The sequence below is a fragment of the Dermochelys coriacea genome, chromosome 3 (genome assembly GCF_009764565.3).
Source record: "Dermochelys coriacea isolate rDerCor1 chromosome 3, rDerCor1.pri.v4, whole genome shotgun sequence".
NCBI lineage: Eukaryota > Metazoa > Chordata > Testudines > Dermochelyidae > Dermochelys > Dermochelys coriacea.
The window spans coordinates 64,486,826-64,631,004 of NC_050070.1; the positions used below are offsets into that span (position 1 = coordinate 64,486,826).

The following is a 144,179-nucleotide window of genomic DNA, read 5'->3' on the forward strand; positions in this document are numbered from 1 at the left end:
TAACCCATTCCAGTGTTTCACCACCCTCCTAGTGAAAAAGCTTTTCCTAACATCCAACCTAAACCTCCCCCACTGCAACTTGAGACCATTTCTCTTTGTTCTGTCATCTGCTACCACTGAGAACAGTCTAGATTTATCCTCTTTGGAACCCCCCTTCAGGTAGCTGAAAGCAGCTATCAAATCCCCCGTCATTCTTCTCTTCCGCAGACTAAACAATCCCCGTTCCCTCAGCCTCTCCTCATAAGTCATGTGCTCCAGCCCCTAATCATTTTTGTTGCCCTCCACTGGACTCTTTCCAATTTTTCCACATCCTTCTTGTAGTGTGTGGCCCAAAACTGGACACAGTACTCCAGCTGAGGCCTCACCAATGTCAAATAGAGGGGAATGATCAAGTCCCTTGATCTGCTGGCAATGCCCCTACTTATACAGCCCAAAATGCTGTTAGCCTCCTTGGCAACAAGGGCACACTGTTGACTCATATCCAGGTTCTCGTCCACTGTAACCCCTAGGTCCTTTCTGCAGAAAATGTTACAGTAATCGAATCACTGAAATTAAAAAATTCTTATCAGTTCAAAGATTAGGTTTTGGGGCAGTTTACCTTGCAAACAGCTGCAGTGCTACATGTGGTTAGAGCAGAAGGCTCAGAGAGGAGACTTTGGGCTCTCTTTCTGGATCTGCCAGGAATTTACTGTCTGATCTTGGGTAAGTCAGCTACCATCTCTGAGCCTCTGTTTCCCCATCTGTGAAGCTACGCTAACTGTGTCTTACCCCTCTAAATTTATTAATGTTTGCAAGAGATGATGAAAGGCATTTTTAATTGAAAAGCATTATTGAAAATATAAGTATGAAAACACCTCATTTTATTTGCTTTCTTATTTTCCGGCAAACAGAAATGTACCATGTAAACAGAGGAAGCTAAAGAGAAACAAGTATAAATATTTTGCAAACAGTACTGCATGCTTTTTAAACTATATGAACACACACACACACACACACACACACACACAGGTTAGTAAAGTTACAAATAAAACTCAGGGTTACCAATGATGTGATCAGCACCCTTTGTTGTGTTTATAGTCTTATAGCTTAATTTCACCTCCTCTGCGTATGAACAGGTGGGCAAGTATGTATAAGGAAAACAACTTAAAATACAGACAACAGGAAAAGGACCAGTAATTTTTTTCTTTGAAATAAAGGCTTATACAAAATACAGTGTAGGATCAAAGCTGTGTGTGTGAAACAAACACTTCTCTAGTTCAATCTTTTTTTTAAAATGCCATTTTCTCCACTTATTGTTTCAACCACTATCATCAGGTGAGGCAAGCATAGTTCTCTGAGGAAGAATTGGGTTGTGGTCAAGGACATTTAGCAGATGTGGCACAGTGCTCTCCAGATCAAAGCTGATCTAGTATGAACTTAGACAAAAAATAGCCCTAAAATGAGTCATAATGCAAGTTAGTGCAGCTGATGTTTCGTCATGACTGCAGGAAAACAAGGAGGAGCAAATAGCATGGGTTCTTTCTGGAATGTAGGTGATCCTAACACAAGTAAAACTGCTCTAACACTGGTAGACAGCGACCTATGAATCAGATGTAGCTGCGATGAGGCAGGAAAACTAATGTTTAAGGCTAAAGGCATATGACACTATATCAGGGGTTTTCTCAACAGTGAGTTTCCTATGGGAAACGCAGTAGTTTTCTTTCAGCCCTGTCACTGACTGAAGCATGCACTGGACACATTCCTCTAGAAGTAGGATGGAAAAGAGATTTTAACTAAAGGAAGGCAGGCCTATTTGTATCAAACAATTTACACTTAACTGAATCTATGGATTAGATCTCAGCTTCAGTTATAAAACAGGTATAGCTCCACTGAAATCAATTGATTTACACCAGTTGAGGAGTCAGCCTCAATGTTTTACCTTTACGCTTCAATTTTCCCCCTCCCTCATCTATGACATTCTCAAAGAAATAAAAAAAGATGAGAAGAAATCATAGGACTGAACACCAGAAATTAAACTTTTAGGTTCATTTCCCTTACTTTCTCATTTCTTTGAGAACTTTTTCAAGGCAGAGAGAAACTATAATTCCTGCTAAGTAAGAGGAGAGGTGGTTGCTACTTGGTTTACTTCCAGATGTGTATTCTCCATTTCAGAGCAGTTGCAATGGAGCTGTTCCAGTCAGTTCTTAAATAAACTGAGTATTCCAACAGATTAGATTTCAACGTGTAAGGTATCTTATGCAAACAAAATAAAGAGAGAGTGTGCTTGGAAATATCCATATTCCATGTTACTGGAAAAGGAGTTTACCTTGTACAGTAACAGGAATTCTTCGAGATGTGTGTTCCTAAGGGTGCTCCACCTGAGGAACACATGAGCTCCATGCACCTTTGGAGATTTTTTGGCAACAGTGCTCATTTAGTCCTCACATGCCCTAGCCATCCTTATTGACCATACTGAGGACATATAGAGCTACAAGAGATGGACTGCCCTCCGTTCCTGCTCCACCACAAAACCACAAAGAGGCAACGTATTGAAACAGAGGGGAAGGAGGGTGGGTACTGGAGCACGGTTGAGGACAGACATCTTGGAGAACTCCAGTTATGGTACAATGTAAAGAACCTCTCCTTCCTTCTTTGAGTTGTGTCTCTATGGGTGCTTCACCTGAGTTGACCCCCAAGCAGCATTCAGCCGCAGGATTTTGGAGATCTTGCTCCCCCAGGCCATTTTATATAGTACATACTGCCCCTGTAGTCTATTATTATACAGATGACTTGATCTCAGATCCCAGGGTGGAGGTGCTGGCAGGCGATCTTACTGCTCTGATTTCCAGAATGTCTGATGTGTAAGGTCCCACCAGTCCTGGACAGTACAGTCCTGCAGACGAGCTCCCTGTCCAAGGATGGACATGTCAGAAACAATTGCAACAGTGGGAGGAAGTAATTAACTGGAACCCTTGCACACACCTTGTTGAGATTCTTCCAGTCAAAGGAGACTAGTATGTGACAGGGAAGAGAAAGCAACATGTTTAGTCAGTCTCTGGTGAGGGTATAACCTGTCTTGAATAAGGCTTGGAAGCAACATAGGTGTAGGTGAACATGTAGCATGATCCAAGTGCATGCTGCCATGAGTCTGAGGAATTGCATGCACAATCTGGCAGTGACTTGAGCTCTCAATTGAATTTGTGCAATTCAGTGTCACAGAATGAGGAATCTGTCCTCTAGTAGATAAGCTCTGGATGTGGTGCCATCCAAAGAGGCCTCTATGAACTCTATTCTTTCTACAGATAAGAGGGAGGACTTCTGCAGTGTTGACCTGAAGACAGCCTGTTAAATAAAACTATGAGCATGTTTAGAGCAATTCTGACTTCAATATAGGAGTGTCCCTGGAGAAGCCAATCAAAGTAAGAAACTACCACTATAACTTTTGTAAACACCATGACAATCTAAAGGGAAGGACCTCAATATTGGTAAGGATCCTGACCTACCACAAACTGTAGGAACCTCTTGTGAGAAGGCTCTATCATGATATGAAAGTATATGTCCTGAAGGTCCAGGGTTATGAAACTGTCCTCAGGACACAGGGATGGAATGATAGCTGTATCACCATCTTAAATTTCTAAGCCTTGACAAAAGGTATTCATCATCCTTAAATCTAGAATTGGTCTTCATCTGCCTTTCTTTTTGGGAACCAAAAAGTACTTGGAATAAAACTGTCTTTCCTGTATTGAGTAGGAACTGGCACCATGGCTCCTACCTAAAAGCGATAAAAACCTCTTGTTTCAGAAGAGGTTAATGAGATGGGTTCCTGAAAAGGGACAGGGAAGGGATATGTGAAAGAGGTAGGAAGTGGAAGTGGATGGAGTACCTCAAAATTGTAACCTTCAAAACTCATCTTCTCTCATGAGCTGTGTAAATGGAAGAGCAATCCCCAAAATGTGGAGCAGGATGGTGTAACAAGAGATCTGGGTCATAAGAGTGTTCCTTGGTCTGGGTCCATGGCATCAAAACAAACGTTTGGTAGATTACAACTGCTGCATCAAGGTAGCTAACAGTTAAGAACCTTCCATTCTGCATTCTGGGGTTTTTCTTAGATAGTTCTGCTGTCCTGCAGGAGGTGGGATGATCACGATCTCTGTGCTGTCCACCAAATCTTTTTATTCACACACACACACACACACACACACACATTTCCAAAGAATGAAAAGTCACTCTGGAGTCATAAGAATGGCCATACGGGGTCAGACCAAAGGTCCATCAGCCCAGTATTCCGTCTTCTGACAGTGGCCAATGCCAGGTGCCCCAGAGGGAATGAACAGATAATCATCAAGTGATCCATTCCCTGTTGCTCATTCCCAGCTTCTGGCAAATGGAGACTAGAGACACCATCCCTTCCCATCCTGGCTAATAGCCATTGATGGACCTATCTTCCATGAATTTCAAAGAATTTGTCCTTCAAAGAATGCAGGGAGTCATCCATAGAGTCACTAAACAATTTCAAACCATTAAAGATAAGGTCCTCTGGTGTGCTTTGGACTTTCTGTGAAAATTCCAAGCACTGAAGCAAGGAGGATCTACACAACTATGGCAGTTGAGATGGAACTAGCTGCCATACCAGGTGTGCTGAGAGAAGCCTGCAAGATGGTTCTCATCAAAATCTGCCCCTCTGCAAAAATATTCTGAAATTGCTCCCTGTGGTAAATGCTCAATGAAAGACCTAAACTTTGTATAATTGATGTGGTTATATTTTGCTAGAATTGCCTGATAATTAGCAATCTGGAATTACAGAGTTGCAGACGAAAAATTTTTACAACCAAAAAAGTCTAAGCGCTTCTGATCCTTACTCTGTGGGGTTACCTTTGAATGGTGTTACCTATTATGCTAATTCACTGCCTCCACAATCACAGAATGAGGGGGAGGATGAGAAAATAAAACTTCTAATGCTCTAGCCAGGGCATAATATTTTTTAATCTGCCCTCTTAGCTGTCAGGGTAAGGGAGCAGCAGAAGTCTGCCCGATCATTTTGGCAGGTTTTAATAGCACCTCATTTGTAGAAAAGACTGACAATAGTGCATGTACACCCAGCATAAATTGCTTGGTATCTTGGACTTCTTCTAATGGAATTTGTGGAGTGACTGCCACTCTTTTCATCAAGTTCTGAAATATGGGAATGGAGAAGGCTGCCAGGACTGCTCATACCAGGGAGGACACTTGGTAGATCATGGTGGTAAGAAGCCTGGAAGTATCCTTTGATTATGCAGGTTCTTGGCAATGAAAGGTGGACAGTCAGCCAGCAGAGCCCTGTACTGAGATCTGAAAGTCTGAAAAACTCTCTTCCTTTGTCTGCTCCTCTATCGGAATATGAGGAAGAGGAATTGTCCGTCTGTCAGTGCATACTGATACACCAGGGAGGCAGGCAGTAGTAGTGAAGAGTGAGGTCCAGGGATGTTAGGCTGCAGTTCTGGGAGTCTTGAGCTCAATGAAGGAGACTCTAGTTCCTCAGAAACAAACAGATCTCTGGAGCATATGAAATCCTGTGGTGTGAAGTGCATTTGTGCAGATATTTGATGAGTCCCAGATATTAAAGCTTGTAGTACCGAAGAACATATGGGATTTTCTGACTCTTGCTGTACCAACACTTTCAGTTCTGAAGAGGCAACAGCAGAAGAGGGCAGTATCAACTTCTTCAGTGCTGAGTGTTTAGAGTCAGAAGCATTTGATGAAATTCTATGGTCTGTGTTATGCAGGAAGTAAAACTGGATGATCATCATGATCTCTACTGGCCTTAGAATCTATTAATACTACTCTGCTGAAACTATTGGTAAAAAACTTTTAAAAATGGAATCTACTGTAGTCATTGGAGTCAGAAATAAAATCATTTATTTGTTGCAATATCAGCAGCAACATCCAAATGCAATGTGAAGACATTGCACCACCTTTACCTTGTGGCTGCCCCTGAGTCACTCAAGAACAATGGAATAGCTTAAGTGGTCAAGTATGGTTTTAATTATTGGATTGCTTAACATACAAGACTCATTGCTATAGAGGGAAATTTTAATACATCTATAAACTAAGGTTTTTAATTGGAAAAAGATGCTGTGTGAAAGATGCAATATCAAACAGTGATTGTGGTAACAAACTTATCTAGGTAAGCGAAATTCCTTCCATCAGTTTTCCTAAAGCAATTCAATGAACATAAAAAGTATTTAGGAAAAAGTAAATTATTCATTAAGAACTGAAAGAAAAAAAAATATAGTACCCCACTTTTGTCTTTAGAGAGCTATTTCCCAACCTCACCACTGCCTCCACGTTAAAGACTAAGGAACTACTAACAACTATGCTTATGTTATTCACTATTCATCGTTACTGAGGCCTCCACCTCCAGAAAAGGAAAAGACTGATAATAGATTTTCTTAACCTGTTAGCACATCTCAGGAGACAAAATAAGATTTATTGGTGAAATCCAGGCCATACTGAAGTCGGTTGGCGTTTTACCATTGACTTCAGTGGAGCCAGGACTTCTCCCCTTGTGTTTTGAACTTGCTATAAGGCCTAGTCATCACATGGTTTTTGTAAGGGTGCAACTATTTTGGTTTGGGGTATGATTTTTCACTGAAATAGTTATATTGGATGCAGTTATACCAGAGTACATGTTTACTCCCATAAATCTTATTGCCCTTCCCCTATAGGAATAAACTATACCAGTATAAGCACTTTATCCCAGTATAAGTGCATCTACAGTAAAGGGGTTAAACTGCGTTAACTACAGATGTATAGTTAAAGTAGTACAACAATGGTTACTGCCATCAAGAGGTTCCTACAACAAGTTAAATGAGCATATGTGGTCAGTAGTCTCCCTCCTGTGAAATTAAAGCAACAGTTTGTATTCTAAGGTTTTTTCCTGCATGCTCCACATGGAGTCTGCTCATAAACAACGAAGGTTACTTGTAGACTACAGCAATTACAGGTATACTAACTGACTGAAATCACTCATTTGGTCTCCTTTCTAACTAATCTATCCTGTGTTGCAAAGTAACAGATTAGCCATATTTCTGAAATGCCTTAGAGCAGGTGACTTATAGTACAATCCTGTATGGTATCAAGTGCCAGAAACTTCAATAGCCTGGAGTTACTGCACCAGCATAAAAAGAGACAAATTAAAATTGTTTAAACATAATATTGTCTCCATTAGAAGTGAAAGTATTGTTTTCAAATCAGCCCCTCCCCCCTCCCTTTTTTTTTTTTTTTTTTTTTGGAGGGGAGGCAAGTGGCTTTGAAGTTTGAGATAATGAATGAGAAGACAAATCAATAAAGTACTTCAGCTAATCCTTCTCAAAACACTCATCCAACCCAGCAACTAGATATTTGTGTATATTGAACCTAAAGCCTTTTATTAACTTCCCAATTCTTATGCCAAGTCATAATGTGAGGAGTTTTGAAATTACACATCAAGATGCCATATGTTCATTTCACTGTAAACAGTGAGGCGCTGCCTTTTGTAGATACCAAATGACATTAAGTCCTGGAAATTTAACCCTTGAACTTGACAAATTTTTGATAAATAACTATTTTACCAAAACATAATAGGTAATAAAGATAATTACAAAGTTCCTGGCTGTACTAAGTCAGGTTATTATAAAAAGTTACTAGAACTGATCATAATTAGATTTTGCATTTCATTTCTTCATGAAGGTAGGATTTTTATGCTCATCTTTACAGGAAACACACCACAAATTCAAACAAGGCATACTTGTTTTTGAACAGATGCAGTGGCTCTCTTAACAGTTCACAGTGCAGGCATTTTTTGCAGAGTGTTGAGCCACTGAAAAGGACAGAACTGCTGCAGCTTTGCTTGGAACAGTTTAATCTAAATCAGCAGTTCTAAAACTATGGATTGGGATCCCAAAGTGGGTTGTGACTCCATTTTAATGGGGTCACCAGGGCTTGAGTTAGACTTGCTGGGGTCAATAAGTCTGGGTTCTACATCCAGCTCTACAACCGACTTGATTTTTGATCTTCTGCATGTCACAACTTCTCTTGCAATATGAGGCATCTGAAAAGTTAGGAAATGCCAGAGTTACAGTTGCTTGTGCAACCATCATTTAGCACCCTTGTGCCTGTGCATTATGATCTTTAATTACATTTTCACATGCTATTTTTTCCAGAAGAACCTGGCCTCATTAAGTTGAGAGGTTGGATGCACAAAGGGGCCAAATTCAGGTTACACAGGCAACTGTAAATCTGACATTTCCTAACTTTCAAGTGCTTAACTTTGCAACCTAAATAATGTCCTTTTCATGAAGGTTTTTGTATGTAATATGTTAATTATATTCTCAAACTGTGTTCTCCCAGCTCAGAGTAACTCCAATTTTAATAGCAACTGGTAATTACAGCAGTTTTGGTAACTATCAGTTAACAAGTTCATAACATCCAGATAGTTTCTCCATGGGGTAGTTTAATTGTTTCCTAATTATTTCTGGAAGAATGAAAATATGTGTATGTATTTAGTTAACATACATTTTAACATGGCTTCCGATTTGTCATTCTAAATAAGTTTTATACCTGTATGCTACCAATTTGTTTGTCATTAATATAACTATTTCTTAGTACTTCTTTGGGCAGTAAGATATTATTCATTACAAACAAAGAAAGTATTGTTAAAGAGAAGGTGCTAATTTTGAAGATTATTTAGGTAAAAATTCTCTCAAGAGAAAACTAGTGCATGTATTTCCTAGGAGATGCTTTTAAAAAAAAGAATTGAATTGATAATCTCAAATTTATTTCACTGGGTTGATACTGATGTATAGTTTAGTTCAAGAAATTAAAACATTCATATATAAAATTGTTTGATAAAATAGGACTGGCCTTTTAAAATACCTTTCTTAAATATTTAAATGCAAACTTTAGGTGACATGAACCTCAATCAGGAAAACAGAATAAAGTCCTATATTAGTACATGAAAATTAATATATTGCAGACTAATGGCATTATACTTGTATCAGGATAATTTGGCATTTTAGCTTTTGTCTATCCTATCAGTCACAATTCTTTAATCATATCTATAAATAAAGAATTTCACGTTTTTGAAGAATTTCTGTCTTCAGATTATGCTTTGTAAATTTCACTTAAAATTTCATATTGAGTGTAAGTACAATAAATTGCCTCCAGAATGTATCAAATACGAATGACTTGATATTACCCTCTATACTTTGAAATGCTAATGTCAATGACATTTCAAAATTTTTCAAGCCATCTGCTAAATTTTAATTTCATTTAATTATACTTTTAAATGAAAGACATATATTGTCCAAATAGACAATCATTCACAACTTTTTGCCTCAGATTTTGGCTGTAAAATTTAAACAACATTAATGCAATTGTTCCAAAGATGTGTTTTCAATTTCACGAAAGCATATATACATAATACCATACGAGTGCAAAATTAAGTATTACCAATGACACATTGCATAAGAACTTTGAGTGTAAAAGAAATCAGAAGTTCCCCAGAGATCTGATATCATCAATCTCTCTTAAAATATACAAATTAGACTGTCATACTGTCTGGAATGGCTCATGACTGTGAGTGCCAACTTCAGGGCAGACTGTCAAAAGCAGGGCAGACACCCCAAACAAACAGGTGCTATGTTCTATAATTAATTAGACTGGTTTCCAGCTATGCATTTGTATGCGTTCAGTAAGGCCTGGGCCTAGTCATGAGCTGGCACCTGATCTGCCAGCATCACATAGATCTCAAAGTCTGACAATGTTGGAATAATTTTAACTGTTTGTTAAAAAAGGATTATGAACCGTTTTTCCCCAAACGCAGCAAAACAGCACATATTTTAAAAAACCCTATCATTTTACATTTGAGAATGGAATAAGATAAAGATAATGGCTAGAAAAAGTCTAACAGCTTGTTGAATCAGTTTCTTACTGTACATAGTAAATGCTTTTTTAAAAAAAAAAAATCTTGATACAGTTGTTTTACAAAACCTTAAAACGGCAAGAGGAATTGAAGCACTAGAAAAATCTTCAAATATTCACCATTAGTGTTTAAATACATTGAGATCTTCCACAGCAATCCCCTCCCCCTTGTAGGGGTTTACTTGACATTTTATCTTATATTAAGCACACAGTTCATGCTCCACATAAAATGAAGATACTTTTAGAATACTCTAATTGCCACAAAAGTCAATTTTTATATAATGGCATACAAAAATTTAAGTACACAAATTTGTGTGAATCAAGATTTTAATGTTTATTGCATTTGTTTACATGTGGGTTTTTTTTAAATGTAGCTCACCTGAAGCCATTAGATGCAGCTACATTCTTTTCCAAGACTCAATTTATCACACAGTGATTGCTTTGTACATCCATCTGGGTATACCTTCTCTAAGCTTGATCCTCTCCAGTTTGCCCAGGATCTGTAAACGCTGAGATTACTGAAACTGCTAAGTTCACATTTAACTACCCAAACACAACCCAACAAGACAGCATATTGTACATAAGGCTATTAAACAATTTTTTATAAATCTGTTCAGAGAAACCAGGCACAAAGAACTTTTTGAACACACAATACTGAAAAGCCAGCCATGAAATCTTTGCAGGTTAGGCATTCTCAAAATCCACAGTTAAGCATTCGTCCTTGTAGCTCTAATATTTAACATACAGATTTTGCATTTCCTCAGCACTTTAAATATAGTGTACTTTAATACAGTGGTTCTAAAATTGTACCAATTTACCAGAATACACCATGGATGATCCAACTAGTGATACCACATCTCACTGAACTGTGTTTGTTTTAAGCCATAACAGAGCTTGGGCAGCTCAAAATGCCAATCTAACAACAGTGTAAAAACACACATAACTGAACTGGAAGCAGGTAGTAGCAGAGTACATTAAGTCCAGCACAGAGGCTCACCATGAAGAGTAACAGTCAAAAGTACTAGCCACAACAGCTGAGAGAACCAGTACTCATACACCCATATCAGATGTTAGGAAAAACTGCATTTTCAAATTGTATTTTTAGATTAAATTTAAGCGAAGATACATTTGGGATATTTCTAATCTGTCATGTCAATCCTGATTAAATGCTCACATTTAAAAGATGCATAATTTTGTATCATCAGTTTTACAATAATCACAAAATTAGCACCGACTTTTTTCCACCACTTGTGAATTTAACAAAAACCTCACTGTCCTAATATGGACTAAACCTTAATATAAGCAAATGTATTTTCAATCTACAATTTTATATAGAATGTAATTAACATAGGGGATGGTAAAAAGTTTGTTGTCAAAACATACATACATTATATGATGTGAATAAGGGACACTAACAAATTATAGTCTGCATTCTCTCTCTAGTATAATCAGATGCATGCAGATTATGTGCAGCATTTTAACACTGATAGTACATTTACAAGACTGCTCCTGCACTCCAATTCTACCTGTAATAAAAGTCAAAAACTCTGAAGTAGACATATCTTCATGAAATTCATGATGGATTAGCTTCAGTGCTTGTTCCACAAAGGTGTTGCAATAGGCCCCTGTGGAGCCCTTTCAACGACAACGAATTCATCAGGGTTGTCAAAAGCTTCGTAGTGGATTAGCAAATCCTGAATAGCACGTTCCTCAATCTGAAGGACGAAAGAAAGAGAGGAGGGGAGGGGAAGTCAGCATTTTATAATGAGAAGAAATCATCTCATGGGGATGGAAACTGTTCACTGTATAACAGTGTTACCTTTTAAAACAAATTACCATTGCCAATAAGGTTTAATGGCCCTGAATAATGATACTCCTGCACATCAGTAATCAATGAATATTCTTCATTTCATTCAAATATAGATATGTTTTGCATGCTAGGTCTTTAAAAAAAATCTGTTAGCCGGGCAGATCCTGGGGCCATACATCCTAACAGATTCTAAAACACTCATGGACTGGCTGGATGTCATCCTCTAGCAGACTGGGAGAAGGCAACACACTCCAAACCATGAGGGCAGGCAAAGAAACCTGGAGAATATAGAACGTAGCCCTCGCAGCTAAAGGCCCCAAATATTGTCAGGCTAGCCCAGGGTGGGCAAACTATGGCCTGCGGGCTGGATCTGGCCCACCAGCTCCCGTTGGGGAGCAGGGTCTGGAGCTTGCCCTGCTCCGGCGCTCCAGCTGGGGAGCAGGGTCAGGGGCCGCTCCACGCAGCTCCCAGAAGCAACGGTTATGTCCTCCCTCTGGCTCTTACGCGTAAGGGCAGCCAAGGAGCTCTGCTCCACACGCTGCTCCCACTCTAGGCACCGCCCCTGCAGCTCCCATCGGCCAGGAACTGCACCTGCGGACGGGCCAACGTGCACCAGAGCTACCTGGCTGCACCGCTGTGTAAGAGCTGGAGGTGGGACTAGCCGCTGCTTCTGGGAGCCGCTTGAGGTAAACCCCTGAGCCGCCACCCCCCCTCCCCCTCCCCCAGCCCTGATCTCCCTCCTGCCCTCCAAACCCCTCGGTACCAGTCTGGAGCTCCCTACTACACCCCAAACCCCTCATCCCCAGCCCCGTCCCCGACGGAGCCCCCCCTGCACTCTGAACTCCTCATTTCTGGCCCCACCCCGGAGCTCGCAACCCCAGCCAGAGCTCACACCCAACCCCAATTTTGTAAGCATTCATGGCCTGACATACAATTTCCTATACCTAGATGTGGCCCTCAGGCCAAAAAGTTTGTCCACCTCTGGGATAGCCCTGCCCTCCCAAAATGAACCTGAAGTTATGCTTTAACAGCTGGTAGACACTATGCAGCATATGAATAGCTCATTCTAAAATGTCATCTCTAAAAGAGATAGTGAAAAAAATACATCTTCCTTTACCTGGATCAAAGCCAAAGGTTTCTCTCTGCTCCTGATAAGAGCTGCTTCTTGCTGGAGCTCTTCCTCTACAATAGCTGCAAATGTGATAGGTGCTATCGCAGTAGAGCTAGTCAAGGATGTCACTAACCATGGACTGCAAGGTAATACATTACACAGTGAAGTATATCACTGACATTCTGAAACAAAAGCAGTATAAAGAACTAACAGAAAACATGCTCCAAAATCTTTATATGTCAGAAATCAAACTTACTTATGACTCTCCAGTTGTGGTAAATCAGAAACACGATCTTCTCTGATTGTGCATCTTGGAAGAAAAAAATATGAAAGTTGCTCATTCAATACTCTCTTGGAATATAACAGGATTGTTGGCAACCTTCAGACTTATTCTACTGTGCTAAGCATGCTACTTTTGGGAGAGGAAAAACTTGGAGAGGGGAATCTCACGCCACTAAAAAAAAAAAAAAAAAAAGTGAAATGAGCGTCCTTTGCAAATTGCAGTATGACAGCCCACAGTGAGCACAGTTACTAAAACATATTCCTATATTGTTCCTATTCAAATAACTACTTCAGTAAGAAGCATATGAGTGCCCCAGCAGAAAATTAATTCAGACAAAAGTTCTTTGCACATTCACTGTATTGTAATATAGTAGCAATTCCAATATTAAATCCAAGACTTCTAGGCAGAAGATTTTTGAGTGTGATGTAGTGGTAGAGTACAGTTAGCTTCTTGATTACTAGAACCATAATGGACTTACAGCACAGGCAACCTTAATTACGGCATTTCCTAATTTCCGAGTGCCTGACTTTGCAACCTAAATAATATGTTCATGTAATGTTTTGTATTTGAAGATTTGAGCCATGTAATTGCAATATAAGCACAGTATATAAGCCTATTCACAATAAATCTAGGAATGATATGATCTCCAATCCTAAAATCGTTGTTGTCACGGAGTCCCCGGGCAATGCTCTGGAACTGCTCCGAAACTGCTTCCTACGAAGCCAGTCAGGACTCTGGTGAAGTCTCCTCTCTGTGAGCAAACTGTCTTCAGAGCAAGAAGCTCACACGGCTTCCACCTTCCTGGGTCTGACCTTGGAGCATTCAGCATCCTCTGCCCCTCTGTGCGCTTTCCATGGCGAGTCCGCCCAGGCGGGGTCCTGGGGAAGCCAGGGGGTCCTGCACTCCAACTTCACAGTCAGACGCAACTCTGAGCCAGCCAGTAAAAAAGAGATTTATTAGATGACAGGAACATGGTCTAAAACAGAGCTTGTAGGTACAGAGAACAGGACTCCTCATCCAGATACATTTTGGGGGGCAGTGAGCCAGACAACCACGTCTGCACTTCACTCAACGTCCCCAGCCAGCCCCAAACTGACTCACTCGCCAGCTCTTCTTCCTCTGGGCTTTGTCCCTTTCCCGGGCCAGGAGGTCACCCGATTCGTTTGTTCTCCAACATCTTTAGTTATCACCTTGCAGGGGGGAAGGGCCCAGGCCATCAGTTGCCAGGAGACAGTGTCAGCCATTTACGTGCACTGGTCCTTTGCTCTTCAACAATTACACCCCCTTCTCCCACCACCTACAGACTTAAGAAATGCATAGGGAAACTGAGGCACTCCTACAGTATTCAGAGGAAACATTAAGAACAGTTCCAGTTCGTCACATCTGTCCCCCCTTCGAGACCGAACTGAGTGAGGTCACTTTAGCCGGTGACCTGAGGAAGTTCGAACCCACCAGCATTCCCATGGATGCCCCATCATCTCTCGCATTCCTTGGTGAGAGTTACACCAGACCCTTCCAGTTTTACACCCTTCCTTGAGTCGGGTGTGCTTGCTGGCAGCGTGTGATAAGGTTTATGCAGCCTGTGTCCTTTTTCCACCCCAAAACCCCTGGGGTTCAAAATGAGATCAGGTCTTCTCCCAGCACTCCAGTCTGGGGGGCTGCAATTTGGGCTCTCTTGGTTAAGAGCCCCCATCTTAACCTTGGCCAGCTTTGGTCTTGGGTAGCTGCTCCCCACCTTGTGGCCCATGTACAACACCTATGCCATCCCCAGCTTACACCTTCCAGCTTTTACCATCAGTCCTGCCTCCTTCAGGCAGCCCGGCACCCTCTTCACCTGGGACACATGTTCCTCCCAGGTCTGGCTAGAGACACAGATATAAGTGGATGCCAGGGCCAGGTACAATAGCCAGCGGCGATACTTTTGGGGCACCACCAGCTGCCTCCCGATACCCCATGGTTCTACTTCCCCTGGGGGAGCCCATTCCCGGTACAGGAATCCCTTTTCCCACAGGAATCTGTCCCTGCAGCCTTCCCCAAGGGGGTTTGCAGTGCTGTGGCCAGCAAGTTCCCTCAGCTTCTCCAAGGAGGGATCCTTCTGCATCTTGGCCAGGGATTCAGCTACTGGAGAAGGGAGTGGGACCTCTTCCCTCTCACTGGCTGTGCCTTGGGTCACAGCCCCACTAAGCCCTGTCCCTGGTAGCTCCCTCCCTGCTGTGGAATCACTTCCCAGAAGCACCTCTGGACCAGGCATGCCTGTGTGTTGCCCCACTCAGCTGGGGTCTCAGCTCCCCCCATTCTCAGTGCTGTCCTTGCTGTTCCAGTGGGGACAGGCAGCGAGCGCTCTGCTCTCCTTACAGCATCAGAGCCAGTGTGAGCCCCCTCTCTGGTGTGCAGGAGGACAGGGAACATCTCTTTGTCCCACCTAGCCCCAGGGGTCTGGTTATAGATAGGCAGGTATCCTAAGCCTAGCAGCTCCTCCCCCCTGCCAGCCAGGTCATCTGCATTTTCACTGACCATTTCCGTCTCAGCCGATTGGTTCCCTGGATTCAAATTCAAACCCTTGGTCATTACAGGAACAAGGCCTGGGTCCTGTCCCAAAGAGAGACAGTCACCCCCAACAGGGTCTCACATCTGATATCTTGGAGAACCCCAATGACCAGTCAGCCTGGCCCCTACTGGGTCTGCACAGGGATCTGGGCTATAGGCAGGGCAAATGGTTCCATCTCTAAAACCCTCACCCAGGTCATGCAGCCCCTCAGCATCTGAGGTTGCACCACCCGGGGCCTGACAACAGTTCTCCCTCTGTCCCAGGGTCTCGCCACCACAGGAATGTCTCCCCATTGACCACCACTTTCCACTCCCACTGGGGGTCCGAGGGGCCTGAACCCAGGAGACTCCACACAGATACATAGGTTGGGGTCAGGAATGGGGGCCTGTCCACCACCCCACCCATCTGGCTGATGGAGTCTATGGCCTTGGGACCCAGCAAGGGAGCTAGACACCGGGGATTTTCCGCAGAGTCCCTCTGGTTCAAATCGCCAGCCTGCTCAAAGGCAGTGTGATGGGCATCCACATCCCCCCGAAAATGGATCCGGCTGAGAGGTCCTGTTCTCTGTACCTACAAGCTCTGTTTTAGATCGTGTTCCTGTCATCTAATATACCTCTGTTTTACTGGCTGGCTGAGAGTCATGTCTGACTGCGAAGTTGGGGTGCAGGACCCTCTGGCTTCCCCAGGACCCCGCCTGGGCGGACTCGCTGTGGGAAGCGCATGGAGGGGCAGAAGATGCTGAATGCTCCAAAGTCAGACCCAGGAAGGTGGAAGCCGTGTGAGCTTCTTGCCCTGAAGACAGTCTGCTCACAGAGAGGAGACTTCACCAGAGTCCTGACTGGCTTCGTAGGGAGCAGTTCCAGAGCATCGCCGGGGACTCCATGACAGCAACCTAAATAATAAGTTCATGTAATGTTTTGTATTTAAAGATTTGAGCAATGTAATTGCAATATAAGCACAGTATGTAAGCCTATTCACAATAAATCTAGGAATGATACGATCTCCGATCCTAAAATCGTTGTCTTGAAAGAGGTGGCTGTAGCATTAAGTCAATAGCACTAGTGTATTATTTCTCTGTGGAGTATGGTATTGATTATTCAATGCCAGAGATGGTGAACCTTCAGCACACATGCCCAAGTACCTTCCCTCACAAATATATGATCTGGATTCTGATGAATATACATAAAAAGGTCATAAAAATAGGATTCATGGAATGAAACTAAACAGGAAAAATAAAACCACATGCTTAATATCAAGAAAAAAAATCTGACAGTAAGATGCGTTATCCTGTATAATCTATCAAGAGAACTCACCGTCTGGCACATTTAAGTCTACACCAGACAGAAACACACTAAAATGTGCTGACCAGAAGAATCCTGCACTAATAGGGGAATGGAAGAGACCTAAAATGAGTAATCTAAGCCCTCTCTAAATTATGAGCCTCTGACAACATGCAGTTTAAAAGCATGGGAGAAGTATTATAGCAAGATTTTTTAAAAAATAAAGTTCAACATTTATTTTTCAGTTATTCTACAGCACCTTACATGCTTTAATGTTTTGGTATAGTCAACTCTCAATTGATTTCATTTCTACATAACATACTGTAGTTAAATAGCCACAAATTGTCAGAGTAAATTCATAGAAAAATTCCTAATAGGAGAACTCCGTGACTGGTGATTTCTCAAGTTCTCTGTCTGGGTTTTCTTCCCTAGAACACAATTTCATGGACAACAAGCAGCACAACTCCTATTGCTGGGAGAAGGGGATTTTTCTTTTTTTGGGAGAAGTATAAATAAGTAGACATCTATCATCAAAGGCTACATCCAAATTAACTATGCCCTGCTTTTTAACATAAGATATGGTTTCAAAATTGCCCACTAGGATCTCATTCACTTCCCCCAAAGAACAGAAATATATTAAAAGATCAACAAATTGCCTAGTGATCCAAAAAGCTGAAGACAGATCTTTCCCATTCAGACACCAGAATTTATTGATCATGAAATCTCAACTGCAACATTCATGTGAACTTAGGTGAATCACTGAATATGGTGAAGCAGCAACAAAAATGCCTCCTTAAACCATAGTTAGGCTCATGAGCTGAAGGAGGGCACACGTTGTAGAATCAGTTAAAACCCTACAGTCTCATAATGGATGCCACATTAAAGCTTGTGTGACACCATTGGGGATAATTCTTTCAACTCAACATTCATAAAAATTGCTATTTCTGATTCAGTGGCTCAGTTGTAGCATTCCACATTCCTGTGTGTCAGACTTGTTTGCTCTCACTGTGGGTCGCTCTCACTTTGATCAGTCAGGAGCTGGAAGTAGGAATAGAAGTTACATGCTCCAGCAGCAGGATGGAAAAGAAGAGCCTTGTGTTGCTCAACAATGCCTTCATTCTACTAAGGTAGAACACTGATGGCCTCCACAGCAAATCCTGTCCAATCTTCCGAGCTGAAACAATGGTGTCTGCGATTCAGGTACTTGAGAACTGTAAAATCGTTAACGTTTTTGAGAACCACACAAGAGCATGTGGTAGCTTCCTTTAAGTAAATATTCCTGACTGACAATGCAGAAGTAGGCTTTTTTTCAGCATCATCTTTGCCACGCTAGGGAGATGTTCAAGTATTCCCAATTCTCAGATGCTCATTTTTAAAAACTATCTTTTATACAACCGTGTAAACAGAAACCCCCTAGACCCCTCAGAAAGACAAAACCTTCTGTCAAATATGTAGGAGGTTTACACTTTGGATGAAAGTCAGATGCACACTCCCTCCTACCCCTGACCAAAGTATTCACAGCACCACTATAAAGTAGTAAAAAAATAAAAAAATCAACTTGATCATAGCAAGTATGACTCAGTCTAGGTAAAGTTCTTTCCAGAGCAATTTTATCATAAATTAGCAGTTGTAATGTCACAGTACACTCTAGTGATCAATTAAGCAATAAGCAGAGGATAATTATACTGGTATTTAGTGCACAACAATCATCTATTCCAGTGCTATTGTGACCCTTACATGTAATAATGAGGTTGTCAGAGATTTTACATTTTAAGCATTTTGGATCTAGGTTGTCTTAAGGTAAGAAATCTGAAATTAAGTAAGTACATATAATAGATTAGAAGCAGTGGTTCTCAACCCACGGCCCATGGGACATTCTCAGGGCTATACAAGCAGAATTGGATACAGCCCACATAACACAGTGCAGCCCACAATGGTAAATAGGTTGAAAACCACCGGGTTAGAGGATAGTGAAAAAGGATTGTATGGAAGTGTCAAATCTACATGTTTTAGAAGGATTTTTGTGTGGGAAGATCTCTAGATAAGTTCCAGGCCAACTGTTGTCTAAAATGTCTTAGGATTTCTAAAAGGTGCTGATTTATAGTCATCAAGATGGTTTGTCTCAGTGCAACTGACCTTGAAAGCTCACTCTCCAAATCCATTCAATACCTCCTTTTTTTAAAAAGTCATCTCTGCTGAAACAGGTAACAAAAGTGCTAGTTGTGATTCTGGTGATGTCATTACCGGTCCACTAAGACTGGATAAGACTATGACCAACTCATTTAATAAGGACAACTCAAGAGGCATCGGACCTTAATGACTTTTGTTCAAAACTAACCTAGACAGGATATAGGACTAGGAACTGTGACTGAAAGGATGTCATATGTAAAAGACATGGGAGATAACTATCCCATTCTATTCAGCACTGGTGAGGCCTCACCTTCAGTACTGTGTCCAGTTCCAGATGCCTACTCTAAGAAAGATATGGATAAACTGGAGAGTCCAGAGAAGAGCAACAAAAATTAAAAAAGATTTCAAAAACCTGACTATGAGGAAAGGTCATTTTTGTTTGTTTGTTTTTTTTAAACTCTGCTTGCTTAGTCTTGAGAAAAGAAGACTGGGGCAGTGGAACCTAATAACAGTCTTCAAATATATAAATAGTTGTTATAAAGAGGACGGTGATCAATTGTCCTCCACATCCACTGGAAGTAGGACAAGAAGTAAAGTGGCCTAATCCGCAGCAAAGGAGATTTAAGTTATGGAAAAACTTTCCATAAGTGTAGTTAAGCACAGAACAAGTTACCAAGGGAGGTTGTTGAATCCCCATCATTGGAGGTTTTCAAGAACGGGTTAGACAAACACCTGTCAGGGACTGTCTACGTATACTTAGACCTGCCTCAGTGCAGGGGGAATGGAACAGATGACCTCTCCAGGTCCCTTCCAACCCTACATTTCTATGATTCTACATATACAGACATGAAAAGGGGCAGTGTTAAGCAAGCACCTGCTTTGTCCAGTGTGCATTTCATACCATTGAAAACAGGGTCATACAGGTTTTTTGGAGCACCTAACACTTTTAGCACACAAAAATAATAGTGCTCTGGTTAAAATATATTATTCACCAGACTTTTAAAGTTAAAAGGTAAACAGATTTGAATACATCTAATGACCAAACATTACTGGACTACATCCATATACGCCAAAGTCATGCAAATCCCTTTCCGAGTATATATTACAGATACACAAATACGCTTCTATGTCTTACTGAAAATTCTGACCCTCTGTGTAGTGCAAATACTACAAGGATATTGATTGATATAAGATACAGAAGTCTTAGTATACCAAGTGGTGCTTCAAAGCAGTTATCAATCGATTTGATTTTGACCCTGTATATACAATTCCAGATTCATTAAATAGAGTCTCTGTTTAGAAAGAACAGAATCAACTCAGATCACTTAAATTTCAGTTTACAAGATGTGCAGTTTTGCAGTCATTAAAAAACCCACTACTTAAATCTGTATTATTTCTAAGCTTTGCAATATCTCACCTTTGCAGCGTTTCACTGATTTCTTTTATTTTTGTTTTTAAAGCTAATCTCTTAAAATTTGATCATTTTCCTAACCACAAATTGGTTGCATTCACTTCTGAATGATGAAAGTTAAAATTTAGTTTAAAAAAAAACAAACCCTGTCAAAAAATGTCAAATAGATGTTGTTAGGGGGCTTATTCCTTCACCCTCCTACTTCCCTGGTCCTTCTCACATGAACAGAGAGCAACAATACCCGAAGTCCAAAGGTGCAAACAATTTGATGTTTATTGGGGTGAACTTCCAGCAAGCATGATTCCAGTTTCCTTCCTTAATGTCCCCCTTCCCAGCTCTGACACTACAGAGCCTTCCTTACCTGTGTCCCTGTTCCCATTCCTGCCCTTAGCAAAACATGATTCCAATTTCCCCACCCCCATACCCTTCCTGATTGACTGCAGACTATATAGTAAAGCTTGAGTTCTGCTTAGCTATACCTTAACCAATCATTTTACTGAAATTTAACTAATCAATCCTAACATATTGTAACATGATTATTTAACCAATTATATCCCACCACCTTAATTTTGCTGGGTGTAAACTAACTAATTATATAGCAGACAGAAACAATCACAGAACCAGACAGAGATTATACAGACAAACAATAGGGAAATGGGGACTACAGTGATAGAACAACAAAGAAATGAGGATTTCACATCCCAGCTATTGATAAGTGAGTTCTTGCCAGACAGGATGCTATCAAACTAAGTTACCTTTTACATCTTCTAGGCACTTCCCTTTCTCTGGAGGCGATGGGCATAATCAGGACAGGACTGCATTCCTAACAGCCCAATAGCACCGTTGTCAAGGTTCCTTCCCCACTCTGAACTCTAGGGTACAGATGTGGGGACCTGCATGAAAACCTCCTCAGCTTACTTTTACCATCTTAGGTTAAAACTTCCCCAAGGTACAAACTATTTTACCCTTTGCTCTTCGACTTCCACTGCCACCACCAAACGTTTAACTGGTTACTGGGAAAGAGTTGTTTGCAAACGTCTTTCCCTCCCAAAATTCTCACCAAAACCTTGCACCCCCCTGCCTGGGGAAGGCTTGATAAAAATCCTCACCAATTTGCATAGGTGACCACAGACCCAAACCCTTGGATCTTAAGAACAATGAAAAAAGCATTCAATTTCTTACAAGAAGAATTTTAATATAAGAAAAAGTAAAAAGAATCACCTCTGTAAAATCAGGATGGTAAATACCTTACAGGGTAATTAGATTCAAAACAGAGAATCCCTCTAGGCAAAACCTTAAGTTACAAAAAGACACACACGAAGACAGGAATATCCATTCTATTCAGCACAGCTTATTTTCTCAGCCATTTAAAGAAATCATAATCTAACACATATCTAGCTAGATTACTTACTAGTTCTAAGACTCAATTCCTGTTTATTTATCCTGGGATAAAGTGAGACAGGCTAAAAGTCGAGTAGAGTTGGACCTTGCAAAGGGAATTAAAACCAATAGTAAAAGGTTCTATAGCCATATAAATAAGAAGAAAACTAAGAAGGAAGAAGTGGGGCCGCTAAACACTGAGGATGGAGTGGAGGTTAAGGATAATCTAGGCATGGCCCAATATCTAAACAAATACTTTGCCTCAGTCTTTAATAAGGCTAAAGAGGATCTTAGGGATAATGGTAGCATGACAAATGGGAATGAGGATATGGAGGTAGATATTACCATATCTGAGGTAAAAGCAAAACTCAAACAGCTTAATGGGACTAAATCGGGGAGCCCAGATAATCTTCATCCAAGAATATTAAAGGAATTGGCACCTGAAATTGCAAGCCCATTAGCAAGAATTTTTAATGAATCTATAATCTCAGGAGTAGTACCGAATGATTGGAGAATTGCTAATATAGTTCCTATTTTTAAGAAAGGGAAAAAAAGTGATCCGGGTAACTACAGGCCAGTTAGTTTGACATCTGTAGTATGCAAGGTCCTGGAAAAAATTTTGAAGGAGAAATTAGTTAAGGACATTGAAATCAATGGTAAATGGGACAAAACAGTGTTGTGTGGATACCAAACTGTATCAGAGTTTAATAGAGAATCCATGCTGAATTACATTTCTCTTCTGATGCCCAAGTTGTTAACTGTTCCTGGTCTGAATGAAAGAGTCTCTGCTTCAAGAGGTCTGTTGTTTACAATATGGCATCATTGGCTATCTAGCCAGTCCAAAGTGCCTTCTGGGTCAGTGGAGGACAAGGAGGACACCACACTTTCCTTTTTCTTCTTTCCTGTATTCTTTATGTGAACAGTCTTGAAAGGTAGCAGGTTCTTCTCTAACCAGGACATTATTTCCATTGCCACAGAGAAACTTTGACCTCTAGTTACTCCCTGGTTGGAAGAGATATCAACACTCATGTCTCAATCACAGGCCAACCCCTAATGGGAGGGTAGGGGAGGCTTTTTCTCCCATTACTGTAATTGCCTACGGTTTCTTGTACCTTCTACTGAAGCAGCAGGTTCCGGTCATGTCATAGACAGGATACTGGACCTGAAAGGTCCAATGCTCTACGGCCACGTTTGTGGGTTTTGCTTCTTTTTTTTTAAATTAATTTATTTTAAATAAAATAAAAAAGACACAGACCCTGACAAAAGTGTCAATATTAACTAAAAGCTATATGATATGAGATTCTTGGAAATTTATCTTTCAAGTATGTTTGCTTCCATAGTGAGTATTCAAGGGTCTAGAGCAGTGATATTCAGACCTCATTGGTTCAGGAGCCAAATTAGTGATCAAAATTACCCAAAAGAGCCACAGTAGCGTGAATTCATTGTTTCATTTACTATAGTACTATATATTCATATTTAAACAGTATGACAGGTTAATTACTTAGTGCAAGTTAATAACTTAATTGGTTAATAACATAGTAAAAGCATCCTGATTGGTTAATTAAAGCACACAGTGTTTTAATATCATGTGCTGCAAAAAGCCACAGGAGACACATTAAAGAGAGCCTCAGTCTGAGTATCACTGGTCTAGAGTGAAAGTTGGGTATGACATGTGCCTTGCTGTGATTACCATGAGCCACTTAAGACTGGATACAGAGGATAGATCAAAAGGAAGAATCTTGTACAAGCACTGTGGTTCATACACAAAACCTTTTTTTGTCTTCATCATCATGAGGATTTTGTTGATTTGGAGGAAAATTTATCTAAGTTTCTTTGCACGCTTCTACTCCAGATTTTTCCCTCTGCCAGGGTAATGGCCCCTTCTTGGATACACTTTGCGTTGGTAGTAACTAATTGACTTCTATTCTGGCTTTTGATGCCTTTCTGCAATGTCAGTTACTAATTTCTCTAATGTGTCCTCCAATAGCTACTCACAAGTTTGCATGCGCAAGATATCAGTTTTGAATGAGCGATAGCTATTCCTGGGTATAATATGGCTTCCATGTAGCCACCAAGTTATCATCACAAATCACATCAAGGGCTCGACCAAAACAAAACCCAAGACATCTCAGTCCAATCAAAAACCATACCTCTAGACAATGAGGCACAGTGTTTGCCACAGTGCAGGCTTTCCTTACTAAATACATGAAAAACCTACGTCTGAAAAGGTATAGTGAAGCTTTGAAATTGCAGTGAAGTGTCTAAGGGGAGTTTTGGAAGGCAGTCCCGTTCTGAAGGTGTGACTTGTCTTTCCCTGGTGGAGCTACTGCTACACCAACGTTAGGCTCCCAAAATGTATGAAAAGTCTTTATTTTTACACAAAAATATAAGTTGAACATTTGGTTTAATCAGGTGTCCGCATTTGGATCTTATGATGGACTCACAGGAAGCATTAATGGGAAAATATACATAAGAATACTTGAAAGGAAAGATTTTATTAATATTAATCAGTTCCCTTGCAAGCTACTGATTTTTTTTCTTTTTTAAAGCGTGTGTGGTACTTCTCCCCCTGGCTGTCTAGGTAATACACTACTCATCCCAGCACAGGAACCACACAACAGAGGAGCGGTACTGGTACACAGACTCAACTGTGGAAGTAGCTTGCTAGATGTGCCTGGGAACCTGCAAACCTGCCTGCTGGCTCCCTCAGGCTGGCTAGCACCGAAGTAAGTACCACAGGAGCAGCCTAGTACCACTCTGGGATTTAATCAGTAAATCAGGATCACTGTGAAGGGATGGGAAGGGATTTCTTATTTACACCTCTATAATCCCATGAAGGTGCAGCTTCATGGGGATTGGATCATGTGCCTCTGTTCTGTCACAGACTGCCTGAAGTGCTCCTAAGGCCTTAATGTGGAGCCAGCCTGGTGAGTAGGGGAGAGCGCCTTTCCTGCCTTTCAGAGTTTGAGGCCATTTCCCTGGCAAAGCAGGGGTTTAGGGCTGATGATCAGAAGGCACAATTCCCACTCTGCTGCTTCCTGAAACCTGAATCCCTTTCCATGGCAGAGCGAGGATCTTTAAGTTTAAAGCCAGACTGATACAATTTCCATTAGACTATAGACCAAGGCAGAGTGCACTGGAAATACAGCCTTCTCCACAGGCCAAGACATGCTGCAGAGTGGGAGAGGGCGGTGAGCATGGTGCAGAGCACTGTGAGAAAGACTATGTAGCAAACACTACCACAGGGTGAGAGAGCAAACGAAGGGTTTAACCATGATTTTCATGCCAACTGCTAATTAACAATATTAATTACAGTGGAGTCACATCTGACACAGGGGTTAGGTTCTAAAGTCAGCACGTAAAGTGAAAATCGTGCATAGTCAATATTACCCTTAAATATCCCTTAAAGCACCCATAAAGTACAGTATACCGTACATGGTTTTGTGTATACAGTACAACCCTGTACAGTAACCTGTATAAATGTATAATGTATACAGTAATGTACACTATATAATAAAGAGTACATATGCAAAATATAATTTTACAGTACTGTATTTTTAATTACAGGGGGTAATTACAGGGGGGAGTCAGGGCTTGATGTCGATCCAGGACACAGAGGTGACGGAGAGCAAGTCATAGATGAAGTGGTTGGCTCCGTTTCAGCTCGAGAAGTTGATTGCGTAGGCTCATCTGCTGCTGGTTGCTTTTCCTTGAAAAACATGGTTATCGGCAACTGTCGTCGTTGTCTCTTGAGCTGCTCAAATATTTCTTGATACCATCGTTAGGATACAGATATTCAAGCCTGTCTGTAAAGGCCTATACTCTAAGAATTTAGGTGTATTCTTATCACTTAGCTAGTTATAGAGGTATAAAAGAAAGAATCAAAATCACTGTCTGCTGGTGTAAGGGCCTTCTTTTTTTGTAACAGTCTGAGGCCGTTCTTAGGTTAAGGCCTTTGGCTAAGCAGCAGAGGCAGCCATAAGCTTGGAAGCGACCGGTCACATCCTCACATTCCAACCTAGTCACGTTGAAATAAGGTGCTATTGGGCCATTAGGAATACAGTCCTGTCCTGATAATGCCTATTGCCTCCAGAGAAAGGGAAGTGCCTAGAAGATGTAAAAGGTAACTTAGTTTGATAGCATCCTGTTTGGCAAGAACTCACTTATCAATAGGTAGGATGTGAAATCCTCATTTCTTTGTTGTTCTATCACTGTAGTCCCCATTTCCCTATTGTTTGTCTGTATAACCTCTGTCTGGTTCTGTGATTGTTTCTGTCTGCTGTATAATTAATTTTGCTGGGTGTAAACTAACTAAGGTGGTGGGATATAACTGGTTAAATAATCATGTTACAATATGTTAGGATTGGTTAGTTAAATTTCAGTAAAATGATTGGTTAAGGTATAGCTAAGCAGAACTCAAGCTTTACTATATAGTCTGCAGTCAATCAGGAAGGGTGTGAGGGGGGAAATGAGAACAGGGAATGGGGGTGGGGAAATTGGAATCATGTTTTGCTAAGAGCAGGAATGGGAACAGGGACACAGGTAAGGAAGGCTCTGTGGTGTCAGAGCTGGGAAGGGGGACATTAAGGAAGGAAACTGGAATCATGCTTGCTGGAAGTTCACCCCAATAAACATCAAATTGTTTGCACCTTTGGACCTCAGGTATTGTTGCTCTCTGTTCATGTAAGAAGGACCAGGGAAGTAAGTGGAAATAAGGAGGAATAAGCCCCCTAACTATCTCAAATCGTCCATAATACAATGTGTGATTTTGAGGCTTTGTTCCATAGAGGGATCGTGTTCAGATATTAAATCATTCAAGTGTTTCGCTGCTTGGAACACTTCAGCAAATTTAAGATTCTAACTTGCTTGCTCTTCTTGTTCATTATCATCATCATCTTTGTCTTCTATAGACGATCTTATCAGTTCCTCTAACTCATCGTTAGTCAATGTTTCTCTATGACTCAATTAATTCTTCAATTTCTTCCTCAAGGATGTCGATGAAGCCATCACCACCCACTTGCCTGGCCACATGAACAATGCATTTAAGTTCTTTGTCAAATGTCAGGAAACCCTTAAAATCATTCACACACACTTTCCATTAGGTTTCAGAGTAGCAGCCATGTTAGTCTGTATTCGCAAAAAGAAAAGGAGTACTTGTGGCACCTTGGAGACTAACAAATTTATTTGAGCATAAGCTTTTATGAGCTACAGCTCGCTTCATCGGATACATCCGATGTATGTACGGATGTATCCGATGAAGCGAGCTGTAGCTCATGAAAGCTTATGCTCAAATAAATTTGTTAGTCTCCAAGGTGCCACAAGTACTCCTTTTCTTTCCATTAGGATTCGCCAACATGCGTTGACTGTTTCAGGCTTGATTGCATCCATTTCCCCTTTAATATAAAAGTCATACAATCACCAATGTTGAAGGAATTCCAACACTCCATCACAATAAGATTGGGATCAGCATCCATAGCGCTACATATCCGTGAGAATATAAGATTCGTGTACATGGCCTTGAAACAGCAAATCACGCCTTGGTCGAGAGGTTGGAGGATGGAGGTGGTATTGTGGGGGAGAAAGACGACTTCAACATCATTATGCGCAAACCAGAGTGCCTCAGGGTGGCCAGGAGCAGAGTCTATGATCAGCAACACTTTAAAGTCAAGTCCTTTCTCTTCGAGGTACTGCTTGACCTCCGGAATGAAACACTTGTGGAACCAATCCAGAAATAATGCTGTCGTCACCCAAGTCTTTTTATTTGATTGCCAGAACACAGGCAGGATATTTTTGTTCTTGCCTTTTAGGGCACAGAGATTTGTGGCCCTGTAGAGCAAGCCCGGCTTTATTAAATGCCTAGCTGCACTGCCACAAAACACAGTCACATTGTCTTTAGCTGCTTTAAAGCCAGGGGCTTGTCTTTCTGATTTCGAAATGTAATTGTGGTTGGACCTTTTTCTCCAGAAGAGCCCAGTCTTGTCAGCATTAAAAACTTGTTCCAGAAGATAGCTCTTTTCTTCTATGATTTTCTTTAATTGTTCTGAGTAGGCTTTTGGTGCCCCTTCATTGCCAGATTGCAGCTTCACAAGTAGTTTGGACATTTTTGAGGTTGAAACGGTTCCTAAAACTGTTAAGCCAACCTTGGCTGGTTTTGAATTCCTTCTCATCGGGAGGCTGTTCCTCTTCAGTGGGAGGTTTGAACAGCGCGTAGAGGCTAAGAGCCTTTTCTCGCAACGTGCTGCCATCGATAGGCACATGTTTACTGTTCATGTCTTCCAGCCATAAGTTTAATGCCTTTTCAGTCTTCACTAAAGTCTTATCATGCACCTGGCTCGTCACCTTAGCAGTTATCGGAGCACTTGATGCCATAGCTTGATGAATTTCTCTCTCTCGAATCTTGATGGCACATATGCTAGATTCGTTGCCATATTTACATGCCACTTTGGAGACCAACGTACCATCTCTCAATAAGTCCAACACAGCCAGTTTTTCCTCCAGCGTTCAAACAGATCGCTGTTTCTTTGGTTGAGCACCAGATGAAGTAGTTGGCTTGCGTTTAAGGGCCACGTTGTATGAAAAATACGTATCTTTAAACACTAGAATCACACTCAGCGCGGCAAGATGCTCACACTATGAGAGGCATGCGGGAACTGAGACTGACTGAGGGAACAGCAGATTCACGTCTCCCATCTCATGCTCATTGAGTGGAATGGTGGGCGGAATTGCCTGCACTATCTACAGGTATTTTTGTTGTTGTTGAGCGCATACAGTTGAATTCAGGTAAATTAAATGCGTGTATGATGAACTCACCTGTACTACCGTGAAAAGGACACATTTCCTTTTGCCTTTTAGGGACTCTCAGGCATTTGCAGGACTTCTCCCCGAGTATCATGAGAATTCCTTGACTCCCAGTGGGAAGAAGGGAAACTGTGTTGGAGCCCTTCTCTCCCCTGTGAGCTGAGGGCCCTTTAGTTTCTGGGGACAGGGGGAAGAGGACAGCTTTCAATCCTTTCAGGGGTTTTTCTCCCTCCAGCCCAGACCTGTTGTGGGATTTACCCCTTGAGCTGGCTTGACTCTCTCACTGAAAGTTCATTAGCGCTGGATTGGTCTTTTCTGCATTAGAGTCGTCGTTTCCTGGGGCAGAATGGGGACCTAACATGCTGGTCTGACTCTGAGCCCCACACCCTGGCAGTGCGAGGGTCAGATGACAGATAACATGCGAGGCATAATTCACACTCTGCAGAGCTTTTAAGTGCTGCTTCACAAAGGCTTCATAAGCTGGGTGTCTGCAGCACAGTTCATGTAAGGCCTGAGTGGGTGCACAGGAGTATGGCAGGAAGGAGCCGCAGTGGCAGATCCATGTGGTTGAAGCTACCATGCTGCTATTTACCAGGGGATGGGAGGAGGAGGAGGAGGATTATAAAGTTGCAGCTGCATGAAAATGAATAAAAACAAAGGTTTTAAAAAGAAAATGGTCAGGAGAAACTGAACTGCCAATTTGTTCCACAGCAGGAGGCAGAAAATCTGGTGGCCTGAGCTGAAGAGTGGAGCCTAGTCCTGAAGCCTTCAGAATCACCATTGGACTGCCTCCGAATTCCACAGGTGAGGGCATTAGCCCATGAGTAATCACTGGGGAGAGAAGTTTTGCAACAGAAATATCACTTACCTTACGGCCTTTTGAGCTTGTGGATCCTCAATTTCTTTAAAAGAAACTTTTTTGACAATGATGACCGGAGAATGACCTGCACTGACAGATTTTTCTTCTTCCAGTACAAGATCACGGAATGACTTTGGCAAAGCTGAATGTAATGAAGAAGCCCTATAAAAACAACAAAAAGCTCAACATTTTAGACTTACATTTCTCAAGACTATGTTTGTGAGTTGTATTAAATATGGGCTAGAGATCTACATGTTTTTATGTCAGCAAATACAATTTTGCTCATCAACATATCTGTCAGGAATTTTGCTGTGAATATGGCTCAAGAAATTCACTTGGGGGTATACCTACACATGAATATTTAGTAATTTTTAATTGCTAAAATCTAGGGTTAAATACAACTAAACATTTGTGTTCCATCTATAATAGAAATAATTAATGTGTTCACTAACATGATTGTTAACCATTGTTAAAACAAGACTAAAACGTCAAGTGTAGCTATATGCTTGTAGTGTCAATTTTACTAGATCACAGACGGCAGACTCCTTTGAAGATAGAAGGCTTTATTTTGTAAAATCCCAATATCAAATATGGGCAAACCCTGGTCCACAAGTTTCAGTAGAATCCTTACTCTATTACATTACATTATATATGCTATGCTGGGTACTCCCCTAAAATAAATATTTTGTTGAGGAAAAAGTATAGATGTGTAGTATGGGAAAGTAACTGAGATGAGGAAAATAAATTCCTACCATGAATACCCAGGTCCATGCATTTTCCCCCTGCTCTCCCCAATGTGTCCATTGCCTCTTTATTACTGATCTCCAGAACTAATGCAGGATAAAGAATCAACCTTCTAGATAAGTTTAGGCAGAAGTAGTCTATTTTTTGTTGAAGTCCAAATTTCTTGGACTAAGATATAGTCAAGGTCCAGACTCCAGAGAAAAATAAACAATATTAATAAGAAGTAGTAAATAAAAAGATTTCAGGGTGTGTTCAAAAGTGTCTGGCGGTCCAGATTTGGCCCATGGTCCACTTACTGACTATCCTTGAGTTGGGGAAGGGAGGAGAATGACTAACATTCTACTCAAAAGCTATTTCTATTTACAGGAGAAAAGAGAGTTAATTACAACTTTACTGTATGATTCCCTCCTGTCAGGATCTCAGGCATCAATCTTGCATGCACTTAAACACATGCTTAACTCTACTATCATAAGTAGTTCCATTCATTTTAAATGGGACTATTCATGGTAGTCATGTTAAGCATGTGAATTTAATTTAAAAAAAAGTCAGTTTTTATTTTTTTACTTTTTAAAGATTTCTTTAATGCAGAATACTAATCTACACCAAGCCAATGTTGGGTGAAATATAAACCTATATCATGACCAAAGCAAGAAAAATTAAACATCTAGAAAACCAAATAGCAAGCACTGTTTAGGGAAATCTCAAACACATCAGGAACTGAACAGTTTAATACTACTTCATCAACCTGATGTACGCTTAACCTCAGGATTCAGCCAAAATTCAGCCAAATTCAGTTTTTCTCTAAAAGTGATTTAAGCTATTACTCACATATTCTTTAATGCACTCTTCTTCCTTTGCGTGATTCAAGCAGTGCAAAGGGAGTAAAGCAAATCACCAGCCTGGAATTCCCCTGATATAGCATGTGAAGAGTCAGCATGCACCTACTCCACTCCCACTGCAGTCTTGGCATATGAGAGTTAGGGAGATATGACCGGAACATGCTGATTATCCCCAGACAGTCCCTTGTGGTCCATTATTAGCTGGCAGAGGTTACAGGAGCCTCTTCTGGGACCAGTGCAAAACCTGCTAGAGAATTAGAAAACCTAACTAACTAGCTCCATATCACCTCCTTGCCACAGCTACATCCAATGGCAACTGGGCACAACAGCGAACCGGCATTACTTTTTTTTGTCATTTTCGGTAAAACAAAGTGAAGCTTATGAAAGAGTTACAGTCTAGCCAACAAAAAACTAATGGCTTAAATGCAATATCTTCACTAAACTGATCTTGCTTTGTGCACTGCCCTTTCCATCTAATTTGTAAACACACTAATTTAATTTGACCAGACTGTCTTTAAGAGAAAAGATGTTTTAATTGCATTGAAGAAATTTAAAAAATCTTATTCCTGGAATTTTGACTGTACACAAACAAGTGTGAAGTTTCTTTATAGAATAGATAATTGACATTCTGGTGTGCTATTGAAGGCACTTCTGACAGATGGAGCACCAGTATGAACTTCAAAACTATATTATGATGCACAAAACATTTTTGCAGCTAAAATATCGAGTTTTAATTGTTGTAAGCCTCCATTCCAGATAGACTCTAGGTATCTGAACCATATACACATATGTATCTGAATATTTTATATATAACACATCCAAATAATATATACGCTATACACACACACACACACACACACACACACACACACGTACGTACGTACGTACGTAACATATGTATCTGAACCATACATTATATATAAAATCCAAATAAGGCTAATATTTTGTTTAATTTCTTGTGGGACATGGGAGTCTTTCAAAATAAAAGTGCTCCTGACAAAAGTTTATTATTCCCTACCAGTCTTCAAAGCACTTGATTTTAGCTTCAATCCCCCAACCTGTGAAGCGAAGTTTCTTTTGGCATAAAAGAAAAGAATGGTAAAAATTATACAGTGTCTTTTAATCAACCAAAGAAATTGCCAGAAGGTCCCACACCCTTCTGGCAAATGTTCTTGCCAGTAAAGCTGCTGAATTTCCAAGACAAGTATCTCCTTTCATTGGAACACAAAAGCTCTATAAGCTCTCAATATACTGCATGAATGGAAAGCAGAGTTTGTCACCAGATGTACTCTACATTTTGGATCAAAAAATCCATATTCCACATGGGTAAGTGATGCACCCAAGCTTACTGTTCTATACTTTTACAGAAAAAAAGGTGACGTGGATGATAACTGTTAATACAACTTTAAAAAGAAAAAAAGAACTAGCACAAGCAACCAACAGTAATATACGGTTTGCCTGTTGAAGTTTAAACTTTATTTAACAAAGTTAATTTCTCTTTCCAGCAGCTAGGATATTTGAAACGTTTATAGATTTCTCACTGATTCTCTACTTTAACTCTTGGTTTATCAACATTTTCCATCTAAGTAGGCACAGACAGAGGAATATTGTAGATGAACATTTATAGGCATATGTGGCCACATGAAAATTAAACTAGAAAATTATCCTTCAGTGGAAGATGCATTGGCCTTTTCACTTAAGATACCTGGGCCTGCATCACACACTATATAAAATATTTCAAAAGACTGATTTATTAAAAATGTGCCCAACAATCTCTGGGTACTTATACATTTAATATAAAAGACACCAATTAACCAAAAGAATTGACTAAAAGTCAGCTCCCGCTAGCCAATAAATTAAACTTCAGCCACTAAAACCAATTTCTGGGAAAAACTGGATGAACAGATGCCTTCAAGCACCCTACAAAGCTTAATTCATCCTTTGTTGGACCACTGAGGAAAGTAAGTTTTGGAAAAAAAACAAACAAAAACCCTCCCAGCTTGACATAACGTACATGATGTACCATCTTAAAGCTCACTAACGCAGGTACTGTATTCACTGCAACATGCTTAAATAGTCATTTTAACCATTCTTGTATCTAATTTGGTAACCCCATGTATCCATCAAACCATTATACAAAGTTCAATAAACCCCAAATCCTGCAGTTTGGAAACACTGCCTCTTCCATTATGGAAGCATCAGTCACAACTCCAGGGTTCAGACTGAGTTCTGCTTTGCACCTGAAGCAAGAACTCAAACTTTGTTATGTACGAAAGATAAACTGCATCTGCCCCAAAATTACAGCACTTACTCTGAATCCAGAATTATTTGATAAAATGCAAATAAACGGTAATTTTTTGTGATAAGACAGATTTTCAAATTAATTTTAAGAAATATAACATGTCAAGTATTTTCTTTGTCCAGAATGATTATTAATAATGTAACACCACAAATTCTTCAGGACTTTCCACACAGTTGACACTAGTTAAAATACTGTGCATAGGTTATACAGTAACTCCTCGCTTACCGTTATGTTATGTTCCTGAAAAATGCAACTTTAAGCGAAACGATGTTAAGCAAATCCAATTTCCCCATAAGAATTAATGTAAATGGGGGGGTTAGGTTCCAGGGAACTTTTTTTCACCAGACAAAAGATTATATACAAGTTTTAAACAAATAATACAATACTGGTAAACAGTAATGATGATTGTGAAGCCTGGTTGAGGTGGTCAGAGGGTGGGATATTTCCCAAGGAATGCCTTACGGCTAAGTGATGAACTACTAATTGACTGAGCCCTCAAGGGTTATCTCATTGTTGTTAATGTAGCCTCACACTCTACAAGGCAGCATGAATGGAGGGAGGCAGACAGAGACACACACCATGTGTGTGAGAGAGAGAGATCCGCATTGCTCCTTTAAGTACGCTGACCCCACTCTAAGTAGATCAGCAAGCTGAGATAGCTGCTGCCAGGAAGCTCCCTCTGTCCTGAGCCCTGTCGTGTGTCCCCCTGCTCTATGGAAGATAGGGTAAGTGGGTGCAAGAGCAGAAGAGAGGGAGACACTCTAACATTAGCCCCCCTCTTGCCCTCTCCCCCCGCCCTGCACAGCAAGCAGAAAGCTCGGGGAGCAGCTCCAAGGCAGAGGGCAGGAGCAGCACATGGCAGTGGCGGGAGGGACAGCTGAACTGCAGCAATCGATAGCCTGCTGGGCAGCTGCCACACAGGGAACTTAGGTGAGTGGGGAACTGATGGGGGGCTGCCAGTCCACCCTGGTTCCAAGCCCCCATCAGCTAGCTGCAACGGGCTGCTCTTCCTGCAAGCAGTGGACAAAGCAGGCGGCTGCCAAATGACCATGTTATAAGGGAGTATTACGCAACTTTAAACGAGCATGTTCCCTAATTGATCAGCAACTTAATAAGGAAACAATGTTAACCAGGACGACTTTAAGTGAGGAATTACTGTACTATAATTACAACCTTTTTTCAAATAACTAATGACTATGATATTAAATTGCTATACTGCTATAGTGCTCCTTGGAAAAGAGATGACTAAGGGGGTATATGATAGAGGTCTATAAAATCATAACTGGTGTAGATAATATAAGTAAAGAAGTGTTATTTACTCCTTCTCATAACACAAGAACTAGGGGGTCACCAAATGAAATGAATAGGCAACAGTCAACCGGAGGAGCTCCTTGCCAGAGGATGTTGTAAAGCCGAAGACTATAACAGGGTTCAAAAACAAAAACTAGATAAGTTCATGGATGGATCATTTCTTAGAATCATAGAATCACAGAACATTAGGGTTGGAAGAAACCTCAGGAGGTCATCTAGTCCAATCCCCTGCTCAAAGCAGGACCAACACCAACTAAATCATCCCAGCCACGGCTTTGTCAAGCCAGACCTTAAAAACCTGTAAGGATGGAGATTCCACCACCTCTCTAGGTAAAACTCATTGCACGTGATGATTACCTGTTCTGTTCATTACCTGTTCTGTTCAAATACTGGCCCAAAGCCAGAGGGTCGCACTCGTAGGTAGGCAGACCCGAGCAGCTGAAAAGGAGGCCACCCAGGAGGGAGAAGCACCCGAGTCTGACCCTCACCCTAACGCCTCTGAACCAGTAGAGGCAACAGAGACTAGCCCCCTAGATCTCGGGCAGATTAGCCCCAGGAGAGGAAATTTTGGACGGGACCAGGCTGAAGACCCAAGGTTCGACAACATTAGGAAGAAGGTGACCGAAATAGATGGGGTCCCCGTGGAAGGGAAAACCCAGGGACTAGGACCCTACTTCATAATGAAGAAGACTCTCTTATACCAGGTTGCACCAGTACAGGGGCAGAAGGTACAGCAGATCCTAGTACCTCAAAAACATCAGAATGCTGTATTAAGTCTGGCCCATAGTCATCTTTTTGGGGGGCACCTGGGGGTAGAGAAGACCCTGGCACGGGTCCTGCGACGATTCTTCTGGCCCAGAGTATATGAAGTGCGGAGGTACTGTGCGGCCTGCCCGGAGTGTCAGCTGCACAGTCCCCATCCCCACTTGAGGGCACCTTTAGTACCCCTTCCCATCATAGAGGTCCCCTTCGAGCGAATAGCCATGGACCTAGTGAGACCCCTGGAGAAGACAGCCCAGGGCCACCAATATATAGTTGTCGTTCTGGATTATGCTACTCGCTACCCAGAAGCCGTCCCCCTGTGGAACATGGCCTCTTAAAACGATAGCTGAAGAGTTGGTGGGGATCTTTGCCCGAGTGGGGCTATCAAAGAAGATATTAATAGACCAAGGTACCCCATTTATGTCGACGCTAATGAAGGATCTTTGTACGCTGCTTCATATACATACCCTGAGAACTTCAGGCTATCATCCGCAGACCGATGGGCTGGTAGAAAGGTTTAACCGAACTCTCAAGGCAATGATAGTGGTAAGTCTAGACGGGAAGGATTGGGACACCCTATTACCCCACCTTATGTTTGCAATCCGGGAGGTACCTCAGGCCTCAACTGGGTTTTCCTCCTTTGAACTATTATACGGACGTCACCCCCGTGGCATACTAGATATTGCAAAAGAAATCTGGGAAGAGGAACCCAATGAGGGAAGAAATATAATTGACCATGTGTTGCAGATGCGAGAACGGATAGCCCTGGTCACCCCTATTGTACAGGAACATTTGGAAAAGGCGCAGAAGGCCCAGCAAACCCATTACAATTGCCAGGCAAAAGTTTGACAGTTCCAACCAGAGGATCGGGTGATGGTGTTGAAAGCAAGCTTTTGGCCCAATGGCAGGGGCCCTATCAGGTGGTTGAACCCGTGGGGGAAGTAGCCTACAAGGTGCGGCAGCCAGGATGCCGGAAACAAGAACAAATTTATCACATTAACCTCTTAAAGCCTTGGCACCAATGAGAGGCATGTGTAGTGGCCCAAGAGACCCCGATCCAGGGAAATAATATGCAGGTGCAGATCAGGATATCCACTGATCTGACACCAAACCAGAAGGAGGTAACTGAGATGATCAACCGATACCAGGATGTGTTTTCAACCAAGCCAGGCTGGACCACTGAAGCATATCACCACATTATCACAGACCCTGGGGCAAAGGTAACTTTAAAACCCTGTTGGGTCCCAGCAGCAAAAAGGGAGGAGATCAAGGAAGAGGTAAAAAGGATGTTGGAGCTGAGAGTCATCGAAGAGTCCCACAGTCAGTGGTCAAGCCCGATTGTGTTGGTGCCCAAACTAGATGGCACCACTAGGTTTTGTAATGACTTTCGCCGGCTGAATGAGATATCCAAATTCGATGCATATCCCATACCCCGTATCGATGAGTCAGTTGACCGCCTGGGCAATGCCCGATTTTTGACCACCCTTGATTTAACAAAGGGATACTGGCAGATTCCCCTTGCCAAAGATGCGAAAGAAAAGACGGCATTCTCTACACCAGAGGGTCTGTTTCAATATACTGTTCTTCCTTTTGGACTGCATGGGGCACCTGACACCTTCCGCGTCTTATGGACAAGCTCCTACGGCCCCATACCAATTATGCAACGGCATACCTGTATGATGTGATTATTCACACTCCCGACTGGGAAACCCACTTAGGAAAGGTGGAAGCGGTTCTGGACACGCTAAGACAGGCTGGCCTCACAGCCAACCCAGCCAAGTGTGCTATAGGGCTAGCCGAGGCTAAATACCTTGGCTACATTGTAGGAAGGGGCATGGTCAAGCCCCAGCTAAACAATCTAGAGGCTATCCAAAATTGGCTCCGGCCAAATCGGAAAAAGCAAGTCCGGACATTCCTGGGTGTGGTGGGGTACTACCGAAGATTTATTCCCCATTTTGCTATCAGAGCGAGTCCCGACAGACCTGATAAAAACCCAGGGTCCAGACATGGTGAAGTAGACAGATGCCGCAGAGAAAGCATTCATGGATCTACAGACAGCCCTCTGCAGTAACCCTGTGCTTATAACCCCAGACTTCAACAAAGAATTCATTTTACAAACAGATGGATCTGAAGTAGGATTGGGAGCTGTCCTATTGCTGATAGTTGGAGATGAAGAACACCCAATCCTCAACCTCAGCAGAAAACTCCTCCCGAGAGAGCAGAAGTATGCCGTGGTTGAAAGAGTGCCTAGCTGTGAAATGGGCCATGGAAACATATGTTATTACATTCTGGGACAACCGTTTACCCTTGTGACCGACCATGCACCCCTCCACTGGATGCAGCGAAATAAAGAGTAGAAAGCAAGGGTGACCAGATGGTTCCTGTCCCTACAACCTTTCCAATTCACCATACAACACCGGGCTGGAAGCCACCATGGCAATGCAGATGACTTGTCACGAGTACACTGCCTGATGTCCCAAGTTGCCCAACCCTGTAGTGTTGAGCCGGGGGTGGGGGGATATGTGACAGGGTCAGGCCAGATGGCTATAGAAGAGTAATAGAAGGCAGATATATTAGCCCCAGGCTAAGTAGGCCCCTTTTCCCTGGGTAAGGTAACAGGGAAGGCAATTAAGACAGGCTGATTAGAACACCTGCAGCCAATCAAAAAGCTGCTAGAATCAATGGGTTTTAAAAAGGAGCTCACTTCAGTTTGTGGTGTGCATGTGAAGAACTGGAAGCAAGAGGCACTAGGAGCTGAGAGTGAGAACGTGGACTGTTGGAGGACTGAGGTGTACAAGCATTATCAGACACCAGGAGGAGGGTCCTATGGTGAGGATAAAGAAGGTGTTGGGAGGAGGCCATGGGGAAGTAGCCCAGAGAGTTGTAGCTGTCACTCAGCTGTTCCAGGAGGCACTCTAGACAGCTGCATTCCACAGGACCCTGGGCTGGAACCTGGAGTAGAGGGCGGGCCTGGGTTCCCCCCAAATCCTCCCAACTCCTAGTCTACCTGGACTGTGAATTCAGAAAAACGGCCAAGCTGAGGGCTGCCACGAAGCTCCAAGGCGAGCAAATCTGCTAATAAGCGCAAGACCCACCAAGGTAGAGCAGGAACTTTGTCACAGAACATTGAGTCACAATCACCGCCACCACCCACAATTCCTGTTTAAAATTTTTAAGCTAAATGTACAAAAGTAGAAACACCACTGTTTTCTTGTAATTAAATAGAAGTTGTGTCATCTTAAAAAAAAAAATAAAAAAAAATACTGCACCAAAGGAACCATCAACACAAAGATAAATAAACTGAATTAACTAAGATGACATACCATGCGCTCCCTGGTTTTGTAACTTTCGTAGGTGTGGGTGGCGTGGCTGTAATGGAAGTAGTCTCCAGGCTGTTTGTAACTGAGCCGTTATCCTTAGCCGCCATGGCAATCATTTTTCTTTGCTTCTGAGAAAGCTTGATTCCATGAGAAGCAGGTTTACTATGAATTAAAATGACAATTGGAAAAGAGAAAACTGATAATTTAAAATTCTAACCTCAAAAGACAGGTTATTTACCAGCAACCGTTATTCGAGTGTATCGTCTACATATTCACAGTTGAAGCACTGGTGCCTCTAGCGTCAAGTTGCAGAATCTTCTGAAGAGCAGGGCCCTTTGAGGATACTCTCCCTTCCCTCCCTGCCCCTTTCAAGGATCCCAAGAGCATAAAAAGTAAGGACTGGCCCAGATATCCTTCAGTTCCTTCCCTAGTTCAGGAAATCATTGTGACTGACCTCCAGACAGACCTCCTCAACCAATGGAATCAGAGGGAAGGCAGAAGAATTCCAGATTCCAGTAAGAAAAGGGAGTACGGTCAATGACAGTGGGTTTTGTTTGACCCTGAGGCAGAATTGGAGACAATAGGTGTTCACTGAATTAAGAAAACTCGCTGGGATATATCCTCAGTTGATAATCTGAAACTTTCACGTTAAGTATTTTTCCATTGGCCATTGTGACTACCTGAGTGCACGTTCAGGTAAGTTTACAAAAAAATATGAGAACCCTTTTGAGGTATCTAGTACAGATGACCAAGTTCAAGGAAGGATGAAAGCCCACAGAGGTCTTTCTAGCAATATAGCAGAATAGGTTTGAGGTTAAAGGGCCAAAGATGCATCATCAGGAAGCCCAATATGACTGGAATGGAGACTTTCATTGCAGAGGTGTCAGGAGTTGCGTCCACTCCCCACAATCTCCAAACACACACAAGCTGCTCTGGAAATTGAGAGGCTCCTGTCAATGTGCGGCTGATCATACATAAATAGGAGAAGCATGCAGATCCAATGATCCAGCACTGGCAGGTGATAGCGAAACAGAATGACATATCTAGTACCGTTGACACCAAACTACATTAACTCAGATGGATTAGGGGATCCTATTTTCACTAAAGCTGGGTAGAGAGCAACTTCAACTAACAGTTTACCAAAGTAATTGGTGAAACTAAGGACATTAGTGCTCTTAGTATTAGGCAAAACTTCAAAACTAGTAGTTCACTAGTACCCAAAAGGTGCTAGTTTATCAGCACCAGACTTGTGACATGGATGGATCTGAGGACCTAGCACTGCCAATGCTGGCACCAGATTACTTCTAGCATGTGGTTTAGGGTAAACCGCAAAATCTTCAGCACTAAATTAGGTTGAACCAGACTAATTCAGGAACTTGTTTCTCATTGAGTATGCTAGAAAATCACTGAGCTTAGTCAGCCAGGGACTTTAACATTGCTTCAAAACAGATAAAGAGCCACTTAGGTGAGCAGTTCTCTTAAGTCAATGCTGGACTTAATGCCAAACTTAGTCAACTGGGCCTATGGAGCCTCCCCTCATCAGCAGAGACGTTGGAGACTTTGTGTGGGTCCAGATAACAGGCATCTTTTCTTTATTTTTTTTTTTAAACAAAAACAAACAAAAATAAAAAAAGGAGGACAGCTGACTCATAATTTAACCAAAAAAATAGTCCTGAAATGGCAGAGGCAAAAATATATTATATATATTTTTTGCCTCTGCCATTTCAGGACTATTTTATATATCTATATCTATACCTATACATCTCCAGTGAGGACAATCCTAGACTCTTCAGCCGTTAAGAAGAAACTGAAGGGTAACTGGGACTCTCTCCCTTTTTGTAGTTTCAGAGTCCTCCATGATGGGAAAGTGGGATGCATCCCAAGGGACACTGCTCTTCACAAGATTCTACATCTTGGCACCAGAAGTGCCAATAGCATAGCACAAAGTGGAATATGTAGAGGCCACCTGAAACACTAGAAGTCTATATGTTGGGTGGTTTTTGTGTTTTTAGGGTGGAAGGGAAGTCAGTTGCTTGCTTGGGCATACAAGGAATGAGAACTTCCTCCAGACATTACACTGTCACATGCTCCTAATAGCGAGATGGTGGAGGCTTCCCAGGATGTTCCCCTTTCTCTGACGAAGGCAGAATCATTAAGCACTGCCACATGTGGGCGATGACGCTTCAAAAAAAAAAAAAAAACAAAAAAACAACAAAAAAAAAAAACAAAAAAACCCCACTAATTAAATTTTTGGTTTTGTATGTGCAGTTTTGCTGAGTGTTTCTAGTCTGACGTTTTGCTCTACCATGAGTTTTGTTTCCAAAATGGTCTTCTTATTTCATTCTATCTTGTGTTTGCTCCCTAAAATCCACAGATGGGTGTCATTCAGGCTAGTATGTGGGCAAAAAAAACCCTGCAAAATGTCCAGTCTGCACTGAAATCATCTCCCCCATCCATACCAGTGATACTCTTTGGGAAAATACCATGCAACTGGGGAGGCTGGAGGAGGTGGTGTGAAACAAATGGTACCTGGAGAGCAACCAGATGGAAATTTAGATTATTTTTGAGTGGGGATAGACAGAGAGCAGAAAGGTTAGCCAGCTAGGCCACTGATCCCACATATCTGTTATTTTATTAATCTTTCCAGTTATGTCTCCAGAGTCCAACAAAAGGTTCTGCACTAACTAGATAAATCAGGCTATTGCAGACAGAAATGCATTTTAAATGCATGCACAGAAATGCCATAACAAAATGAACAAACGAAGCTGTGCAAACACAAAAAAGGACAAGAAGATTTTTTTCTTCTTCTTCTTTTAAATCTCAACCCATCTGAACTGCTAAGTAAATCCATAATGGCCTATTCTTCAACATCTCTCCTTTTTTTATAGATATTGGTTTTTTACCAACCCTGCATTTGTCTTTGGCATAGTTCCACACTTCTGCATATTTTCTTCAAGTTCCATGATGGTTCTTAGATCCACAGCAGGAGGGCTGGCAGGGCTGAATGAAAAATAAAAAATTACCTTTCAAAGCATTCATTTTTACTTACATTCCACAGTTTCCAAACTTCACTGAAATCTTCTAAGTCATACTTAAATTATACATCCGGGTACCATCGTATGTCTATTTCCTCAATTATGGCAAACCTCAAATAGAATGTTTCTGACAAAAAAAAACTTTATATATGTGTATATACAGAATACATAAAAATACTTCCAAGATTCATTACAATGTGAAACAAGAGGCAAAGTGTGATTACTTTTTAAAAACCATTGTAAATAAGATATTTAAAACTAGGAAACTTATTTAGTAGTTAGCTAGTAACTTAAATATTATGGAGACATTGGTCACAACTCCACAGTTAAGGCAAAATTCCACTTTGCACTTAAAGAAGCAATTAAACCTTATTGTTTTGTATGGAAAATATTTGTTATCCCTCCCCCTTCCCAAATTACAGCACTTACTCTGAGGACAGTGTGAATTTTCTAAGAATTTACAAGTAAATCCTTAAATTTATAAGGAAATTAATTTAATACAAGGTCATTTGAGAAATTTAATATCTATCATGTTTCTCCAAATGATCTTAGCAGAACAACGCAGACACTTTAAACTTTCTTTATAGTTAAAACCGAAACCTTGTTATATGCTACATTTGAACAAATTCAACTATCATACCGTAGCTAATTTAACTGCTACAATTATATAGGCTGTAACTCTTAAATGGGGCCAGTGTGATGGGGTAATTAAGTCACCAGCATCCCTTTACAGCTGATTTGTATGTAACAATGCTAGTTGTTTTAATGAGTCAGTGGTATGAAAAATTGGACACCTGGGTGCAGAGTTCTCATTGGTAGGATTACTTGGCCCAATTGTCACAGCTCCTTAAAATTTCCACAGCCAGAGGATAACCTAGGGCATTACTGCTTGAAAGGCTCCCCACGGCACTGCTGTCTTGGTTCCACTGTGCTTTGACATCACTGCCAGGGGAAATGAGGCAGGAGCATGTGGAAGGCATTTAAAATCAGAGAAACACAGGGACCCTTGGACAGAGTTCTCCTCGCCCTCCCTTCAGACAGCATAGTCTAATACAAGACTCCAAACCAACTGCAAGTCAGTGTGACCCTTAATTTGCTGCTTTGTGCTCCTCTGGCAATGACAGGCAGCTTAATCCAGATTAATAGTTTGTGTAGGCTGCTTCGGTGTCTCAGCGACTCTGCCCTTAAAAGGTAAAAAATTAAAAAGTGATTTAAGCTTGATATTTTTAGTGACTTGAAGATATGTGTAGTATTACTTGGTAGCATTCTTTCAGTTTCTCATTTAGAATTTATGTACAAAATTTAATAATTTTTAACACCCAAGGTAATTCCCAGACAAAAAACTATGTTGAGATACAGCTACAGTTGGGAGTATGTATCAACTAACTTAAGAACAAAAGAATATTACAGGGATACTGTCTATCCCACTGAATGAGGAAGTAGGCTGTCTTCAATATTATGCTTCCATCAGACAATGCTGCCACACAGAGACATGAAGCACTGCATCTCATTGTAATGCTGCAGCAAGAGACCATGCTTGCCTGGGAATTGTGGATCTGAAATCTGATCTTGTATTTGTATATGGTTAGGAATGAAGCTTTCAGTATTTTGATAGTGACAGGCCAACGCTCTCTTTTATTTAATGTAAAATCCTTATACATGGTAAATTATTTATATTTTATGTCCCACATGTACATTGCTAATGTGAGCAGTTCTAGTGAGCATGTTGTTGGGAAACATGATTATTAAGGCCTAAAATTAAGACACCCCTCAAAACACAACATAAGGAAAATTACTAATGAAGCTTTATCTAATGATTCACAAACATAAGGTTGGACTTTGAGTGAAAAAGTCTCTGAAAACCCATGTTTAAAGAAGATAAAATACTGACATTGAGGTCATGGCACTTTTAAACCCACAACCCTACACTTCTATGTGTGTATGATAATACAAATACTGAATTATGATACTGAAGTATAAAAATAAAGAACAGCTACATGGTAAGATTAAGAGCTTTGTTAGTTATACCTTAATTTATAATTATGGATAATGAACGAGGCACACACACACACACACACTCAAAGACTAAGTGTGTGTTCACTAGCAGGCTCTGAAGTACCTGAAGGGTATTTATTTTTTTCCTGTCACCTTCAATTTTAGGAAAATCTGTACCTTTGACGAAGGGCACAGTTAATGTATAGAATGTATTCACAGATTCTAAGACCAGAAGGGACCATTGTGATCATCTTCTAGTCTGCCCTGCATAACCCAGGCCATAGTCATTCCCTGAATTAAATTCCCATTTGCGCTAACCTTTTATCTTTTAGATAAAACATCCAATCCTGCTTTAGAAGTTGCTAGTGATTGAGAGACCACAACAGCTCTTGGTAAATTTGTTCAAATAGCTAATTACCCTCACGGTTAAAAACATATCCCTCATTTCCGGTCTGAATTTGTCTAGCTTCAACTTCCAGCCACTGGAACTTGTTATACCTTTGTCTGCTAAACTGAAGAGCCCATCATCAAATATTTCTTCCCCACCGTACTTTCAGACCGATCAAGTTATCCTTTAACCTTACCTTTGTTAAGCTAAGCAGATTGAGCTCCTTGTATCACTAAAATTAATCATTCTCGTGGCTCTACTCTGAACCCTCTCCAACTTATCAACATCCTTCTTGAATTGTGGACCCCAGAACTGGATATGGTATTCCTGTAGCAGTCCCACCAGTGCCAAATATAGATGTAAAATAACCTCCCTACTCATACATAAAATGAGGGGGGAACCGGTAAGAGATTTTTCTGCATGAAATGCCGTCTGATAGAGCTGATGGAGGAAAAGATCCGAGGTTTGGAGATGCAGGTGGAAAGTCTGGTTGAGTTTTGGAAGGGGTTTGAGCAGATAATGGAGCAAAGATATGAGGTATCTGAAGGGAAAAGCTCAGACTCACAGATGGAAGCAGGGCTGGGGAATTTTGAGGGGAGACTGGATGAGGAAAGTGGTCAGTGGAAACATGTGACTCAAAGAACCAGGCAGAGAAAAAGACGGGCTAGTGAAGGAGAAATAGAGCTTAGGAACAGGTTTGCAGAGTTGGAAAATGAAGAAGGGGCTCAGCAGGTACTTGTTGAAGGTGGAAGGGTAAGGAAGAAGAGAAGAGAGGCTAGTCCTATAGAAAAAGGGGAAGAGTCAAGGGAGACTACACCAAATATGAGCCCCAGGAGGATACAGGATGGGTTGAAGAGGATTGTAAGGGAAAATAGGAATGGAAAGAACTTGCAGCCAGAGGGAACAGGGGAGAGACTGGAGAATAGCGCTGTCACCAGGAAAAGGCAGGTCTATGTGATCGGGGACTCTTTATTGAGAAGAATAGACAGGCCTGTAACTAGAGCTGATCCTGAGAATAGAAGGGTGTGCTGTCTTCCGGGTGCTAAAATACGGGATGTAGACCTGAGGTTGAAAAGGATCCTAAAGGGAGCGGGAAAGAATCCCCTAATTATCCTTCATGTGGGAACAAATGATACAGCCAGATTCTCGCTGGAAAGTATCAAGGGAGACTATGCTAGGCTGGGGAAGACACTTAAGGAAATTGAGGCTCAGGTGATCTTTAGCGGGATCCTTCCTGTTCCTAGAGAAGGGCAACAAAGGTCTGACAAGATTATGACTGACAACAGATGGCTTAGGCAGTGGTGCTATAAGGAGGGCTTTGGGATGTATGGCCACTGGGAGGCATTCACGGACAGAGGTCAGTTCTCTCGGGATGGACTTCATCTGAGTAGGGAAGGAAATAGACTTCTAGGATCGAGGCTGGCACAACTGATAAAGAGAGCTTTAAACTAGGAATTGGGGGGAGATGGACGGGAGATGTCCAGAAAATCTCCACGCCAGATTTTAGCATTGAGAGGGAAGAAGATGAAGTAAGAAAGGATACAGCCATGGATAGGAGAATGTATATAAGGAGCGAGGGCGGTGTGGATACTAGTCTAATAGGTTATTTTGGCTGTAGAATGACTGTGCCTAATAGGGTACAAAATGTGAGTGAGGCCAAACAGCAAAAATTAAGATGTTTGTACACCAATGCGAGGAGTCTAGGTAACAAAATGGAGGAACTAGAGCTACTGGTGCAGGAAGTGAAACCAGATATTATAGGGATAACAGAAACATGGTGGAATAGTAGTTATGACTGGACTACAGGTATTGAAGGGTATGTGCTGTTTAGGAAAGACAGAAACAAAGGTAAAGGTGGTGGAGTAGCATTGTATATCAATGATGAGGTAGAATGTAAAGAAATAAGAAGCGATGCAATGGATAAGACAGAGTCCGTCTGGGCAAAAATTACATTGGGGAAGAAAACTAGTAAAGCCTCTCCTACGATAGTGCTTGGGGTGTGCTATAGACCTCCGGGATCTAATTTGGATATGGATAGAGCCCTTTTTAATGTCTTTAATCAAGTAAATACTCATGGAAACTGCGTGATCATGGGAGACTTTAACTTCCCAGATATAGACTGGAGGACCAGTGCTAGTAATAATAATAGGGCTCAGATTTTCCTAGATGCGATAGCTGATAGATTCCTTCATCAAGTAGTTGCTGAACCGACTAGAGGGGATGCCATTTTAGATTTAATTTTGGTGAGTAGCGAGGACCTCATAGAAGAAATGGTTGTAGGGGACAATCTTGGCTCAAGTGATCATGAGCTAATTTAGTTCAAACTAAATGGAAGGATTAAGAAAAATAAATCTGCAACTAGGGTTTTTGATTTCAAAAGGGCTGACTTTCAAAAATTAAGGCAATTAGTTAGGGAAGTGGATTGGACTGAAGAACTTATGGATCTAAAAGGTAGAGGAGGCCTGGGATTACTTTAAATCAAAACTGCAGAAGCTATCGGAAGCCTGTATCCCAAGAAAGGGGAAAAAATTCATAGGAAGGAGTTGTAGACCAAGCTGGATGAGCAAGCATCTTAGAGAGGTGATTATGAAGAAGCAGAAAGCATACAGGGAGTGGAAGATGGGAGGGATCAGCAAGGAAAGCTACCTAATTGAGGTCAGAAGATGTAGGGATAAAGTGAGAGAGGCTAAAAGTCGCGTAGAGTTGGACCTTGCAAAGGGAATTAAAACCAATAGTAAAAGGTTCTATAGCCATATAAATAAGAAGAAAACTAAGAAGGAAGAAGTGGGGCCGCTTAACACTGAGGATGGAGCGGAGGTTAAAGATAATCTAGGCATGGCCCAATATCCAAACAAATACTTTGCCTCAGTCTTTAATAAGGCTAAAGAGGATCTTGGGGATAATGGTCGCATGACAAATGGGAAGGAGGATATAGAGGTAGATATTACCATATCAGAGGTAGAAGCGAAACTGAAACAGCTTAATGGGACTAAATCGGGGGGCCCAGATAATCTTCATCCAAGAATATTAAAGGAATTGGCACCTGAAATTGCAAGCCCATTAGCAAGAATTTTTAATGAATCTGTAAACTCAGGAATAGTTCCGAATGATTGGATAATTGCTAATATAGTTCCTATTTTTAAGAAAGGAAAAAAAAGTGATCCGGGTAACTACAGGCCAGTTAGACATCTGTAGTATGCAAGGTCCTGGAAAAAATTTTGAAGGAGAAATTAGTTAAGGACATTGAAGTCAATGGTAAATGGGACAAAATACAACATGGTTTTACAAAAGGTAGATCGTGCCAAACCAACCTAATCTCCTTTTTTGAAAAAGTAACAGACTTTTTAGATAAAGGAAATGCAGTGGATCTAATTTACCTAGATTTCAGTAAGGCGTTTGATACCGTGCCACATGGGGAATTATTAGTTAAATTGGAGAAGATGGGGATCAATATGAACATCAAAAGGTGGATAAGGAATTGGTTAAAGGGGAGACTGCAACGGGTCCTACTGAAAGGTGAACTGTCAGGTTGGAGGGAGGTTACCAGTGGAGTTCCTCAGGGATCGGTCTTGGGACCAATCTTATTTAATCTTTTTATTACTGACCTTGGCACAAAAAGTGGGAGTGTGCTAATAAAGTTTGCAGATGATACAAAGCTAGGAGGTATTGCCAATTCGGAGAAGGATCGGGATATTATACAGGAGGATCTGGATGACCTTGTAAACTGGAGTAATAGTAATAAGATGAAATTTAATAGTGAGAAGTGTAAGGTTATGCATTTAGGGATTAATAACAAGAATTTTAGTTATAAGTTGGGGACGCATCAATTAGAAGTAACGGAAGAGGAGAAGGACCTTGGAGTATTGGTTGATCATAGGATGACTATGAGCTGCCAATGTGATATGGCTGTGAAAAAAGCTAATGCGGTTTTGGGATGCAGCAGGAGAGGCATTTCCAGTAGGGATAAGGAGGTTTTAGTACCGTTATACAAGGCACTGGTGAGACCTCACCTAGAATACTGTGTGCAGTTCTGGTCTCCCATGTTTAAAAAGGATGAATTCAAACTGGAGCAGGTACAGAGAAGGGCTACTAGGATGATCCGAGGAATGGAAAACTTGTCTTATGAAAGGAGACTTAAGGAGCTTGGCTTGTTTAGCCTAACTAAAAGAAGGTTGAGGGGAGATATGATTGCTCTCTATAAATATATCAGAGGGATAAATATAGGAGAGGGAGAGGAATTATTTAAGCTCAGCACCAATGTGGACACAAGAACAAATGGGTATAAACTGGCCACCAGGAAGTTTAGACTTGAAATCAGACGAAGGTTTTTAACCATCAGAGGAGTGAAGTTTTGGAATAACCTTCCAAGGGAAGCAGTGGGGGCAAAAGATCTATCTGGTTTTAAGATTCTACTCGATAAGTTTATGGAGGAGATGGTATGATGGGATAATGGGATTTTGGTAAGTAATTGATCTTTAAATATTCAGGGTAAATAGGCCAAATCCCCTGAGATGGGATATTAGATGGATGGGATCTGATTTACTATAGAAAATTCTTTCCTGGGTATCTGGCTGGTGAATCTTGCCCATGTGCTCAGGGTTTAGCTGATTGCCATATTTGGGGTCGGGAAGGAATTTTCCTCCAGGGCAGATTGGAGAGGCCCTGGAGGTTTTTTTGCCTTCCTCTGTAGCATGGGGCATGTTTGACTGGATGGAGGCTTCTCTGCTCCTTGAAGTTTTGAACCATGATTTAAGGACTTCAATAGCTCAGACATGGGTGAGGTTTTTCATAGGAGTGGCTGGGTGACATTCTGTGGCCTGCGCTGTGCAGGAGGTCGGACTAGATGATCAGAATGGTCCCTTCTGACCTTAGTATCTATGAATTATGAAAATATTCCCTGTTTATGCATTCAAGAAATGCATTAGGCCTATCGGCCACAGCGTTGCCCTGGGAGTTCACGTTCAGCTGAATGTACAGGAATAAGGTATTGACGAAGATGGTACTATGCAAACCAGTACTATCCATCAGCAGATGGAATATTTTTACTACAACATAGTACTTAAGATTTTAAGTCAGACGATACCAAATGTCATTGGTATTGAGATAGGAGCTTCAGTTATTGAGACTGGACTATGCAGATGACTGCAAGTCAAGTCACTGAAGATTTCCAGTGCTTGTCAGGCTTACCAGGAGCAGATTTGGACAAGTCAGAAGAATTGCCTCTTTTTGGCCAGTATTAGGGACAATGACTGTTGCCAAGCACCAGCTGAAGTTCTCTACTCCTCCTTACCCTGGGCAGCAGAAGTCACTGACTGACCAGAAGAAGGACTGCAGTGAAAGACCAGAACGCTTCACTGAAACACGAGATCTCCTGGTGCCAGAAGAACCCTTAGTTCCTGAGATAGCATCTCTTGTAGCTCGAGCACTAATTTGAAATTGACTTCAGAACAACTGCTTTCGAGGCAGGACCTCAGTCAGAATCATTCCTCATAGAGTTCTCCATAAAAAATAATTTTAGTCAGGCATCACAGGCATTTTGCACAAGAAAAATATCTACAAATTGAACATTTATGACCTTCCCTTAGACAAAAGAGGCATTTAGTATGTCCATCATTTAAAGGCATAGCTGCCTCACAGGCAGGGTAGATTTTAAAACCTGGAGACCTAACTTAAGCCAACAGACCACCACATTGGTGCCAAGGTGAGACTTCAAAACAGAGTGTCCCATCTTTGGGAATGAAAAAACCACTAAACTCTAAACCTATTCTAAGAAAGCTACAGGGAAGCAGTCAGATACCACACACCATCTCTCTGCCATGTGTGGTAAGGAAACAAGTGGTGTCTGAAGCTGCTTTTCCTCTTCTGCCCTCCTGGGAAGTGGAAGATGGGGGGCACAGGCAGAGACCCAACAGACGCTGCTGAACAAAAGAATCCAAGCTCATGTACACGGGGCACACACACCTACAGTGAGATCCATGTAGATAAAATACTAGAAGAACTACATTAGGAATCTATTAATGTAGGAAACTGAAGCTAACAAATTTGACCTTAAACCGCCTACAAACGCAATAATGTTCAAAATTGCGTGTCAAACATCCCCCTCAAAAAAAGGGTACACTACAGTGACAACCCCAATTGCTGCAGTAACACTACTGTAAAATGAATGGTTACCTCACAATACTGTAGTACTATTTTTTAATTGAAGGTTGGAGGAGTAAAGGATCCAATTAACAGAAAGAGCTACTTTAAAATTTTAAAACCCTTTGAGACAGTGTCCCTTTTAAGATGTATCTAATGGTTCTTTATTATTCTTCAAGAGAAAGCAAGCATATCAATTTGCAAAAAGAAAGCCAGCATCTTTAGCCAACATGTCAAGTGTTGCTGGTATCATATGATCAATTTAAACACAGTTAACTTTTCACTTTGAAAATAAGCAAGAATATTAAACTACTAATGTTCACTATCTTTTACCAAATAGAAAGCACAGTACTTGCCAGCTAATTACTTACAATAAATTTTACTGTACCTGAAAGAGGTAGCAACCCAACTTGGAGAGCTTGCAGAGTTGTTTTTAATACTGGGAATGGACTGTGGAACAGACTCTTTCAGTGCTGATGATCCCTCACATAATTTCATCTCTTTATTAGAATGGGGGGCTTTTATACTCTGAACATACATTTTGTCTTTCATCTGAAACATAAAAGAATTCTATTGAAACAGGGTTTATTCTCCATTTAGAAAAGGGTGATGTTAGAAGTGACATAAGTCACAAATATTAAAGTATACATGAAGAGGCTTTACATGAAATATCAGAAGCATCAGATGTATTTTAATTAATCCCAGCTCAATCTGCATTATTTATATTATTTTTAATTGACAGCATCCATCAAAAAACAAGAATGACCTTAGAACGGTTCAAATACATTACTAGATAAACTAGTATACTACTACTCCTAGAGATTTGTTACAGATCTAAAATAACAATTTTGATACTGGAGACTAACATGCACACAGATTTGCATCAGTCTCAATTCTTGTGAACTTCATTTCTCTTTATAAATCCTCTCTTTAATTACCCTCTTAAAATTATCCTCACCAGTAATCTTTTTAACAAACACATCAGGCTAAGAAAATTAGCTTTATTTTGCTAAATCAGAGGTTTCTTTATTCTTTTAGATAAAAATGAAGTAGGGATTTTAAACAATATAAATCTAAGACATCAGAGAGTTGAAAATTTCAAAAAACAAAAGGGGTATAAAATGAAACATGGTGTTTAAAAACTCCTGATACCATACATAAACAAAATATCAGCACTATCTTAAAACCACAGAGGATTGTTGTTTGTTTATTTTAACAAATAAACAAGCATTTAAAACTATTTCAGGATGAGAATGTGACTAAACTGTCTTTCTAAAGGCACAAAAAAAAATAATCAAGGTTTGGATTTTTTTAAATCACATAAAGAAAGGCAATAAAACATTAAGGTAAGAAAATTAAAAAAAAAAAAAAAAAGATTTTTAGGAACCAAAATACCTCAGTTTTATCTGCTTGAAATCCTGTTGTGAAGTCAGGGGATTGTAAGTCTCTGGGACTACTCACTCCTGCATAACTACCTTCAGAATCAGATGTCAGCAATTCTGGAAGCGACTCCACAGAGTTAGCCTTATCCAATTTTATTAAACCTAAAATGTATTGGATAAGAATATAACATAGAACTATATCATGAAAAGCAGGATTGTTATACAACGGTTATATAAGAAAACATATAGACCTGGAAGATTGCATCATATTTTGAACATTATACAAATTATAAAACTATAAATATAAAACTAAAAAGGGCAGTTCATTACATAATCCTATACAGTTGCAGGTAACCATCAATTTTCAAGCATCATGGTGCAGAATAAAATAGCTTCCCCCTCTCTTCCTTTCTCTAATCTGATTCACACAAACTATTTGCTTGAAAAAGGAATGCATGCATTTACTTTTTCTATTTCTCACCAACTGGACACTGAACAACCGGCTAATCAGATTCCACTAATTTTCTTTTAGGGTTTCAAGTAGCGATTCAATGTTTGGGCTGCCAACATTATAGGGGAATATTTAAGTTACAAAAAAACCCCCCACAACACCACCCCCACAAACATGGAAAAAATGTCCTTTAGTCTTAGTTTTATAAAAGGCTTGTTTTCCTAAAAATTAAGTTTGGCGCCAAAGTTAAGTATCACTTTAAAAAGGGAAGAAAAAAAACAGCATCACTTTATTCTATAATTCATTAAATAAACCATTATAATCCATACTGAATATTTACAAAAAAAGGTGTGTGTTAAGTAAGAAATTCTTCTAAAGATGAACAGATAGCAGAAGTATAGTATTTCATATTAAAGTTGATGCTACAGTTTGTGATGCCTGAAAGGAAAGTTCATTTGCCACTAACCTATGGAGGGTGGACTCTGAATAATATCCGAAAGATTATATCCTCCAGAGCTGTCTGATCGTCTTCGTGGCTTCTTTTTAGCCTTCATTTTTGCCTTTTTGAGAAGAGCTTCCCTATGCAAAAAATTTTTATATTTGAGAAGTCTTTGTTGTTAGCAGCAGTTATGATTATGTATATTGCATCAAGTGTGTATGCCTGAGCGTGACAAGTCAAACTAAACTACAGTACTGGCGAGGTAGATGTATCAAGATTAATATTAAGCTTTTCTTCTCATATAGTCTTGACACTTGCACGTTCATTAAACCAGATATGGACTTTTGAACTAGCGTGTGGTGGATTTAGCACTCCTTTACATGTAAGATCTAAGTAAATGGAGATGGTAAAAGAATAATTGTAAGAAAAGGCACTTGACTGGAGTCAAAAAGATGCCCATGGGTGGGTCACAGCAATGGAGACTGAACCTCAGATTCAGAGTTGACTGATTTAAATCAAAGTGATATAAATCACCAAGTAGAAAGCCTCAATTTAAAGAGGTGATATTAGTCAACTTTTCCATTTGTTCTTTAGTTATTTTCTAAAGAAAGGTGCTTTCTCACTGGTTGATAACACCTTTAAAACACGTTTATTTACAACTAAATAGAGCCTTTACACTAGATTTGGTACATCTTTTTGCTACCTAGGATGGTATAATGTAACTATATACATTTATTTAAGAAATTATATAGCTTAATATTTTCAGATTCTTATTAACTGTACATTTTAGTAGGTTAGAAAATGGTGATGTCACTTATTTACTAGATAATTAACTTTTTGCTCATGATTTGTGTCCAGCGGCATTCTAATGGTAACTGGAATTTAAACAAACAAAATTTATTTTTATTAAACAAAACCATCATAAATGTTCTGGATACATAAACTTGTCTCAGCAAAACATGTTTTACATTTACAACTAAATAATTTACTAAACAGATATTAACTGAAGTCACTTAGTTAAACTGATTATTTCAGATCAGCCTGGGGAAAATTTGAAATTTATTTAAGTGTAAGTGAATGGAGCTTAGGTTTCTACTCAGCTATGTCTCATTTTCAAGAGTCTGTCTAAAACGTTACTTAAGCTGACCCCATTGTACCATAATTATAAAACCTGACCTCACAAGTTAGACATTTCCCCCCGATTCTCTCTTTAGACAGAAAAGCAGCCTTTAAACTCAAGAGTTTTTGATGGAGACTCATGGATTCAGCATATTTATTTTTTTATTTAAAATGTTTTGAGAGACTATAATAAATTTGGAACTTAACATTTTGTATTTAATTCACATTTCATTTTGAACACATTTATTTTTTTTAAAAGAAACATCATAATTTTAAAAAGTTTTAAAAAAATCTGGTTTTAAAAAATCCATTTTAATTTTAATTTTTTTTTAAATAAATCACTGATTTTTATCTACCCTGCTGAGTTTTCTAGATCGAAAACCATGCGTCTCAACTGCCTAAGATAAAACATCTAAGTCTGTGAGCTTAAAGCCATTAGCAGAATCAAATCTTTATATGTGGCCAAACTACCACTAGTGAGAGACAAAGAGCCACACTGAGTAAGCATATGCAACCTACACAGATATTCAGGGTAGCATTGAACAAGATCTGTGTGATCTACTGAAATGGTACAATAATGAGCACACTGAACCAAATGGTAACCTTTGGTATCTCAATAAAACCAATCTTAATTCTGTTAAAACAGCAGCATGACAGTTAAACAGCTAAGGAGGCTGTTGCTGACAAAGGAGGTGCTGTCATCATCATGAATAGGTCGGAATATGAACAAGAGGCTGCTAAGCAGCTCTCCAACACCACTTTCTACAGGCCATTACCCTCTGATCCCACTGAGGGTTACCAAAAGAAGCTACAGCATTTGCTCAAGAAACTCCCTGAAAAAGCACAAGAACAAATTCGCACAGACACACCCCTGGAACTCCGACCAGGGGTATTCTATCTGCTACCCAAGATCCATAAATCTGGAAATCCTGGACGCCCCATCATCTCAGGCATTGGCACCCTGACAACAGGATTGTCTGGCTATGTAGACTCCCTCCTCAGGCCCTACGCTACCAGCACTCCCAGCTATCTTCGAGAAACCACTGACTTCCTGAGGAAACTACAATCCATCGGTGATCTTCCTGAACACACCATCCTAGCCACTATGGATGTAGAAGCCCTCTACACCAACATTCCACACAAAGATGGACTACAAGCCGTCAGGAACAGTATCCCCGATAATGTCACGGCTAACCTGGTGGCTGAACTTTGTCCTCACCCATAATTATTTCACATTTGGGGACAATGAATACCTTCAAATCAGTGGCAGTGCTATGGGTACCCGCATGGTCCCACAGTATGCCAACATTTTTCTGGCTGACTTAGAACAACGCTTCCTCAGCTCTCGTCCCCTAATGCCCCTACTCTACTTGTGCTACATTGATGACAATCTTCATCATCTGGACCTATGGAAAAGTCATCCTTGAGGAATTCCACCAGGATTTCAACAAATTCCATCCCACCATTAACCTCAGCCTGGACCAGTCCACACAAGAGATCCACTTCCTGGACACTACCGTGCTAATAAGCGATGGTCACATAAACACCACCCTATATCGGAAACCTACTGACCACTATGCCTACCTACATGCCTCCAGCTTTCATCCAGACCACACCTCAAGGTCCATTATCTACAGCCAAGCTCTACGATATAACCACATTTGCTCTAACCCCTCAGACAGAGACAAACACTTACAAGATCTCTATCAAGCGTTCTTACAACTACAATACCCGCCTGCTGAAGTGAAGAAACAGATTGACAGAGCCAGAAGAGTACCCAGAAGTCACCTACTACAGGACAGGCTCAACAAAGAAAATAACAGAAAGCCACTAGCCATCACCTTCAGCCCCCAACTAAAACCTCTCCAACGCATCATCAAGGATCTACAACCTATCCTGAAGGACGACCCATCACTCTCACAGATCTTGGGAGACAGGCCAGTCCTTGCTTACAGACAGCCCCCCAATCTGAAGCAAATACTCACCAGCAACCACATACCACACAACAGAACCACTAACCCAGGAACCTATCCTTGCAACAAAGCCCGTTGCCAACTCTGTCCACATATCTATTCAGGGGACACCATCATAGGGCCTAATCACATCAGCCACACTATCAAAGGCTCGTTCACCTGCGCATCTACCAATGTGAATATGCCATCATGTGCCAGCAATGCCCCTCTGCCATGTACATTGGCCAAACTGGACAGTCTCTACGTAAAAGAATAAATGGACACAAATCAGACATCAAGAATTATAACATTCAAAAACCAGTCGGAGAACACTTCAATCTCTTTGGTCACTCAATTACAGACCTAAAAGTGGCAATTCTTCAACAAAAAAAACTTCAATGAGAGACTGCTGAATAGGAATTAATTTGCAAACTGGATACAATTAACTTAGGCTTGAATAAAGACTGGGAGTGGATGGGTCATTACACAAAGTAAAACTATTTCTCCATGTTTATCCCTCCCCCACGATTCCTCAGACGTTCTTGTCAACTGTTAGAAATGGCCCACCTCGATTATCACTACAAAAGTTCCCCCCTCCTTTCCTGCTGGTAATAACTCACCGTACCTGATCACTCTCCTTACAGTGTGTATTTTAACACCCATTGTTTCATGTTCTCTGTGTATATAAATCTCCCCACTGTATTTTCCACTGAATGCATCCGATGAAGTGAGCTGTAGCTCACGAAAGCTTATGCTCTAATAAATTTGTTTGTCTCTAGGGTGCCACAAGTCCTCCTTTTCTTTTTGTGGATACAGACTAACATGGCTGCTACTCTGAAACCAGTACAAACATGGACTCCAAAATAACAACATTATTACACTGATAGTATAGCTTGTAAACAGTCATGTAGACAGGATGCTTATCCTTAGTCAAACAACTGGAAAAAGTGTGAGAAAAAAAATCCAAATAGCTTTTATTTATTGTACCAAAATTAAAAAGAGAGTTATGTGACCCATAACTGACTACAGTATTCCTATTTCATAGAATTGCTATTGCCCTTTTATACGCAACAATTATAATGTACTTTAAACGTCCAAGAATGAAATAAAGTAAAAGGACACAATGAAACAGTTGTACTGGACTCCTGATAAGGCTTAGGTACTTTGAGAGACTTTAAGACAAAAAGTCAAGCCTCCCAAAAAGGGCCAAAACTTTTTGCACTGTTGCAACAATTAGCAAATATAATATACCTTTCTTGCTACACTGGATTATTCAGTTTTAATCTTAGCCATTCATTCTTCTTCCTATATTACCTATTTTATCGAGGCTCCTACATGACAGTGACGTATAAGAGATTTTTAAAGTACATTATATATTCATAATTTTAATCTTCTTCACTGCTCCTGAAACACCCACTGGGTGGTACGACTAAGAATTTAATTAAACCATTTCTGGAGCCTCAAGTGGAAGATAATCAGGAACATGACTACTGATTAACTGCATAGTATGAATTTTAAAAGCACTAACTACCCAATTCTGATGTGTCAAAACTTGAAGATTTGTTATGTTCCTCTTCTGTGCTAAATGTGGTATTCTGCAGCATTATTTGCATCCGTGGTGCTTACTTCTTCTATAAGTATTTTCCAAAGAGAAAAATTTTAGAATATTCAAACAGGTGTTTAATAAATTATTTGAACGCAGGTTTGCCAACGTTCTAGATCAGCAGCTTTTAAAAAACAAAAACAACAACCCTATATACATAATGCAGCCAGTTAAAAAAAACGTTTCTCACAGCATGGTTCATGGGACCCTATGGAGTACTGCAGGATTCAGTGGGTCTGCCAAAGATCCGATGCTTTGTGGAGAACTCTATGCAAGTCCTCATCAAGCATTATTTGACACCATTGTATATGTTAATATTACCAGGGCTTCTGTGGAATACTGCAAGCAGCAAGAGGGAATCTAGAAAAAATTATCTAAGACTGGTGGAAAATATGCAAGTGATGTTATGCATACATACTCTTCAGTCAAAGATCACATACAGAGAAGAGTACAATGACGTAGGCGGGACAAAGGAGGAAAAATGGTTTTGTGATTAAAAGAAATAGGACTAGGAGCCAAGAACTGTTCTATTCCTAGTTTCCTTTGCATACAAGAAACTATAGCTGACTTAGAAAGCAAAATTTTCCTACAGAAATGCACAAAAAAAATTTGATTTTTGAAAATTTTTAATCAGCTCTACAAATCACTTAATTTTGACTGAGTTTCCAGAAATTGAAAATGGGGAATATGCATATTTATCTCAAAGTGGTGGCATGGAAATCCATTTCTGTAAGTGGTTTAAAACCCTCTGACAGAAGGTGCCTTAGAGATGCTTAGTATTATTTTTGAACTATTCTTGAATTCTCAGTTCTTACAGTTATCATAAAAGATCTCTACTACTATTCTCCACATACTCTGCTGGAAAATACATAAATGGTGTTATGCAGTAAGAGGTAGTGTTGCCTAGTGGATAATGCACCAGACTTTCAGGAGACATTAATTCTATTCGAAGCTCTATTAATAACCTACTAGGTGACCTTGAGCAAGTCACTTCACCTCTGTTCCTTAGTTTCCCCATTTTTTGTAAAATGTAGTAATGATGCCAACCGCCTCTGTAAAGCACTTTGAAATCAACTGCTGAAAAGTGTTATTTTTTTATTATTCACAAATTCTGTTCAGTCACTCAAGTCACTTCTTCCCATGATTCCCATTGGCTACTTGCAAAAATACTGGAGTTAACGGAAGCACACGAAAGCTACATAAGCTACAATAGGATAATAAGAGCCCAATGCCTTTGTAGTGGCTGCATAGTATTCCATACATCTAGGTCAGGGGTGGGCAAACTTTTTGGCCACATTTGCGTATGGAAATTGTATGACAGGCATGAATGCCCATGAAATTGAGGGTTGGGGTGCAGGGAGAGGGGGAGGGCTCCAGCTGGGGGTGCAGGTGCTCTGGGCTGGGACCAAGGGGTTCAGAGGGCAGGATGGGGGGATCAGGGCTGGGGCAGGGGGTTGGGGCATGGGAGGGGATCAGGGGTGCAGGCTCTGGGGGGGCACTTACCTCAAGCAGCTTCCAGAAGTGGCGGCATGTCCCCCCTCCAGCTCCTACATGGAGGTTCAGCCAGGCGGCTCTGCGCATTGCCCAGTTCGCAGGTATCCCCTGCACCTCCCATTGGCCATGGTTCCCAGCCAATGGGAGTTGTGGGGGCGACGCTTGTGGAAGCCCCTGGTTGCCCCTATGCATAGGAGCTGGGTGGGGGGGGGAGAGAAAAGACATGCTGCTGCTTCTGGGAGCCGCGTGAAGCAGGGCAAGCCTCGGACCCCACTCCCCGGCAGGAGCTCAAGGGCCAGATTAAAACGTCTGGAGGGCTGGGTGAGGCCCCTGAACCTTAGTTTGCCCACCCCTGATCTAGGTGCACTCTATGCATACACCTGACTTTACCTACTACAGTTCTACTAACAGTGCCACCTGTCAGAATGACTGGTAGGAGAAAAGGAACTAGCTGGGGTCTACCACATTTCACTGCACAGAGAGCTCTGAAAAAGCGAAGGTCAGTCTGATCAGACATCAGAGGGAAAAAGCTTATTAACATTTTAGATGGAAAAAAGCCACAATTTTTTTTTAAAGCATGTAGTATGAGGCTTATTTGCAGACAAAATTTTTCTTACATTGAACTTTAATACAATACAGCAAATGTAGACTTCTCCAGCCCTCAACTATCATTAATTTTGGTTTCTTAAACATTGTTTCTAAATGCAGGTTTTCCATAAAATATTAAATAGATGTCCTCACCTCTCTCTTTGGTGATCCCATGGCTTCTACCACCACTTGAACACTGATTACTGCCAAATGCATCCTCTTCTACCCATGATCTCCCATACTCCATCTAGTCATAGATCTGTGCCTGCCTCGGACACCTCTTCCTGGACTCAGCAAGTCTAAACCTAGGTTTATCATGTCTCCTTCAAAGCCTTCTGCTCTTGAATCCTTTTTGTTAATTGCACCATCATATATCTTGCTACACAACCTTACAACACGGAATAATTTTCAAATCTTCTCCAATCTCAAGATCCAGCAGATCTTGCCACTTCTTCCTCTAGTCCAGAAGTGGGCAAACTATGGCCCGCGGGCCACATCCGTCCCACAGGTCTGTCCTGCCCTGCCCCTGAGCTCCCAGCCGGGGAGGCTACCCCCAAGCCCCCTACTGTTCCCCTTCTCCTGTAGTGATGCCGCTGCGCGGGCAGCGCTCTGGGCAACGGGGCTGCACGCTCATGCAGGGCAGTGTGTCTGGCTCCGGCTGGGCCAGCGCGGCTCCAGACATGCTGCTCTGAGCAGCATGGTAAGGGGACCGGAGGGTTGCATATGGGGCAGGGAGTCCCAGGGGGCAGTCCGGGGACAGGGAGCGGTTGGATGGGGCAGAGGTTCGGGGGTGGGACAGGTGTGGGAGTCCTGGGGGGGCCTATCAGGGGACGGGGGCGAGTGCGGGGGTCGGATAAGGGGCAGGGGCTGGGGCCAGGCTGTTTGGGGAGGCACAGCCTTCCCTACCCGGCCCTCCATACAGTTTTGCACACCAATATGACTCTTGGGCCAAAAAAGTTTGCCTACCCTTGCTCTAGTCTCTAAAAATTTCTTAATTCCCCTCCTACTCCCTATTTCTCGTGCTTTGGTTACTTTAACTCTCTCCCCTCCAGCCACCTACATTCCCATCTTTCTATTCCAACTACAATCCACTCAAACACAGTCACCCCACTCCCAATCAAAGGAGTTCTCTTTTTGACATCATCTCCTCTTCCTCCTCAAATCATTTCATTGGATTATCCCCACTCCATTTAAAGTTTACGCTTATCTTTAGTTTCAAGGAGCTCCATAACTCAGCTACATAACTACCCTCATCTCCACTCAGCCTAAACATCATTCTGAACTGCTCGTTTCGCCATTTTTGCTCATCTCATTTTAACTTTGAAAAAGATTCTGGAATTTCCTTCTATTTTTGTATTTTAACTCTATCCATTAGTTTGGTGCCACCAAAGCTCTTGACTTTTAGCTGTGAAGAGAGATAATCGGTAACCTACAAGAAAGATACTGCTATGTGTAGTTCACTTGGTTGGAGTGATGAATGCCAAGAACTACAGAGGCCAACTATTTCAGCAATCAAAAGGAAGAAAACATAAGACTTACTGAGATGTTAGTTCTGTATTCATTTCTTCTTTCAAAAAGACAAAGTTTTCTCCGTCATCAGGCTCCAAAGAGCTAATGTCAGGTCCATCTTGATATGGAGTAATCACTCTCCTGACCATAGCTGGAATCTGAAATATCAAAAGTTAATGTTACACTGCTCCTCTTAAGCTGTATAATAGAAAGCAAACTATTTCTTGCAGAAGTACCAGATCAGTGGTTCTCAAATTTTTTTTTTCGTGGATCATTTGAAAATTGCTGAGGGTCTCAACAGACCACTTAATGATCTTTCCAAATGCTGTTGGTACCATTAGCTAACTATTGTAACGCACTTTGATTAAAAGTACTTCATTTAAAAACAAACAAACAAACAAAAAAAACTTAACTTTTTTTGTTCCAGAACTAAAAGCACACAACTCATTTTCATATCTTCCCTTTCTAATGTGATGGATGTGCCTTCTCTCCCCTGTCGCAGCAGCCCCCAAGCTGGGGCTGGAAAGGAGGGGGGTGTCTCCTTCTCTCCCCCACCATGGCAGCCCCCAAGCTATGACTGAGAAGGAGGGGGTCTCTCCCCTTCCACAGCAGCCACAGAGCTGAGGCTGGGGAGGAGGGCCATCTCTCCCCGGCAGCAGTAGCCCTAGAGTAAGGAAAGTCACCTCTTTCTCTGGCCACCACAGCCCTGCAAGTTCCAAATTCTCCCCACTCCCTCTTCTCACCCCACTGCCCCCTCCCACCTACTCCCTATTCCCCCCAAGGTCACTAACTCACCGTACATGTGCATCTTTTCCAGGATCGAGGCACCTAATTAGCGGAGCCATGCCTGCGTGGCTGCACTAATTAGGTGGGTGGCCCTTCATTCTCTCACATGAGGCCACCCTGGTGTATACCTTAGAGGGAACTATCTGCAGACCACCTGAATGGAGCTCACAAACCACTGGTGGCCCATGGACCGCAGTTTGAGAACCTCTGTACCAGATTATAATCACTCAAAATACATAATTTTAGAAACCAGGTAATATCACCATTATGCATTACAGCCTACAAACCCAAGGAAATTTATAGTTAAAAAATAAAAAAGCACACACACAAACACTCCCACATCCACACATTCTTGAATTCTTTTAAAGAAAACGTAGAGGTTCAGAACTTAATTTAAATTGACTAGGATACTTCATAGAAGAATGGCACAGATTTATGCACACATCATAGTCTCTTACCATTAAAGTATTAAAGAAGAAAAATAGTTTATACTGTATGCTGACTCTTCCTTGCTTACTGGCAAAGTTTCATTCATTTCTTTTGTTTCACTTAATATTAATTCTTCCTACACTGTCCTACTAATATTAGAACAGGAAAGCAGAATTAGATACTCTTGGAAGCTACTAATTCCGCTAAAAATGAGTGTGTTACCTCTTCCCCCCACACCACAAATTCTTCCTTTGCATAGAATTACCTGACACTTGTTTGTTTACTAAAGCCAATTTAGAACATATGTTTTGTGGTGCCATTAATACCATTAAATGCATATGATAGATAGTACTAATGGAGCATAGAATTATGCATGTTGCAGTGGTAATAAATGTGTAATTATCAGAAAATTTCAGACGTAAAGAAGAATTAAGTAACTACAGATTAAATTTATTTCTGGATTAATGTTTTGAAGTACCACTGCCCACCTGATGAGCATTTGGCACATATTTATCAGCTTAACTCAATTGATTAATTAAACTTGACATTTTTAAAGTAGTCAATTTTCACCTAACTAGGTATAGCTTACCATTTTTCTGTAAGACACAGAAAGGTCCTTCAAAACTTCATCACTTAAGACATCCAGAGTCCTAAAACAAGATAGATAGTTATAGCTTCGGTCTCATTTACCATACTTTAAGTCATTTGATTCAAACTGCCAGACATTTGTTCAATAGGATTCAAATAATTACAGTTTAGGGGTACACATATGTAGAGGTGATAGCATTATGGTGATGGGCATTAACATCCTACTTTAGCTAGATCATCAAATCTTAAATTACTCTCTCATCTACCTTTTGCCTACTTGTTTGGCTCCTTTACGATATAGTCTAACAATCCAAGGCATTGAGTAGCTTCTAACAAGTTTTTGTTTTGTTTTTTAAATCAATTTGCTACATAAAGAGTTTGTCTGGGATATGGTGCAGATTAACCCTTTAAGTAAAATTACTGTTGCAGGTAATAAAAATTGAGGTCTTTGCTTTAATCCCATTTACTTGCTTGTAACATATTATATACCTACCACGTGTGAATAAAGCAATTATTTTAAAGAGAAACAGTTTACACTGAAACTGCAACAGCAATCATGTATGTAAAAAAAATACCAAGATGATGCTCATGACTAAAGCTGAGAAAACTGGGTTTTTAGTTCGACCAGCAAATTGGGGAAAAACACACCAAAAAAAAAAACAAAAACAAAAAAAAACACCACCACACAGAAAACAGTCTGTTCCAAAAATGTTTGGCCTATGTCAGCAAATTGGAAATGTTTGTTTCGGTCCAGCTTCAAGAAACTACGCATGTCCCTCCCAGTCTCCCTTATAATACGTAGCCCAAAGCTCAGGGCATTTGCCTGGGATGTGGACAACTCAGGTTTGAATCCCTACTCTGAAACAGGGACTTGAACTCATATCTCTCCTTGCCAGGTGCTAGGCTGTTCTCGGGTAGGTTGCTTTAAATCTCTGCTCTTAAAGGTGTTCCACTTTGTATAAAAACTCAAATTATTAATTGGGCCAAATAGAGGGACAGAGTGAGAATGATTCGATAGCGTGGTGATTAAGGCACTCTCCTGGGAGGTAGCAGATGTGGATTCAAATCTTCTCTGCTTGATTCAGAGGAGGCATTCAAATCTGCGTTTTCCACATCCCAGGCAAGTGCCCCTAGCTCCTCGGCTAAAGTTATAGAGGGCAATGGAAGGACAAACAGCTTTCTGAAGCTGATCCTGAAAAAAAAATCTCAGGTGAAAACAACGATAAATTTCGGGTTGTTCAGTGAATAAATAAAAACTGAAATTTTTGTCTGAAAAATTTCACCTAGCCCTATTCATAACCATTTTGAAATGTCTTCCAGAGCTCCCTTGCAGGTCTCCATTCTTTGGCATGATTCAAAGCCCACATCAGTGGAAAGATTCCTACTGACTTATCTCAGTGGGCTTTGGAACAGGCTCTTTTTGCCTTAGGATTACAGAAGGATTACTTTATTATGTGTTGTAGTACAGGTGAAACAGATACACAACTTGCAAGATAGGGCACAATAGTTTCAGCACAAATGTATACCATTGCAGCTGAGGATTTTTGGTTACAATCTCAACTATGACTCACGTAATATTTCCTGATAATTCTTCCAACAGTTCCACCCTTTTGCAGTATTTCACTTTAATGGTTTAAAGCATACTGTAACACCTACATCCACTCTTACCTCGCTTCAAGCAAGGCTGCCATATTTAGTCCTATGAACTGCAAGCAGGACAGTTTTAACTGTTCAGCACTGTATGTTGCTGAAAACTCCAGCAGCTCAGCAGCATTCTTTAAAGTGACTGGAAAGAAGAAACATCATCACAGACTTAACTAGACAACATACTGCAATTTTGTTCTGTAATCACTTATTACTTCAAGATGTACAGTGTGAATTGGGGGGAGAGGGGAGATCAGGTTATGAAAAATGAATAAAAATAAACCCTTTTCCTGTTTCATTAGACAGAAGCACTAATGCTTAAGTGGCCTTGACTCCACCCAAGGCAACACTATTATTATTAAATACTTATATAGCATGAATTTGACTGATGCTTTACAGAAATAGAAAAGATAGTCACAGCAATGAAAAGCCTACAATCTAAATACAGATCAGCTTTGGAAATGGAGCAAACAGACAAAGGGAGTGAGAAACATAGGTTAAAACAACAGTAACATGAATAAATTTATATTGTGAACAAAGCTTAAGCGCCAATATTTTCCTATAGCTGAAAAAGATGTAGTGAGAGAAGGCAGGAATGGAAGTCACCAAGGAAAGCCAAGTAGATTCTGAGAAGAGAGATGAAGGAGAGTGAGGATGGTTGGTGTACTAGAAGAGGGAGGCATTTCCACCCAAAAAGACATTGTCAAGAGAAGTAGGAAAGCACAAAAAGAGCAACAAAAAAGAGTTAGGGAAGGATATGAGATGGGAATTAGGTAGAAACATGAAAAAATTTGTGTAGTGCCTTAAAAAAGTGAGGACAAGGAATTTGATGAGGTAAGAGACCCAGAACTGGTAAAGATACTTGAAGTGAAGTGGCATGATTGAAGTTGCAGGCCAAGATTATTTTAATTCTAGAATGTTGGGCAGTCTGAAGGGGGGTGGCTACAGATGTCAAGGCAAGAGAGAACTATGACATGAACTGGAGATTTGCGCCTTCATTTTCATAGCCACAGCCAGAGTTAAGAAGCTTGACACTGCAACTCACAAAAAAAGCTCACTTACCTTCTAAACAACTGGATTTATTTTAACAAAATGAAAAAATGCAGCCATTTCATTAAGAAACATAGTAAAACACTCACGTTTTTCAGTAATGGCTACTTCACACATTTCTTTCAGTCGAGATACAAGGAGTTGGTCTGCTACCACCAGAACATTACAAATAAATTCCACATTTTGAGAGTCTGGAAAATGAAGAAAAGTTGCATGAGAAAGATGACTGGTTAAGTGAAAAATGCTTCAGAAAAGTTTCAACAAAGGCCAGTTTGCTCCACTGTGATTTGTAGGCATCATGGCATAGGAACTTATGAAGTGGGATTTAAAATAGGACAAGATGGTAGTGGCTTTGCAAATCTTGTAGAAAAGGAGTTTTTCTTATATATAACGGGGCAACAGAGAAAACACAGAGGTGCTTGTGGGAAAAGCAGCTGATCATGGTGTCTTCAGCAAAACAAAGGTTGGGGCGGGAGACAACACTTGTGGTAAAACTACAACTGACTCCAAAGTTTAAAATGGTATCATATTGGTAGGGGTTTACCAAATAATACACGATTCAAAAGGCAATTCAATATCTTTTTAGTAAAAAAGGTAATCTAATTATGGTACTTACTGTACCACTTCCCCATAACACACAAATATCTCTAATTTTAAAGCGTTCACACTGTAGTACATAATATCCAAACTTTCTGCTCCCTTCAGGTGTCTTTTCCTTGTTTATTAAAATGAAAATAGCAGAATTATTTGAAAGAGATCAAGCGGAAATTTATTGCTTTAAAAACTCGCTGTCAGTTGTTCATGCCCCCAACTCTACAATTTCCAGAAACAAATATATTGTGAGCACCTTTTATTGCAGGAGCTTCATCTGTATAGATGTAATCCAAAATAATCTGCAGTATGTCAGAATGGATTGGCATTTCCAGAGCTGCACAACAAGATGACTAAAGGAAAAAGGGACAAGAAGAGTACAATTTCAAAAACTGACCATTTAAAAGTCAAAGGTGATTACTAGGAATTACAAGGGAAACTCCAGTTCCTCCAAAACAAGTAGATCTCTCGAGAATCTGAACTCCTGCAGTACTGGATGGGTTTGAAGGATGGGACCCTATTCAGTTGTCAATATCGATGCTATATGCTGCTTTGGCAAGTCTATTCTGATCAAAGTAGTCGATGCTTATGAGGATGACTTGGGGGGGCGCTGAGACCGTATCAGAGACATGCCATCTTCCAGGTACCAAGGCCATCTTAGTGGTCAACTTAGATGTAGACAGTACAGAAGATGTGTGATTAGTTCTCTTATTAGTTGAATGCTCCCATGATGCAGTGCCCTGCTTGTTCAGCACTAAAGGTCTCAATATAAGGCATGCTTGTTGTCTTTTCTCTGCTGAGCCCAGAGCCCTAGGCACAGGATTGGTACCAAGAATATGTGAAGCCTCAGCCATACCCAGGGTGGGACACAAGGTCTCCTCAGCAGTCTTCACAGGGACTGAGGCTTTTTGAGATGGACTCTTTCTGGGGACAATGACTCCATTTTCTATGGGTTTTCTTCATGAATTTACCTCAGGTAAACACAGGTGAATGCGCTGAAATTGACAGGGCACTGTGTTCACTCAGTGACCGATGTTTGGGTTGGGGAGCAGGAGGTAGGAGAGGGGTGTCTCCTGGCCCGGACATGAGGCTAGTTGAAAGGAACACTCCATCATTAAGAGCCTCAGTTTCAGCTCCTGATTTTTTCTTGCTCGGTCCTTAAAAAAGTAGAGCAAATGGAACACTTTTGCAGGATATGAGAGACTCTCCCAAGTAGTGGATAAAATGGGAATGCTGGTCACTGACCGGGAAGGACTCCCAGCAAGAGACGCACTGCTTGAAGCGAGCCTGGCATACCCTGGGGCAATGGCATCTAGCAGGGGAAGGCACCCCTTTCCCAAAGAGGAAAGAGATGAGAGAAAATCCCTCTAAATCCCAAAATACAAAAAAGTTAATAAAATAACTAAAGAAAAATAATAAAATAAAGAAGGGAAACTAAGCTAAGAGACTTTGAAAGTAAGGCACATTAACCCTACGTCTCAGGCCAAACCAGGTGAGAAGGAACTGAGGGTGGTTTGCTCGCATAGTCATATGTAACCTCAGAGCAGGGCATGAGGAAATGCAGCCCGAACAGGCACTACTATCAAAAATCTCTGATTAAAGACACATGGGGTGTGAGCGCACCTGAAGTGGAGCACTCATAGGGACGTTACTTGAAGACTAATATTATCTACATGTCATTTATTAAGACCTACTGCAGGAAGGAAGTTTAATACACCTCCAAGGATATTAGCAACTCAAACTCACTGAAGGGGTTTTATAATACTACAGATTAGTTGCAGTAAAAATTTCTAAGATAGCAATATACTTACTAACTCAAAGTCTGCTTTTACATAAAATTACCATGTCTCATAACATTTATGCTTAATTTTTTTTTTATTTAATACAGTTTCTGAATGGTTCAAAATTAGAGTTTCTGCTAAAATTTCCCATTTTCTTACAATTTTTACACAAACTGTATTTTAATTTACATTCCAGTTAATGGCAAAATCTCATTTGAGAGAGAAGAAAATCTTCATTCACTTACATTAATGAAAAACAACTAACACGGCACACATTTTTAACTGGCAAGCTTACCTCAAGCCAAGAACTGCTTAACATCCTATGAAAGTAGTCTGTAAAGAAAGGAAAAAAAAAAAGCAGCTCATTTTGAGACATAATATGAGAGGCAAGTTATTGTGAACAAAAGAATCTACAGATATTACATACATACCAAGTCTTGCACAGAGTACACATTTGTGACAAGGGAATTCCTTTCCATCTATAGATTTCATGGTCACATCACAGAGATCCGAACTACAAGACATTTAGAACAGTTATAATCCTGAAATTATTAGCAAATATAAAAACTCTATAAACAGTTCATTTTCTCTTTTGTGCTTGAAACCAGCTTTGACAGGATTAGGCTTCTTGTCCTCTCAAAGAGGGGAAGGAACATACAAATATTTAACTAGAAACACAATACATTTACATTTACCTTTACCTTTACGACGGTAAACATACCAAACAAGACTTCTCAGCAGTCTTAAAAGGATTTAAAAACACACCACCATAGGCCAAGCTAGTCAAAAAGCAAGGTAACTAGTGAAGAGGATTTCCTCCAAAACCAATTCTATCTTCCAATTATTGCTTCTCAAGACTGGTCTGAAGGCAGGAGCAGCCAAGCTTCCTGCAGTCGCAGAAGGTGGGTCTGATCTCCCCTGTGATGCCAGGAGCGGCCCAGCAAGGGGCTCCTAGCTGCCAGTCCTGACCAGGCTGAGGAGGGAAGAGGACTTCTTCTTCCCCTACATGGGCTGTCTCAAGGGGAGGCCAGACCCAACTCCAGGGATCTCTCCCTGCTGCAGGAAGGTTGAGCTGGGCAGGAGCTCTGGAACTTCCCCAGCCTGACCAGGACTAGCAGCTAGGTGCCTGAAGGAGGGACAGGACTGCCTCTTCTTCTGCATGGCTGCTCTTGAGTACCTCTCCTGGCTGCAGAAAGCTCTGTGCATACACCCCACCCCCCCGTGCCACTTCCCACACACTCACTTTCTGCCCCCATTGCTCTGCAACTGCAGGTGGAGAAGTCACTGTACAGGGTGACCCCTGTTGCCCCCCTTCCAGATGCAATTATTAGCTTGTTTCAATAAAATAAAGGTCATGTGAACTTGACAGAATTTATAGATGGACACTTTACAGCAGCAAACACTCAGAGCTAAACTCCCTCCTTGGTAGATATGGGCATCCGATATGGTTTTGTAGGGTAGTGATCTCCGTTGGTAGCCTCATACTTGAGAGCCACTGCCTTAAGTTAACAAAAGCAAGCGAAAAAAAAGTTCTGGTTCCTAATGTCATTAATTGAACACCAACATGGAGCATCCAGCAATTGTGTCTTTCCTAATTCTCTGTCTCTACACTGAAAACACCTGTTCGTGTTTAGACACAGCTCTCTCTACATCCATGGAGTTTGTTGGAATTGTCAGCCAGTTCCGAGCCAGATGGGGGATTCTGCTTTCCACCAAAGTTTCAAAACTGTAGCACAGGCAAACTACAGTCCGCGTCTTTTGCGATATTTTTGTAAGCAGGAATCTCCAGCCCACAATTCTTGTCAAAGCCAGAAACTGCATTAGGCGAGGTAAATCCACCATCAACAGGTGCATTTGTGCAGGGTCAAAAATACACACAACTTTTAGGAACCCTGCTGAATGTTGTTGAAACTTTTGAGCAGTTTTTGTTGCATTGCTTGACTCTTTCCCATAGCTCTTTGAGCTTTTTTTGCCATGCAAGAAAACACCTTCTGAGCACTGGCATTTAACTCAGCATTGTCAGAGTGATTTTCATTTGATTGTGCTTCAGCCCAGAACAGTACATCCTTTACTTTGTGGTATGCTTGGATGATTGTGACATGTCAAGATTCCAACCAAGTGATTAAGTCCATCAGTCCTGTGGCATTCTTGGCAATGAACTGAACTTCCTCACTCAGCTGAGCATTGTTTAGAAGGTTTGAAAGTTCTGTTAAAACCTGCATTTTCGGTGTCAGTGTGAGCTCTTCTGAGATGAGCTCCGAATAGTACATCAGGTGAGCTGCATGGTATTGTACAGCCTCAAACCAGAAATTTCAACAAGTAATTATTGGCTCTGGGGGAAGTTCCATTTTTTTCCCCTGATTTCAGTCATTGGTGCAATGTGCTGCCTTGTATCACAGTTTGTGGCTAGGGCAGTGTTTAAAGATATTTTAATGTAGCTGACCAGTTATCAACTTTCCCTAACTCACATCTCCACAGCTCCCTGACAAGACAAATTATATGTGCATTACATGTAATATGGACAACATTTGGCATTAGACTTTGTGAACAGATTTGAAAGATTTCATCATGTAAGTTGCATTTTCGCTTATGAAAGCGGATACTTTGACAAAGTTCACACAGTATTTTGAAATGGTTTTTATTATCACTTGAGAAACTCTACCGTAGTTAACAGCATCGAAGTAAACACAGTTGGCAAGCACTGTTAGCTTTTCTGTCTGTACATCTTTAGCCTTGTCAGAAATAAAATCAAACAGAACATGCAGTATATAATTGTCTTGCTCAACTGTGGACTCATCCGAAATAACTGCAAAAGACTCACATGTGTTAATTTGATACTTCACCTCCTCAAAATGTGTAGCAAAAACCTTTGGAAGGTTGTAACTTATCCGCAGTTGGTAAGAAACTGGCATTTTGGGCCATCACGTTTTTCCAGTGGGATATTAGCATTTGCAAACACATCCACACGTTTCATTCTAGCTAAATGACAGGTCTCAGAGCTCTCTGTCATCTTGTTTAAAAAAAAAAATAGATGAAATTGTTTTTTTAATTTTTCGTTTACCAGCAATGAACTATGCGCAGCCCTCTTGCTGCCTTGATGGGTTTCCAAGTCTAAGTGGCACTGAACCGTTGCCTGACGTATATGATCCAACAAAACATTGCTGTCTGTACAAAGTAGTTTGTCACCATCAGCATGCAGAATTTGGAAGCCAAAATTCTGTCACATGATCCACTGCATTAATGATTTTAGAGGTATTTGATTTACTTTGGACACTCATTTTACACTTGTAATTTCACTTGTCTTCTGGTAGGATGCCAATTGAGATTACTATGCTACAAAACTGCCCCAATGTTCATATCTACCAATCAGTGAGTCAAGCCCTGAGTGGGATTCACTGCTGTAAAGTGTCAATCAAAAAACTCAAGTTCTTCATCTTTCTTTTTATTTTTATTTAAACAAGTTAACAATTGCATCTGGAAGGGTGGGGGGGCAGTTCTCTGTACAATTACCCCTCCCTCCACAGCTGCAAAACGATAGGGAAAGGAAGCAAGTGGAGGGTGAGAGGGGGATAGAGCTACTTGCACCTGGGAGAGGTACCCAACCGCAGGCCTGCAAGAAAAGAGAAAGTCCTGTCCCTCCCAGCTGGCTGGGACTAACAACCCCTTGCTGGGGCACCCACAGCAAAGGGGAGATTGGACCCATCTCCACCGCTAGAAGCCTCCTCCGACTGCAGGAATCTCTGGAGCTCCTGCCCAGTCCCAGAGCTTCCTGCAGCAGGGGAAGATACACAGAGGTGGGTCTGATGTCCTCCCCAAAAGCAGCCGTGCAGGGGAAGAACAAGTCCTCGCCCCCCCAGCCCAGCCAGGATTCTCAGCTAGGAGCCCCTGGTTGGGGCATTGCCAGCAGCATGGGGGAGATCAAACCCATCTCACCAAGCCTCCTCCCTCCGCAGGAACCTCCAACGCCGCTGCCCAGCCCCAGAGCTTCCTGCAGTGGGGAAGGCACTCAGAGGTGGGTCTTATCCTTCTCCCATTCCCAAAGAGCAGCTGTGCAGGGGAAGAACAAGTCTTGTCCCTCCCTAACCTGGTTGAGACTTGCAGTTAGGAGCCCCCGGGCTAGGGCACTCTCAACAGCATGGGGGAGATCGGATTTCATGGGGAAGGGCTTATTTCATGGTCAGTGAGATGTTTTTCACAGCCGTTAAATTTGCCCTAAATATAGCCTATTCCAACATAAGTTAAAGAATTAAGCTTTAGTACTACTGTAAGCATTGAAACAGAACCAAGTAATTCAGATATAAATAGCAGTAGGGTAAAAATTCAGGTAATTTCCCCTCATGGGAAAATATTTCAGAGACTCTTCTCATTAAGCAACCCTGTAAATTTCTAATTGCAGAAGTCAAAATCTACATGGCTTTAGTAGGAACAACAACATGTAGCCCTGCAACAGACAGAGAGAGCATGTCAGACTGGAAAAGTCACAAGTTTTTTTCTGATATTACTATTCTATAATATAAATGAAGCCATGGAAAATGTGAATGCACAACAGACAAACACATTGAGATCTGGTTCAGAGTACTAATCCAGTAATTCAAATTACAAAAGCGTGGTAAATGCACAGAATCTCTCTCCAACGACCATAAACTGTGAAATACACACATACACCCCTTACAAGTAATAAAAGTTCACAAAAAAAATCAGTTTACAAAATTTTGGCTGCATCTGCTTAGTGCCTACTTAATTCAAAATGAAGTGAAAGGTACTAAAAAGTAAGGTCAGATACACACAGAGACTTGACATTGCTAGATTTAAAAACTTACCATTTTTGGGGGTTTAACTTTGGTTTGGTTCCATTTTTCCTGTTCACAACATTAATTTTTCCATTTTCTAGTTTAACTCCATCCAATCTGCAGGCACAAATATTACAAACATCAACTATTATATATTACTGATAGTTATATTGATAAAGAAAAACAGGTTTGAAATTTAGTACCACTTAATATAACATTGTGACCATAAATGAAAGGACAACAAATGCACTTCACAGAAACCTTGGAAGTCTATTAAGAAATGGACTGATCCTTCAGCATAGATATGAAAGGTATATGAAAACAGATTGCTAGGCTTCTCTCTACCACTTTATAACTCCTATTTATTTATCCTGGTCCAAGTGACAGGTGGGCTATATAGGTAGGCTTAGCCATCCACATGGTGTTTGCTGCTTCTGGCCATACTTTGAGGCGGTATGGATTACCTTGACTGTCGAGAGATGTATAGTGTTAGAGATATGCTATGAGGGTTAATTTGTAAATTGGGTGAACACATATGGTGGCTTTATTAGAAGGCTGAGGGACATTTTTGCTTTTAAAATGACTGGGCTCTCTGTCTGGCTGTTCTTTTATGTGCACCCAGCTGTGGTAACTGCTTCCTTTTTATGACCACCACAGAATGGCTGAGAAAGCTGAACAACAAAGTAGTATGTTAAAAATACAGAGTGGGGGAAATTGGTTTCAAGGGTTTACTGTCCTCAATCCTTTTGATGATGGTACAGAGAGACACAAGACAGAAAAATAGTATCATGCAGAAATTTGTACAATAGCAGAGATGTTTAATCTCATCTCCACTGGTTTCATCTTGTAATATTATCAGAAACACAAGGCATCAGTTAACAGGGTTCCAGTTCTTTGCTTCATATTGTTTAATGCAAAGTCTGCAGCATCACCCATGCAAAGATCAGCATCAACCACAGGTAAGAGCCATGACTGTATATGCATCACACAAAGGATGAAACATACAGCTCAGTCTGAGGCAAGGAGTAATCTGGAAAGCTACATTATTTGCATCTAAACTCAAACTCAGGAGGTCCCCCCATCTCAAAACAGAGTAAAATGTATGCATCTTGTACAAGATTCCCAGGATATGATTAAAATGAGACTAGTGCTGATACACAGCACTTCCTGCACCAGAGAAGGCCTACTGGTTCAGTTGGTAACACATTGCTTTAGCTGAAGAGCAATCTCATAATTCTCTTTTTTCATAGAGCCCTCAGTTGCATTACTTAAGGACTGCTCACACTTTCTCCTAGAGAAGTGTCAGAATATGCTGAACTCATAAGCTCTTCTTAAGAGGTGCTGTGGGTCTGTGAAATGTGGGGAAGTGGCAAATAGAAACAAACGGAGTCACGTCCACCCAAACTACATTGGTAGTTAAAACCTTTCCATTTTCTAGACAAGCTTATATATGATCAGAAAGGGACAAAAAGCAAGCACCAATGAAAGTGGATGCTGCCAAAGAAAAAAAATTGTAACACACCTTATGCTTAAATTGCTGAGACCAAATTTCTTTGCAGCACCTTGCAACATTTTTATGGGGTTGACTTCTTCACCAACAACTTTGCCTTTTTTAGAAGACTTGGGTTTGTTCTTCTCTCTTTGATTTACTACATGCACTTGATTACTTCTGTAAACTTCAAATGCAGGCTTTCCATTAACATCTCCACTGAAACTCATTTTATTAAGGTTAGAAATTAAGGTATCTTGATATTCTTCTGTTTTTTCCTTATACAACATTCTTGGTTTGTAACCATGACTCAAAAGATCGCAAGTGTCCATGTATATGAACTGCAGAAGGTATGTAAACAAATCTTGATGAACCTTCTCTATCATAAAGAGATCACATCCTACAGCATCTTCATCTTTACGATAGACATCTGGAGAGTCTAATCGATTGTCATCTGAAATGAACAGCTTCCTGAAGAAGTCAGAACGCATGGCCAAGATGTACTTGTGCGCAGGGATCATCCTAGTGCCGATCTGAAAAGTCACATCATGGATGTTGTCCATTTCATCTGTTTCCCCTAACAATTTGCCAAAATCCTCAACAAAACTTGATGATGACACACTTGGAATTTCATATAGGCTATAAAGACAAATAGTTATTTTTTATTTGGTTGAATTTTAAATTCTATCGTGAGGGGTTTTTTTAAAATGAAGAACCTCAATTTTTTGGTTTCAGAGTAGCAGCCGTGTTAGTCTGTATTCGCAAAAAGAAAAGGAGTACTTGTGGCACCTTAGAGACTAACAAATTTATTAGAGCATAAGCTTTCGTGAGCTACAGCTCATGCATCCGATGAAGTGAGCTGTAGCTCACGAAAGCTTATGCTCTAATAAATTTGTTAGTCTCTAAGGTGCCACAAGTACTCCTTTTCTTTTTTCTCAATTTTTTGCTAATTCTACATTACTATTCAAAGTTTCATACTGTATTCTTTAATATAAAGAAAATTCCTAAACTGATGAAAAGTGCAATATAAAAGCTAGATATTACACAATACTAAAATATATAAATATATATTAAAATAATCCCGTGACATTTTTCAAAAGGACTAAATGAAGATCACATTTTTCTCTTTATAAATATTAAGCTAGACATTTTTGTATGAAGTTATCAGCAGTATTAATACTTTGCATGCTACCCATGTCATTTTTCCTGCAAGGAAGTGCTTAAAGTAATTCAGAAATGTAAGAATCTTTAACATGCTGCAAACTGAAGTCCAAAACAAAAATTCACGTTAAACAATATTGTAGATATTCTAAAATCTAAAATGAGAGTGCAAGGACCAGTGCATCTTTCAATGTTTCATTTACTCCAACTTTATTTCAAAGATTTAAGTTTTTGTTTAATTTAAAAACAGATCTACTTCTGCCTTTCAGTTTCTTATATTACAGGGTATCTCTGAGAAACAAGGAACCTGCAAGTTAAGAAGGATTTCTATGACACTTTATGGAATGGAGAGTTAAAGTACATTAGAGGGTAGGTTTTAAAGGGGACTTGATAATAAGTGTCTGGCTTGAACATTTTGCCTTTGGATAAACTAAGGACTGGTCTACACCCAAAACTTAGCTAGGTCTATCTATATCGCTCAGGGGTGTGGAAAAAAAAAAAAAAACACCGCTAAAACATAGTTAAACTGATCTAAGTACCGTGTACACTGGGCTAGCCCAATGAAAGAATTAATTTTGTCAACCTCGTTACTGCCATCTCAAGAGCGGTGGATTCACTATAGCAACAAAAGAACCTTTCCATCACTGTAGTATGTGTCTACACTGCAAAGTTTCTAGTGTAGACATTCCCTAATTAATGGCTTTTTGCCTAAACAACCTCTACATAGTTGTCTACAAATAAGTGCTAAGCCAAAATGACCATATTTACTATGATCTCTGCAGTAGCCAAAGACGGTCCTCTGTAAAGCAGAAATTTTGATTGAAACTGAAGACACAACAAGATTGTTAATGGAACAGAAAAATGCTTTACACCCACATCCCCCTCAGTACTTTCAGTAATTGAAGTTACAGCCATAGATATCTGAAATATACCTTGTTTTAGGATCTGACTGTAAAACAGCAAAGTTACATCCATTAGGATCTGTGGTAACACTAACAGCTCTGTGGACAAAAGCAAGCTTCTCAAGTCGAATTCTTTCATATACACTGTTTGTATCATAGTGACAAGACACATCATATGAGGAATTCTGAAGACTTGATACAACCTCTGTTAAAAAAGAGATGTTTGAAAAACATGGAAGGATCAAATTAATTAAGATTTAACTGATAAAACAAAGGACAAAATTAATTACTGGTGTGAGTCCACTGAGTTGAGGTCAACAGAGTTACAACAGAGATCAGACTGAAGACTTTGGTCCAAATAGCATTGACTGTAATCAGGAATGAGCAAGCCTAAAGAGATAAGCCTACCTAGATTCTGATCCCTGGACTTGGGAGATCTCCCACCGAATGAGTACTCATCTAACCCAACCCTCCCCATTTTGTGAGATGTGGAGATATCACACCCAAGATGGCATGGCTATGGATTAAATGAAGCATACTCTGCTTTTTTTATTGTATTTCAGTTACAACACTAGTAAGTTATAGTACACAAAATGTCCCTTTAGTATTTTCATGGTATATCTTTAGTTTGGAAAACTTAAAAGAAATTATTTTATTTTATTAATTATAAATTTGTGGCAGGTGAATTCTGAATAATGAACATTGGGAAATATTACTAAAATATTTCATTCCATTTCTGCTTAAAAAGATATTAAAATTATGTGCTTCTTAAACTGTAGTCTTAGGTAGAATGCAAGAACACTATTAATATGCAATAAACAAAATGAAAACCTTTCTGCTTATCCAAAATCTTTCTACCTTTATAAGGTCACCAGTCCAGCACAAGGCCAAGGAAAGTGAACCCAAACTACAAAGGCCTTTGGTTCAACGTCTTTCAAGAATAAAGATAATTTAGCGCATTATGGAACTGTAAGATCAGACCAGCAGTAAGTAAGACCAGTGCACCATACGCTGCTATGTGGAAGGTCCAAATTAAATAGATTCCCTTGTTCTGATGCTTTACAAAGCTAGAAGAACAGAGATGAGGAGGAAGAATTACCATGACACGTGTCCTTCTTGGAAAGTAGAAAAGCAAAAAAGGAAACCTGATGGGTTAAATCAGCATTTTGAGGAGGGAAGGGAAGACCTTGCAATGAAGGAAAGTAAGATTGGAGGCTTAAAACCGAAATAATAAATTGGAAATTAAGGTCCTGGAAATGTGATATGGCCATTCATCTGTAGCATAAAAATCCAAACCCATCCAACTTGGTGGTAACAAAGTAGTTACCATCTGTGGACTTTCAGTTGGTCCATATAAACAGAGCTGATTTTTTCGATCAATTCCTATGGAACAGGTGTTTCCAATTACAAAAAACAACTTCCTTCTGCTGGGACCCTTAGTCAGCAGATTCAGCTAAGAATACAAGGACTGAATTCTTTTGGAAACTGAACTACCTGATGATCTATATAAGCAGTCTCTATGAAACAAGATTAAGTTACCCTAGCAGAGCAATGTGTAGAAGCACATACTCTTTTCACTTGCATCAATTCCTTACTGACAGGAGGACCCAATGCTGTACATCCAGTACATTTCAGGATCACTAACATTCACATAAACGTTGGACACCTATGACCCTTTTCAACATGAGTTATTCAGGATACAGCTTGTGCACCAGAAGCTCACTGAAAACTGAGAGAGACAAGTTAAACTGAACATGGCGGGGCAAACAAAAAACACTAGCAAAAAACTAAACTAGCTGAACAGTGCCAACTCTCTCCTATTTCTTTTATCTATCTGTCAGTCATGGATGAAGTAGAGATAGCCCATCAGATACTACCAATAAATCAGGCAGACTGTATAAGGGAAAATTCCCTCTCCCAATACAAAACCTGAAAAAAAAAAAAGTTACAAATGTTAGGTGCGAGAGGAGAGAGAGGGAAATGTAAAGATATTTATTGAATTAGAAATAGGTTGTAAAACGTAGTCATGTACTTTCAAAAATACCTTGAAAGCATGAACTAACCTTTCTTTTCAGAAGTTTTTTTCCTTCCTTCTACCCACTTTCCTGTAAAGGCGTCACCATCCTGTGTGACAAACATTATTTCATTCCTATTTAAAGCAACATCAGACATGAAGACTTGGCGGCCATAGACCCATCGACACTGCTTCATAGGACTGTTGGATGACTTCCAGCAAAACACCTAAAATATTAATGGTGGGACGGGGGCGTTAAAGAGAATTTAAAAACCTAAAGGAAAAAGCAAGTCACAGTGATGTGCACTACAGCATTATTAAACCGGAAGCACATCTCATCTCAATATTATTTAGGAACAGAAGGAAGATTATGAATTGTTAACAATGCAAGTTTATTTGGAATGAATGATTTATTTCACTGTGAGCAGTAAAGGAAGATGCTCCGATATCAAAAGTTACCTGCCCATTAAAAAAAAAAAAAAAAAAAAAAAAGCCTTAAACACTTTCTACTAGATAACTTACCTTGTTTTGATGTTCGTACCTACAATTTTTAGTTGCAAGTACCATTCTAAAAATGTAGGAGTCTACTGTTGCTATCTGCATTTTTAGAATAAAGCAGCAGAAAACTGAAGCAATTACTATGAAGTAGCTAGATTATGAAGCAATTAGGATTCCAGTTGTACTTTCCCTCTTTCTTCTTGCACTTCAATAGAACCAAAATGAAATATCTTGTTCAAGGAGAACCAGAAGTATACCAATCTTTAATGAGGGCAATTCCTACCAAATGACAAGTAGATTCCACCTCTTAGTTATTTAGGTACATTTGTCTTCTAGTTCCTTTGCTTCTAACACCAGGCAATGTTCAAAATATATCTTTTTTTTTTTTTTAAACACAAGAACAAAGATAGTTAACACATTTCAAGATCACAATATGCCTGTCTTTAACTATCAGACTACCACCACCAAAAAAACCTCAATGCTTTTTGAAACTTTAAGAAAATAAAAACATAAGAATGGTACGACTCAGTACAGTCAATGGCCTTCCAGGCCAATATTCTGTCTTCTGACAGTAGCCAGTGCCAGATGCTCCAGAGGGAATGAACAGAAGAGGGCAATTATTGAGCGATCCATCCCATCATCTAATTCCTGCTTCTGGCAGTCAGAGGCTTACAGACACCCAGAGCATGGGATAACGTCCCTGACTATCTTGGCTAATAGCACTGATGGACCTATCCTCCATGAACTTATCTAATTCTTTCTTGAACTCCATTATAGTTTTCGCCTTCACAATATCCCCTAGCAACGAGTTCTACATGTTGACTGTGCGTTGTGTGAAGAAGTACTTCCTTACATTTTTGTTAAACTTTCCGCCTATTAATTTCACTAGGTGACCTCTGGTTCCTGTGTTATGTGAAGAGATAAACAACACTTCCTTGCCACCTTGTCCACATCACTCATGATTTTATAGATCTCTATCGTATCCCCCCTTGGTCGTCTCTTTTCAAAACTGACTAGTCCCAGTCTTTTTAATCTCTCATCTGGAAGCTGTTCCATACCCTGAATCATTTTTGTTGCCCTTCCCCCCACCCCCAATATTTTTTTTTTTGAGATAGGGCAAGTAGAACAGCAAGCTGCATTAAAGGTGTGGGTGTCCCATGGATTTATCCAGTGGCATTTTGCTATTTTCTGTCTTATCTATCCCCTTCCTAATTGTTCCTAACATTCTGTTAGCTTTCTTGACTGCCAGTGCACTTTGAGTGGATGTTTTCAGAGAACTATCCACAGTGACTCCAAGATCTCTTTCTTCAGTGGGAACAGCTACCCAACGTATTTTATGTAAAGTTGGGATTGTGTTTTCCAATGTACATTATTTGCATTTATCAACATGAAATTCATCTGCTATTTTGTTGCCCAGTGACCCACGTTTGTGAGATCCCTTTGTAACTGTTCACAGTCAGCCAATTTGGACTGATCTATTTTGAGCAATTTTGTATCATCTGCAAATTTTGCCACTTCACTGTTCACCCCCTTTTCGAGATCATTTATGAATATGCTGAACAGCACAGGTATCAGTACCGACCCTTGGGGAACCCCACTATTTCTCTCTCTCCTTTGTGAAAAATGACCCTTTTAACCAGTTACTGATCCATGAGAGGCCCTTCCTTCTTCTTCTATGACTGCTTATTTTGCTTAAGAGCCTGTGGCATGGGACCTTGCCAAAAGCTTTCGGAAAGTTCAAGTACACTATATCAACTGGATCACTCTTATCCATGTGCCTCAAATAATTCTGATAGACTGGTGAGGCATGATTTCTGTTTACAAAAGCCATGTTGACTCTTCCTAACCACATTGAGTTCATCTAGATGTCTGATAATTCTGTTCTTTACTATAGTTGTAACCAATTTGCCTGGTACTGAAGTTAGGGTACTGATCTATAATTGCCAGGACCACCTCTGGAGCCTTTTATAAAAGTCAGTATTCACATCCATTCATCTGGTACAGAGGCCGATTTAAGTGACAGGTTTCATATTGCAGTTAATAGTTCTGCTGTTTCATATTTGAGTTCCTTCAGAACTCTTGGTGAATTCCATCTGGTCCTTATTACTTATTACTGATAAATTTATCAATTTGTTCCAAAACCTCCTCTATTGACACCTCAATCTGACACAGTTCCTCAGATCTGTCAATTCAAAAAAAAATGACTCGGGTGTGGGAATTTCCCTCACATTCAGTGCAGTGAAGATTAATGCAAAGAATTCGTTTAACTTCTCCACAACCTTCTCTTCCTTGAGTCCCCCTTCAGCACTTTGATCATTCAGTGGCCCCACAAACGCTTTGTTTTATACAGGCCAAGATTACAAAGCAGAATCACAGATTTGGTTATGATCAAAGATTACCCATGGAACATATTTAAGGCAGGACAGATTTACAGAACTGCAGGTGGGGGAAAGGGGTGGGTGTGACAGTCTGTACCCTTATGTTCACCTCTTTTACAAGACTATGATAAATTCTGTACAAAAGTATGGCTTGTGAGGTATCATTCAAAAACTCAATCCGCTGATCATTATTGTCCTGGTAAAATGTGTGGTCCCATTGTATGTAAAGTTATAAGATTCCTCTGTACATTATTACTAAGACATATTACAAGTCTGGGGAGCAGTCACAAATCCCAGAGACAAAAGACTCACCAAAACCTCAGCCAGGTGTCAACAAAATCAAATGAACCACCTCATGGTTAAGGGGCCATTATTTGGCAGAAAAGAGGGTGTGTGAGTGGAAAAAAAAAATCTACATCTTGACAAAAAAGCAGCTTGGGGTTCCCGTCTACAAAGACTTTCTGTCACCTGATCCTCAGGTGGAAATGTTTCTCAAAAGAAGAGAAAGAACTATAAGAAGGGAGATTAGATGCGTTAAATTCTCTTTCCTTTTCTCGCTACTTATGGCATCGACAACACCTGAAGAAAAATGAAGTGACATTAGATTGGGGGAGGGATCCTGCAAGAAATTCAATCAGTAAGCCTGCTGAAACATGTGTTGAAAGAGACCTATGTTCTGAATTCACTTAACTTGTTAAGTTAGGCATTAGTTGCATTTTACTTTTATTTTCTTGTAACCAATAATGACTTTTATGCCTCATTACTAGTAATCACTTAAAAATATATCTTTCTGAAGTTGTTAAATTTGTTTTATTGTTTTATCTGAACCAGTATGATTGGATTGAAGTGTTTGGGAACTCCATTTGAGATAAGATTTGTGCATATCATTTTCTATTCATAAAGTGATAGACTTTATATGAGCTTGTATTGTCCAGCAGAGCTGGGCAGTACAAGATGAACATTTCTGGGGAAAGTCTGGGCCTTGGAATTTGCTGATGTTCCTCTACAGTGTAATTCAAGAGTGACTGGTAATAGTACTAATATACTATAACTGGTAGTAATTTACACGCTGGAGGCTGTGTGCAAGCAGACCAGAAGTGGTTGCTCTCACAGCAAAGCAGTGTAAAATGCACCCCAGCCTTGGAGAACTGAGGGGATACAGCTGTTCATCGGTCCAGATTGTACCCAGGGTAACATCACAGAGGGAAGAAGCTGCGCAGCAAGTTTCTTTTTCCTTCAGTACTACATGAGGAGAGGGGAGATAAGGCTAGACCACCAACTGTTGATTCAGTGCTGAAAAGCACGAGGGAGTCCCCTCCCTTCCAAGCATTCATTTGCGATGTTTGTGCCTAAGACACCGTTGATACTCTAAAACTACCAGTTTCCATTTTACTTGCGTAAAATTGGCATAAACACCACTGAAGTAAACGGAGCTATGCTGATTTGTATCGGCCCAGCGTCTCTATGAATTAGAAAATATTGCAGCCACACTGGTGATCCCACAGGCACAGTAACTTTACGAGTCACATGGCTTACAGCATACATTTCAGAGTAGCAGCCGTGTTAGTCTGTATTCGCTGCTACTCTGAAACCTGTCATTATGCAAGGCACTGAATTTAGCCATATAGAGTGGAAATCTGTCAAAATATACACAAGTACTCCTTTTCTTTTTTTGAGCATACATGTGCACACATATAAACCTCTTGACAAAATATTACCATCTAATTTGAAAGACTAGATGCACCTATCAAAAATCTGCTTTATCCTATAAAAAGAGCTCAGTCATGTTGCAAAAGTGAAGACAGAAAAATGCAGAAAGGAACACCAGTTCAGTTCTGTCCTCTTTATTCTTTATGTGCTGGCACAATTTTAGATTTCTCTTCCACTGCAGCATTTTCATTAAACAAAAATTTTACAAACACCACTAGATGGTGCCGCAAGTTTAGAATTTGCAGTGAACTAATTCCAGAATGCTTTGAGTTTTCAGGGTTTCTAGGAAGAGATGCTGTAATATGGAAAGCTTTAGTAAATTCTTCTGCTTTGTCACACTAACCAGAACGTACAATTGTCTGCAATTAAACATATATACTAAGCCATTCATTGGGAAAAGCATATAAACTTTTAAGTGTGGTCAGACATACTGTACATTGTATCTCTAAGATAATGGTTTGAGGGTGGCCTGGAGTCACACTCGGAAACAGAAGAGACACAAACAGAGGTTCTAGCCTGTTGTACACTGTTGCAGTGGTTCATGTGAGAGTATTGACCGTATCTTAGAGGAATACTGGCAGCTGTGTACAAGAGGGATGGACATTTTCAGATAATGATATTGGTCGCTCTTAACATGGCAATTTAGACCAACATCTGACCAATATTAAGTGTAACATCATGCACTTGAGGCAAACAATGAACACAGAACAAAAAAATTAAGGACCTAAAAACCAGTGGCCCACACTCAAGTAACTATTAATTCTCTCAATATCATACCCAGGCCATCAGGTTCTTTTTCCAATGTCTCGCTCACATTGCTGTCAGCAGACTGAAAGTGATGTGGAACAAGCAGACAGTTCTGTGATGAAATTGAAGGGATGGCAGGAGTGGAAAAGACAGCTTGCAAAGATGGCAGAGCAGTTCTTAGATAACTGTTCTTTGGGTTAACTTTGATGAATTTTTCAGCCAGATGACACCCACTCAGAATTCAGATGCCATCCTTCTCCCATACCAAAAAGAGAATTCTACTCAGAGAAGTTAAAATACACTGGGGAGCCCCAGTGGTTCTGTTCTCAATTTACCTAGCCCTTTCAATATACTTCTTGTTTCAAAAGAATTAATACATTAGGAAGACAACTTACTCGTCCAGCTTCATCGAGGGCAAGAATGCAAGTCTTTTGACCCCCATTTTCTTTGAGATGTTGAGGATCCATCTTGTATTCCAAATATCCCCCAATAACAAGAACCTTTTTTAGGTTCAGCTGTCTGAATGAACACAAAAGCAACGATAATGTTAATATTTCTCTTACATATACATGTTAATGGATTTGTAAGAATCACAAAAATTGAGATTTTACATTTAGAGAATCACTTTAAAAAGCAGCTAATATAACATACATAGTTTATTGTTATTGTGATTAATTTTCCCTGTGGTATATTTCCCAATCCTTAGAAATAAAATATTCTCATGGCTTGAGACATACAGTAGTTGTCTCATGTCCATCCCCCATTCTTCAAAATAGGTTATTTTCATCTCCATAGGGAGAATACCCTCCTAATGTAAAGGACTAATGGACAAGTCAAAAAATATGAAAATGAACCTCAGGCTCAAGACCCCAGGATAGAATTACAGCTGCCTTGTACAGCTATGGAATATTACACTTTAAAAAAAAAAAAAAGCCACCACACAGCACAATACGAGAACAACAAAATTAGTTACCAATTCATCTTTCCTTTTTGGTGCGTTTCCTCAGCACAAACGGATCCATATGACCAACCTCACCCAGATAGAAGGAAGTAAAAAAAGACTCCCCCTACCCTTCCCCAGTAGGCAGACTGGCACCCAAAGGTTCCACATGATGACTAAACTGGGCTAGCAGCAGCAGTTTGGATTTGTGAGAGGGAGCTCAGTGCTAGGGCAGGGGGTTGCAGGGCAGGGGTGAGGGGGCGGCACTTACCTCAGGGAGAGGGGAGGCCTCCCCAGCTCCGATCGGCATGTCTCTGCAGGTCCTAGGTGGAAGGGCTAGGGGACTCTGTGCGGTGCCTGCACCCACACGCCACCCCCCACAGCTCCCATTGGCTGTGGTTCCTGGCCAATGGAGCTGCAGAACTGGTGAATGTGGCAGGAGCAGCAGAGGAGCCCCCCTGGCTGCTGCCCCTCCCTCTAGGAGATGCAGGGACATGCCAGTTGGAGCCAGGTAGGGAGGCTGCCAGACCCACCAACCCTCCCACAGCACCAGCGGGAGTCCAGGGCCACACACTGCCGCCCCACTCCCATCCCAGGCCATGCACCACCGCCCACACACACACACACCCCACGCAGCAGGGGTCCCGGGCTGTATGTCACTGCTCCCCCCACACCCACCCACTCCAGCGCGCCAGAGCACCCCAGCCCAAGTTTTTGTTAGTAAAAGTCCTGGACAGGTCACGGGCCATGAATTTTTGTTTACTACTTGTGACCTGTCCAGGACTTTTACTAAAAATACCTGTGACTAAAACTTAGCCTTACTTATAGTTTTCACACAGACTCCTGAAAACACTAGAATGCAACACATAAAACTTTATACATTGAAAGATCCATTTTCCTCTAGCTTCAAAAGTTCATACCCATCGCCCATTAATAAAACTTATTTATTTAAAAATCCATACTTCATCCTTACAGAATTCATCAAGTTTCTGGGTGGATAAAATTGATTTAAAAAAAAATTAAATTCTTTTAAATTGAAATACTTTCCTTTTAAAAAATAAACCTGGTTTTAATTATCATAATTTAAAATTTTATTTTATTTAAATCATTTAAGTAAATAAAAAAATATTGTGCATTAATAAGCCCTCCTCAAGATGTTGCTTTACTTATATACAAAAAATCAGGGGAAAACATCTTTCACTTTTGAGGTTAACTTTATGTACGTGTCACAATATCACGTACTGCATTAAAGTATATATATATTATTTTCAGTTTTTACAACATAATGAATGCTAGTATTTATTTCTTCAAATGTCTTTCATTTTGTTGGGCAGAAAAGCGTCTTCCTTAATTATTTTTGGTTTCAGTTCAGCTAGCAGGTGCAGAGAGCACATTTTCTTCATTTTCAACAGTTTAAAGCTGAGAAACCAATTGAGAGTTTTGGTTTGTTCTTGCACTATTAATAAAAGGCCATGTGGTGGAGGATCAGATTCACTAATCCTAAGAACTTGAACAATTCCATCCAGATTTTCCAAGGTTTTGAGGCACCTTTAAAATACAGGATTTTCAAAACCTAAACTAAACTAGTTAGGCTCCTAACTTTCTTTGTTTCTGGTCAGCATGGGTCAGGTTTTGAATTTTCTTAGGTACTGCTGAAAATCCCAATGGTATCCAAGCAGGTAACCCCCATTGATTTAGGTGCATATTAAGGCAAATAAACTTTACAAATCTGGCCCATGGTGACCAGAAAAAAAATCCATCAATTCAGTAACTACAGTTAATACCTCCTTTATTAATTTTACACTTTATGACATTTCTTTACTAGATCTTTTTTTAACTTGGATTTGTGCCAAGCTAAATTTAGACGGACATTGGAATTCAATAATATACACAAACACAATATTTTAAGAGTTTTATTGACCTTTAATGTGCCGAGTACATAGAAAAGTAAGTTTATAAAAATGTGTTGTTTATTAAATCAGTTTTAAATGCAATCGGAATAAATGTATGTTAAAGCTATAGAATTGCTTAAATAAATATGTATATAGATATAGTGAAAACTTCCTGATTAAATTATAGATTTGGGTACTTGTGCTAAAAGCTACATTTGGTAGAAAATCTACATTTTTAATAGTTATACCAACCAATGAGAATTAACCTTTCTTTAGGAAATAACTAAAAATCATTGATTGTAAATTGATTTAAAGTAAATAAACCCTGACAAATTTTTAAACTACTTTCTTCTCCCCGTTCTAAATTGGAAGGGATTTTAAAAGGGTTTACATATAAGTATGGAAGTTTCTCCATCATAATCAAATTGAGAAATAAGACTGAGGATTCAAAAATGACAGCTGCTGGAAGAGAAAATTAAGAGTAAACCATTTGGCTACAACAAAAGGAAGCTTCTCTTAACGTTTTCCCCTCATCTGATTTTCCTACATCTGCAACCTTCACTGATTTGTTTCATTTAAATATACAGTAATTAAAAAGTATCCACAAAAAGAAAAGGAGTACTTGTGGCACCTTAGAGACTAACAAATTTATATGAGCATAAGCTTTCTTGAGCTACAGCTCACTTCATCGTCCAGTGAAGTGAGCTGTAGCTCACAAAAGCTTATGCTCAAATAAATTTGTTAGTCTCTAAGTTGCCACAAGTACTCCTTTTCTTTTTGCGCATACAGACTAACACGGCTGCTAGTCTAAAAGTATCCAATTATACATACTCTATTTTCTAGAAGCCTTTTTAACGGTTGTATTTTAACTCAGCTATTAGCATATGGCTATTTTACACACTCCCAAATACAAAATTAATCTATTTATTAAAGAAACAAGGCCAGCCTTCAATGCCTCCACTAAATAAACAATTAGTTCAAGCCAAGCTCAAGAAGTCCAGGAAAAAGCAACTGTAAAAGTGACCAGGTATATATTACTTCTTGAACACGAATATCCCCCCTCCAAATCTCTTCCAAAATAGTTTGAAAAAAGAAAAAAAACAGTGAAACTAACTTAGTATTGTACTTCCCTGTAAAGGAAAAAATACATACTTGGAAGCCATCTTCTTGCACTGATAGTCTGTGAGCAAGTAAATATCCCCTCTCTCAGTAACACATACTGTAGCGCCATCACTTGCAGCGCCTAAAGACACAATGATGTCCTTATGATGCAAAGCAGAGACTTGGCGAGGAGCAGTTACACACTTCTCTCCATTAGGATCCAGCATATATCCTACAACAATATACAAACCCCCCCATTTATGTTAGTTATTTGAGATTCCATAATTTCTCATTAGATTTTGAGAACACTTCCCCATTCTCTCCTATAAATATTCCTGAAAAGTCAATTAAAATTTAATTTTTCTACGTTACTAACACATCTTCACAATTATTAGGCAGAAATGAATCAAAAGGTACTTGTCATCTTTTGTCACATTATCACAAAATGAAGCTTGAAAAAAGATAACGGATATCTGGTCTACACAATCACAGACCATAGAAAGATAATTAAATATGGTTAGCCATTACAATGCACAACAACAGCTGCATTTATCTTGCTTACCACACTAAACTGAAAGTTCATTAGCAGGACAGATTACACTGTATAAACTCAATTTTATTTGATTGTGGCAAGACTGATATTAGTTGCCACATCACATGAACACAACCTCCATATATCCATAACTAGTTATTCGCAGGTGCCAAACCAGCTCCAGCTGCATGAACTGACTCTGTTCAGAAATTGAACAAGCCTGTCTGTAAAGGCTCTTGTACCTAATTGCAGGGTGAGTTTGATTTTTGTTTGTTTCGCTTTTGGGGTCGGCGGTGGGGGGGAATGAAAGGGAAGGATTCACACACTCAATCCCATTCCTGTTTCCTACTTTTTAAGAAGAAAACTATTTTTATAAGTTACTAAAAGTCAGCTATTACACATGATATCTCTAAGCATATTCTTGATGCCAGTTACCTTGATGAAGATACTCAGAGATTATAAATACATTTATTTTAATTTTCTGTTTGACTTTTTCAAGAATATATCCAGAACTCTAAGTGCTTATTTTCAAACAATATTTTGTAGCAATTAAAAAAAAAGGTCTTCCACATTATTGCTAATTTGACTGTCCTTATATTAGTAATGCTCACCACAATATTCCTTGTTCTATCATATTTATTAATACTTCATCCCACTTCCAGCTGTTTAGCCCACCTCTTCCCCAAATACTCAAGAAAAGAAATGGATTTTGTGATCAAGCCCAGCAGGTAGACAAATCCAGGCTTTGGCAAACCATACTGTGTGGAGAAAATTTCAGAACCCAAAGCCCTTTCTGGAGAACTCTTAAGAGGCTCCAAATTCAATTGATCAAGACTTTGGTAGTACACCTCTACCCCGATATAACACAACCCGATATAATACAAATTCAGATATAACGCAGTAAAGCAGTGCTCTGGGGGGCGGGGCTGCACGCTTTAGCAGATCAGCGCGTCAGCGTGTCTGGCTCCGACACGCTGCTCTGAACGGCGTGTTAAGGGTGCCGGGCCAGGGGTGGTCAGAGGACAGGGAGCAGGGTGGGTTGGATGTTTCGGAGGTTCTGGGGGTGGAGCGGTCAGGAGATGGGGGCGCTGGAGTCCCGGGGGGCTTGTCAGGGACGGGGGTGTGGATAGGGGCGAGGAAAGTCAGCGCGGGAGGGGGGTTGGATGGGTCGGGGAATTCTGAGGGGTCAGTCAGGGGCGGGAAGTAACTATTAATAACGGAAACGCTTGAGGCCAAAGCAAGTTCGATGTAACGCGGTAAGATTTTTTGGCTCCCAAGGACCACGTAGAGGTATATTGTATAGAGACAGAGACAGATACAATCCCTTAAGTAAAAAGAAAAGGAGTACTTGTGTCACCTTAGAGACTAACAAATTTATTTGAGCATAAGCTTTCGTGAGCTACAGCTCACTTCATCAGATGCATTTGGTGGAAAATACAGTGGGGAGATTTATACACACACACACACACACACACACACACACACACACACACACACACAACATGAAACAATGGGTTTTATCATACACACTGTAAGGAGAGTGATCACTTAAGATGAGCCATCACCAGCAGCGGGGGGAGGAAGGGGGGGAAGAAAGGAGGAAAACCTTTCATGGTGACAAGCAAGGTAGGCTATTTCCAGCAGTTAACAAGAACATCTGAGGAACAGTGGGGGGTGAGGTGGGGGGGAGAAATAACATGGGGAAATAATTGCATCCGATGAAGTGCGCTGTAGCTCAAGAAAGCTTATGCTCAAATAAATTTGTTAGTCTCTAAGGTGACACAAGTACTCCTTTTCTTTTTGCGAATACAGACTAAGACGGCTGCTATTCTGAAACCTGTCATTATGCAAATCCCTTAAGTAAACATTGTTAATAATTATTAAAATAGATTTAAAATTTATTTAAAATGTTAAAAATTGTCTAAAATTATAAAAACCTGTGCAAGTCAGACATTAATATAAATATTGACAAAATTAAATATACACCCAAAATAAATAACAGTTTCAGTCTTATTGTTTTTACAGTACTGGTGGGGGTTAGAAGACAGAGTTATTGAAAGAGTGAGAATTTACACAAAGCTGCATTTCAACAACACTCTTGTAATTTAACCATCATACATTTTCCCCCTTCCCTGTACTGAAAATGTGGCTTATGACATCAGGCTCTGCTGTAGCAGGAGGAGGGACAGAGAGGATTGAGCCACATTGGTCTAGAAGAAGCAAGAATCCTATTGTATATCCCACCTATGGGAGTAGCAGAAATTGTATTAGGGTATACTAAGAGGGCCATGAAATAGCATGGAAACACTATGAACTTAAATTTAAGAACAGAACACAAGATATTTTTAAAATATTTCCTATTAATGACAATTTTCTTATCAATAAAGGTTGTTTTTTATTCCCCAACAGTAATATACAAAGTTTAGCCACTGTTGCCTTGCTCCTACATAGGAGAGATAAACGCAGTTTCCAGAGAAGTGCCTAAGCTTCATGGCGTCAGCATACTAGTGCATGTAAACAAGAAGCACCAGGATTAGCTAACAAAACTTTTCAATCTGCACAGATATAAACCCAAAGAGAAAGAGAAACTCAGTCTAAACACCAATATCAGTCTCAGGTTCTAAAGTGTTAAAATGGCGAAAATATTTCATTTCACACAGACCCTTAACTATAAATGAAGTTCACTGCTATGTGGTATGTTTAATAAGCTATCATCTTAACTCTATCGTCTTAACTCGTCAAATGAAGATTTATTCTGGAAGCAAGAATAAAAAAGTCAATTCTAGTAATGGCTTAGCAAAAATAGCAAACAAAACACACCACAATGCATATTCAGATATGAATCTTGCTTTTAAAAAGTTAGTAAGGATGAAAAATTGAGGTAATTCCCAATAGTATATTTACAGATGGGGAAAGCTGGATATAGAACATAAAAAAGTGCCAACAGCGTGCCCAGTGCTGTGCACAACATAAGCACTCTCCTTGGGAAATTACAAATTTAAACAATGTAGTCTGCAGTGTTGTTATAGCTGTGCTGGTCTCAGGATATTAGAGAGACCAGGTAAATTAAGTAAAATCTTTTATTGGAACAACTTCTGTTGGTGAGAGGCAAGAGCAGCTCTTTGTAGCTCAGAAGCTTGCATCTTTCACCAACAGAAGTTGGTCCAATAAAAGATATTACCTCACCCACCTTGTCTCTCTAAATTTAAACAATGACATTCTGTATCCTGAAAGTCTGCACTGATGGGCCACACAAGAGTCACAGAAGAGAAAGTTGGCCAAATAAATTTGAACAGTAAAGCTACATTTGACTTACCCCATTCTTATCCTCAAGCATAAAAATAACCATTGACAGCAGTAAAAAAAACAAACAAACAAAAAAGTGTTCTGGAGCCAGGGGATGACAAGTATAAACCAACTTAATTAAGCTTCTTTTCTCATACAGATGACAGCTTTTACTTTGAGTAACATTTTTAAAGGCTGATTTTTATTTGTATAACAAAACATTCTTACCTAGCTGGCCACCATTCAGTCCCATGGTATATACAGCTTCTCTAGTCCATAGCACTGTATGGAATCTGCCTGCAGCCACTCCAATCACCATTCTACCTTTCAGATTTTTTGCCTGAACCTACATATAAAAGCAAAGATTTTCATACAAGTGTCAAATCCCAAGCAAATAAAATGTGATGTGCATAAATCAACTTCTTATTTGGCAATACTGAAGTCCATACTAATTAAACTCTTAATGGTTGTATCAGTTTCACTGAAGATTTGGTATTAACTAACTTTTGAAATGAACCCTGCTTTTTTTTTTTTTTTTTTTTTAAAAGCGAAACACTGTTCCACCAAAGATAAAAAGAGGATCAAGAAAAATCCAGTAAGGGTTAGCCTATTTCTTCCCTCCTCCGCCCCACCACCACCACCACTTTGCTAGACCTAGAGCCACACTACCTTGGGCTATCAACAGATCTCAGAATTAAGCAGGATTAAGTTCAGTACTTAGATGAGACAGCCAAAGAAAAATACAAGTTCTGTAAAAAGTGGCTATTGGAAAGCTTCACTCTGTTTAAGTACCAGTGTCCTTGCATGCTGTTAGAGAGCATTTTGATGCTAGATTTCATCCATCAGATGGAAAGTGAAATTAAGATAATGACCACTCTTTGTCATTGAAGATGTAATCCCCTTTCCCTGGTGAAACTTTGACTGCCTCCCAACATTCTTCAACCAGTTCAATTAGACCCGTTACTCTTCACTTCCTCTCACTAGCTGCTGTGTAATGCTGTGCTGCTGAATGCCGTTAGTTGTATTTCACTCCAGATGGCACTTCCCTTCAGTAGTAGGTAAAGCAATTCTTGCATGCATAGTTGCTTTGAGATAGTCAATAACTTATTCCGAGGTATCACCTTGGGCAAGTTCTCCTCCCTGAAACCTGTGCTTCTTGTCTACAACTATCACGAACTGTCATTGCAGAAAATTCTCTCTATTACTGTTTTTCCCAAACCACTATCAACCTCTGACGTTAAAAGGGTTTTCAGGGAATGGGTGCACTGTGGAGCGAGGGGAAGCCAATGACTCAATGTGCATGTCTAACCTTACAAAGACACAAACCAGTGGCCTAAAACAATCCATGAAAAAGGATACCACTTAGTAAATACATATTTTTATTTTCACTCATTTGAAATAGAAACCCTCAACTAAAGGAAATACTTCAGAGTAATATACTTCAGCACTTTTCTTGCAATTGTGCCTAGTCATCAAGTACAGGATTTAGTACTTTTATAACAGGGGTCGGCAACCTGCCCATCAAGGCAATCTGCTGGCGGGCCACAAGACATTTTGTTTACATTGACCATCTGCAGGCACAGCTCCCCGGAGCTCCCAGTGGCCACAGTTTGCCATTCCCCACCAATGAGAGCTGTGGGAAGCAGCGGGCAGCACATCCCTGCCACCCACACCACTTCCCGCAGCGGCAAACTGCGGCCACTTGGACCTACAGGGGGCTGTGCCTGCGGACGGTCAACATAAACACGTCTCGTGGCCCGCCAGCAGATTAACCTGATGGGCCGAGTGCTAAAGGTTGTCGATCCCTGTTCTATAAGCTTAGAATCCAAGCAGAGCACAGACAGGCAAACCATCTGATTACATTACACAAATATTTAACATTGAGATTGTGTGCTAATAAATTAGAGAAAGTTGTTTTATTTGACCCCATATTCCACTGAATTATCCCTACAAAGTTTACATATAGACATCAATATGATCTTAACATTTCACTCTCAGTGAGGAAAAGGTCCAAGCAGAAGCTAAGCAGTTATTACCTGTCTGGGAACACTGCAATTAGTAGGAGGAGGAAGAATACCCAACTGATGGTAAGTATTTAGGCCAAAGGTGTAAACATATCCATCTTCTGTTAAAACAACAGTATGATCCTTAGCTGCTGCTATCTGGGAACACTGATGGCCAATTAGACCTTCCACAATTCTTGGAACCTAGTACAGATTGACCAAGTGTTGAAAACATTAAAAACCACTCATTTCTGTACTGAGAGAGTTTTTTTTAAAAAACCATTCACACACCCCATCACCAAATCACACCAAAACCCCCACAACAAAAATAGAAATGCAAAAGAAAACTCATTTAAAAAGGTACAGAATTGTGTAATTATTGTTTGATATATTAACACATTGCATATCACATGGAAAGAAGATTAATATGACAAAATACTTTTACCATGTACCTTTAAAACAGATCACCTGAAATCTACTCAGAAACTAAATCTAAAACATCTGAGCAGTTTTCAATAGTCACAATTTGTGTGTGTGTGTGTGTGTGTGTGTGTGTGTGTTGAAGTTACTCTGATACAAAAAGGGTTCCTTCTTTCTCCTAAATACATATTTTTCCTCCAAAATTACAGTGATGCAGTACAGGTTTGAGGTCCAATCTCTCAATTCCACTGAAAAGAGAAGAATCACAGCTTTCCAAAAGCCATTTGCTTCTAGCCCTGTTTAAAAATACCGTTTCAGCCAATTTTCAAATGGGGGGAGGGGGGGATCACAAACACACTCTAAGGGATTTTGTTTAAAATCAATTAAATATATGTTTCTCTATAGCAGTATCAATCTCCATAATATCAAGGCCTTCATGGCTTTCCATCAGGACATCTGTAAATTGGATTCATAGTACTAAAGAAGCTTGGCATTATAAATGGAGGGATCAAAAAACCTCAACTATTTCTTTTTTAAATGTGTGACACTTACAGAATATAGGTGAAGTGGTCAAATGATGGTACTGGTACTTGTTTGGGACCTAAATCAAGTCATTTCTGGCTTTGCCACTCATTTGACATTCATTCACATAATTCATGTGGTTATTCCAAATGCTAGCCAATAATGTCTTTACAGCACACAACTTGATAATACTATGCTGTTAATCTTGCTGTTGAAACTGACCCCATCCCATTCTGTGGCGAAATCTATGCACTATATGCAACATATGCAAGAACTGTAATGGCAGAGGCCTACAGGCCTCTATCCTGCAAAACTTGGCTTAAGTTAAAGCCTTTACGTATGCTAGAGATAATAGACTAGGCCAATCTCTAACTAGAAAAGAGCCAAAAGGGCTTCCGGAAAAGTCCCTAGCTGTCCATTATATGAACCCTCCACCCTGCAAAAGTCCCTAGTCAAATCGCAGTCACAGCAAACTGCAGATCTTGATAACATCTTAATAACATGGTGCATCAGCATTGTGCTAGTTATGAAACTGCCCTTCCATTAATTCCTTATGAGGCTTTATTAATAATGCCTGAGTGGTAAGGAAATGCATCATTTGGCTTGAATTTGGACCTATATAAGTCTGGTATTATAGGGGCAGGGCAGAGAGAGACCAGGGTGGCACCTGTGCGCGACCATCTCGATCTCCTTCTCCCTGCATGCTTGTATTCAATAAAAGGACCTCAGACTGTTTGAACCAAACAGATGGTGTGACTCGTTTTCCACAACAACAATATATACATATGTATACACGTATACATACACTTGCAATTTCTCTCATAAATTGCTCCATTCTCAGGTTTCTCATAAAATTTTAAAAATGATGTCATTTCATGTAAAATAAGTACATGCTGTTGGTGGTCCGTACATAGCCCTGAAATCTTCATGAAGACTGACACACACAGCACCAAACTGAATTTTAACGTTTTTATTCATTGATTAGCATAATGTAACTACGTACTAGTCAAATGAAAAAATATGTACTAATCAGTTTCAATACAAATCCATTTTAAATATAAATTCTTCCTTTGTAAATAGTTTCTGAACAGAGACTGTCATTGTTAAAAAATAACCTACAACTGAACAAAATATTAGAACTTTGATGGTGCACTCTGGAAGACGTTTAATGAATTCTGAGACTGCATATCTGAAAAAAGATTTTTTTGTGCTAGACTATACACTCAATATTTTTAAAGATACCAGGCATGTCTGTTCATCACCATGACCCAAGCGTCCTCCTTGACCATGTCCACAAGTGTAAATCTGTCCTTTCTGGGAAAGGAACACCGAATGAAATTTACAAAGCACCACCTGAAAAAAATATATACAGTTACAGTTTGAGGGGCAGCATTTTAGCATTCTTTTTGTAAATTACTTTGTAAATATGCTACGTTCACTGAGGAAATACAGTCTGTCCACATAAGACACAACGGAATGTATATCAAACTAATACACTGTCCATCTTCAATTCATTGTCTATATGGCACTGGAAACTACAACAGCACCATCCTCCTGCATGGAATTATTTAACATCATCATCTGTTGTTGCAAAACAGTTTCCATTTACAAAGCTAGGAATTTATTATCGCTTTCAAATCAGAAGTCAATCCAACATTTTACATCACCACCATGGTATCTATACATCCAAAAAGAGTTGGGAGTCATTGATCTGTGTACTGAAGGGAAAATAATCCAGGAGCATCCCCAGAGCAGTTTCAATGACTAAACTATTACTGTTATATGAGAAAGGGCAGCAAGATCAGCTCCAATACTGAGATTATTTCTCTGTGGGAAAAAAAAAAAAAAAAAAATCTTACTCATGATAGTATATGGGTTATTAATCTTTGTTTTTTTCAGAATACCTGTTTGATGTAGACTCCATTTCTAGGAAACAGATCCACCAATTCAGGATGATGTTTGCTTTGTTGACCACCATGACCCAAGGTAAAATTTATGTTGTTTCCCCAAGTGTAGACATCTGTGGGATCTAAAATTCAAAGGACAAATTTCATCTGCAATATCTACTACATCTGTGTGTGAGCTGCATTAGTTTAACTCCACCTCTGACATAAGTGTGAACTAGAACAGTATACATTACTCCAGTTAAAAATAAAATTTTAAGAAACAAGGTAAATTCTATTTTAAAGGTATATTTTAAGATTCTTTTGAGAATTTAGAATGATTATTAAGCATGAAATATTTGATTGCATGTCCTGTACATTATGTCCCTTGTTCACATATATTTCTCACAATATTTGTCTAACTTCACAGAGCACACATTCATCAGTAAGAACTATTTACATGTCAAGTCTGCAATACAAAACTGCACGAACTACCTTAATTGGTATGCAAAGTTTTGTCTTCCACATATATATTTAAAAAAAAAAAATCATGCTTGGACTCAAACGGCTAAATAGATTTTCTTCAACTCTTCCCAGTTAATTTATATTCTAGACCAACCACAAGAACTTTCAACACAAAAGACACTTTTGGGCTAAAATTATATAGATTAGAGCTGTGGAAATAGAGTACCCTCTCAGCTGTAATTACCGTGATACTAGAAAGTGAACTTTAACCTATTTCCCTCTGACAAACAGATAAGAAAGTCAAATCAGTTCTGATGCAACACTAAGTTTATGTTTTATCTAAAGATTCAAAGCATGATAAAGTAATCACTAATATTTTAAAATCAACTAAATATCAAAACAATGATGAAATAGTGTTTAATAAATAGAACATAAGGTAATGTCAGCCCAGAATTAGGTTGCATATATTTCTTCTACCAAAAAAACCCAAAAAACTAAACTATATTTGTGCAATGAAATATTACAGCAATCAAAAATTTAATTGACTAGCAAAGGAAACTGACAAAACTATTTTCATTGCCCAAAAGCTGACTGAAATGGGGGGAAAAGCACAAGTGGAGCATAAATAGGAAAAAGCAGGTTAGATTTTTAAAATTCAATTATAATAATTCAAAGGGATATTAGGAACACAGATGGGGAAGTATATTCAAAGAAGATTTTAAACTTAGTGTCTTTTAAGGAAGTTCTGATGTACTCAAATTAGCAGATCGCATTAGTTAGATATAACAATAACTTGCCAGTGACTAGAATTAGTTTACTTTTTAAAAATCATATAAAAGTCACACTAAAGTGTTTTGAAGATTTATAATTTTGTATCCCAATTTTTTTAAACTGGCTGCTATGAGATATAGGGAATTCATTTAATCTATTAATGGTGGTGTTAAAACCATGAGGGATGTAATTCAATGTCAAAAGAATTATTTCTTTTCAAGTCACTGAATCCATCACTGAGTCAATTTACTCTAGGCAGGCTCTTGAAAAATAGCTGAACCAAGATGAGGACATCAGACAGAATCCCTCCTAACTTAACCTAATGTTAATACCAGGGTGGATAAAAATCAATTATTTTTTTAATTTAAAATCAGATTTTTTTTTTTAAAAAAAATGCTTTTTGAGGAAAAATACCTATTATAGCTCAAAGATATCATCATGGAATAAGGATTATAAATTCTAATTCTATAGTATGAGACAATATATTCATGTAATGTTTAAGGAAAGTTTTGTAAATGAGTTCCAATAGTTAATTTATTAGGGACCTAAACTAATGGGGTTCCATAGGTTTCTGTATAGATCATTTAGGTTAAACTTTCTATTTACCATGGGACTCAGTGATAAGTCTAAAAGATACCATCAGGGATGCTTAGTTTTGCAGTTCTCAAACTGCGGATGTGTCTCTCCAGAGGTAACATGCTTGTTAACAGCAAAAATGTTTTAAAATAAATAAATAATATATAGAGGCGAGAAATAACAGATCTCAACTATTTTGTCCCTCTGCAAATTTGTGTACACACAGTCAATCCCTTACCTCTCTCTAAAAGTGCAAAGTCTCAAAAAGTTCAATGAATAGAAGATTGTTGAGGGTGGAATAGATCTGGACAAGGAGAAGAAGTCTGGAGATAAATGTGAAGCGAGGGACACACACTTGTTTTGGTAAAATATATAGGCTTGCTCTTGAAGAAAAAAAAAAATCAAGAATACTTAACATTGTTGTTTTAGTTAAATAAAACAATTTAAATGTTTTAAACTGTCTGGTGATGTTCTCCTAATATAGCAAGGCAAGAAAATCCTCCAAATATTAATGATTAACCTGTTGAATTGGAAATATTTATGAGGTCATTGGGAGGTGAACTATCTGCTTCAATTACCTTCGGTAAATGAAATAGCCAAACAAACAATCATTCATTTTCTGATATAGCTGTAAACCTAATCTGAAAAATTTTCAAAATAAATCACTGTTTAAAAATGTATAGTGTGCACCTTCTAAAAATGAAACCTACATCTCTCTCCGAGTTGTGAAGAATATGTATTAAGGTTATGAAAACCAACAAGAAAGAGCTTTTATGTAGAAAACCATAATTAAATTGAGTCTTCCTGACTAGTGATTTAAATCATTATTTAAATCAATTTGATTTAAATCAAATCCACCCTGGAACTTAATACCATAGGTACTCTGAATTTCTCACCCGTAACTACAGTAGCACTTGCATCTTCATTCATTGTTGACAGTTAGTAGAGCACCAATACTGAACTCAAAACAAGTTCTCAAGACATGTTCCAGAACGTTATTTAGCCCTATTTACCCTAGGACTTAAACTTCTGCCATCATTAAGTGCTGTTGCATTCTTTTCTGACAAAAAGTATAGAATGTGTATGTGTAGACAAGGTTTTCTTTCTATGCCCTTCCAAAAGATGTGAAGGCAACATGGTCAGTTGGTATCACATCTGTAAGTTCTACACCATTAGTACAGTCATAATTAGAAACAGATAGTACTGTCTACACATGCACACACATGTATATGTTGATAGCAATACACATCTTATAGGAATCTCTGTATTAATTTGATGCCCTACCTGTTTTCTTGAATACTACATAGGCTGGTCTGTCCTTCATCACAAGGTCCAAGGCAGATAAGCCTTCTTTATCTTGCATGTATAAACTAACCCCATGCTGAAAGAGGAAAAAACACCTTGTATGAATATTACTATCACTCCTCATTTCACAGCTAGTAAAGAAATTAATATGATAAATATTCTTAGGTGATCGCAGTGTAATTTTACATTGGAGAATCTAATAAATCCTTTGCATTCCAAGACATTCTAAAGATGGATTTAAACTCAGTAAGTAATAATCAGAGACAAGTGACATGGACTTACTATACCAAAAGAAGTCTACAAAAAGGCTCAACTGGACAAGCTTCAACAATAAGTACTGTTCTGTGTACAGTGAAAAGAAAAAAAAACAAAAAAACAAAAAACACACCACACAGGAACTGTCACTGACTCCCACAGTTGAAAATAGGCAAACAGGTCTCCCCCTTGTGCTTTTAAATCTACTGATGAAAAAGCGCTATACAAGAGCTAGGTATTACTACTACTGTTGGGCACCTTCACCAATGGTAGCAAGTAGGTGTGACAGAAGTGGAGCTGCTCTGTAATAACTTACAAATACTGTATGTTTACTTGTTAATTGGAATATTTTCTCTATGAATGTTGGTTTACTAATAGGAAGATGTGTCAGGAAACAAACAAACAGGAAAGAAAACAATAGCTGAAGATACACCACCTCACTTAACACAGAAGCTAACACACACACACACACACACACACACACACACACACACACAGTTGGTTGTTATTTTTTGTTTAAAGGATAGCAGACAGTCATTTTCACTAATAGGATGGGGGCTGTGTAACATTTTTTTGGGGGGGTGATTGCTGTGCACACATTCAAACACATAGCAATCTGGACTCCGAACTAAAAGAATCCTTCAGATGTCAGTCTGTACTTCAAACTGTCTTTTGTTCATGCCTGCAGAGGCTGCAGCCTCTAACACTAGAAGGCTAACAGATTTCATCTTTGGATGAATTATTCAAATATTTGCCAGACTGATCTAACATGATCAGTTCCCCAAAAGAGTTCATTTTAGCCCTGGAAGCAGTTCCGAAGAAGATGTCAAAGGAAGAAGTCTATATATTTTTAGTGCAGCTATTGCTAGATTGTATCTAGGGGCAAAGAGAAGCAAGTCACCACACGCACAAAAACGCAACAAAAAACAGCAGCTTGGAGTGAATACATATGGGACACCATCTATACTGAAAAAGTTTTAAAATTCTGCAGTAATGAATCTCATACACTCTAAAAAGGTCATTAGAAAGTGTTGAGAAACATACTACTTGGAAACGTTCCAAGGAAAGAATGCTTAGGATGAAAGTAAAGTGGCACGTGAAACAAGCATTTTAGAAACGCCAAAGCTTCTAAAATTAAAACTGTTGGAGCCACAACCATTTTTATTAGTCTGCCAGTTGAAAACAGATGAGGCTAGCAATGATCAGCCAGTGTAATACCTTAAGTAAGAAGGGCAGAACCCCCTGGCCACTATCTGGTCAGTGATTGGCTAAAGAGATAAGTGGGATAGAGCTAAAGACAAACATTACAATCAGCTTCTAACTAATTTCACTTTCATGTACTACTAATAAAATGCTACAAATTTTTGAGCTGCAAATACCTGATTTGTTAAGTACTGTTTCCATTTAACTATTTTTAGTATCATGGAATCATTTCTATTAGTATATTTGGTAAATGCTTATTTTTACAGAAATTCAAAAATTTGGTGCCAAAGCCAAACCCAGACTGTTTGGTTAAGATCCCTACCCTGCAAGAGTTTCCAAGTAAATGGAAACACATGCAGCCCATTGCCTTCAACAGGATTCCTCACAGGCTCAGGGGTCCGCTCTGTGGAGTCACTTACAAAATCAACACTTGAGATCCTGTCTATATTCCAAGCTGCACAAGTTTCACTTCAGATTGGCCCAATTGTTATTAGAAATAAGGAATCAAGTTAAACTAAAATCAATGCAATTCAGGTTTAAATTGAATAAAGCAGTGTCCACAAAGAGTTTTGTACTAGTTTAGCTCAATCAGTTTAAAAGTCACATCTTGAGTGAAATTTTGATATAGGAAAAGGCATTTCGATACAAGTTCATGTATCACACATCCCAAACACATTAAAAAAAAATTAGTGTGCAATACATAAAAGTCAGATACTGACCTTCAACAAAGACCAAACACAGTCAATGTGTCCATAAAAGATGCCTCTGTGCAAAGCTGTCCATCCAGACTCCTTGTCTTTTGCCAATAAATCCACTCCTTTGGTGTCTGCCAGCCAATCTAGCACGCCTTTCTTACCACAGGATGAAGCAAGATGGAGGACGTTCCTGCCAAAGGTATCCTTCAGGGTTGCTGCATTGTAGCAGTAAGAAGAGAGAAAGGCCTTAATCTGGCCTTCACTTCCTCTGGTAACTACAGAAATAATATCCAAAGCATGCTGCAGGGAATGACACTTCAGAGTGCAGTCAGGCAGGATAGAATTCATTCTCACCTTTCTGAAACTGCTCCCTCATTAAGAGGAGCAGCCAGTACAAATGCTAAGGCACTCCCTTTTTACAACACAATACAGTGCTGCAGGAAATTCATGACTCCTAGTACTTAAATTCAGTTTTATACAGCAGCCATGAGAATCTTCATGCACTTCTGTTTGGCACTTAATCAAAAAATATAAATACTTATAAATATAAATTTATATTTTAAAGTCTTATTTCTCCATTTTATACAACAAAAACCTTATTATTGTCCATAGAAAATTCCAAGAATCAAAGGTGTGGGGAGGGGGGCTCCCCCTCCACACTGTCTAATTCTTCTAAATCTCCATAATTGCAAGGGAGACCTGCAAGAAAAGGGATAAAAGGGGAAAAAGAGACAAATAAGGATTATGCAACATTCAATAGATTTTTACACCAAAACCGTACTTGTTTGTGGGTTTGGGATTGTGTTTTTTGTTTTGTTTTGTTTTCTTTTTAAATAGATATGAGAAACATTAAATTTTGGTAGGCCCAATTTTTGGTATCTATTGCATTGATGTCTCCATATACCATAAAAGCCCCACCTGATTCCTGTAAAAATATGAAACTTCTCGGTCATGCCTCACAGTTACTCCAGTGGACTGAAACACCCAACAGCCCCCTTGATTATCCAAATGATTTAAATAATGTATGGATTTAAAGGACAGTAAGAACTTTAAGGTAAACTGGGCCATAATCTACACCCACACACGCACACAAAATACATGTCATTCTTTAAACGTGTTTGGGAGGTCAGAGGAAATTGTTGTTTTGCTTTTTAGCAAAATTTTATTTTAGAAAAAACTCTCAAATTTATTCTCTCAGAGGGAAAAAAAAAATGTGGGTAAGGAAAAAACATTTCAATTTCAAGATTCTAATGATTCACTTTCAAGTCTGACCAGTGAGACTAAGAAGGATTCTTAACTATAGGAAATATCCTAGGCTGCCAGACAATATAGTATTGTGTTTTATTCATTTAAAAAAAAAAAACAAAAAAACAAATCACACACTAAATGAAGTACAAACAACCAGCGTTCAAAACCAAAAAAATCCCAACCATTCAGCTAAGTACATAATCAATTAGAATCGTCAGAGACCTACATACGCCTCTCAGGAAAATTAAAACTGCTGTTCAATCTGAATTTGAACTCCTATTCAAGCTTTTTTAAAAAAAAAAAAAAAAAAAGCCACAACACACAAACTTGAAATCATCAACCTTCTCCAGCACAAACATCAAATTCTGAGACAGATACTACTCTCATCTACATATGTGCAACTCCCTCACTTTAACAGGGTGACAAAGTGAATGGTGTTTGGCCCTCTACATCTAGGATTTAGAACTTTTTAGCTTATGAATGAAACCTGGGTTTGAAATTCCCCTACAAACGTGAGCGGTATATCCCAAAAGGACCAGTACAATGCTTTCACTAGAACTGGATTAATAATACATCAATGAGTCCTGTTAATATTAAATCAAATATGAAACAAATTTAACATAGCTGTGTTCAAACACCAGTCGGAGAACACTTCAATCTCTTTGGCCACTCGATTACAGACCTAAAAGTGGCAATTCTTCAACAAAAGAACTTCAAAAACAGACTACAAGGAGAGACTGCTGAATTGGAATTAATTTGCAAACTGGATACAATTAATTTAGGCTTGAATAGAGACTGGGATTGGATGGGTCATTACACAAAGTAAAACTATTTCCCCATGTTTATTCCCCCCCCCTCCGCTGTTCCTCAAATGTTCTTGTCAACTGCTGGAAATGGCCCACCTTGATTATCACTACAAAAGCTGCCCCCCCTCTCCTGCTGGTAATAGCTCACTTTACCTGATCACTCTCCTTACAGTGTGTATGGTAACATCCATTGTTTTGTGTTCTCTGTGTATATAAATCTCCCCACTGTATTTTCCACTAAATGCATCCAAAGAAGTGAGCTGTAGCTCACGAAAGCTTATGCTCAAATAAATTTGTTAGTCTCTAAGGTGCCACAAGTCCTCCTTTTGTTTTTGTGGATACAGACTAACACAGCTGCTACTCCGAAGCCTGTCATAGCTGGGTTAACATCTCATAAGCTATAGCATTCATCACAGCTCTAAATATACCAGAACATTAATGAATTTAGCTGCCCATCACCTTGTGCAGTAGGGAAGTAATATCGCCACTTTACAGACAGGAAAAACAGGTTAAATCTTTTGCCCAGTGTCAACACAGGAACACTGTGGAGGAACCAGGAACAGAACACAGATATCCTGATTCCCAGTCCTTGTCTCTCTCCATAATCTTACCGGCAGAAATACTCGGAGAAAGCAATTGTTATGGAACATTTGCAGAAAATGAATTCTGAGCTCAAATGTGATTTGCAGCAGAAACATGATTCTAAACAAACAGTACTAATACGGGTTTCTGAGTAGCAGCCGTGTTAGTCTGTATTCGCAAAAAGAAAAGGAGTACTTGTGGCACCTTAGAGACTAACAAATTTATTTGAGCATAAGCTTTTGTGAGCTACAGCTCACTTCATCGGATGCATTTGGTGGAAAAAACAGAGGAGAGATTTATATACACACACACAGAGAACATGAAACAATGGGTTTATCATACACACTGTAAGGAGAGTGATCACTTAAGATAAGCCATCACCAGCAGCAGGGGGGGGAAAGGAGGAAAACCTTTCATGGTGACAAGCAGGTAGGCTAATTCCAGCAGTTAACAAGAATATCAGAGGAACAGTGGGGGGTGGGGTGGGAGGGAGAAATACCATGGGGAAATAGTTTTACTTTGTGTAATGACTCATCCATTCCCAGTCTCTATTCAAGCCTAAAGTTAATTGTATCCAGTTTGCTGAATTGGAATTAATTTGCAGTCTCTCGTTGGAGTCTGTTTTTGAAGCTTTTTTGTTGAAGGATAGCCACTCTTAGGTCTGTAATCGAGTGACCAGAGAGATTGAAGTGTTCTCCAACTGGTTTTTGAATGTTATAATTCTTGACGTCTGATTTGTGTCCATTCATTCTTTTACGTAGAGACTGTCCAGTTTGGCCAATGTACATGGCAGAGGGGCATGGCTGGCACATGATGGCATATATCACATTGGTAGATGCGCAGGTGAACGAGCCTCTGATAGTGTGGCTGATGTGATTAGGCCCTATGATGGTATCCCCTGATATGTGGACAGAGTTGGCAACGGGCTTTGTTGCAAGGATAGGTTCCTGGGTTAGTGGTTCTGTTGTGTGGTGTGTGGTTGCTGGTGAGTATTTGCTTCAGGTTGGGGGGCTGTCTGTAAGCAAGGACTGGTCTGTCTCCCAAGATCTGAGAGAGCGATGGCTCGTCCTTCAGGATAGGTTGTAGATCCTTGATGATGCGTTGGAGAGGTTTTAGTTGGGGGCTGAAGGTGATGGCTAGTGGCGTTCTGTTGTTTTCTTTGTTGGGCCTGTCCTGTAGTAGGTGACTTCTGGGTACTCTTCTGGCTCTGTCAATCTGTTTCTTCACTTCAGCAGGTGGGTATTGTAGTTGTAGGAATGCATGATAGAGATCTTGTAGGTGTTTGTCTCCGTCTGAGGGGTTGGAGCAAATGCGGTTATATCGTAGCGCTTGGCTGTAGACAATGGATCGAGTGGTATGATCTGGATGAAAGCTAGAGGCATGTAGGTAGGAATAGCGGTCAGTAGGTTTCCGATATAGGGTGGTGTTTATGTGACCATCGCTTATTAGCACCGTAGTGTCCAGGAAGTGGATCTCTTGTGAGGACTGGTCCAGGCTGAGGTTGATGGTGGGATGGAAATTGTTGAAATCATGGTGGAATTCCTCAAGAGCTTCTTTTCCACGGGTCCAGATGATGAAGATGTCATCAATGTAGCGCAAGTAGAGTAGGGGCATTAGGGGACGAGAGCTGAGGAAGCGTTGTTCTAAGTCAGCCATAAAAATGTTGGCATACTGTGGGGCCATGCGGGTACCCATCGCAGTGCCGCTGATTTGAAGGTATACATTGTCACCAAATGAGAAATAGTTATGGGTCAGGACAAAGTCACAAAGTTCAGCCACCAGTACTAATACGAACGATCTCATGTGAAATGTGTCCAAAGTTAAATAATCCCTCAAATATCAAATACGACAAATTTATTGGGAATAAAAATCTACAGACCAAACTTGTGCAGAGTATTTGCTAAATAATTTCAAATAGAAAGTCTTTTTAAGAAAAATAAACTGTTTGTGGAAAATTCAAGAACAGAGTACATTTCCAGTAAATTATTCACTATGAATTATTCACTCTGCTCTTTTTAACAGTAATGTTCATAAATATTTCATAAATCAAAAAATTGCAGCAATCCAATTTACATTTGTTCACCATGTTCTATACTCCACACTATATGGACATTCTACCAACAGACTGGTGCTGGAGCTGAGGTGCGGACAAATTCAGTTCTGCTTCGGATATTCAGATTCCAAGCCCAGAAGGAACCATTGTGATCATCTAGTCTGACCTCCTGTATAACACAGGCTATTTGAACTACAGCACATCTTTCAGAAAAATACCCAATCTGGATTTTAAAATTGCCAGTAACAGAGAATCAATCACAGCCCTGGGTAAATTGTTCCAATGGTTAATTATCTTCATTGTTAAAATATGGTTTCAGAGGAGCAGCTGTGTTAGTCTGTATCTGCAAAAATCAAAGGAGTACTTGTGGCACCTTAGAGACTAACAAGTTTATTAGAACATAAGCGTTTGTGAGCTACAGCTCACTTCATCGGATACATACAGTGGAAAAATATAATGGTGATATTTTATATACACAGAGAACATGAAACAATGGGTGTTATCATACAGATTGTAGCAAGAGTGATCAGGAAAGGTGAGCTATTACCAGCAGGAGAGCAGGGGGGACCTTTTGTAGTGATAATCAAGGTGGGCCATTTCCAGCGGTTGACAAGAACAGTAGGAGGGGAAATAAACAAGGGGAAATAGTTTTACTTTGTGTAATGACCCATCCACTCCCAGTCTTTATTCAAGCCTGTTAATAGTATCCAGTTCGCAAATTAATTCCAATTCAGCAGTCTCTCCTTCGAGTCTGTTTTTGAAGTATTTTTTTGTTGAAGAACTGGTCACTCGATTATAGACCTAAAATTGGCAAAGACATTGAAGTGTTCTCTGACTGGTTTTTAAAATGTTATAATTCTTGATGTCTGATTTGTGTCCATTTATTCTTTTACGTAGAGACTGTCCAGTTTGGCCAATGTACATAGCAGAGGGGCATGGCTGGCACACGATGGCATATATCACATTGGTAGATGCGCAGGTGAATGAGCCTCTGATAGTGTGGCTGATGTGATTAGGCCCTATGATGGTGTCCCCTGAATAGATATGTGGACAGAGTTGGCAACGGGCTTTGTTGCAAGAATAGGTTCCTGGGTTAGTGGTTCTGTTGTGTGGTATGTGGTTGCTGGTGAGTATTTGCTTCAGGTTGGGGGGCTGTCTGTAAGCAATGACTGGTCTGTCTCCCAAGATCTGTGAGAGTGATGGGTCGTTCTTCAGGATAGGTTGTAGATCCTTGATGATGCGTTGGAGACGTTTTAGTTGGGGGCTGAAGGTGATGGAATCTGTTATTCTCTTTGTTGGGCCTGTCCTGTAGTAGGTGACTTCTGGGTACTCTTCTGGCTCTGTCAATCCGTTTCTTCACTTCAGCAGGTGGGTATTGTAGTTGTAAGAACACCCGATAGAGATCTTGTAGATGTTTGTCTCTGTCTGAGGGGTTGGAGCAAATGCGGTCATAGAGCTTAGCTGTAGACAATGGATAGTGTGCTGTGGTCTGGATGAAAGCTGGAGGCATGTAGGTAGGCATAGCGATCAGTAGGTTTCCGGTATAGGGTGGTGTTTATTTGACCATCGCTTATTAGCACTGTAGTGTCCAGGAAGTGGATCTTGTGTGGAGTGGTCCTGGCCGAGGTTGATGGTGGGATGGAAATTGTTGAAATCATGGTGGAATTCCTCAAGAGCTTCTTTTCCATGGGTCCACATGATGATGTCATCAATGTAGCACAAGTAGAGTAGAGGCATTAGGGGATGAGAGCTGAGGAAGCGTTGTTCTAAGTTAGCCATAAAAATGTTGGCATACTGTGGAGCCATGGAGGTACTCATAGCAGTGCCACTGCTTTGAAGGTATACATTGTCCCCAAATGTGAAATAATTATGGGTGAGGACAAAGTTCAGACACCAGGTTTGCTGTGACATTATCGGGGGTACTGTTCCTGACGGCTTGTAGTCCATCTTTGTGTGGAATGTTGGTGTAGAGGGCTTCTACATCCATAGTGGCTAGGATGGTGTTTTTAGGAAGATCACCAATGGACTGTAGTTTCCTCAGGAAGTCAGTGGTGTCTTGAAGATAGCTGGGAGTGCTGGTAGCGTAGGGCCTGAGGAGGGAATCTACATAGCCAGACAAGCCTGCTGTCAGGGTGCCAATGCCTGAGATGATGGTGCGTCCAGGATTTCCAGGTTTATGGATCTTGGGTAGCAGACAGAATACCCCTGGTCGGGGTTCCAGGGATGTGTCTGTTCGGATTTGTTCTTGTGCTTTTTCCAGGGAGTTTCTTGAGCAAATGCTGTAGTTTCTTTTGGTAATCCTCAGTGTGATCAGAAGGCTTGTAGAAAGTGGTGTTGGAGAGCTGCCTAGCAGCCTCTTGTTCATATTCTGACCTATTCATGATGACGACAGCACCTCCTTTGTCAGCCTTTTTGATTATTATGTCAGAGTTGTTTCTGAGGCTGTGGATGGCATTGTGTTCTGCTCAGCTGAGGTTATGGGGCAAGTGATGTTGCTTTTCCAGAGTTTCAGCCCTTGCACATCAGCGGAAGCACTCTATGTAGAAGTCCAGTCTGCTGTTTTGACCTTCAGGAGGAGTCCACCCAGACTCCAAGGAGAGACTGCTGAATTGGAATTAATTTGCAAACTGGATACAATTAACTTAGGCTTGAATGGGAGTGGATGGGTCATTACACAAAGTAAAACTATTTCCCCTTGGTTATTCCCCCCCACACACACACACTTTTATTGTCAACTGCTGGAAATGGCCCACCTTGATTATCACTACAAAAGGTCCCCCACCCCCGCTCTCCTGCTGGTAATAGCTCACCTTCCTGCTCACTCTTGTTACAGTCTGTATGGTAACACCCACTGTTTCACGTTCTCTGTGTATATAAAATCTCCCCAACAAATTTTCCACTGTATGCATCCGCTGAAGTGAGCTATAGCTCACGAAAGCTTATGCTCTAATAAATTTGTTAGTCTAAGGTGCCACAAGTACTCCTTTTCTTATTGTTAAGATACGTAGACCTTATTTCCAGTCTGAGTTTGTCTAGCTTCAACTTCCAGCCACTGGATCATTTTATACCTCTATCTGCTAGACGGAAGTGCCCATTATCAAATATGTGTTCCTCATATAGGTACTTATAGGGTGTGATCAAGTCACCCCTTATCCTTCTCTTTGATGTGGGAGTGTTCCACAGTCACCCTTTTTAGAGTGATATGCAAGAGAACTGACCCAGTATTAGATATTGATAAGGAAGTCGTCATTCAATGGGCACCAGCCCACCTCCTTATTCCAAGGAAGTGGAAGAGGTGTTTGAGAACCATGACAGCTGCCGAAAATGTTAAACTAGAAATATGACACTACACCCTGCACAGATACAGAGATAAGTGCTCTCTTACAAAAACTTCTTTTCTTTATAAAGCATTTTGAGATCTACAGATGAAATGTATTATAGAAAAGCTAAGTATTATAATTAATCTAATCTGTCACACTTTAATACCGGACCTTGGTTCAAAAAAGACAAAGGGAAAAAAATATACATATATAAAGATTTAGCTTTGATACGTCTATGAGAACCCTGCATTTTCCCTCTCCTTCACTATGCTCCACCGAATTCTTCAAAGTTTGTAACAGTGCTATCACTGTACACAGCTGTGCATTCCATATGATAGCATCAATACAAAACTGACATTAATTATAATGTCATTGCCAGCTTTCATATTAGAGCCCACACATGGAAGTTCTATGACCAAGCAAATCTCAAATAGCACCAATTTGAAAGACACTTTTGTTGGAGATACTCCAGAGATAACATAGGGTAGGAAAACAGGAAAAGATGCAGAATTTTTTTTAAAAAAGGGGAGTGGGCAGAAAATTCAACAGAGAAACAGACACAGACTTACTGTGGACTGACAGATCAGGTATTAAAAAGAAAAGCAAAAACAACATGGCTAGGAAGCCATGTACAATATTACATAACAAGAAACCAAGAGACAAGCAGTGAGTTACAATAAACTAATTCCATTCTGATTGCACTTTTGCAGCAAATGTAGAATTTTGACATGATAGAATTATTTTCATGCAAGTCAGTTCAGCCCTCCTTTATTACAGCATTACAAACAGGGTTGCATGTACTATTAGTGCATTAATACACCTCTTGGGGCATTTTATGAGACATAAGGTCATATATATCTCCAAGGCAAATATTAATAGATCAATTAAAGCACACAGTCATTATTATAGTGCTCAAAAACAGGTTAGCAATTCTATTTTTTTTTTTTTAAATATAATGGGTCCCCAAGCCAAAAAGTTTAGAAATTAAGGCCCCAATACAGCAACTGATCCTCATGTCTATGTGAAATGCTACTGACTTGAATGGGGGTCTGCACAGATACAGGGGTCTAGCCACATAGATTCCCAATCAGAGGGATCAGAATCTAAGCAGAAAACATATCAGAAATGAACAAAGAGGGCAGGGAAATGTGTGGTGTTGTTTTGTAATTCTGTTTTTGTATGGTGGATAAGCCATGGTCTATTTCTCTTTCTGTCCTATGATCTCTGCCTATATTTCTCTTTTGGTAATTATTAACCCTTATTTTAATTTGTGTTATAACACTAGCCTTTTTTCTTTTTTAAACCTGTAATTATTGAGCTTTTTATTCTTTCAATAAGAACTAAAACCATGCCTTTTTTAAAAAAAATTGTTGTTACAAAAGGCCTAGAATGTCAGCGTTAACTCTTTTTGAAGAGCAACTTCCAATTTTAACATACTCTTTCATTGCAGAAAATGGTTTGCAGCAAAGAGAGGAGGAATTAAAAAGAATGAGGAGCAAGAGTATCATGAAGATGTTTATGTTTTATAGTTTATTTTGCGACAGGATTGTTTCTAAATTCTCACCCACAACAAAGACCCTTAGGATTTGTCTTCACATACAGCGCTACTGCCATGCAGCTGTAGCACTTTAGTGAAAACAATCCTACACTTCTCCCAATAGTATAGTTAATCCACCTCCCCAGGAGGCAGTAGCTATGTCAGTGGGAGCAGCTCTCCTATCAACATAGCGCTGTCTATGGCGGGGCGGGGGGGGGAGGAGGAGGGGTGTCAGTATAACTATGTCACTCAGAGGTGTAGACGGTTCACACCCTGAGTGACAGTTATATTGACATGGGTTGGTAGTACAGACCTGGCCTTAAATATCACCGGCTTTTTCCAGGAGCACAAATCCTCTCACTAGACTCCTCAGCAACCCACGTGAAGGAGAGAGATCTTACAACTATTACCTCTCAAGAGTTGCCTAATGGCAACAAGCACATGGGACTATTTCAAAGCCTTGTGAATCAGGGAGCACACAAGCACCCTCATGCACCATCTTACATCAGACACCCTAATGGGTGCGCATTCTCCCAACCTCAGTTTCTTCTCCTGAACTGCAGAGTTCTGTAGGTCATCAGAACTTTTTGGGCAGAGGAAATGATGACTAAAATTGCCGGAGTTGCAGCCAACAATTGACTCAGTTCTTTATTAGCATCCCACATAGAAAGTCTGGTCCATTTGTATATCACTTCTCAAAGTAGGTAACAGTGAAACTCAAGAGAGCGAAGTTATGTATGGGTTTGCAAGATCAAGGCCATGGTTATCACTACTCAGAATTTTCTCCTGTTCTCTCTCTTCACTATCTTTACATATTAAAAAGGCAATTTTTCACCACAAAAAGCTCTAATAAAAGGTCAAATATAATCTTTTCTGATCTAGAAGATTTGATCAATAAATTAAATCTTGTGTAACAATTTAATGTAAACTTAAAGCAGCCTTTAAGAAATTTAACCCCAAAGGTATTCACAAAATTCATCTATATTAATATGCAGCGCAAAGACTCTGTGACAAGAAAAAGGGGTAGCTGTATGTGCAGGAGAGAGAGGGGTAGGGACTGATGGGATAAATTAAACAGAATATGATATTAAGAGAGAAAGATTTGAGGGCAGATTAGGAAGAGAAAGACAAAGTTAGGGAGAACATAGAGAACACAATGCAGAGCATGAAGGAGAGAGGTAAGTAGGTGAAGAGAAAAACAAATACCAGAAATCACTCAAGAAAAGAAAGGACCACGTGAAGTGTAGCAAGAAAGCATATCAAAACCATGAGAGCAGGGGTTTTATTATACCATATTAATCAGAAAAGTGATTGACAATAATACAAATATCACCAAACTTTTATGCTCTCGAATTGCAGGGAGATGGTTTGGGGAGCACTGTAGCACAATTATTTTTCACCCTAGCTAGTAAGTGCTTAAACAACACAGCAATGAGCACTACATGTTTAAAAAAAAAAACGAGAGAGAGATCAGCTAGACAACTTAGTTCTTGGGGTTGCAGTGTCAGGTAAATATTTCAAATCCTGTTTTATATTAGGCACAAGTTACAGTATCATTTATGATCTGCAGGGTATCTAACAAGACAGTACACAGATGAAACATTTCAAACAATATTTCAATGAATGCACTAAAATTCTTGAACAGAAAATGAGGTTTGAAGCTCTGTTTGCAGTATCGTTATAGCTCTGTTGGTCACAGAATATTACAGAGACAAGGTGGGTGAGGTGGACCAACTTCTGCTGGTGAAATAGACAAGCATTCAAGTTTACAAAGTGCTCTTCTTCAGGTTCGATATTTAAGATGACTTTCAGAAATAACCTAAGAGCTGTCATGATTAAAGAAAATATGAATAGCTTATATGTGGATAAACAGGTTGTATTTCTTCAAATTCTTCCTGTTCATGCAAAGTGTTGAAAGTCATTTATAATTTAACATTAGAGAAGGAAGAAAAAGTTGAAGTAATTTGGATAGAGAGCACACCTGTTATAATTTGGAAGATGGCAAAAACATTTTTAGTATATTAAAGATTAAAATCGTTGCACTTTGGGCTAGACACCAATGAAACATGTATTACATTCATTCACTCTGGCATCTAATTATTCTATACTTTAATTTTTCTCTCTATTTTGGCAAACACTGGGAGTGCTGTAGAGGCGGAACACCTAGCCCCAAGGAAAGGAACAGCAGCATGTTGCTCTTCTCCTTGATAGCCTCTGCAATGTTCCAAATCCCTACCAACCTAAGGAAAAAGGGATCAAGACCCAAACCTAAATCTCATTCTTCATGGGTCCAGACACCCATAAATTTGCTTTTTATTTAAGTGTCTTAGACTTCTAAGATTCTATTAATTATTTAATTTAGCTAGGTTTTAGTCCTCAAAACATTTTCTAGTATTTTACTAAAATTGTAAACTCTTTCCAAAGTAATCATTATTCCAGTAAATAATTCAAGGTCAAATAAAGTGATTTCAGAATGAATACAATACATACCTTGATACTCTCTGGTCCAAAGTAAAGGTCTTAATGTTTAGCCCATTTTTAATATTAAAAAGTGTTTGCATAATATTTAAAATTGTCTTTCATATAATAGTAGCATGATCACCATCAAAACTACTTCATTACACAGAAGCATTGTCCTATCGGTCTCTTTAGCGTGGTGTTAGTGGTTGTTCAAACAACATCAAGTAACAAACATTACACATGTAGCAATTGAAACTTCCTCAAAAAACTACACCAAATCTGGGGAAAAATTAGAGAGCCCATTTGTAAGTGACCAGAGTCACAAACAGGCATAAAATAAATAAATAAATCACAGTGCATATCCTGACATTACATTGGAACATTTTTTAATATGATGTAGAACTGTTCTAACTCAAAGCTATCACATATCAATCATAACCGAAACACCCAAACCAGGATAACACGGTGCAATTATTTTTTGGCACCATGCAACTCATTTGACATAACTTCTCCTTTCTCTGCCTTTTCTGCTGCAGAAGGGAAGGAGGTAGAGGAAAGGAATCCCAGCAGCTCTAGCCCACTTGTTCAATGTTCATTAGTCACGCTGTTAATCTCATCACTGTTAATGAATACCATAAAGAGAAAGGTCTGTATTTAATTCATAACAAAATAAAACATCAAAATGGAGCACAATTAATTAACCAACTTTACTAAAGTATCTTGAAATGACTCCATTTTACAGAAATTGAACCCATTTGTTAGAACTAATGAAATACAGATGTTGAAGCCTTTTAAATATAAAAAGGAATGTTACATGTGGTACATTTGGAAATGGTCAAAATTATTCAGACTTAATATTGTGTATTCAAACACATACAGGCACGCACGCACGCACACACTACAACTCCCCCCCCACCCATTTACTCTAACCACATGCTAGATTCTTGATTAAGCTCTATGCATCAAACAATGTTCACACCTTATAACATATTCTGGTGAACCAACACTACTTTTTTCAACATTTCACTGAATTTAAAATTATTTGGTGGATTTACCACTTAAAGTCTGAATTTCATAAATAAATTCAGTACACACACTGCCAAATATCTATTAGGAAACTTTTATCTGAAATGCGTTATTTATTATTTAAAAGGTGGGCGATTTGTATCAAGACAGGCAGCTATGCCAATCTCCTCAGAGGAAAGAGGAGTGAGACCGAACTAAAGAAAAGGTGGAGGAGCACCAAGAAAACCCAGAACGGTGCCTGGGTTTTTGAACTCTATTAAAAAGTTTCATCACTTTGGTACTTCTCCAAGAATGTTTCGGTACACCGGGTTTGAAGCCAACATCACTGGAGGCCACTGCCAAAAGGTCTAGAATAAATAACGTGAGAGCCCATGACAGGAAGAGGACTTTCGAGGCTGTCTGTCGGGATAAGGACAGCTGCCCAGATCCCTCCTGTGGTCGCTTTAAGGCGTTTCAAAGCGTTAGTGCCAGGCAGGGGTCTGTGTCTGGGACACGGTGCACACACCGCCCCGCTCGGGCTCCTATGGCGAGGGGGCTGCCAGGGGAGGGCTATCGCCAGTCTCAGCGCTGCTCTCCTCCGCCAACTGCTTGGCAGCCCCGCCCCTCCCCTCCCTGAGCCTGTCCGTCCATCTTCCCCCCGCCAGTGACTCTGTCCCCGAGTCTCGTCCCTTCACGCCGCCTGTGACTCGGTCCCCTGGGAGAGTTCACGCCCCTTTCCCCTCGGGCCCCCTGTCCGCCTCCCGGCCAGCTCCCGCCGCGTCTGTCTGGCTCTCGCCTTGCTCTCTGTCCCCCCCGCCCCGGGAACCGCTCCCCGCCGCCCGCCCGACACATCGGCAGGACTCGGCGCCTCCTCACCAGTCGCTAGATGAAAGGGCTCGGACAGGGTCGGCGGGACGCGCGCGGCGCGGCGCGGGGACTCATTTCAATGACTCCCGCTCAGGGCCAGGCTGCCGGATGGCTCAGACCGTCCGAGCGGAGCGACGGCAGCGGCCACGGCTACAGCCCAGGGCCGGGGACAGGAGAGGGAACGGCTGCTGAGTGCCCACGCCGAAACAAGAGCTCCCGGGATTGGCGGGAGCGCTGTGTATCCCGCACGCCTATTGGCTGACGGTAGCCACCGCTCCGGCCCGCGCCTTCGGGCAGGGAGCCAGGAGTGACAGGCACGCGGGGTCAGAGGGCGGGCACCGCTGACGGGGCTAGCGGCGCGTGGCGGGGCGCGGCGCTGCGGGGCCCGGCACCGTGGGCCGCGCGCTTTGCCCTCCCTTGCGGCCGGCCCTTTGTTCTGCACGCGGACGGTTCATTGCTGCAGGGGTCATGGGCACGGGGCAGGACATTTCTAGGGACGGCGAGATGCCACCCCGCTCCCGGGAGAGCCCGCTTTAATGTGAGGGAGGAGAAGCAGCGTATTGCCAGCCTCAACGATCCAAAATCAGGAGTCAGACCCTCCCCAAAAAAGAGAGATTCGTTGGGTTTTGTTTGTTTGAAGCTATTGGAGTTTTGTTCTGCCTCCCGCTGTTGACCTCCCACCCTGCCCAGGCCCAGGGTAAGTGTGGGACAGTTAGTGTTGCCCGATCTCCCAAATTTAGTGCTAAGATTATCTTGACCCCTGATGTGGGCGCGCTCACTAGCACATCTGCCCATCCTGCCCAGCAGTTAATTCTGTCCCCAGCAGTTCAGCCCCCCGCACCTCTGCTCCTCCAGGGGCTCTTCACCCCCTCCTCCCCCCTCCACACACACCTTTTCCAGGCCTGGGGTGGGCTACAGTGGGGTCCGCCCCCTCTCCCCATTCCAGACTGGGGGCCGGAGTGTCGGCTCCAGGGGCTCTTCTGCCCCTTCCCAGCCTCGCTGCTGCGAGGTGAGGAAGACACATAGGTACCATTCTGGGCATATTGCTTACTGGAAGGGAGTGTGGCTGCCCTGAACTGCCTGGGCTCTTTAGCTCTCCCCTCTTCCACCCCCAAAATGGCTTTGGGTTGATGAATGGAGGGGTGGAGAGAGCTGTGCCAGCAGTTGTTCAGCTCAGGAGGTAGGCAAGTGGGGCAGGCAGCCACTCAAGGTCAACGTTGCTAGAAAACTGGAGCTTCTCATTGCGAGACTTGCTCCAGCCCCCGCTAAAATCCTGTTACTCAGGAAAAAATGATGAGTTGGCAACACAGCAAATCACAACGCACTGTGATGATGTTTGAAGGCAATGCCAGTGTCCGTACAATGCAGTCACCATGGTATACACTATGTTGGCACCATGCACCTGGGATATTCAACACTGGTACCAGGTGCCATAGGATGGAGTTTCATAGTCCATGAATGTTCTTGCCAGACATGCAGATGTTACATTCTCAGATGTGGGGCTAGTTTTAAACTGAAGCATTTTATCAAAACATTTGCCATAATCCAGCTTGTACTTTGGGGGGGGGGGGGCTTTCAGGACCCCAGCTTCTGCAACAGCCCCTGGTCACATGTCCCTCTGATTTGTTCAGCAGAAAATTCCATCCCTTAAAGAAATGGAAAATAGAGCCCTGGCATTCCATCCAGTTCTTATACCAAAAATTAGTCCAAATTTAGACTAGCATTCATATCATAATGTAGACGTGCTCCACAATCCCCCCCAATAAAACTGGAAGAGGCAGGAGATGGAAGGGGTGTTGTGGATAACTCGTAGTCATATATTGAACACAGTTATGGTTCTCTTATCTCTAATAAGAAAGTGCAAAGACCCTGGACACTGCAGAACCCAACATACCATGGTCTATCTAGATCTCAGCAGCTCATATGAAAATGTTGAATGTCACCTCTGCAGTACCTGGACTGTAATAAGGAAATATTGTGGATAGATGGGGACCCAGGGATGCCAACTACCTCGTCTAAGCACAGTTTGAGTGACCTTGCTCCTGACTGTTAAGTTTTATGACCTGAAAAGACTCACCACCAAATACTGCTCTCAAACATTTGTGAAAGGATGTCCGTGGGATTGCATGAGTATCAAGGACAATTGAAAATGGCTCATATTTTTTTCAGTCCAGTCTACTGATACAGAGTATTTAGAAACAGGCCACATGAGCAGGTATGTGGCCCCAAACCTCATTTGATAGAATTTCTTAGATACAGAATTGAAGGCTAGAAGGGACCATTAGTAAGGCTGAGATTCTGTCGCGGAAGTCACGGATGTGACGTTGCACTCTGTATGCTTATAAGTGTAAATATAACATAACTGGAATATGCTTTGTGCTAGGTATGCCATGTAACATATCTTTGCAAAGGTTATGATCTACTGCATATATTCATCCTATTTCTATGCATGTTTCATTTTTATGTCTGAAGTTATGAGCATTGGTTCTATGTATTTGAAGTGTTTGCTGTAGGAAACACATAAGGGAGGTTTGGCCAATATATTGTGAAGGGGCTATTCAAGTAATTGGAAGTACTTAACTAACAATGGACTGTGGGAGACGCCAATCCACATCTGAGCTTTCTTGGGAACGCTTAAACTAACATGTAAACAATGACATCGGCCTGCAAAAAACTGAATCATTCATGGACATGTGACTTGCCCAGGTGGCTACAAGCTCCATCTTGTTGCTGTGATTTTGCACAGAAGAACAAAGGGGTTTCCGGCCACAAGAGAGAGACTATAAAAGGCCCTGTAAGCCTCTCCATTTTATCTTCAGCTGGCTCAAGAGATGGCTTCTCTACCCAAAGAGATGCCTGAAAGAAACTAGAACAAAGGACTGTAGCTACAGGGGTGTGAGTGAATGCTGGACCCAGGCTATAAACTACAATGTAGGTCTGAAAAGTACTGTACCTGAGGTAATATCTAGGGAGTAGAAGTTAGTATTTGTAACTAGATCCTTAGTGTAGTAAGTTAGCCTTGCTATCTTGATTTATTTTACTTGGTAACTTACTTTGTTCTGTCTGTTATTACCTGAAACTACTTAAATCCTACTTTCTATACTTAATAAAAATCACTTTTTTGCTTATTAGTTAAATTAGAGTAAGTAATACCCAGGGGAGCAAACAGCTGTGCATATCTCTATCAGTGTTGTAGAGGGAGGACAATTTTATGACTTTACACTGTATAAGCTCTATACAAAGTAAAGCGGATTCATTTGAGGTTTAGACTCCCAGAAAGACTGGGTTCTGGGGAAGCCCCGGGCTAAGTGAATCTTAGTTTCTGTGAACTGCGGGGGGGCCTGGCCCAACCTCTTGGTCTGTGCTGGTACCAACTTGTGTGTCTAGCTCAGCAAGATGGGAGTACAGGGAAGCCTTTTCTGGCAGGGGGGTTTGTTCTCAGTGGTATTGCAGCACATCTAATGACAGTCTTGAGGGGCTTTCTGTGACCCAACCCATCACAATGGATTCTGTGACTTTTGCAGCTGCACTGGCTGGTGAGACTAATCCCAGGGTCAGCTGCTGAGGAACCCCGTGGCCAGTTGCACAGGCTGCTACTGTAGTGGTCCCCGGGGGGCAGCTGCACCAGCTGCTGCTCAAGTAGCAGTCCTCAGGGCCTGGGAGCAGAGGGTGGCTGGGGTAGTCAGCCCTTGCTGCCAGTGTAGGGGCTAGCTGTCCAGCGCCAGGAGCTGCTAAGTTTTAGTCAGGGGTATTTATGTAGTCAAAGTCGTGAACAGATGACGGGCTGTGATTTTTTGTTTTTTTGTTTATTGCTTGTGACCTGTCCATGACTTTGACTAGAAATACCGGTGACTAAATCTTAGTCTTAACCATTAGATTGTCTAGTCTGACCTCCTCTATATCACATTTATATGCCTTTTATAATTTTTAAAAGCACTAATCTTTTCCTTTTGCAGTCTCCTCTATATTTAGCTTTTTATTTTCAATGTTGTATGTACATTGCTCCTTTTAAAATCTTTGTGAACATTAGGAAAACCTATAAGTATTTTTCTGCAGCTAAAGTGTAAACAAACAAGGTGCATGTTTTTTTTACAATTGTCTTGTCATCTAACCTTGCTAATTGGTATTGAAGACGTTAATCATGTAAACCGGGGGTGGGCAAACTTTTTGGCCTGAGGGCCACATCAGGTTTCCAAAATTGTATGGAGGGCCGGTTAGGGGAGGCTATGCCTCCCCAAACAGCCAGACATGGCCTGGCCCCCAACCCCTATCCGACCCGCCCCCCCAGGACTCCTACCCCATCCAACCCCCCCCCCCGTTTCCTGTCCCCTGACGCATACCCCCCACTCGGGACTCCTGCCCCATCCACCACCCCCTTCTACCTACCGCTCCCGACCTGCCTCCCCTGACTGCCCCCTACCACCCCATCCAACCCCTCCTCTCCTTCCTGACACCCCTACCCCCTCCCCCATTCAACCCCCCGTTTCCTGTCCTCTGACCACTCCAACACCTATCCACACCCCCAGCCCTGACTATTCCCTCGAGCTTCCCTGCCCTCTATCCAACCCTGCCTGCCCCCTTATCAGGTCAGGCTGGGGCTCTGCAGCTGCACTGCCCCAGGAGCTCGCAGCCCCCCTGTCCAGAGCATTGTACCAGGAGAGGGAACAGCGGGGGAGGGGCTGGGGGTGAGCCTCCTGAGCCAGGAGCTCAGGGCCGGAGGGTCCCGCGGGCTGGATGTGGCCCATGGGCTGTAGTTTGCCCACCTCTGATCTAAACAATAGCTCACACATAAGTTCCAGGGGGTGTTATATTCTTTGTATAGGTAACCTGACCCTTGCAACTCTATCAGTGGTAGAAGCTGTTGTGGCACACAGGACTTTTACCACTGTGTTATCTGATCCTGCTAACGTGGCCTGTGTGGTCTACTTTCTGTACTCCACTGTATAAAGGTCAAGTTTGCTGGAAGTAATTTACCCATATAAATTGTGCACACTCTGGAGTTAATTTTTATACTGTTTTCCCAGGGATCAACTTCTTTTGCTTCAGTCAATAATATTTCTCAGAGGTGGCCTTCCTCTGGGTGTGTTGGCAGCTGGCCTGTAAACACTGATGACCATCATAAGGAGATCAAAGCCCAGCTGAATTCAATCATAAGCAATTCTTTTTTGTATGATGAGGAATTCAAGTGACTAGCTGAGATAGTCCTCACTTGGAAAGGCTAAGCTAAGGTTGAGTACAGTAAGACTTGGGATAATAGTAATACATGGAAGGAAAAAAATGTCAGTTCTCTGAAGAGCTGGACTGAATCCTCAGTACTCTTTCACAGCCCAATATACAGCATGAGATACTGTAGTAAGGGATAACAAAAAGGAGAAAGAATATAAAGACCATGCACTGAGCAGACCAGATGAAAAACTAGACCAGGAAGTACCTCAGACCTTGCTGAGATATGTTTTAGGAGCCCCAGGATCTAGACATGGCAGCAAAGCAGCTAGTGGCAGTTTGTTTACATGCAGAAGTTTAATCTCATTTACAATTGTTAGAATCTTTTAATGGAAAGGTACTACTCTGATTGTTAGAGACATACTTTAATTGCCTCTAGTTTGTAGGTCTCCCACAAAAGCCCAATGTTTTATGCTTTCTTTGCAAAAGAGTTAACTAATGAATACTGTTCCCAGAACTGGGATGATATAGTTTGGTTCAGAGAGATTTTGATGTGATAAGGTCATACATCAGTACTTGTTACAAAACAGAAACAGCTGAAACAGGTTAATTTGAGCTGTGTGTGTGTGTGTAAATCACTGTTTTTCAAATGGAAAAGGACATAATTGGTATGGAAAAGAAGATTTTTAAGCCTTTGAGAAAGAATGATAAACAATGGAGAAGAAAAGTCAATAAGTCACCCTACTGCCACTTTAATTGGACATTCCAAACAGCGCTCTATGTACAGATTTGTATTCGAGGTTAGTAATATGTCTGCTAGTTTGGAGCAGATGAACTGCTTTTTTCAGTTTGATACTTGTGTGGCACTTTCTTCTCAAAACTCTGAGTTTTATAATGTACTTTTTAATTTTGTCTCATAGGAAGAAAATTCTCTTCCCTGATCTTGTCTTTCTGCACCAGTTCTGTAATTTAAACTCTTAAGGATACAAAAGTGGAGAGAGAGAATCTTCAGGCTGAGAAAACCAGTGTATTTTTCATCAATCTGGGGAGAAAGTTTAGAGAGGTTTATTTGTTTGTGCATGCACAGATAGAGGTCACCCATGTCAAGGTTGTAAAGTCTGTCTTTTCCACATGACCTGGGAGAATAAATGGTCTATTAGTGAGTCTGGGAAGGCGGCCACAACTTAGAATGGTCCTCCACACTGTCTAAATATGCTGGGGGCATCACCAACTACTGGGGGAAAAAATAAGGCTCAGCAAGGCACAAGTATGAATTAAAGCTACCATAGCCCCCACTCTCTCCTGTGTGTTCTGTGGTACCGTGCCGTAGATCTACATTGCAATTAGACGCCCATGACTGGCCCAGGTCAGCTGACTCAGGCTCAGGGGCTGTTTAATTGTGGTGCAGACTTTGAGGATCACGCTCCTCATAGGATCCCAGGGCTCGGGCTTAAGCCTGAGCCAAAATATCTACACCACGGTTAAACTGCCCCTTCGCTCAAGCCTTTATGATCCTTGGGGTTTGGGATTTTTTTTTTTTTAAATAATAGGAGCATCAAGTAGGATCTTAGTTTTGTGTGTCATCACAAAAGATTTAAACTTGGTCTTTACCTACCCTTAGTTGACAGAGAAGGAGATGCTGTGTTACTCTGAATTTTTTTTCACCCTGATTGTTTTTATTAAAAATTGGAGTGAAAGCTGAGCATTTGATCAGATGAGTAAAAACACTTATTGAATTAAAACAGATGTTTTATTTATATATTGCATACTGTCAAAGACATCATCTATCCAGTAAACAAGTGCCATGTGATTTAGTATTACTGTGTACCTGCTATATCAAGTATTAGAGTGGTAGCCATGTTAGTCTGTATCCACAAAAACAACAAGGTGATTGTACTAGGTGACTTCTGGGTACCCATCTCACTCTGTCAATCTGTTTCCTCACTTCCCCAGGTGGGTACTGTAGTTTTAAGAATGCTTGGTAGAGATCTTGTAGGTGTTTGGTCACATAAGCACCATCCTATACCGGAAACCTGCTGACCGCTATACTTACCCACATGCCTCCAGCTTCCATCCAACACACATCATACGATCCATTGTCTATAGCCAAGCCCTAAGATACAACCGTATTTGCTCCAATCCCTCAGACAGAGACAAACACAAGAGTTCTACTAAGCATTCTTAAATCTACGCTACTCGCCTGAGGAATTGAGGAAACAGATTGATAGTGTGAGACAGGTACCCAGAAGTCACCTATTACAGGACAGGCCCAACAAGGAAAACAATAGAACACCACTGGCCATCATGTACAGCCACGAGCTAAAACCTCTCCAGCACATCAGCAATCTACAACCTCTCCTGGAAACAATCCCCTAACACTCACAGGCCTTGGGAGGCAGGCCAATCCTAGTTTACAGACAGCTCCCCAACCTGAAGCAAATACTCATCAGCAACTACACATCATACCACAGAAACACTAACCCAGGAATCAATCCGTATAACAAACCCCATTGCCTTCTCTATCTCCCTATCCACTCTAGCACACCATCATAGGGCTCATTCACCTGCACATCTACTAATGTGATATATGCCATCATGTGCCAGCAATGCCCCTCTGCCATGTACATTGGCCAAACTGGACAGTCTCTGTAAAAGGATAAATGCACACAAATCAGACATCAGGAATGGTAACATGTAGGAGAACACTTCAGTCTCCCTGGACAGTCAATAACAGATTTAAAAGTAGCCATTCTTCAACAGCAACAGAAATTGAAAAACAGATTTCAAAGAGAAACTGCAGAGCTATAATTATTTGCAAACTTAATGTCATCAATTTGGGCTTGAATACAAAAGCAATTTTCCCTCTCTTGCTATTGATACCTACTCATCAATTATTGGGAGTGAACAACATCCACCCTGACTACATTGGTTCTCCACTTGTAAGCTAACTCCCTTCTCTTCATGTGCCAATATATATATTTATACCTGTATCTGTAATTTTCACTCCATGCATCTGAAGAAGTGGGGTTTTTTACCCACAAAAGCTTATGCCCAAATAGAGCTTAGTCTTTAAGGTGCCACCGGACTCATCATGCAAAGTAAGACTACATGCCCCAAATAAATAAATGGAGCACCTGCCACGGAATTTTGTTGTGAACAGCTCTACAATAGGGATTCCCAGTTTTTGGGGATCTGCTTGAAGACTTTTACCTTTAGGAGCCCCTCCCTTGGAAGAATGTGGATCAGCTCAGCCAGTCCACTGTGCAGCTGAATTGAACCAGAAAGAGAAGTGTTACTGAGGAGAACCACCTCCACCAAGAAGAACAAAAAGAAGATTTCCATCCACCTTAGGTATTAGACACATAGCCGCTGCTTTTTTTTGGTTCCTGACTGTCTAAGGATACGCTTTCTGGATGCTAAGAAGGCTAATCCAACAACCCATAGACTGAAGGATTTTGTGTAAAACTTTCTGCGGGGTGGGGGGGGAAATCTGTGGGGGACATGAATTCTGCACGTGTAGTGGTGCTGAATTCCCCCAGGAGTAATTATCACAATGGCTAAGAAAGAGTCCATTTTGAATCTGAGATTTCCTTAGGAGAGGTTAGGCACTGGCCTGGCACTTTGGAGATCCAGGTTCAATTTCCTGCTTCACCATAAATTTATTGTGTGACCATGGGCAAATCACATAGTCTCTGTTCTGTGCCTCAGTTCCCCATCTGTAAAATGGGAATCAATGCTTCCCTACCTCACAGGGGTGTTGTGAGAATAAATATATTAAAGATTTTGAAGCACTCAGATACTACAGCAATAGGGGCCATATAAGTGCCTAAAATATATAGCTAGAACATGTTTTCTCCCATCAGAAGGTCTCATGCCTCCTTCTTTGGGGGTCACAGTGAACCTGGAGTAAGCCCAAAATAAAGCTGTTCGCCTTGATCCCGGATCACGATCCTCAATTCCTAGAGACAATTTGCAGAAAAGGGCCTTTTCTGATGTGCGAAGAGAAAAGAGCTGAAGGAAATGAGAATACCCTTGAAAGACCATGGGAAGGGATCCAGGAATCCAAGGCGACGGCTTCTGATTAGGGTAAAATAAATAAATAGTGAAATCCTCCTTCCCAAGACAAGTCCATAATGGGGGGGGGGGAAGGTGTATAGTCTCCTACTTCAGGGCTGAGAAGGAAGGCTTTTTCTTACTCCTGGGATACAAAAAAAAAAAAGAGTATAAATGTAATACTCCTGTCCCATGACAAGGGCCAGAATCCACTGATTTCAATGGCTACTGTTACACCCCTTCCCTAAAACTAGAGTAACCCTGATACTGTGGAAAGAACCTCCTGACTGCAAAGGAGTAACTTTTCCTCTTTTCTTGGAAGCCAACACAGGAAGACGGATTTGTTTCTAGGCAAGTCAGATAGGGTTGAATCCAGGGTTTTTCCCTAAGACCCATCCCATATGAAGAGAAAAGTGATTTCTGGGACAAGACACCTGCCCTTTCAGGCTAAATTCATAATGCTCAACAAGTCATGAGAGAGGAGCTGAGGGTGGTAGCAGAAAGCCTGTGGGAGTCCTGGAAAATATCACTCAGGCAATTGATCAAAAGAATTCTGGCTAGGATTATGTTTAAAAAAAATTTCTAGGAAGGAAAAAAAAATCTTTTTAAGTTTTTTTAAGTTTTTAAGTTAGACAGACAGCAAATAGCTGACCAGTACATAGAAGATGGCTAGACAGTTGCTGTGAACAGCATGGCACCTCTTTTTCTGCTGAGGGGAACCTTTAAGCTGATTGTGAACTCTGTAGGGATGTCTGTCCTTTCTAGTGTGACAAAGCTCCAACCTTGTCTCAGTGGGTTCCACGCTTCTAGGTGGATTTACACTAGCCTCAGAGGCTCACTGTGACCCTTCACATAGCCCTTCTCTCTCTAGGGGCAAGGGTCACAGTCTACTGAGCCGTCATCATAAGCCAGCAAGGGAGGTGGGAAGAAGGTACCCTCCATCACACAGTCTCTGTTGTCTCACAGTTTCTGTGATTAATCGTGGACAGGCAGGAATCCCAGGCCCACTCTCTACTCCAGGCTCTAGCCCAGGGACCCTAATAGTAGCAGTTATTGTGAGTGGACCTTTTGAAACAGGACAAGTACAATTCCGTGGGCCACTTCCTCACAGCAGCCCCCACCACTTCTTCAATATCTACTTCACCCTTACCTCAGGGCCTCCTTCCTTGTGCCTGATAGGGTTTGTACTGACTACTTTCTCCAGCAGCACATACCTGTTCCTCACAACTTTCCTATAGCCATGTGGCCTTGCCCTATCACACTAGGGAAGGCATAACTGTGGACTCCCTCTAGGTGAGGAGAACTGCTTATTCCCAAAGTCATTTGGGAATATATTCAATCCCCAACCAAATTTATTTAAAAAAATCCCTCAAAACATGACTGGCATCAGGAGTAATCTAGAAGGTCTCTGATCTGCCCCCACTACCCATCTTCCACCTATCCAACATATTTTTTGTGGAAATTGATATGTTTTGTCAAAACAGCATATTTTATTGAAATTAATTTTTGATTAAAATGTTCTGACCAGCTCTAATAGTAAGTTTTTCCCTTAGATTCTGAGCTGGGGGCGGGGGGATCCTATCCTTCTTCCTATTCTGATCCTTGGCCCATCGGAGCTGTCATGAAAATTTAAGACCATAAGGGTGGTGCCAGCAACTGAGAGATTCTTTTACTAAGAAAAAGGATCTGCATTCAACCAAATAAGTGGCTGAAAATAGTGGATAAAACATGAGAGTAAACCACAAAGGATTTTAGATAACATCAGAGGAGAGATTAAAACCTCCTGTTAAGATTTAGCAGCCAGTAATGACTCACTAATTCACTCAAGCACTGGATGATCTTATCTCCCCTTCACACAAGCCAGGTGGGCTGACTTAGTCTTTCACAGCCCTAGAGACCACCTAAGTCATTGCCTTGCTCTGCCGCTGCTTTAGGGATAGCACTGACCTTTTAGGTGAGCTTTTCTACACCTTTTAGGGAAGATGAGTAGGCTGGTTTTGTCTGTCACTGTCCCAGAAATTGCTTCGGCCTGTGCCTCTTTCCACTGAGATAGTGGAGGTTCTTCTTAGAATCATAAAATCATAGAAGATTAGGGTTGGGACCTCAGGAGATCATCTAGTCCAACCCCATACTCAAAATAGGATCAACCCCAACTAAATCATCCCAGCCGGGGCTTTGTCAAGCCAGGCCTTAAAAACCTCTAAGGATGGAGATTCCACCACCTCCCTAGGTAACCCATTCTAGTGCTTCACCACCCTCCTAATGAAATAGTGTTTCCTAATATCCAACCTAGACCTCCCCCACTGCAACTTGAGACCACTGCTTCTTGTCATCTGCCACCACTGAGAACAGCTGAGCTCCATCCTCTTTGGAAACCCCCTTCAGGTAGTTGAAGGCTGCTATCAAATCCCCCCTCACTCTTCTCTTCTGCAGACTAAATAAGCTCAGTTCCCTCAGACTCTCCTCGTAAGTCATGTGCCCCAGCCCCCTAATCATTTATGTTGCCCTCTGCTGTACTATCTCCAATTTTCCACATCCTTTCTGTAGTGGGAGGCCCAAACCTGGATGCAATACTTCAAATGTGGCCTCACCAGTGTCCAATAGAGGGGAATAATCACTTCCCTCGATCTTCTGGCAATGCTCCTACTAATACAGCCCAATATGACGTTGGCTGCCTTGGCAACAAGGGCACACTGCTGACTCATATCCAGCTTCTCGTCCACTGTAATCCCCAGGTCCTTTTCTGCAGAACTGCCGCTTAGCCAGTTGGTCCCCAGCCTGTAGCGGTGCATGGGATTCTTCCTTCCTAACTGCAGGACTCTGCACTTGTCCTTGTTGAACCTCATCAGATTTCTTTTGGCCCAATCTCCAATTTTTCTACGTCACTCTGGACACTATCCCTACTTCTCCCCCCAGTTTAGTGTCATCTGTGAACTTGCTGAGGGTGCATTTCGTCCCATCATCCAGATCATTAATAAAGATGATGAACAAAACCGGCCCCAGGTCCAACTCATCTGGAAGATCAACATAGCTCACCACAAGTAGCCTGCCTCTGACGCTCGAATAATCCAGGCCAAATTGTAAAGTTCAACTGGAACAACAAACTTTGCAGCATCCATAGTTAAGTCAACTGATGTTGGTGGCCAGGAACAACTCATTCCGGGACTGTCATCCTATGCGCTCTTAATGACCAGTGTGGCTAACTGACTTCACATCATGAGCTGGTGTACTTAACTGTTGATCTATCGGATGGCAGATCAGCTTGTGATGGAGAATGAATTTGCTCCTCTTTGCTCAGAGCTGTTCTTGTATGCAGGGGTGCTGGAACAATTTGTATAGTGGGATGCTGAGATATATAATATAAACCCTGTATATTTTGAAAACCACTTTAAGCCATGGGGTGCAGCAGCATACCCTCCCCCCCCCACTTCCCGCACTTCTAATTCCAGCACCTATGCCTGAATCTGATCCAGCCTCTGATTGATAAGGAAATCTATTAATAAGCATATATATTGACAGTTTGTCAACATACATCATCTCACTAACGTTCTTGCAGTGTGAGGTATGAAAGGAGAGCTGAGGGAAACTCACGTTTCAGATGATATTTCAGTCTGTCAACTCTAATATAAAAATGCATGATTTCTAAAAATAGGGTTCTCCACAGGGACATTGATTGTTGTTGTAAAGTAAGAGTCTTGCTACTGTGTTTTAAATTTATATTTTATAATTGCATTCAAAATTTAGTACAAACTTAAAGGTTAGAAAATGCTGTGATGTTTACATTTCCAGTTGTCTCTACCATGACTGTGCCTAAATGATTATGAAAAAGTCTGCCTTTACAATGTCTCTCTTACCTGTAATTTGAAACATCAAGACTTCATGCGTGTTTAGAAGCTCAGTGAAAATCTGGGTAATTCCTCTTATCTGCAACATCTATAATGAGCACCTGGTGGATGATAGCAGAAAATTGTATAGGCGTTGATATACAGATGCCCAGCACGAGTAGGTTCATCCTCATCTGCAGACCGTGTCAAAAATCATGTGTAGTCTCTAACATGTTTTTATGGTACCGCACTGCAACTGCCACACAATTTTGACCTTGTATGTGAATGAGCATGCTCTGAGCCTCTCTACTCTGCAACTCTTTTTAACTTTCCTGCATCTGTGGTTTCTGCCTAGACTCTTTGATCCTTTTTGTGTTTATGGGGCACAGTGATGTACAGCTCCCTTTTCTTGCATATGATGCAGATGACAGGGACTGATCCTGATGCACATACATGGAGGCCATATTTTGACTGAAGCGTCTTCCTGGAGTTAGGCACAGGTGTGGAACTGGTGCTGGAGGAGGTAGACTGTCCATCATCCTGTTTCCCCTGAAATATTGACTGCTGAGCACAGCGTTTTCTTGTACTGTCTCTACACTTTTTGTCTATAAAACACCTATAGCAGTTGGGGTGGAACCCTGCATCATTAGGGATGTCATCAAATTCTTTTGGCAGGTATTGTTGAAATGATTCAGCAATGTATCTATTATCAACATGCAAATCCAACCACGCTTGAGCACATTCATGGTATTTAAACCACCTGACATGTAAATGTTTGAGTGGACTCCTTGATTGAGGCTAGAGGCATATAACAATGCAAACCAGCTATAAAAGTAGATTTCTTGTGACTCTTAGATGATTGATTTCCTGATCTTAGTCACTATCACTGAACATGGTCATATTGGTTCTGTATGAATACATGTGTTAACTGGTCAAATCCAAAGCCTCCAAGCTTTACTAATATCTCTTTTTTTTGTGCTGTAAGTGGCTGGTTCAGTACAGGGTTAAGTTTCCTATATTTGCACACTGGAGGCTGAAAAGTGAAAAGGTCTAGGAGAAAACAATTAAGTTACTTCTTGAAAATCTATATGGTTGACAATGTTAATTGCTGTACTTGAAATAGCCTATAAATATTAATTGTTATTGCGAGGAAAATGTAGTGGTGCTAGGTACAAGTGCCTTTCATTGTGTTCCTACCCTCTCCTTGTTTTGTTTAAATGTATCATTCTTTGAGACATCAAAACCTCCCTTTAAGATGTAAAGATTTTATGTACTTTTTATACAATGCTGCCACTAAGGAAAATAGGCTGTTTGCCATGAAACCACATGCAACTATGAATATTTAGGAAGAAATTAATTTAAAATACGATGCATTTATCATCCAGATAGTTTGCCTGGAGTCAAAATGGAACACATTAATAGCTATATTGAACCGAGTATTGCTGATGATAGATAAATTAGAGAGTGGGGTACCGTTTTGCCCCAGTAATTTTACCAAAATAGAGAGATGGCTGATTATTACACATTATCTATTTGCATGACCAATGAGGAAAATTTGGTGTATAATATCGTCTAGACAGATCAGACTTCTGGTCTTTCTAACAATTTCATGCACACGCAAAGAGCCTTTTAAACATGTTTTCACCCATGTATTATGTATAAGTGTATGATGTTTCCACTATTTCAATACATTTTGAATATATTTCAATTATTTTGGGCCCAGATTAGGCAAATATTGTGGAAATTGTATCTAAAAGCTCTTTAATTGATATGCTTTCAAAATAGGTTGACAGCAGGTAACTTTGGATGTGCAATGTCAGAAAACTGCAGGATTTCTTGCAGACAACTTTTAATACAAGATCTCTTAGGTTACTACCTACATAAAATGGCATAGAATATGTAGCGCTCCTCTTGCTGGTATGGAACACCACAATAATGGGCCTCACTATACGGCCTGTAGGATCCTAAAGTCCTGGTTTAGACTCAGATCAACCTTCACAGGCTTTAAACTCAATGCTCTCCCAAACCTGACACATTCCCCAGAATTCACATGAGGCCAAGATACACAGCTGCATGACTACTACATGAACTCTCCAGGACCATGGGTCCCCCAGAACTCCCAGCTGAAGGTAACTGTGTAGGGACTATGGTGTGGGTGGTCATGCCTAGTGATCAGAGCCAGGGATCAGAATCTAGGAAACAGAGCCAGAGCCAGAGCTGGGGTCAGGATCACACCAAGCATTAGATCAGGAGTCATGCCAAAGGCTGAGCTAGAATCAGTGTCAGGAACCACACTGAGGGTCAGGACTGCAGTTAGAGTCAGATAGCAGTATCAAGGATCAGATCGGAGTCAATGCCCAAACAAGACAAACCCCACACACCTCAGACTAATATCATCTGAAATAGTTTTGCTGAAAAAGATATGGTTGGTTAATAAAACAGGAGATTTGATAGAAGTCCCTTCTCAACTTTAACTGTAGCAACTTTGGTGCAATGCTATAGATAGATGTGGTCCCATTTTCAAGAGCTGTTTCCAAAACCAGTTGTTTTTCCTCCATATCTGTTCTAATTTTGACTGCACAACCATCCACATATACTAATTTTCTCATCACTTGTCTGATTTTTCAGGGGGGATGAAGACTAAAATCCAGAGGGCGTAGCTGTGGATTGCCAATTTACTTTGCAAATACAGAGTGCATTTTTCCATTACTCATCACCACAGAAGGAAGGTCACCTTAAAAAGTCACAGCTCTTAAAGATAGTCAGGAGCTCCGCACATTTCTCTACTCAAATATCTACTGGATTTTATTTTGACATTGAAAGCATGTTGAAATTAAATTAGGTTGACTAACTAGTTATCACAGTTGAATGATCATTGTTTGGTTTATTCTGGATCCTCTAAGGGTAGGCATAATTTTTATTGATTGAGCTGATTTCCAATTTTTGATACAACAGTCCCAGTTTTGAAGGAATGTTTGGTAGGTTAGAGCTTTTCACTTCTCTATATGTATACATATTGGTTGACACCACGAATTTTTGGGAACTCTGTTAAAACACTAATCACTTTGTAGTTAAGTCCCTAAATGAGAGTCTTCTAGATAGACTTTATCACCAAAAATTTGCATTAGAATGACATGTATCAGAAATATTGATAGTCAGCCAGGCTTGCACTCAGAACAAGATTCTTCTCATCTACTTCTTGAGAAAACAGCAAGACCTCTGCTTGTAAATGATCTGAAATAATTTCCTTTAAAATCTGATATCTGTTATATAATGTTGTGGTGCAATAATAACCGTTACCACCAGACTCATAAAATAATGAAGATAGAATACTGCTTGGTGTGATCTGTTAAATTCTTATGCAAGATTTGTTCCTATTAAAATCTTGGTACAGAGGAACTACAGCTCACAATTAATGTCCATGAGTTACAGTTTGTGCGCGTTAATTTGCAAGAGAGAAGTATCCTGGGCAACATTGGAGAAACAGAAAAAGATCAAGGTGCGAATAAAGTAGTTTACTCAATATAATTTTAACTATTTTATTTTCAAACATACAAACTCTGCTCCTTCATTCTATATACTCTTGAAAAACATTATGCATTTGAGTAGTCCTATTCAGTTCACATAAATCAGCATTTGTAGGATCAGTACCTTTTAAAATGCAATACTTTTCTGTAACATTTATCTACGCTGCTAACTACAGCAAAATGAATCAATAGTGTCTTCAGACATTCATAAGTCTTAATTACATATCAAGGAAACCATTAATGTTTGAAATACCAAAACATTGTATCATTTAATGAGATCAATAACAAATAAAATGTTTGCCTGCATTTTTCAGCTCTTGCTGATTTGAAAGGTGCTTCGGGGAGTGAGGATTACATCTGCAATCTCCTTTAAGCAAACTGTCTCAGCCACCTATGAATGGTTAGCCCTTTCTGCCTGCCAGCTAAACCTAGGCAGGGAATATACTCTAATATACCCTAATATATCCCTTATATGATGTAATAACAAACAGAACCAGGGATTTGATAAACTTCACCAAAATCCTATCAGATGCCTACTTAGCAGGTTTGAAAGTCTTCTGCTTTATATTATTTTAAAATGTTTTCTCCAAATATAACAGAGTCTCTTCACAAGGAAGGACTAGTCCTGTGTCAACTTTGCAGGTTTTTATTTTGCCATTTTTGAGCTCTTGGTTTTCCCATAACTTAGAAGCAGCTGGATGGACTATCTTCACATTTTCAGAACAATTCACTTCTGAGCTGACATCAAGCATGGAATGTTTCAGCCCCAAAAGGTGAATTTTGCAGAGTTGTAAACAAATAAAGAAGGGAGTTATAATGGACCTGCAGACTAGTATATGGTATATGTCTACAGGGCATCATGGACACAAATGCTAGCAATAAGGCAAACACCCAGCTTTCTGTTTCATGCTAATAGTATAATCAAGTTGTCCTAGTTCTTGGCTGAGAGCAGCACCTGGAAGCATGGAAGGCAGCATACTTAAGATGAGCCCAAGTAAAATGTTTACGGAAATAAGAAAATATTATGGAGCAATAGCCACTACCACTGCATCACCCTCTCTTAAACATCTGCCCTCAAAGAGGCTCGGATTCCTTCTGGACTCCTCACTGCAAGCTGGGCAGTGGGCACTGGAGTAGATATGCTCTCTAAAATGCATTCTTCCATCTGCAGCTGGTCTGCAACCCATACTGTCAGATGATGAGTTGGACATGGATTATTATAACCCACTATATTTGGGAATGAGTACTTTGATTTTAAAAAGAGGTAACATTCATCCAGAACACAGTAGCCCATCTCTCAGCAAAGCTAGAACTAGTTGAAAAACCCTGAGGTGGGGGAAAGGAAGAAGGAAGAGAAATAAAAATCTTTAAACATTTCCCCCATCTTTATTGACATTTTATGTTGATAGACATTTTCCTATTTGTGATGCTGAATGAAAGTACATTACCTTGTTTTCCCTTCACTTTACTGGTTCCCCTAGAACACAAAGTCAACTTCATATTCTTGCTCATTTTTAAGGTCCTGCATGGCATTGGCCCAGGCTACCTAAGTGCACAATTCTCTCTTGGAGACCACAGTCTCCCTCAACAGCTGCACTTCACAGGAAGTATCATCTTCATGGGTTAATAAAACCTTTCTTTATGAGTGCAAAGAGCAGAGCTTTCTTAGCAGCTGGAACAAATCATGGGACTCTCTTCCAAAGCAGTGAGCGCCTCTGATCTCACCGCTTTCTGTGAAGAGTGTAAGTAGAGTTAAGTACTTTCCAATCTGTTCTCAGTGAAAACTTTCTACAAGTCACAAAATGGCCTCAACAGGGAAGCTTTCCAGAAAGAATGGATTCATGGAGTAGTCAATTCGCAGCAGTTAAAGGGATTCATTGGGTAGCTGGCAATGTTATCCTGCAAAATATTAGAAACGCTCTTGCTGGCCGCTGTATACATTTGTACAGCTTGTTATCTTTTTGCCAGTAGATGACAGTGTTGAGACACTTGTTTTCCGGTCCCAAAGTTTCTCCAAGGCTACTTGGTAGATTCAATGTCACCAACAAAATACTTGTTGATGTCCCTTTGGAAGCGTTATTCTTGAAATATGATGGCCTTAAAATCGTAAAAATCACCTACCAAACATACATCATCAATAATTTTTGCTGCTTCGGTGCTTTATAACAGAACACATAGTTACATCTCTGCATTTTTTTTTCAAGTGAACACACAGTACACTGTAGTGATAATAATAAATTCCTTTTATTGAAGCCTCTTGAGTTCAGAATGAGTCCAAAATGCTTTACAAGCATACTCATTTTACATATAGATCACTGAGCCACCACTAAAAAGCAGTCATCTTTGAGGTGGAGAAGACCCTTAGTGGAGGCTTAAGAGGGAGCGATCAGAGTGTTCTCCACGAAAGGTCTTTTCTTGGGGAACTTGCTCCATTTTGTGCTCTATTTCCAAGTAAATTATGTCTCTTTGAAATTCGCAACAATGATAATTTGGTCCACTAGAGTCGCAATTTATAACTTTCCAGACACATTACAAAATCCATATTTTTAATGGATATTAAAGGAGGAGTCTTGATGGGTTGAACTAAGTACAATAGATTAACTGGAGGATGTGACTGTTTGCCATTTTCCACTCCATGTATCTGATTAAGTGGGATTTTAGCCCATGAAAGCTTATGCCCAAATAAATGTGTTAGTCTCTAAGATTCCACAAGGACTCCTCATTGTTCTACTACTGTAATCTAATGGGCTGTTTCAATCAGATTTGTAATATCTCCTACCAAAAACCAGGGTAGGTTCAGATTTTCAACAAGTCGGCAAATATCTGCCTACTTCATTCATTCATTATTGTGGACAAGAGTAGATGATACTAGAAATACCAGCCTTCTTAGTCTATTACATGACCAAAAGCAACAATCTGACTCCGTCTTATTAGCAGTAGCTCTGGAAAGCCATTATAATTCTGCTCTAACCACAAATGGATATTAAACTGAGACATGGAATGTTTTCCAGAGAAAGATATAATTAGTAAAGAATTTAAAAATCAGTAGTACAGTACAAAAATGCCATCTCAAATCGTCATATTAACTGAACTCTAGCTGCTTTGATCATTAAAATGTAGATGTGGGGGGACAGTGGGAATAAAGATTCTATTCTCCCTGTCATCAGAAAGAGCACAGAGGAAGGTTAGGTTAAAAAAAATCACAGATTAAAGTGATATCAAAAGACCAAATATATTGTAAATGCCGTGTGTCAGATTTCACAATAGATATGGTTAAAAAGACATGTGCAGACACCCATCTGGGGTTAAAAGAAGGTTACTGGATGCACACTGCAGTTCAGTGTTGCTACATGTGAACAAGCATATCACATGGGCTGCAGGCCATATGGGGCAGAAGGCAAAGTAAGTTATTGTACCAGCTGTAATGATAGACTCACAATCACAGCACTCCCAAGGCCAACAAAATGTTCTGTTATCCAGGGCTTACATTCTGCTGGAGCTGTCCAGAGCAGAGCTCCAGTAAATATTTTGAAACCTGTGGGGCTGAAAATTCTCATACACTAGTTCCTAGAGCCTCTCACTTCTTTCCCCCCTCCCATTCGGAGGCCCAAATGGGGGGTAGAGACAAGAAATGAGGGGCACTGGGAAAGAGTGTATGAAAATTTAAGCCCTGTTTGTATCTGAACTCAGAGCCAAATCTGGAGACCTCACTGAGTTTTTACCTCAGTCCCAATTTTCAGAGGTGCTGAACACCGGCAATTCCAGGTAAAGTCAGTGGGAGTTAAAGTTTGATGGAGATAAAATGGTATGTTTGCCAGGTGGTGTTTCTTTGCTCTCACATCTCTATTATTGTAGAGCGTATTAGCAAAGTATGTCTGTGACCATTTTTCATGCCAATGCTAATTAAGCAAATGTGATGCAGCTTCTGAAAAAATTAAAGTGAATAAAATAATGGGAGCCAGTTGTTCCATGTTGTTTTAGCATCCTTAATGAGCTGACCTGTGAGAAACTATTTTTACATTCTATTGATTTCCCTTACTCAGTGTTATCTTGCTTCTGGGCTCAGCTACACAGCAGCACAAAGGAACCTTTATTATGTTCCCACTAGTGCAGCTACATTTTATTCTAATATATCATTATGTTGACCTTCCACTAAAGCATAGAAAACTAAGGGTCAGTGCTATGGATAACTTATTTGAGGTGGTATGCACTTGAGGTCCGTTATAATAAGGAACTTTCAGGTTCTCAGTATTACACTGTCATAGAGCGGGGCTACCCTGCAGCACCCCTTATCTGCTGAGTATGGGACTGCCTGAACTCCCTGCCTCAGTTTCCTCCCCCCAAGGGGATACTCTTTGATTTTCCACAAACAGGTCTGTCCTGGCGATGTAGCTTGGCCCTTCCAGTAACAAAAGTCCAACTAAAAAGACCCAAAGTTCTTCCCTTTGTGGGCTTCTCTTCAGCCCACCCTCTTCTCAGCCCCTTTCTAGGCTACTAGAACACTAGGCCCCACCCTGGTTCTCCTGGAATACTCAGACTTCTGCTGATCCTGGCTCAGGGCCTTCTACAGGTGCCTACCCACAGCATAGAAAATATCCGATGAAGTGAGCTGTAGCTCACGAAAGCTTATGCTCAAATAAATTTGTTAGTCTCTAAGATGCCACAAGTACTCCTTTTTTTTTTTGCGAATACAGACTAACACGGCTGCTACTCTGATACCCACACCCTGCATCTATGCTCTCTCTATGCATCAGACTGCTCTCTCTCAGCCCTCGTATAAGGTCCAGATGTCCATTACACTATCACCTGACTCTTTTAATTCCCCTGAAGATGGGAAGGAGCTAATGAGTTCTGGCACAGGTGGGGCTGGTTCCATCTCTTCTTAAGGAGTTGTCGACACTGCAGCTGGGAAGTGACCCTCCTAGCACAGGCAGACAGATTCGTGCTAGCTGGGATTGAATTAACATACTAAAAATAGTACATGGCTGTTGCAGCTCAAGTGGTAGCTCAGGTTCTCAAGGCCACCCAACCCCCTTGGTCTGAGCTTGGGTAGCTAGCTCAATCTCCCGTGCTGGGATGCTACAGTGTAGACATATATACGCTGTGATCTACTATCATGAAAAAGATAGGATAAATGAAGCTTTCATAATAAACCAGCATAAACAGATGTAGCTTAGCTATATCAAAGGCAGGGTACAATTTGATGATTCCCTGGTGACTCTGAAGAACGTTTCAGTTGCAAGCCCTCCTCTGGGTCCTTTTCTTTCAGCATCCAGCTTTAGCATGAGGAAAATTATCCGGATCAGCCTTTTCCGCTTTAGCAATTTATATCCAGCTGCAATCAGGATTTTTTCCAAATTCTTCCTTATGAGGAGATCTGTATCATCATCAGTATCATCTGTATCATCATCGGCTGGAGCACCCACGGGGAAAAATTGGTGGGTGCTGTGCACCCACTGGCAGCTCCCTGCCCGGCCCCTGCACCTCAGCTTACCTCCATCTCCTCTGCGAGTGCACCACATGCCTGCTTTTCCCCACTCCCTCCCAGCACTTGCCACCACAAAACAGCTGCTTCACTGGACAAGCGCTGGGAGGGGGAACACGGCGTGCTCAGGGGAGGCGGCAGGGCTGGAGCGGGGATTTTGGGAGGGGTCCAATAGGGGCTGGGAAGGGGTGAGGACTTTGGGGAAAGGGGTTGGAATGTGGGCGGGGCAGGGATGGGGGCGCAAGCTCCCACCGGCGCCATGAGAAGTTGGCACCTATGCAGGTGCTGACTTTTGTTTTTGATGGTGGGTACTCTGATCCCGCTCAGTTTCTTCTCCTGAGGCATTGCCCCCACTCTGCCTCTTCCCTCAGGCACGCTCCTGCCCGCTGCTTGCTCCTCTCCCCTGAATGCCTCCCGCTTGCTCCTTGCCTCCTCTTTCTGCCTTAAGAGTGTGAAGGCGGGAGGCAGAGAGAAGCAAATGGTGGGGTCCTCAGGGGAAGAGGAGGATGGGGACAGGAAGAGGCACAGCATGGGGAGGGTCACGGGGGAAGAGGCTGAGCACGGATGGGGCCACAGTTGTGGGTGCTGAGCACCCCCTATTTTTTTCTGTGGGTGCTTGAGCCCTGTAGCACTCACGGAGATGGCACCTATAGTGGTGTCCCTTTATGTAGCACTTGATCTGGGCAGGCCAACCCCTTTCCGAATGAACATAACATATTCCTGCCCTCAGGCAACCATAGCTTTCTATAGCTGATTTAGTCTGAAGGGGAAAAAAATAACCTGATATCTCTTCAATCTAGGGCTGTCGATTAATCGCAGTTAACTCACGCGATTTCACAAAAAAAGTAATCGCAATTAATCGCATTGCTAAACAATAGAATACCAATTGAAATTTATTAAATATTTTTGGATGTTTTTCTACATTTTCAAATATGTTGATTTCAATTACAACATAGCATGCAAAGTGTACAGTACTCACTTTATATTATTATTTTTTATTACAAATATTTGCTCTGTAAAAATTATAAACTAAAGAAATAGTATTTTTCAATTCACCTCATACAAGTGCAATCTCTTTATTGTGAAAGTGTAACTTACAAACGTAGATTTTTTTTGTTACATAGCTGCATTCAAAAACAAAACAATATGAAACTTTAGAGCCTACAAGTCCACTCAGTCCTACTTCTTGTTCAGCTAATCGCTCAGAAAAACAAGTTTGTTTACATTTATGGGAGATAATGCTGCCCGCTTATGATTTACAGTGTCACCTGAAAGCGAGCACAGGCATTCACATGGCACTTTTGTAGCCAGCGCTGCAAGGTATTTACGTGCCAGATATGGTAAACATTCATATGTCCCTTCATGCTTCAGCCACCATTCTAGAGGACATGCTTCCATGCTGATGATGATCTTAAACAATGTGTTAATTAAATTGGTGACTGAACTCCTTGGAGGAGAATTGCATGTCTCCTGCTCTGTTTTACCCACATTCTGCCATATATTTCATGTTATAGCAGTCTCAGATGATGACCAGGCACATGTTGTTCGTTTTAAGAACACTTTCACTGCAGATTTGACAAAACACAAAGAAGGTACCAATGTGAGATTTCTAAAGAAAGCTACAGCACTCGACCCAAGGTTTAAGAATCTGGAGTGCCTTCCAAAAGCTGAGATGGATGGGAGCATGGCTTCAGAAGAGTTAAAAGAGCAACACTCCGATGCAGAAACTTCAGAACCCGAACCAGCAAAAAATAAAATCAATCTTTTGCTAGTAGCATCTGACTCAGATAATGAAAATGAATGTGTGTTGGTCTGCACCGCTATGCATTGTTATCGAGCAGAACCCATCATCGGCATGGACTCAAGTCCTCTGGAATGGTGGTTGAAGCATGAAGGGACATATGAATCTTTAGGGCATCTGCCACTAAATATCTTGTAATGCTGGCTACAACAGTGCCATGTGAATGCCTGTTCTTATTTTCAGGTGACGTTGTAAACAAGAAGTGGACAGCATTATCTCCTGTAATCGTAAATAAACATGTTCAAGTGATTGAATGAACCAGAAATAGGACTGAGTGGACTTGTAGGCTCTAAAGTTTTACATTGTTTTATTTTTGAGTGCAGTTATTGTTTGGTACATAATTCTACATTAGTAAGTTCAGCTTTCATGATAAAGAGATTGTATTACAGCTACAGTACTTGTATGAGGTGAATTGAAAAATACTATTTCTTTTGTTTTTTACAGTTTTTATTTGTAATAAAAACAACAATATAAAGTGAGCACTGTACACTTTAAATTCTGTGTTGTAACTGAAATCAATACATTTGAAAATGTAGAAAATATCAAAAACTATTTAAATAAATGGTATTCTATTATTGTTTAACAGTGCAATTAATCGTCATTAATTTTTTAAATCTCTTGACAGCTCTACTTCTATCAAATGTTTTCTTCACTTTTAAACAGGAAATTTAATTCCATTGCTTCTGTCTGTACACAAACATCCACTTTAACAGTCAGTTAAGCTCCAGTCAGGTACTTAATTGCTTCTTACATAAAAGATTGGTAAGATTCTGGAATAAGTTCTTAACTCCTACAGACATTTTGAAAGTGTTAAGTACCTGCATGGAGCTTTATCCAACTGGTGTAGGACTTAAACCTGGTCATTCTCTCAGGGATTTGACTCGCCACTATCCTGTCACTTCTCTAATAAGTTACACCTGTGTAAAGTGAGTATGAAACACTAAGACTGTGATTTGCCAGCACTTTTACACACAGCTGTAAGTGGCTCGACAAGATGCAATTCTGTAAAAAAGTCAGGTTCTTGGTCCCAAACATTTTGTCCTGCAAAAGGAAATGACAACCTAAGAAAAAAGGAAAATGGGAATTACTACCCAGATAGAAAGGAAAACCAAACTAGAAGCATTCTTACTACGATAAATGATAAACAAAGCCATCATTCTTTCATCAGAAAAGGATGAATTAATTAACCTACTCAGTTAATTAAAATTGTCTTTGTCAAAGTTCCTTCCCCACTCTGAACTCTAGGGTACATTGGTCATTTCTGTCAGGTGCCAACGAGGTTATCCTAGCTTCTTAACCCTTTACAGGTGAAAAGGTTTTTCCTCTGTCCAGGAGAGATTTTAAAGGTGTTTACCCTTCCCATTATATTTATAGGTTTCAGAGTAGCAGCCGTCTTAGTCTGTATTCGCAAAAAGAAAAGGAGTACTTGTGGCACCTTAGAGACTAACAAATTTATTAGAGCATAAGCTTTCGTGAGCTACAGCTCACTTCATCGGATGCATTTGGTGGAAAAAACAGAGGAGAGATTTATATACACACACACAGAGAACATGAAACAATGGGTTTATCATACACACTGTAAGGAGAGTGATCACTTAAGATAAGCCATCACCAACAGCAGGGGGGGGGGAAAGGAGGAACTCAGACTCAAGGAATATTTCCAACACACCTCTGACCAACATATTAACCCACAGAGACCTTCCTGCCAACACTACAAAAAGAAGGATTCTGGGTGGACTCCTCCTGAAGGTCGAAACAGCAGCCTGGATTTCTACATAGACTGCTTCCGCCGACGTGCACGAGCTGAAATTGTGGAAAAGCAGCATCGCTTACCCCATAACCTCAGCCATGCAGAACACAGTGCCATCCACAGCCTCAGAAACAACTCTGACATCATAATCAAAAAGGCTGACAAAGGAGGAGCTGTCATCATCATGAATAGGTCGGAGTATGAACAAGAGGCTACTAGGCAGCTCTCCAACACCACTTTCTACAAGCCATTACCCTCTGATCCCACTGAGAGTTACCAAAAGAAACTACAGCATTTGCTCAAGAAACTCCCTGAAAAAGCACAAGAACAAATCCGCACAGACACACCCCTGGAGCCCAGACCTGGGGTATTCTATCTGCTACCAAAGATCCATAAACCTGGAAATCCTGGACGCCCCATCATCTCAGGCATTGGCACCCTGACAGCAGGATTGTCTGGCTATGTAGACTCCCTCCTCAGGCCCTTCGTTACCAGCACTCCCAGCTATCTTCGAGACACCACCGATTTCCTGAGGAAACTACAGTCCATTGGTGATCTTCCTAAAAACACCATCCTAGCCACTATGGATGTAGAAGCCCTCTACACCAACATTCCACACAAAGATGGACTACAAGCCGTCAGGAACAGTGTCCCCGATACTGTCACGGCTAACCTGGTGGCAGAACTTTGTGACTTTGTCCTGACCCATAACTATTTCACATTTGGTGACAATGTATACCTTCAAATCAGCGGCACTGCGATGGGTACCCGCATGGCCCCACAGTATGCCAACATTTTTATGGCTGACTTAGAACAACGCTTCCTCAGCTCTCGTCCCCTAATGCCCCTACTCTACTTGCGCTACATTGATGATATCTTCATCATCTGGACCCATGGAAAAGAAGCTCTTGAGGAATTCCACCATGATTTCAACAATTTCCATCCCACCATCAACCTCAGCCTGGACCAGTCCACACAAGAGATCCACTTCCTGGACACTACGGTGCTAATAAGCGATGGTCACATAAACACCACCCTATATCGGAAACCTACTGACCGCTATTCCTACCTACATGCCTCTAGCTTTCATCCAGATCATACCACTCGATCCATTGTCTACAGCCAAGCGCTACGATATAACCGCATTTGCTCCAACCCCTCAGACAGAGACAAACACCCACAAGATCTCTATCATGCATTCCTACAACTACAATACCCACCTGCTGAAGTGAAGAAACAGATTGACAGAGCCAGAAGAATACCCAGAAGTCACCTACTACAGGACAGGCCCAACAAAGAAAACAACAGAACGCCACTAGCCATCACCTTCAGCCCCCAACTAAAACCTCTCCAACGCATCATCAAGGATCTACAACCTATCCTGAAGGACGAGCCATCGCTCTCTCAGATCTTGGGAGACAGACCAGTCCTTGCTTACAGACAGCCCCCCAATCTGAAGCAAATACTCACCAGCAACCACACACCACACAACAGAACCACTAACCCAGGAACCTATCCTTGCAACAAAGCCCGTTGCCAACTCTGTCCACATATCTATTCAGGGGATACCATCATAGGGCCTAATCACATCAGCCACACTATCAGAGGCTCGTTCACCTGCGCATCTACCAATGTGATATATGCCATCATGTGCCAGCAATGCCCCTCTGCCATGTACATTGGCCAAACTGGACAGTCTCTACGTAAAAGAATGAATGGACACAAATCAGACGTCAAGAATTATAACATTCAAAAACCAGTTGGAGAACACTTCAATCTCTCTGGTCACTCGATCACAGACCTAAGAGTGGCTATACTTCAACAAAAAAGCTTCAAAAACAGACTCCAACGAGAGACTGCTGAATTGGAATTAATTTGCAAACTGGATACAATTAACTTAGGCTTGAATAGAGACTGGGAATGGATGAGTCATTACACAAAGTAAAACTATTTCCCCATGGTATTTCTCCCTCCCACCCCACCCCCCACTGTTCCTCTGATATTCTTGTTAACTGCTGGAATTAGCCTACCTGCTTGTCACCATGAAAGGTTTTCCTCCTTCCCCCTCCCTGCTGTTGGTGATGGCTTATCTTAAGTGATCACTCTCCTTACAGTGTGTATGATAAACCCATTGTTTCATGTTCTCTGTGTGTGTGTATATAAATCTCTCCTCTGTTTTTTCCACCAAATGCATCCGATGAAGTGAGCTGTAGCTCACGAAAGCTTATGCTCTAATAAATTTGTTAGTCATTATATTTATGACATGCCCCCCAAATCACAGATAGGGTGAAACGCTGGCTGGGATTTCTTCCTGGAGTTCTAGGAAAAAACAGAGTTAATAAGACACATGCACCTCTAAATATACTACCAAGTATATAAAGACTCACAATATTTTCCACATCTCAAAGATGATTTTAACCAGTTGATTGTGGGAAACTTTCACGGGAGAGTGCGTCAGCCCCTTTGTTAGAAGCTCCTGAGATGTGTTGGATGTCGAAATCAAAATCTTGGAGAGCTAAACTCCATCAAATAAGTTTTTTGTTATTTTGCGTTGCGGTATGAAGCCACTGTAGCGTAGCATGGTCAGTTTGCAGGTGGAAACACCGTACCCAAACATATGGGCGTAGCTTTTCCAGAGTGTAGACAATGGCGTAACGTTCTTTTTCACTGACTGACTAGTTGCTTTCCCTCTCAGACAGCTTCTGCTGAGAAACACTATAGGATGAAATTCTTGATCTGGTCCTTCCTGCATTAAAACTGCTGCCACACCATGCTCGGATGCATCTGTGGTTACTAGCAACGGTTTGTCAAAGTTTGGAGCCCTTAGTACAGGATCAGACATGAGTGTTGCTTTAAACTGGTTAAAGGCCTTCTGACACTCTTCGGTCCACTGAATGGCATTTGGCTGTTTCGTTTTGGTTAGGTCTGTTAGTGGGGCGGCAATTTGGCTGTATTGCGGTACAAATCATCTGTAATAACCGGCCAAGCCTAAGAAGGATTGAACCTGTTTCTTTGACTTTGGGACAGGCCACTTTTGGATAGCATCCACTTTGGCCTGTAGGAGGTTGATAGTTCCTTGACCCACCTGGTGTCCAAGGTAAGTCACTCTGTTTAGGCCTATTTGACACTTCTTAGCCTTAACAGTTAGTCCTGCTTCCCTTATGTGCTTGAAGACTTTTTGTAGATGTTCCAGGTATTCTGCCCAGGAATCCGAAAATATGGCCACATCGTCAAGGTAGGCGACTGCATATTCTCCTAATCCTGTTAGGAGACCATCTACAAGTCTTTGGAACGTGGCGGGTGCATTCCGCAGCCCCAAAGGGAGTACATTAAATTCATACAGCCCGACATGGGTGGTGAAGGCTGACCTTTCCTTGGTGGATTCATCTAGCG

General features: G+C 40.7%; 1 protein-coding gene across 5 annotated transcripts; it reads right to left on the minus strand.

Moving 5' to 3' along the window:
* Positions 1 to 10,231: 10,231 nt before the first annotated feature.
* IBTK (inhibitor of Bruton tyrosine kinase) lies at positions 10,232 to 117,190 on the minus strand. Of its 5 annotated transcripts, XM_038394853.2 has the most exons (29): positions 115,193 to 117,190; positions 101,330 to 102,004; positions 99,132 to 99,228; positions 96,057 to 96,181; positions 95,395 to 95,505; positions 93,244 to 93,414; positions 91,436 to 91,553; positions 87,442 to 87,622; positions 83,853 to 83,976; positions 78,174 to 78,351; positions 76,141 to 76,315; positions 74,081 to 74,686; positions 72,589 to 72,675; positions 68,200 to 68,282; positions 68,064 to 68,101; positions 66,244 to 66,340; positions 65,486 to 65,587; positions 64,371 to 64,488; positions 62,704 to 62,764; positions 60,930 to 61,057; positions 52,662 to 52,774; positions 51,758 to 51,906; positions 50,751 to 50,914; positions 41,714 to 41,806; positions 38,810 to 38,968; positions 29,538 to 29,690; positions 13,096 to 13,149; positions 12,846 to 12,978; positions 10,232 to 11,633 (listed from the first exon to the last, which is right to left on the minus strand). In XM_038394853.2, exons 2-29 carry the CDS (start codon positions 101,651 to 101,653, stop codon positions 11,508 to 11,510), a joined length of 4,068 nt encoding a protein of 1,355 aa, XP_038250781.1. In that variant the 5' UTR covers positions 101,654 to 102,004; positions 115,193 to 117,190; the 3' UTR covers positions 10,232 to 11,507. The 5 variants fall into 5 exon arrangements, with proteins under 5 accessions (XP_038250781.1, XP_043366495.1, XP_043366493.1 ...); XM_043510560.1 differs by lacking the exons at positions 101,330 to 102,004; positions 115,193 to 117,190 and adding an exon at positions 99,666 to 99,670; XM_043510558.1 differs by lacking the exons at positions 10,232 to 11,633; positions 12,846 to 12,978; positions 13,096 to 13,149 and adding an exon at positions 13,160 to 13,293 and having other exon boundaries at positions 115,193 to 115,402.
* Positions 117,191 to 144,179: the final 26,989 nt, after the last annotated feature.

Excerpts from the sequence above, each read along its gene's own strand:
- IBTK (XM_038394853.2), bottom strand. The coding sequence starts at position 101,653 with ATGAATTCTATCCTGCCTGACTGCACTCTGAAGTGTCATTCCCTGCAG. Across the intron at positions 99,229-101,329 it reads GTGTTTGGTCTTTGTTGAAG|CATGGGGTTAGTTTATACAT; the intron begins GTCAGTATCTGA and ends TTCCTCTTTCAG. Across the intron at positions 61,058-62,703 it reads CTGTGTCTTACAGAAAAATG|ATTCCAGCTATGGTCAGGAG; the intron begins GTAAGCTATACC and ends TTGATATTTCAG.